General features: G+C 40.8%; 1 protein-coding gene across 13 annotated transcripts; it reads right to left on the reverse strand.

Moving 5' to 3' along the window:
* Positions 1-13,365: 13,365 nt before the first annotated feature.
* Positions 13,366-100,088, reverse strand: EPB41L3 (erythrocyte membrane protein band 4.1 like 3). Of its 13 annotated transcripts, none has more exons than XM_065398658.1 (21): positions 99,900-100,088; positions 93,038-93,235; positions 64,170-64,274; positions 61,342-61,384; positions 56,870-56,945; positions 53,373-53,591; positions 52,988-53,075; positions 49,420-49,572; positions 45,069-45,166; positions 43,236-43,411; positions 39,246-39,409; positions 34,674-35,237; positions 30,466-30,519; positions 28,539-28,574; positions 27,638-27,829; positions 18,103-18,225; positions 17,214-17,603; positions 15,616-15,747; positions 14,668-14,766; positions 13,734-13,814; positions 13,366-13,476 (listed from the first exon to the last, which is right to left on the reverse strand). In XM_065398658.1, the coding sequence occupies exons 1-21, from the start codon at positions 100,086-100,088 to the stop codon at positions 13,366-13,368; spliced, it is 3,291 nt and encodes a 1,096-aa protein (XP_065254730.1). The 13 variants fall into 13 exon arrangements, with proteins under 13 accessions (XP_065254730.1, XP_065254729.1, XP_065254733.1 ...); XM_065398657.1 differs by having other exon boundaries at positions 39,246-39,463; XM_065398661.1 differs by lacking the exon at positions 34,674-35,237.
* Positions 100,089-144,179: the final 44,091 nt, after the last annotated feature.

A 144,179-nucleotide genomic window follows, 5' to 3' on the forward strand; every position in this document is an offset into this window, starting at 1 on the left:
CCCAGGCAAAAAAGAAGAGCGCCGCCCCGCCGTACCCCCCCGCGAGCGCCACCGAAATCCCCGCCCCTCCAGCACCACGCAACCCGAAGCCCCGCCCCTCCAAGCGTCGCGCCGCCCGAAGCCCCCGCCCCCCCCTCCGAGCGCCGCACCGCACCAGCCCCCCCAAGACCCCGCCCCCAAGCACCACGCCGCCCGAAGCCCCCGTGCCGCCCGAAGCCCCGCCCCCCTCCGAGCACCGCACCGCCCGAAGCCCCTGCCCCCCTCCGAGCGCCGCACCGCACCAGCCCCCGCCCCCCCAAGACCCTGCCCCCAAGCACCGCGCCGCCCGAAGCCCCCGCACCCCCTCCGAGCACCACGCTGCCCGAAGCCCTGCCCCCCCGAGCACCACACCACCCGAAGCCCCGCCCCTCTCCGAGCGCCGCGCCGCCGAATAAAAAATAAAAAAAATAAAAAAATTAAAAAAATCGAGCGCCACCCTGCCCCAAGGTGCCGCCCCAAGCACGTGCTTGGTCGGCTGGTGCCTGGAGCTGGCCCTGTTCCATTACACTAGTAGGTAGCATATTACATAATAGTCATTGCATACTGCCTTCATGTATGGTCAAGAAATTGCCAAGGATGATTCTGGCATGAAGAAAGGCAACTTATTTGTCCATTATGGGGAAGCATCATGAAATAATGGATATTCAGACATGTCTTTGCAGACATGTATGTAGTTGGTTATTAGCAAAATATGAGGCAACATGACTTCATACAAATTGCAGCAATTTTGTAAGGGTAATCCTCCAAAAAATAAACTCTTAGGTTTGCTCAGAAGTCTGATTGGAACTACAACAAGTTACCAAATCTTTAGGACAGGCATAAATTCTGAAAATTGTATGTATTGGCAACTTGTCAGTGGCTTCAAAAGAAAGTTACGCTGACCCTCTTATTTCCCCACAAAGGGATTCAAGCAACCTTTCCATGAATGTATGTTCCTAGCGTAGAGGCACATGGAAAGTCCAGATTAATTTGTCGAGGAAGGAGAGTGTTGCTGTCCTTACCCCACAGAGTCCTCCTATGTCAGGTATACACTTATACAGGAGAATGCTAAAAACACTGTACATCAGCACATTACAACTATCTTGTGACAGTAATGCCACAGGTATGTGCTTAGCATTAACCATTTATAAGTTTCCCATATGTAATTATGACTTAAGTGATGGTCTGTCTATTCCAAGGAGGACATAAAGGAAGCACTGCTTTGCCGCAGCCAGAAGCTGTACCGCAGTCAGTTTCAGTACTGCGCTGCAGGTTAGTGTCACCGACAGGCTTTGGCATTGGAGCTATGACCATGGTGCACATGTGTGTGTTTCATCAGTAGCTAGGGAACTAGGAGGTGCTAAGTGCTAGTGGGTAGATTAACAACACCCCCTCCCGCTGTGTAACAAGATTTACACTTGTGTGAATTATGTGCAGGCTGTGGTCTAGATCAATGGAATAAATGCCTGCAGAACTACGCCCCTATTGGCTTAAAAGTCCCTGTGAGAAGGGCACTTAGCTGAGAGATGCACTACTTGTGCTACTTCCACTCATTGTGCCAGGGATGAACATAGTGTTCGGCCTGACTCCTCCTACTGGAAGAGGTTTTGTAGACTCATGGATATTTGATTTTGTACTTTCACATTTTATTTTTCTTACCTTCAATGTCAAATCACTTCCTTTGACCCCATTCTAAAAGAAGAATTTGGATGCTGTGTATATCCATCCTCTGGGTCCTGTCATGCGTTTTATCTAAGCTTTATCTTTGGGACTATCAACACCCTGAGAAATAGGACTGGACCTTATCCTGGAAAACACACTCTGTCGGTGCTTAATAATAAATAAAATAAATAATACATAATAATAATAATAAAGACTGGCTTAGAATACAAGGTGAACTTTAATCCAGCCATGTTGAAAAGTACAGTACAATTTGTGATTCAGAAGCAACCTTAGAACCAGTAAAATGTTCTAGAGTCCAGGATCTAGAATCTAGAACAAATGTTCTAGAATTTTGCAAAGCAGAACAGTACTGAGGCTGGCACCACTGTTGGGGTATGTCTGTGTGAGTGAATGGAGGAGCTCTTGTATCATTGTAACATTTCCTGCTAAATAGCAGAGCAATTTCTTATAATAAAATAAAAAAATCATGGTACATCTTGAGAGCAGGAGTGTTCTCTGAACATAAAGTGGCTGTTAGCTAAGCTATTGTACTGGAGAAAACAGACCTAATAGAGCCTTCTAAAGATAAAAGTAAAATAGTAATGAGGCTAAAAGTATTGCTGTCATCTTCATTACTTTCCTTTAAGACTCTCTCTCCAGTATAGCCATTAATCCTAATTATGTGGAATGGTGATTATGTTACAGACTAGAATGAGGCCATCAGACTATAATGGTGAGATCTGAACTCTGGTCCGTGAGATGAAAGGAGAGGGGATACTGTGGATTACATATAAGCAGATCCGGCTTCTTTCAAACTAGTATTTTTAAATCCTGGAGCCAACAGTCTGAGAAGCATGACTGTGCACTCGAATAGGAGCAAGGAAAGGGAAACAAATCAGATATGAGGAAGCACAAAGAATATTTAACAAAATTACTAAGTGGCTACTATTACTTCCAATAAAATGTACTATTTAGTCTTCAAGATAATGAATACAGTATTTTGTGGTTGCTCGGTAAGAATAAGCAGTGTCCCACCTACTGCTTACCTCCACTTAAATCTCTACTTTGAGATGGAACTACAAGATGCATAGGTGGTAATGGTGTTACTAGCTGTCCGATAAGCTACTTATTCCAAGATTAGGAAATCTAATCATGTTTTCCACTGTGTTACTGGAAGGAACCTGGAGCAAGCCAGCCACAAATGATGGTTACTCACCTTCTTGTAACTGTTATTCTTCGAGATGTGTTGTTCACGTCCATTCCAATCAGGTGTGTGTGTGCCGCATGCACGGTCATCGGAAACTTTTTCCCTTAGCAGCTCCCCTTGGGTTGGCTAGGGAGTCCCCTGAGGTGGTGCCCTCATGGCGCTCAATATATGACCCTGCCGACGTGACTCCCCCTTCAGTTCCTTCTTGCTGGCTACTCCGATAGAAGGAAGGAGGGTGGGTATTGGAATGGACGTGGACAACACATCCCGAAGAGCAACAGTTACAAGAAGGTGAGTAACCATCTTTTCTTCTTTGAGTGCTTGTTCACGTCGATTCCAATCAGGTGACACCCAAGCTCGCCCCCGGGGGTGGTGTCAGAGTTAAGGAATCAGATTGGATTGGAGAACCACCCTGCCGAAAGCTGCATCCTCTCTAGCATGCTGGGTGATGGCATAGTGGGTGGTAAATGTGTGCACCAAAGACCAGGTTGCTGCTCTGCAGATCTCCTGGATGGGCACCTGGGCCAGGAAAGCGGTGGACGAGGCTTGAGCTCGTGTCGAGTGGGCCGTAATAGCCGGGGCTGGGACCTTGGCAAGTTCGTAGCAGGTATGGATGCAGTCCGTGATCCAGGAAGAAATGCATTGTGAGAAGACCGGAAGCCCCCTCATCCGGTCTGCCACTGCTACAAACAGTTGGTTCGACTTCCTGAAAGGCTTCGTGCGCTCAATGTAGAATGCTAGCGCAAGCCGGACATCTAGCGAGTGAAGCCTCTGCTCCTGTGCATTAGCATGTGGCTTGGGATAGAAGACTGGTAGAAAAATATCTTGGCCAGTGTGCAATTGGCATACCACATTGGGCAGGAAGGCTGGGTGAGGCCCGAGTTGTACTTTGTCCTTATGGAAGACTTGGGGGGAGGGATCGGAGGTTAACGCTTTTAACTCTGACATCCTCCTGGCTGATGTGATGGCAATCAGAAATACCACCTTACATGAGAGATACAGAAGGGAGCATGTAGCCAGTGGTACAAATGGGGCCCCCATTAGCCTAGAGAGGACCAGATTGAGATCCCAAGCAGGCACCGGCGGTCAGGACTGTGGATATAGCCTTTCCATACCTTTCAGGAAATGGCCCACCATAGGGTTGGCGAATACCGAGCGCCACAACTCTCCGGGTGGAACGCCAAGATGGCCACGAGGTGTACTTTGATGGATAATCCAGCCAAACCTTGCTGCTTCAGATGCAGTAAATACTCCAGAATGGATGGTATAGATGCCTGAAGTGGAGGTACACGACTCTGCTCACACCAGCACAAGAATCTTTTCCACTTAGCTAGGTAAGTGGCCCTGGTGGAAGGTTTCTTGCTACCAAGCAGCACCTCCCTCACCAATTCCATGCATTGGAGCTCCATTGGGTTTAACCATGAAGCTTCCAAGCCATGCGATGGAGGGACTGGAGGTCTGGGTGAAGGAGGTGACCGTGGTCCTGTGTGATAAGAGTGTCCACTGATAGCTCCAGAAGCGTGGTGTACCAATGTTGGTGTGGCCACGCAGGGGCTAGCAGAATTACCTCTGCCTTGTCTCTGTGGATCTTAAGCAGCACTTTGTGGATGAATGGTATCTGCGGGAAGGCATACATTAGACGGTCTCCCCAGGGTAGCATGAACAGTGACGTCCCGAGGCTACTGACCTAGAAGCCCTCGACGGGGTGCCTTGGGCCTGATGGTAAGCCCAGGGGGTCCAGAAGGGCCATTGTGCGACGAGGGGCCACTGTGGCTGCCATGCCGCTTGTACGTCTCTTCGGCACTTATCAGATCTATGTCTACTGCGCCTTGACTAATAAAAGTCGGCCTCCGAGTCCGAAGATCCTGAAGGCAAACGACCACGGTGGTGCCGACAACCCCTGCGCTGGCGGTTGGTGTCGTGAAGAGGAGGTCAGGGATCGGTGGTGTAACGATCACGTTGAGGATCAGTGTGTGACGTTGCAGTCTATATGATTTTATAAAAAATATGCTAATGAGTGAATATAATATAATTAGAATATGCTTCATGCAAAAGGTCTCTTGTAAGGTATCATTACAAAGCTTATAATCTACTGAGTGTGATCATCTTATTTGTATAAATGTACCACTCTTGTATCTAAAACTAAAAATATGAAAGATAACTCTGAGGGCCTATTGTAATTATGCAAAGTGTGGGCCATTAATGGTGGTTTGGAATCTTGATAACTCCCATTAACCAAGACAATTGACTGCAAATGGCTCTGTTTTACCTGTAAGTCTTCCTGTATACAAGTGGGTAATGAAGTCTTGCAGTGACGTGATCATGTCACCTGAACTGGAATCCATCTTCAACCTGGTGTCTTTCCATTGAGAAGGAGGGGGTGGGAACCCAGAGAGGGACAAAGGATTTCCGCCTTATGCAAAAGATATATAAATGGGTGGAACAGAACAAAGAGGGAGAGGAGCCATCATGAAGAATCCCCTAGCTACCACCTGAGCTGGAACAAGATCTGTACCAGGAGAAAGAATTGTGCCCAGGCCTGGAAGGTGTCCAGTCTGAGGAAAAAACTTACTGAAGCATCTCTAAGGGTGAGATTATCTGTATTCAGTTTGATTAGACATAGATTTGCGTGTTTTATTTTATTTTGCTTGGTGACTTACTTTGTTCTGTCTGTTACTACTTGGAAACACTTAAATCCTACTTTCTGTATTTAATAAAATCACTTTTTACTTATTAACTCAGAGTATGTGTTAATACCTGGGTGGGCAAACAGCTCTACATCTCTCTCTATCAGTGTTATAGAGGGCGAACAATTTATGAGTTTACCCTGTATAAGCTTTATACAGGGTAAAATGGATTTATTTGGGTTTAGACCCCATCGGGAGTTGGGCACCTGAGTGTTAAAGACAAGAACACTTCTGTTAGCTGCTTTCAGGCAAGCCTACAGCTGTTAGGGGATGTGATTCAGACCTGGGTCTGGGTTTGCAGCAGGCTAGCGGGTCTGGCTCAAACCAGGCAGGGCACTGAAGTCCTAAGCTGAGGGGGCAGGAAAGCAGGTAGAAGTAGTCTTGGCACATCAGTTGGCAGCTCCCAAGGGGGGTTCTGTGATCCAACCCGTCACACAGTGCCAGCTGTCCTGAGACCGGTGCCTTGTGTCCGGTGCCAGGGAACAACTGTTGTGCTCCGGTGCTGTGTGTCGGTGCCGTCCCTCGGTGCTGGAGACATAGATAGTCGTGCTCCGGGTGAAGTGCAATCTTGTACCAAGGCTGGTGACGGGGAATATTACAGCGATGGGGACCTGGAACGGTGCTGGCCCAGCGATGAGGAGAGCCTCATCGTTGCGGGCTTGCCTCTAGACGGTACCTGTCTAGGCGGTGCTGGAGGTTTCTCTCTAATGGCTGGGGGCTGAGGTGCAGTTATTTCAATGAGCTCCTTAGCAGCCTCAAAAGTGACCGGGGTAGGCACCTGTCCCGCTGGAGAGTCACTAAGTGCTGGGCTCAATGGTGCCGTTTGGGGTGCCGGAGTCGATGGCATGAGCTCTTGCTGCTTGGGAGCTGAGTCTTTCCTCTGGAGCAGCAAAGCCTCCACTGATGGTCTCACAGCTCTCTGAGGAGAACGCCCTCTGTCCACCTTCTTATGGTGCTTGTGGGGCACCAGAGATGTGGAGCGGTGCCAGGGCCCTGCTCTTTGCTGCAGTGCCAGGGATCTCTCGCGCCAGCATCCTTCCTCAGCATTGATTCACGGACCGACGCCGGGGCGCTCCGCACCATGCCCTGGCAGTCAGGTGCTGCTGGATGGAGCGTGGCTTCCATCAGTAACTGTTTTAAATGGAAGTCATGCTCCTTTCTAGTTCTAGGCTTGAAAGCCTTACAAATCTTTCAGCGCGCAGACTGATGCACCTCCCCTAGACACCTCAGGCCTGAGTTGTGGGGATTGCTATTAGGCATAGGCTTTCGGCATACACTGCAAGACTTAAACCCTTGGGCTTGAGGCATGCCCTGAAGCCCAAGGCAGGGTAAGGGGACAGGAACGATCCCACTCACCAATTTCTATACTAATTATAAACAACAATACACTATCTACTAAAACAAGAAACTGGGTAGGACTAGGTACTAGGTTAAGGGAACACTTGCAAGCAAGCGAAACACAGTTCCAATGCCGCCACAGATGGTAAGAAGGAACTGAAGGGGGGTCAGGGTGGCAGGGTCATATATACGAGGGCGCCACTCCAGGGGGCTCCCTAGCTGACCTGACGGGAGCTGCTAAGGGAAAAAAGTTTCCTACAACCATGCACACAGCATGCGCACACCTGATGTGAATCAACGTGAACAAGCACTCGAAGAAGAATCTCTTGTTTCTGAAGTGGCACAAACTTTAGTGATAAAGGTGCTTCCTCTGTGCACTCTTAACTCAAGCAGCATTTGCACCTGGAGAATGTTGCCCTCTTTGGGAGTTACTGAATTAATACAATCCTTCATTTTCTTTTCCACATAGAAATTATATGATAGAATGAACCCTCATCTTTGCACTCATATTTAGTAAATATTTGCAACTAAGCCTGGTGGTCCACAGAGCACTTCACGGTGTTCTATGTAGTTTCTTCTGTCACAAAGTGGAACCATTTGTCTTATTCAAGCAGCTGTGCTTCTTGCTACTAGCTGTAGTTCAATCCAAAACTCCCAGGGTTTCCAGAGGGTTTTTTTTTTGATCAGCTAAACTCAAAGAAACAAGCATCTCCCTGAACAACTGCTTTTTTGTCCCTCTTCTTTGGGAGTTTCTTTGGTATATATTCGGCTGTGGTCAAATTTGTGGACACCACCAAAATTGGAGACCTATAAAACATACAGCGAGGCAGAACTAAACTGCAAAGGGATCTTGAGAGAGATTAGAGCAGTAAGGGCTGCAGACAACATGAGATTCAATATTAATGAACAAAAAACCTCTTCCCAGAGAGATGCAACCAAGTAGCTTGTTTTCATTATAGCTCCTTAATATTGGCCTGATATATTACACTTTTACTTCATATAACCAGGCACTATAGTCGCTGCAGGGATGACATGGATTCAAAACTGTGAGGTGGGGAGGGAAGGGGTGTCCATAATATGAAAAAGGTTGAGACCACTCTTCCAGTCCAATCACCCTTATATGGTTTGGGACTTGCTTGCCTTAGATGCTGCCTTTTTTCCTTATGTTTCACTGCAATGGCTGAAATCAGCTAAAGACCTCTTGCTAGTATTAACAGACCTTTGAAGAATGAAGGTATAAGGGTTTTAGTATAGGGTCGCTGATAGTAACCCAAGGTTTGACAGACTATCAAAGCATGATGCAAGGTAACGTTGATCAAGCATTTGGGGGACGGATAGCTCAGTGGTTTGCGCATTAGCCTGCTAAACCCAGGGTTGTGAGTTCAATCCTTGAGGGGGGACCATTTAGGGATCTGGGGCAAAATTGGTACTTGGTCCTGCTAGTGAAGGCAGGGGACTGGACTCAATAACCCTTCAAGGTTCCTTCCAGTTCCATGAGATAGGTATATCTCCATTTATTATTATTAACTGTGCACTGTTATGTTTCTTTATGACAGGCAAGGGTAATCTGAAGTGTTGTCTACTGCTGGCAGCTTCAATATTTTATATATAACATATGCCATTGTGCCCAGATGTTATAACAATGGGTGTATAAACAAAATATTTACATAAGTTAAAGCAGCACTCAAGTTGAAGAAAGGTTAAGGCACGGGAGTAGGATTCAGAAGATCAGGGTTGAGTTCTGTCACAGATTTCTTGAGCGAGTCATATAGCCTCTCTGTGCATTCAATCTCCATCTATAAAATGGGGATACTAATATCTCACCACTAATGCTTGTGAATTGGGAAGATTCTATGGTTCACAACTACATGGAAAAGCCAATAAATGACATTAAATGAAATACTGAAATTCGGATTGTGTCCCACAATCTTTTATGAGAAAACAAAGGAAATCGGTATCAGATTTTCCTGAATTACAAGTTGGTTGCAAGACTGAAGCATGGCCTCATTGTCTAATTTACCTGAAAATGTGCTAACAAGGAACAATATCTGAATGGGAGCTGACAAAGTGAATATTTGTCAGCCCCCACCCTTCCTCCATCTGAACAAATCTTGTCTGTTTGAAGAATATGGGTGAAGACGTTGGTTCAGGTTCTGATCTAATTTCTGAATATAGAGGCCCATCAGAAAATTCCTGTAATGCTTGAACTTGGTCAACATTACTTATTATTTATGTGGTAATAGCCTCAAAAAGCTTAAGAAAGATCAATACTAACTGATTCCTAAGGACAGTATTTGTTTTTAATGATTATGAGATTATTGTATTTATACTTTCTGTATCTAGAATGGTGACACCCGCAACGTTTCTTTTTTACCTACACATCAGGATCCCTTATCTTAATGATGCAGAACAGCCCGTTCAGACAGTGCTGTATTGTCTGAAATTATTATTCCAGCTGTAATGAGTGAGATTTCTCTCTGTATTGGTCTGTGTTAGTAATGGTGCAGGTCTTGTGACAGTTTGTTTGTAGGGACTGTCGTACAGCTCAGAGCTGGACAAGTGAGAAGAGACTGAGACAAAAGGCATCTGGTAGAAACAGGAAAGTGTTCTTTATTTCATGTGGCACAGCATTAGGCAGACAACCCAAGAAACAGTCACTAACAAAAATCAAAACTATTATTCCCAGGACCATTCCGAGGAATTACCCCCAAACAAAGGTCTGCTGCTAACAATGACTGAGATGTCATTGCCGATCCACTCTAATCTTCTCTTACTCTGTAACATGCTTAGGCCATACCCTAGCTTTTGAAGGAGACTAACCTCAAAGATACAGTATCTTCAGACAGCATACATACCGTACACAATCACTATAGTACATTTCCCTCAAGCCATGCTAAAATATAATGCTAAGGGTAACTCTGGACAGAAGGCAGTATAGTAGCCACTCACATCTCTGAGGTAACATAATGCTGTTTCTTAGCTGACAAGGTAAGGGCCACCTGAGGGAAGATCAATATGGCTTCAGAGTCTATTTTTAAACTCTTAATGCAGAAGCAAGAGCCTGGAATGTAGTCTGCTGAGAAACAGGGTAGATACCTCTTCTCTCTGTAGCTGAAGAGGGGGGGGGGAGAGAGAGGGGAGGAAAGAAATCCAATTCTAGGAAGGAATAGAATTTATAGACACATTCTGTTATATTAGGAAGAGGGTCAGGAAGAGAACTCCAAAAATACGAACATAAGAACACAATCTTTGCATTATTCATTAGATAATAGGTGAGAGATGACTGATGTGCTAGAAGGGGAGATACATAAAGGGAGGTCTTAAACAACAAAGACATGAAGAATGGCTGATTGAAAACATTGTTTTAGAGAGACAGAGTAGAGCAGTCAAAGCCTCAGGAGATTTCTTTTTAATTATTAACTACAGATTATTCTCTTGATATATTCTCTTTTCTTTCTTTCTAAATTAAGAAAATAAATACTTGTAATAAATCTGTGGGCCAAATCCTGCCCTCCACTGAAGTCAATGAGAGGGAGCCCCATGTACACAAGTTCACTTGTATTTATTTCTTGCATCCTACCAGGGTTTATGGATTGAAGGGTGAGTTAAGCCTCTACAAATTCATCTTAAATCCCCAAGGGAACGCCATCCAAGTGTGGTCAAGGAGCAAGCAACAGCAAACAGAAAAGGAAGGATTCTCTTAAATAGATAATTCATCCATGATTCAGAGCAAAAATAGAAAAGAAAACAGATCTTGAGCCAATGCTACATTTTCATTATAATTTTGTTCGCCAAACACAAATAATTTCCATTTAACATAATTGAAACACAGTACACCGCTATAGAAAAAAGAAGCATAATGTTCTTTTTCCTTTGCTAACATCATTTTACTCAAAGGAGTACATTTTCATATTATTATCCCGTAGGCTCCCCTGCAAACTCCAGTTGTCTGCACGGCGTACTGTGGTCCATTGTAAGACAGGACACATCTACTATGGAGATGAATAAAGCCTTTGATATCATACAGATATTACTTGGGTTTTGAATATAAAAAACACTGGATTCTTTTAGACACAGAACAATACAATTTTGGATGCATTTACCACTTTTATTTCACTATGCAGAAACATACATTCACCATGTGTTGTGACGCAGCTGAGAGTGTAATGGAGACTATATCCCTTCAGTGGATATTATAACGGAATACTAATGAGTTTTCAGTGGATGTTCTGTACAGTTTAAGGCTTGGCTCTGAACTAGATAGTAAATGCTGCTGACCAGATTCTGAAATGAAACATTTTTTTCTCTGAGAACAAAAGGAAGTCAATAAAAAACCATCAAGGTTATTTCAGAGTAATAATTTTGTAACACTATAAACTAAGGAAAATACAGACTTTCTCCAAAATAACTACATATAATTTACAGGGTTAGAACTTCTGAAGGGTGACTGGAAACTTTCTGACGTTAACGCTGAACAATGCTGACAAAAAAATCTTAAAGTCAAGTAAATGTGCTGAAATCTTTACTACCTCATAAGGTATTAAATCAGGTATGCAAAGCACATTTTGTAAGAATTTGAATATTTTGATAAGATTAGAGATTCATCATTTTTTATCAGGCAACAGTAATAAAACCAGATAAAACAAATACAAGATTCAAATTGTTTCCTGAATAAACTGTGTTATTGGCACATCTAATGTGTGATAAAACATTATACACAGTACCTCTACAGCTTCTAGCAGTTTAGGGTAATCTTCATGTACAGTATCCATAAACAAAAGGTTTGCCACCTAACAAATTTTAATATGTTTAGATTTAATAAAACGTGAAAGGCATGAACTGTTTATGTGTTACATTAGATCACTGTTTATATTGGTTATGAACGTGCAGGTATAGCTGAAAACTTAGATATAATGAAAATTTAAAATGCTGCTTTTCTGTAAATTTATCGTTGCTTCATGCAATATTGTTTTACTGATGCTAATTCAGATTGCTTTATACGGGAAAATATCTCTGCCAGTGTCTTTATTAGCGTTTAAGATCAATTCTTCGGTACTGAAATTTTCCATGGACAGATACAAGTCAGTCAGGTTAGAACTGAGACTCCATATAGGCTCTGGTATTCCTAAGGGTGTGCATGACTGGATTCGTATGCAAGCTAAATTATTCCTGCAGGAAAGAGAACTGAGTTAATTATTTGAAACAACTGAGTTTCCCTCTCTCTCAAATCAAAGGTGAAAAGGGGCTCATGTTGAATACTTCAGGTGACAACAATATTATAACCGCATGATTCCAGTATAAGTAACTGCCAACCTTGGGCCTGATCCAAGGTGCATTGGAAAGACCCCCATTGATTTCAGTGGGCTTTGGATCAGGCCACTTCACTGTTTTCTCTGAATTCATTAGCAGAAGACCATAACTGTTATTGGTGCTCATTCCTTAAGGACTGGCTCCATATTCCAAAATAAGTAGTAGTGGTCTTACTCACATTTGCTTTAGGCATTTATATTTCCTCATCCAAAGCAGGAAAGCAGTAAACTTTCAAAGAGATGCTGCACATCATACTAGTGTTACTTATACCAAATGCTAGGGAATACATAGTGCTTCAAGAATATGATGCTGCTATCATTTCAGACAAATTAGACAAGCAGCCTCTTTTTGTGTGTGTGCATACAGCATTCAAAGCAGCCTATGGATGATGCTGTCATTAAGAGCTCTTGCATAGCAGGTTAGTATGCATGATATGTTTCTGCACATACAGTAAATACAATATTATCAAGATGACTATTTAGCCAAACTTAGTTGGAGAGCATGCCTTTACTGAAGACAGCTTGACACAAGAAAAGCTGCATTATTATCTCATCCTGAGAAACAATGCCACTTTCAAACACAAAATGTCCTTACAAAATACAAGGAAGTCAAGACATCCAAATATTGACACAACAATTAATTTGGGGTTAAAAAAAGAAAATTGGACCACACAGCTTTACAAGTTTGAACTAAAACCCTAAATTGTGCCATATTTGTGCCTAAAATAGGGTAAGTAGCTATAATTATTTCCCTCCGCATTTTAAAAGAAATTAAAATTGTACCTTTAAGAACAAAATGCCTTTGTTCTTAAGTCACATATATAAACAGACAGCAGATTTTTGATGGCAGAGTTAGAAATTTTAGGAATACATTAAAGCATGGATGAGTAACATCCAGAGAGCCAACAAAAGCAAATTTCCATTTCTCTAACTGGCACTATTAAACAAAGAAAAATACATTGAACTAAATGTGTAAAATTTACATCTGAGGTAAATTCCAGAATTAATACTTGGCTCACATGGTTTTTGCAAATGCCAGTGAGAGAAATAAGGAGTTAGAGGTGAATTATGGAAGGAGAATGCCTTTGCTGCATGCCAGCCCAGTGAGTGCCTAGGAAAATCATCTATTCCTCTTACCTGTGGGTCAATCCTCCCCATCTTCTGGTGTGATTTCTGTCTCTTTATGTACCACTACTTTGGTCACTGACATGTCAGGGTGCTGCTCTTTGGCCTCTTTAATTGCCTGAGCCAGCGCCTAGCCCAAGGAAACCACAGAAGGGCAAAAACAAAAAGGAGGTGGAACATGCATGATCAGTAGCAAGGTGGAGAGATTCATGAGAAATTACACAATTTACAAATGAGGAAAAATGATTAAAATATACTATCATTGATTTAAATACTAATCCAGTTTAAAGCATGCCAGTATGAACAGTGTTTTAAAGCTTAAGGTTAAATATTCCCTCTTTGGTAGTTTTCAGTTCAGGGCAGCTTTTCGTAGCTTATATACTCTACCTGATCATGGTCAATATCGGCATCTCCTGTGATGACTATTCGTTTTTCAATTCTTGTCTCTGAAATGCCTCCTTTCACAGTCTAAAAGTGAAAGGAACAAATACAAATAAACACACTCATTTAAAAGTGGTGCTGCTTGTTCAAAGAAACACTTCCAACATATGAAGAAAAGCATGGATATACAGCATATCTACACGCACGACAGGAGAAACACAAAGCCTCTGCTCCCACTTAAGTCCTATTGTGAGGACTCTTAAATGGGGTGTGGCCTTGTGTGACTCCTTTGCCTAGAGATGAATTTCACCCAGATAGGCTTAAATCCTGGCAGGTATGTCTGCACAGCAACTAGACACCCATAGCTGGCTTGTGCCACCTGGCGCGGGCTTGCGGGGCTTGGGCTGTGGGGCTGTTTTATTGCTGTGTAGACTTCTGGGTTTGGGCTGGAGCCTGAGGTCTGGGACCTCCCACCCCATAGGGTCCTAGAGTCCAGACCCCATCCTGAACCCAGAAGCCTGCACAGCAATCAAACTGCCCCGCAGCCTGAGTCGGCTGGCATGGGCCAGCTGTAGGTTTTTCTTTGCTGTGTAGACATACTCGGTGAGGTTAATGGGAGTTATGCTTAGGGAGGAAAGATGGTCCAGAGGTTGGGGTGTTAGCCTGGGACTTGGAAGACCGAGATTCAATATCCTGCTCTGCCACAGACTTACTGGGTGACCTTGGGCAAGCCACCTAATCTCTTTGTGCCTCGTACAGGGATGTTGTGAGGTGCTCAGACACTACTGCCATGGGGACTACATAAATATATACACTAGATAGGATTTAACACAGAAAATATTATCATGCATCCATATTCTGAAATAAATATTGATTTATACAGTCATGTCAAAGTTCTGAAAATACATCTATTCAAGGACTGAACCCCTCATTTTCTTACTTTTGTGATATGTGTAGTAGTTGTAGTACTGGTAGTTTCAGATGTGATGGTTTGTGCACTCATCAACACACCTGGCTCTGAGTCAGCACCAGAATCTGCCTAAATAGCCAAAAGAAAAAAAAATGCCACAAATTGTTCGTGAAAAATGGAGATATTGGCTGAGCTTTCCTGTCTCTAGACTTCTGCATAAAGAATGTGGCTGATGATATAAACTAACTGCTGCTGGGATGTTCCTTTATAGCTGACAGGCTATTCCATTTGACTGAAACAACAGCATTTCTATTATGCCTGGTGGTGTTCTAAGTGCTTTGCAAATAGTACCTATTGTGGCCACTTCTAGAGTGGAACGCAGCAGCTGCTTAACAATATACATCAACAGTTGGAACATGAAGTAAAGAATTCTACATGCAACTGGAACTGCCTGGAGAATTCAGAGGTAAAAGGTAATTGCTTGAGTTGGTATTTAATCTGAACACCAAAATGAATATCTTATTGTATTGAGAATATCTTAATATTCTTTTTGTAATACTCTTACAAAAAGAATCATGTGGTTCTTTAATGGCCAGGAGACCTGTCAGACCTGTCCCATAGGACTTAGATGTTATTTCATTACTTACATTTCTACTTCAGAATTTTGCATCACCTCACAAATTTACAACAGTACTTTTGTTTGTATTACAATGTGTCTCATACAGTTTTTTAAGGATATATGTTTAAACATATACATCGAAGTCCTGTAGTCTAAGCAGTGTTCACAAAAGATTGTATACTGGTACAAATAAGAGTACCTTCAGATAAACCTACATATTTATATAGTTCTTCTGTTTAGTATAGACTTACTATGGGTGATACTACTATTTAAAACTGTAACATATTTAAAGCAGCTGACACTCAGGTACTTTTTTAGCCCTTGGTAAATTAGGTCCTGGATCTTGCAGAGTTTCTTACCTGTGATGATTCATATGTAATGGTTTTTGTTTCTGTATGAACTATGGGAACTTCCTTGGTAGACATTTCAAGCTTCTCCCCACCTGGAGAAACACTGCCAAAGCTGATGGTTTCAGTCTTCACAACTGGTGACTGCTTCAATGGAAAAGTAATTGGAGCATTTATTAAAGCTTTTGGATTTCTCAGAGATATTTTTTTTTTGTTGGGGAGTGGAAAAAAATAAAATAAATGTGCTCTGCATTACAGGAAGGAAAAAAATGTCAGCATAATGGTCCATACATGTATATATGTTAACAATACTCCAAGGCAGTTTTTATATCTAATGCTAAGCTGTAATTCATGAAAGTCTACTTTAGAAAAGATGCAAATATTAAAAATTTGCTTATTTTAAAATACAGTAGAACAGATTGACATTACAAGTTTATTTTCTTGTAATTACCTCTCAGAAAGAGAAGCAAAACAATATGAAGGTTTTTAACACCTTAGTACAAATAGGTTTAGAAATCCTGCTAATGAGGCTAAAATGAGAAAACTTAGTAGTTTAAAACAAGGTAAATTATTTACAATTGAGACAAACATAGAAGAATGTATTTTCTGTTCCTTTTGGACAAGTGAACTCTATAAATCTTAATGAACTTTCCACAGGCAGTGGACACTGAATCCTTATGATCAGTTACATAAAAGGCATCAGTCTTCAGCACTGCACACTCCTTTAGGTAAAATATACATTGCATGTTGTCCAGTACCGGCCTTACTGGTGGGCGACCGCCCAGGGTTCTGTGGTCCAGGGGGATGCCATGCTCAAAAGGAAAGGAGTGGAGCAGGCCTGGGGTGTGAGGCTGCGGAAGGGAGCTCAGGGCAATGGGGAAGAAAACAGCGGGGCCTGGGGGAGCGATGGAGGGTTGGGGAGCCCAGGGAGGCAGCGGGGGCCAGTGGCACCAAAATACAAGTTCACCCAGGGCGCCATTTTCCCTAAGGCCGGCCCTGATGTTGTCGATAATGGAAACCAGCAACAAGCCTCAGAACTGCCATGCAAGAAAGAAATAAGAGGAGAAACAAACTGCCCACTATAAAGATGAGATAATGTAATCTACTACCTGCGTATATTTTATTTAACTCTTCATCAGTGCAGTTAATTTAGTCCAATATTGTATACCAGTGATAGTATACCTATTATACCAGTGATAATCAAACCTCAGCGGGTCAGGAACCAAATTAGCAATCATCATTACCCAAAAGAGCCACGGTAGTGTAAATTCATTGTTTCATTTATTTTATTTTTATATATATATACACACACACACACACACGCATGTGAGTGCATGTGTGTGTCTATATTATATATCTATATCTAGATATAGATAGATTTTTTTTTTCCTCACAGCAAAATGGCTGACCAAGTATTCTACAATTGGTTAATAATATAGCAAAAATATCCTGACTGATTAATAATTAAATCACACGGTGTTTTAATATCATGTGCTGCAAAGAGCTGCAGGAGACTCATTAAAGAGCCACATGCGGATCCCGAGCCTCAGTCTGAGTATCACTGCCTTATACTTCAATGCAGAAATAACTGATTATTAATAATTAGTTACCTCAAAATGAGGTTTTCTTTCCAATGTATCGGAAACGTGGACTGTTGCACTCTGCTCCTCCTCTTGCTGATGAGAAGCAGCAGCAATTTCTTCCCGTTTGGTTACAGCTTTATCAGCCTCCTCCCTTTTTTCCTCTTTAGCCCCCTCAGTCACAGCTGAACCCTCCTTTCCTTTCATACTAGAAGCAACAGAAGATACTGCCTGTGCCATAGCATCCAGCTGATCTCCAGCCAATTTAACAGCATCCCCACTTGCATGCACATTCGTCACATATCTCTCCTCGACCAATACAGTCTCCTGCACAACCTTCTTCACTGCATCCTGATATGGCCGAATCTCTTCCTTCATTTCGCTGACACTTATCTCCTGGCCGGTCTTTGTTTCCGTTCTCTGTAGGGAAATGGATCTAAATGTCACAAGTGAAAAATAAAATTTAACCCAGCTCCTAATGCCAATGTACTGTAAATATAAGTAACAAATGATATTAAAGTTTGCCATTTTGTTTCTCCTGAGTTGCTTAAGTTTTCACTTTAAGGTAATTATTATAGCAAAAGCGCACCATGAATCAGCATTTAAAAAGGGGAGAAGAAATCTCATACTATCCTTTTTGTTTGTATCAATGCCCTAGCATTCTAAACGCAAATAAAATATCCTGTAAAATGACAAAAGAAAAAAAAAAAGGAATAGAACTTGATTTTCTTGTGAGGTTTCTAGTTGTGATCTAGCTTAGGAAGTAAAAGGCACACCAAGCATTTGCATTAATATTAACCATGCAGATTCTGAAATATCTATGAGTCAAACACACTTATGTGCAAATATAGGGAACAAAAGAAAAACAAAAATCAGTAGTGTGCAGTTATAAAATTCATAGATGGAATCAAATGGCCACCTGAGCCCTGCTATGTGAAGTAGAAGTAACCTCTCCTATGAACTCAGTTGGTTTTCTTGCAGACTCTAATAAACTGAAGATATCTGAACCATCCAAGGTTTTTTCACTGGAGGACTGTTTAGTCTAAGTGGACAAAGAAATGCAGAGTCATACACAAAAGAGAGACAGACAGACACACACAGATATGTTAATTGACAAAACTCTAGGCTGAGACAGAGGAAAGGAGGATAAGGTTGCAAGGACACAGACAGGTTGAAAACAGGAAAAGAATGGGAAAATAAATGAGCACAAATCTTTAATGACTATAAGCAGTAATTTAAAAGCATACTTGTTAGCACTGGGATTTTGCTGGTTCAAGCAAACCTTTCCCCCCCCCCCCCCCCCCATTACAAGCCACAGCAGCAATACTACATTTCAGCAACATGAATCTCTAAATAAATTTGAAAAGTTTAAAGCATTATAATGCCTGCTTTGGACTGTGGTACTGACTTAAACCATGAGAAAAAAAAATAAGCTGGGTTGGCTATTGTCAACATAATGCCAAGCAGCAAGAGAACCGAAAGGTAGGGTAGTGTGAGGGTTTTGCCTAAAAAAGTCATGCTTTAAGCTTTAAATTGTGGCACAAAGTCAAAGCCACTTGTTACCACTACTCTTGATGCAGACGACTCAGAAACATAGTGAGCAGTAGCAATGGTAAATGGCTGTTCTCTGGAATATCTCCACTCAGACAGGCTCTTATCTTTCCGACCAAATGCCCCTGCTTTCAGAGCTTCACTGTCAAGGTGTTTTTCAGCTCTGCCAAACTGCAAGCTTCCCAGTGTACCATGAAAATCCTGGTCCATCTTTTGTGCTTTCTTCAAACTTTCCTCTTCAGGACTATGCAACTGAGACTCTGCTTCCTTTATAGGTGTCAAAGATTCGGACAGCTTTCTTTTTGTACTCTGTACATCAGATCCCCTCCTGGCTTTTTCGTCTGTGATGGGCTCTAGAATTTCATATTCAGCCACTACTGGAATGATTTTCACAGATTCTGGCATTCCCCTCTCCATTTTTTGAAATGCTTCTAGTGATGACTGAACTGTTTTCTCTCCCTCTTTAGCTTTACTTGTCATGGTTACAATTTTCCCGGATACAGCATCATAGGACTTTCCTAAGGTGTACATTTTCTGTTTATTCTCCTCTTTTGATTGTATTTCATTTTCCAAGTCCTCAAAGCTTTGCATTTCAATGGTACTGGATTTTAATATCTCAGGTGGAATGTCACCAGTTTTACTGCGCACAGTCATTACTTTGTATGTCACAATTTTTTTCGATTCACCATCAACTACCTCAGTAGGTACTTTGTCTACAATAACCCAATCCTCAGTGCCCTATATTTGAAATATAAAAGCTACATTAGATTATCTAATTGTTTATTTTTGTTTTAGGAACACTAAAATATTAAAACTTAAGAAATCTGAGGTAGCTATTTTGAGAACATGTAATAGCTGTACCTGGTACAGCAGCAATTAAACTTATAAACAGCATCACTGTTTGCAACATCAAATCTGCGAAGAGTTTCTTTTGTGACCCCCGTTTGAGGCCATTTATAATGTGGCACAGTCTTACTCTGATAACTTGCAGCTGAGTAGCATTTTAAAAAAATTAAACACACATCTGACTGGCTGTTTTTGAGTAATCCTGGCTGGCTGTAAGCTCATGCACCATAACAATACCCTATTTCTTTAAAATAAAGGTCAAGTTATAAAAATAGGATGATTAGCCCATTCAGTCACCCCCCCACTCCCATGCAAATATTATTTTGTGAAAGTATTTTGAGGTCTCAGGACAGCACATGTTTGTATATGCCAGAGTCTTAACTGAGTTTCCTTGCTTTTATGGGACTAAATCAGACTCCCTTAGCATTATTTAAATTTAGCTATACAGTATATTAAATATCCTGAGTATTGTGGATTTTGTTTGAACATAATATACAAATGCAATGTGCCTATATACATATACAAGTATGCTATGTGATTGTTTCAATTAGGGTGACCAGACAGCAAGTGTGAAAAATCGGAATGGGGTGTGTGTGTAATAGGAGCCTATATAAGAAAAAGACCCAAAATGCGGGACTGTCCCTATAAAATTGGGACATCTGGTCACCCTAGTTTCAATGTACACAGTGTCCAATTATTTATCCCTACAATAGTTTAATTTATTCAACTAAACCAATGCACTGGTTTAAATAAAATTAATGAAAAATAACCTCTAAGGATGATGGAACACTTTTCTGGAAAATGATTTGATGAGAAGTAACAACAGTGCCAGCAGATTCTCCTTCCTGCAGCTTCTTCTCTATCTCCCTTGGCTAATGGAAAAACCAGTAAGAATTCAAACTTAATCATCAAGATAATCTGAATTCACTTGACACCATAAAGGAAATTCATTCTAATGACAACATTGCCTCATTCACTGTAACATTTTCAGTGAGACTTCTGTACTCTGCAAATGCATGCACAGTTAGAGAACTCTCCCCTCCCCCAAATCCACTCACCCAAGGCTGTTAATCACAGGGAAACAAATCTCTAGTAGGTAGACAAAAAACTTTGGAGGATACTTGTTCTCCTTCCCCAGCATTCTGCCCACAATAACATACCTACTTGTGGAGCTTTTTTTAACAATGTTGTGGTTTTGAAAAGGAAAATGATAGCAAAAGAGTAACTCCGTGCCAGTCTATTTGATTGCATTTTAAGAAAGTATGTTTCGTTTTTACCTGCGACTCCAGGAATGTAGTACTTCCCTTCTGCAAAAATATAAGTTTTTCAGATTTTTCTTTTTCTTCTTTGGTCTAATGAATAAGAGAGGGCCGGGGAGTAGACAGTTTTAATAACTGAAATGCATTCTTATTCCATACCATATACAAACTTAGCTATGTTTCATACATTTCTAATGTACAAGCAAACCATTCATTGCCAGACTATTTCATGTGAGAAACTAGTGTGGAGGAAAAATGCTCTAAGGCCTAAACTTTGGTCAAGTGCACTGTATGTAGGGTCAGGTGAACTGTATGTGTGGCCTGGAGGAAGGAGAAAAGGGGCGGGGGGGAGTAAAAGGAGAAGAGTAGACAGAAATCATAAAAGCAGAACTAACTGTAGAAATTATAAAAGTAGAATTAACCTTTGTAACAGACTATGATTAATAGATGTCAGGTGACAGAGCAAGAAACCGCAAGGGCAAAAAAAACCCTAAGAAAAACAGGAAAACTTGTTTTGCTTTATTCCTTATATGGATGTAAAACTTTAAGGAAGTATATGTAATTTTTGTGGTTTTATCCTATATAATCTCTTGCATTTTATCTGTCGGGGGTGTTCGGCTGCCTTAGCTGACTCCCCCATGCATGCATGTTTGATTGATCAATAAAGGAGCCTCAGGCTGTCTGATCCAAAATCAACCGTGTGGTCAATTTTCCACAACACTAGCAAACAGAATTAAACAGGAATGATTGTAGCCAAGAACTTTCCAAGCAATAAAATAAATAAATAAATAAAAAATCCAGGAGTGTCCTGCTCAGGACACACAGGTGAATGAAAGATAGACACTGGGATGGATTTTAAGCAGCAGGCTACAACTTTATTAACTTACAACTGGGTATGGATGGTATATAACCACCCCATCTCATATACCAGACATTTAACAGGGTCTACTGTGGCGTTACAGGGCTCCCACCATATAACCAAAAACAACTTGTCCCACAGGACCCAGCCCACTTCTGAGTCCTCTCACCCACTTCCCTACTCCCCATGAGGGGGATAGAGGTTACAAATGGGGGATCTCGGTCTGTGTAAACTTAGGTCTCATTTACCACTGGTACCTGGCCCGTTTAGCCTTTATGCACACTGGACACAGGCTGTAAATTGTGACAAACTAAACATTCCCTTACTAACAGACTTCCAAGTCCTATTCTTCTGTTCCTCAACTGTGCCTCCACAATGATGCAAGGAAAGTGAAAAAACCTTTGGAAACTGACCGTTTGGCCCAGTGTGGGGAAAAAATCCTGATCCCCCAAAAGAGTGATTGGTCAGACCCATCCCTTCCTATCCAGCATTCTGGAAACAAAACTCACTGTGGTTACAGCTAAAGGCAGGGAGGGGAGAGCAGATGAAGAGGCAAGAGGCTCGTGAAGTCCAGGGGAAAGTTTAAATTGTTGGGAGGGGTGTGGATGGACCAATCGGCTCCCAGTCCCCCCACTCCCCAAAGCCAGCCAATGGGAGGCAAGAACCCCAGGAGGCGGGACACAGCTTCTGCATCTTTGCGCATGGGTTTTACTCCATCCATACCTTCTAGGAGGGGTCCACCCCCTTTTCTGGTCCAACCAACAGCCCACGATCTCACTTGTTGAGACGGGGGTGGGGACATTTCTCAGGCATGCACTCTCCCCCTTACTTCTAGGACAATGCATTTTCTTGACCAAACATCCCCCGAAGTGTGATGAGGGAGAGAGGGAGTTGTGGAAAAATCCCCATTTACTATAACATCCAGTGTATTATTCTTTATTATCTTTTTTGCAAGTATTATTGCTGAAGTGATAAAAGGGTAATCTTTCAACATTTAATGTGACATGTATTCTACATGTTTTAGTCACTTGAGAAGAATACAAATTTTAACAATGAAAAAACAGACAAAATAAGGAACATTTACAAACTATGCATGGAAAGGTAACTCACTGAGCTTCAGGAAACAAACAGCTACTACTGGTTGAACCTCACTGACAAGAGCTGTGTGTTTGTTTTTTAAATCACATTTTCCTATTTTTAAAAATGTTAGTCTTTCACCTATTGTTGTGTGAAACTGACTAATGGACTATACATTTCCTTATAGAAATCTTAGGTGTTACTTTTAACTATACTAAACAATTCTTAAGTAGACTGTGTATCTCTTTGAATTGATAACGTTATTTAAAAAAAGCAAGTGAAATTGGAGGTTATCAAAAGTCATATTAATATATCGTGTTCCAGAGGAACCATGCAATTTATTTAAACACCATACATTTCCAGTACACAGAATTATGTTATTTTGTATCACTCAATGCACTAGAGAGATCAGTGGTACTTAGTCTAAGTAAATGGGGCCATTATGACTTAATTTACAATACAGATCACAAAAAGCAGTAGGTGATACTAAAAACTAATATCTCCCAGTTTCCTGTGTCAGATGTTACCAAATGGGTCAGTAGAGGGCCTAGAACAATTTTAAGTTAATAATAATTCAAGGACTGATTTGGGGAAGACAAGGGTAACACCTGGGAAATGGTGTGCTGAGCTGAATGAAACTTATTATGGGTCAGATTGTGATACCCTGACTCCTGTTGAAAAACCCCGTTAAAGTCAGTGGGGCTAACAGTAGAGAAATATTCTACTCTATCTGAGAAAGAGTATTGTAATCTGACCCTATCTGACTGAGAAATAATAATAAAAACTATCTGAGGGAAGACTGTTGTCATAAGACAATTCTCACAGCATCTGAATACTCCTTGACCTTTGTCAATCCGGGTGCACTTGTATCTTCTCCCATTTTTGTACTGGCTGTGGGTTTCCAAGTGGAATTTGAGGTATTGATTTTGACCTATAAATTGCTTGGAACCTGCCTGACAGACACCCACCTCTCTGGGCAATACTTGAGCAGAAATCCTTTTGGTTTATAAGAGAGATAGGATGCTGAGATGTCATGGTTAGTGAGGGCCCTTCGCCTTTGGAATTCCCCCTCTCACCGTTGGTCCAGAAGAGCCCTCACATCTGTGAATCTTTAGAGCATTTTGCTGAACCTCATCTATTTGGGTGGATTTTGGAGAGAACTGAGGTGCATAACATTGGTGAAATTGGGTGGCATGTAGGGTTTTGAGAGAGCTTAGGTGGTTGGGGGGGGCGGGGGATGGCTATTTTTGTGGGGAGTTTGTTTGCTACTGCTGGTTTTTTGTCTTACGTATGGGCTTGGGCTTTTATTTTGTTAAGGTGCCTAGAGTCTCAGATAAATAACTTTATGGTGCGTTCAAAACAAAGTAGACAGGGATTTTTAGTTGCTTATACATTTTTATCAAGCCTCTCTCTGTCGTATTTGGGCACATTTATCAAAATGACAACCAAAATGATTTCTATCAAATAGTAATAAGAAAAAAAGCCATTTCAATAACCACCTCTTCCACTGATAATAAATATCTTCCCAGCCACAGATTTTAAAAAGCCAAGGTAAACGGATGAGTCTTGCACTGTATCCCAGAAGGCTGCCAAACTGAGACTCTGGCATAGTGCGATTTCTAAAGCCAAAGCTGTCCATCATGAATGCTTTGTCATCTGCTCATAGGAATTCATCCCTTGGGGAGGATAGCAAGAGCATTCCAGCTAATTGTAGCTACCACTGATGAATTGACGTAACAGATTACAGTGACTATAAAGATACCGCCCCATTCATGAAGGTGTCATTAGCTGCTATTCCAAGTGTAAGCAGAGTCAGGATGAGCTCTACCCTGACATCTGGTGGTGAATTATGGCGAGTGTGGAAAAGAACTCCAGGGGCTAATCTTGTTTGCATAGGCACACCCACTCGCCTGGCATGAAACAACAGCAACTGAAAGTGGTTACTTTGGCTGGTGTGGGATCCCCAGTTTCTCTGTTATTGGGGCAGGAAGAATAAAGTGTTGTTACCCTGATTCTGTGAATCAAGGCCAGTGGAACTGTTGTATGACTGAAGGACTGAGTGAGTCCTTCACCATTACCTAAGTAGCACTTGCTTGACAAGGGGCACGGGTTACAAAACCCAGTGAATTGAGAGAGGATGGGGACAGGTATTTGTACCTGATGGTATGGGCCCCCTCTGAGGTTTTGAAACACCAATTGCACCACCTTCTCTCTCCACTGTTGAATGTCAGAGCTAATTTTGATTCCATTAGGAGTCTAGTTACAGGCTGCTGAGCTGAAATCACTTTGGGCCAATGGTGCACCAGCACTGGGGCTCCCCTACTATACTATGAGCTGAAATTGCTAAGAGCTGAAATCACAAAAGAGCCAAATAAATATAAAAATAAAAATAAAATGAAAATTTATCACGTAGTTTACAGCTAGTGCCTACAAAATGTTAGTCCGGATTATGAAACTGGCAAATTGGGCATAACTAACACATCACCATCTTCAAAGTTCTAAATAACTCTGCTCCTCCCTACCTACTCCCTCTTGCCACCCCCTCCTCCTCCTCTGCTCTGTTAATGCTCCTGACCTTTGTCCACACATTTGCCAGATTTTCATACAATTGCCTCCATGCCTTTTTTCATGAAGCCCTCTGGGCTGGTTCACCCCCCACCCCCAGCTCATCAGACCCCCTAACCCTATCCACATTTAAGTCCCTCTTAAAGACCTACCTCTGCCATGCTGCTTACAGTGAACCTTACTGATTCATCTGTAAATTGCATACAAGTTGCCTACTGTTCTTCCCCTTTCCCTGACCTCTGCCTTTAGATTGCTAGTTCCTCAGAACAGAGAATGCCTTCAAGTGCTTGGTAAGCACCTAGCACCTAATGGGAGCAACCGCAAATAAAATACATAGAGGGTAATAGGTGATAAAGAATAGACAGCATGGATTTGTCAAGAACAAATCATGCCAAACCAACCTAATTTCCTTCTTTGAAAGGGTTACTGGCCTATTGGATGGGGGCGGGGGGGGGGGGGGGGGGGAAGTAGTACGTATGCTATATCTTGATTTTAGTAAGGTTTTTGTGACACAGTCCGAAATTACATTCTCATAAGCAAACTAGGGAAATATGGTCTAGATCAGTGTTTCCCAAACTTGGGAAGCCGCTTGTGTAGGGCAAGCCCCTGGCGGGCTGGGCCGGTTTGTTTACCTGCCCCGTCCGCAGGTCCGGTCGATCGCGGCTCCCACTGGCCGAGGTTCGCTGCTCCAGGCCAATGGGAGCCGCAATCGGCCGGACTTGCGGACGGGGCAGGTAAACAAACCGGCCCGGCCCGCCATGGGCTTGCTCTACATAAGCGGCGTCCCAAGTTTGGGAAACACTGGTCTAGATGAAATTACTGTAAGGTGGGTGCACAACTGGTTGAAAAACTGTACCCAGAGAGTAGTTATCAGTGGTTCACTCTCAAACTGGGAATGCGTATCCAGTGGTGCATGGCATGGGTCAGTCCAAAGTCCAAAACTAGTCAATATTTTCATTAATTACTTGGATAATGGAATTAGGATTGTGCTTATAAAATGTGCAGATGACACCAAGCTGGGAGGAGTTGCAAGCACTTTGGAGGACAGGATTAGAATTCATAACAACCCTGACAAATTGGAGAATTGGTCTGAATTCAACAAGATGAAATTCAATAAACGTAAGTGTAAAGTACTTCATATCAGAAGGAAAAATCACGTGCACAACTACAAAATGGGGAATAACTGGTGAGGGAGTAGTCCTGCTGAAAAGGATCTCGGGGTTACATTGCATCACAAATTGAATGAGTCACCAAAGTGATGCCGTTGCAAAAAAGCCTAATTATTATTCTGGGGTTATGTAATGGGGTTTGCAAACCCTATACTGAGCATAGGCAGAAGGGAGAGGAGAGTCTTTCCTGCTTACAGGCAATCAGGCTGACCACACCCCAGCACAGCTGCTAGAACTGCCAATCGTGGAAACATGCACCCACAGATCGGACCAATAAAGAAAACAAGCCCAGCTATAAAGGATGGAGAACAGAGAGAGAAAGGGGGCAGAAAGGTCTGGGATAGAAGAGGGGCAACAGGCGGCCTCTGAGAAACTGACAAAAGGAGACAGTAAGCCCTGGAGTTTAAAGGCTGGTAGACGCAATTTAAGTTAAGAAATTATGGACTGGTCTAATTGCAGATGAATTTAACGGGACCGTTCGGAAAAAGCTGGGACCCCTAGAGAGACTGCACCAAGAGCAGTTGACAGATATAGTAACAGGAGTGTGTATGAAAGACAAAGAAGGTAATTTCCTGCTCTACTTGGTACTGGTGAGGCCTCAGCTGGAGTACTGTGCCCAATTCAGGACGCCACACTTTAAGAAAGATGTGGACAAATTGGAGAGAGTCCAGAAGAGAGCAACAAAAATGATAAAGGGTTTAGAAAATCTGACCTACGAGGAAAGGTTAAAGAACTGGGAATGTTTAGTCTTGAGAAAAGAAAACTGAGGGAGAGTGGAACCTGATAATAATCTTCAAATACATTAAAGGGTTGTTATAAAAAGGACTGTGATCAGTTCTTCTCCATGTCCCCTGAAGGCAGGACAAACAGTAATGGACTTTATTTGCAGTAAGGGAAGATTAGATAATTTCTAACTCTAAGGGCAGTTAAGTTCTGGCTTCCAAGGGAGGTTGTGGATTCCCCATCATTGGAGGTTTTAAAGAACAGGTTGGACAAACATCTATCAACGATGGTCTGGGTTTACTTGGTTGTGCCCCAGCACAGAGGGCTGGACTTGATGACTTCTCACGGTCCCTGCCAGCCCTACATTTCTATGATTCTGAGTCTGATGAAAAGGTGGGCACTGACCTCTTCAGGCACAAGTGGTTCAATCATAGGAGCTTCCTCCTGTCTTGTAGCAAGCCGAACTGGAGATGTCGAAAGCCTCTTCTCCCATTCGTTAGACACTGTAGTGTCTGTGGAGGTTTCCAAGAAGGTTCGTTTCAGTTCACTTATATTAGTCTGGTGTTTCATCAGGTCGTCTTGATTTTTATCTAGCTCCTGGATAATATAAAAACAAGGGCATTTTGTAACATTCACCTAAGCTGCCAAAATGTAAAAATCAAAATGTGCAAATTGGTTAGTGAAGAAGGTAGTAAGTATTTTAGGGGATCAGGGATCACGGCACTAACACAACACTTGTGAAAATGTGATATTTTGAAGGATAACTGCACAGAAAATCTAGTTCATGTGAGCAATAAAATACTCCTAAGTTTACCCGTATACACTATAAGCTATACCTGACAAAGAAACTTTGAACATATATACACACACATTTATGAAAGGCTGACCACACCCCAGCACAGCTGCTAGAACTGCCAAGGTAGAGAAAGCCATCGTAATCTGAGAAAAAAATAGCCATTTAATTTATTAGCAGGTGGGAGTACACGGTTCATGCATCATAGTGCAGATCCACAGGTTTACCACTAAAACCAACACACATGTACAGTACATGCACTGGCATATACCAATACCAACCTCTAACATAAGATTACTATGTTTGACATACACATTTTCACCCTTTATTCGCTTAATCAGACTATTCTGAAAGAAGTGAAAAGAAAGGGAAAGGTAAGGGACACAATATTCAAAGGATACAAAATGCTGTTCTATGCATTGCTTCACAAAGACTTGGCAAATGGCATGCTGAGAGATATGAGCACTGCGGACACGCACAATTCAGTAACGCGCATGGCCTTCCATTCTGTACCTGTGCCTTGAGATCTCCATCTTCCTCTTGATCCGACTGCCAGCATAGGAAAGATTTGAAAACAAAACCTTACCAACACAAATCAATGTAAGGTGACAAAAGCTGATCTGTATATTTTATAATGCTAAGATCATATTTTCTCTCCACTGAGAGCATTGGAGAAATGGGTGGACACATTTATCAACCCAACCTTGCATAGTTCTCATATCTAATACAAGAGCCTTCTTTTAAACTTGCTAAATGTGAAAAAAGGATATTAAAACTTCATTTTTTCTGTATGTCTTTGTGCTCAAATATTCACAGATCCTCTATCCATTTATGAGCCAGCATTCAGACTTCCTACTGAGATGTAATGTTGTATTATACTTTAATGCTAATAGTAAGAGCTTCAGATCTACATGACACCACGAGTTTAAAAGTTATAAATAATGGTCCACTAGCAGTCTCCTACAAACTTCGAAGCAGGGTAACAGTGCACAATGCTGCATACAAAGCTGGAGCATCATCTAATTCCATAAAATGCTATTTCACTAATTTTATTCATTCTCTCTCTGCCTCTGAGTGTTTTTATACACACACACATTTTAGCTATATTGGATCCACTTATAGGAACTGCACTCTGGAATGGCATACTCATTGGGATCCTAAATTTTCTGAAGTGACTGATGATTTGCTGGTTGCTTCAGTTTGTGAGTGCCCAACTTGAGACATTTGAAAATCAGGCCCTTATTAGCTGACAGGTGCTCAACGCTTTCTGAAAAAGCAGGTCCCTAATAAGACACCATGTTAGGAACTCAAAAGTTCAGGATTCCAAAATCTCTAACTGTGAAAATTTAGCTTAAATGTTTTCAATACATCTTTTCTGTATAGTTAAAAATAATTTTTTAGACAGGAAACACAATACAGAATTCTATTTTTTCTACTGGTATCAACATTCATAATGTCAGTTTCATAATGGGTTCTGCTGATTTTTGGGCCACTATTTTCTTGTTGATATTTTAAAATTTACTCTTAATTATTCAAATAACTGCAAATTCTGTATTTGACATTCACTTTATCACTCAATTCAAGTCTACTGTATTTACAGGAAAGATCTGATTGCCACTGATATGCTGCATACAAAATATTTCCCTGATGGTGATTTAAATTATAATAATTTGAAATAGTGATTGGATCATTTTGAAACCCTTTAATAATATATGTGATAACACTGTGCGGCTTTACCTCATATTGTATCAAATTCAGCCCTGGTGTATGCAGCTGCAACTCCATTAACGAGAAGTTACACCCTCTTCACTGGAGTTGTAATAGGGCTGAATTTTGTGTATTCAGTATACTTACTATATTGTATATGTTTTTAGGTTTTTGTTTGTTTGTTTATTTGAGGAAGAGGGCTAAGCTATTTATTTTCATCCTCTGAAAATAATACATGTAACAATACATGTATTATAAATGTTACATGTTAAACAGAATTCAAGGCACAGTCTCACATATGATTGAGGAAACTTGAGTACATTCCAGGAGGAGAAAAATTCTCCCAGCAGAAACTTTTGAATATCTGTCTGTCCTCCCTTTTTATACATTTAATTCTCCTTAACATGTTCATCTTAAAAACAAGATAACACAACCTCAGTCAGCATTACAGCCCAGGGAAATAGCATTTGTTCAAGTTACTTTACTACCATCTGTTACCTACACAATACACAAAGTAGTTTACCCAAATTTCCAAACAGAAACCCAAAATAAAATGAATTTAGAATGGATGTTTGAAACTTAAGGAATCAAACTCTTCAACACACACATATATACAGAAAGGTATCTAAACTGCAGCAACAGAGGCACAGAATAGTGCTAATATACAGGATCTGAGAGAGGTGAAGCTACATGCTACATTCTTTGATAACTATATGCTGGTGACTGTACAAACCTCTGTGGCAGTAGTTTCACCATCAGCTGCAGTATCCGTCTGTTCACTGTCAGTCTATTTTGTTACACAAGTAACCAGGTTCCAAGAGGTAAGCAGGAATAAAGAATAAACCCATCTTGTCAGTAAATGCAGGTCACAGCTTGAATTGCTAAGTCTACATCCCTGTGGTGTGGCTTTTTAAACCATATATAATTTAAAGAAGCAACAACAAAAAATGCTATATTTAATAAACAGAACAGACTCAGAGGAAGACTCAAGGCATAACGTACACAGTATATGGCTTTATCATAACAGCTTTATTAGCCAAACAAAACATTACCTGAAAAAATGTTATTTGAATCACAGGTTTTTCCTCTTAAAAAAGCCAGGTGGCTTTTTTAAAGAACTAAAACCTTGTAAAAATATATATAATTAACAAACTTTCCCCCACAACATAAAAATAAATACAATCCTGTTAATCAATTTTTATGCTAGTATACATAGTTACGGTGGTGTTTGATTTTGTAGTTAGAGGGGGAAAAGATGATAATTAAAAAAAGAAAAAAAAAGCTACTTTAACAGTCACCTGACTTTCAGCCCCTCATCTGTACAGATTTTATTATTGTCCCCACATTTAAACATTACGAGGCTGTCTGCATTACCAAGGAGTTCAAATAAGTATATACACAGTCATCTACAGTCCACCTATGTCATTTGTATGGCTCACCCCACATTTGTTAGTGCTAAGCTAGAGCTGCCGATATTGTTTCGAATATTAAAAAGGAACAAACTTCCCATTTCAAAAAAGAATACAATTTTAAACACTTTTCAATCCAATTAAAAATACTGACCCAAAAAACCAAAACAAAACAAAAACAAAAAAACCCCAAACCAAACCAAGTACAAGTGGTAAATATGAAACAAAGCACAGCATTATGCAGCCTAATGTACCCCTACTTTTTAGGCTGCACAAGTAGAACATCGACACGGTCAAGTACATCTTGGAATAGACAATATGAGTGTCAATAATTTAACACATATAGAGTCAAATTTAGGTAACTCCTCATGAAGTGGTTGTTAAAATGGTTAATAGGCTTGCAGATCATCAAAATAACGACTTTAAAAGCAAAAATTAAATATCATTAAGTCACCTGCCCTTGATCTGCATGCACAACTTTCACTAAAATCAATGAGAGTTCTTCAACTGACCAAGGATCATAAATGGTCATAAGACTATATATAAAGTAATAAAAGTCAGGTAATTTATAGTTAAGACAATACTCTTCATCCTTAAGTCTCATCAACATGAAGAGAGAGAAAAAAGGCAACACGGTTGAAGGTACGGATGGAGGGTCAGACTCAACTTTGAATTTCCTATCTTCTGTCAGTTTGTGACAATTTTAACGTTACCTTAAAGACACTTTTGATACTTCCTTCACTACCTTTGGCTATCACTACTTATTTTGAATAGAGGGTACAGAATGTGCATTATTCATATGCTAGCCAGAACTGATAAGTCATTTTGGTCTACTGGGGTACATACAAAATAGTATGTACAATTTTCTAGTAAGTGGGTTTGACTGGACAGGCTATTTTTTTTGTATGAAAGTTTAGTGCCAGAATAAATCAAAATACACTGATTATAAACATAAAGTGTTATAAAAAGATTCTGTAAAAGTAGCTGCCTTGCTAGTAAAGCAGTCATTCATTTTTTATACTAACTAAAAGATCAGACATTACCATTTTATAAGCAAAACTGTTTTTGAGTTAAAACAGTACAACTAAAATCCAATTTACACTTGTAACTTAAAAACATCTGAATAGATGAGTCCAGGTATTTTTAAAAAAATAATAAATATTCTGGGGCCAAGACACTGTAAGCTAAATTTTGGCACAGATTGTTATTACGACAGTTATGATTTGGAAAGAAAAGGCTATCAAGAATTTTAATCACTAAGGTGTGAATCGTACAGCTAATGAAATATAAAGGGACAAATTCTGCCCTTGGACACACAGCCTGCCACCGATGCACGTCTCAGGATAGAATGTGGTCAAAGAAGAGGTTTGATCAGAATACAGTCCGCAGGGGCAGGATACTTATTGTAGCTCTTAAATATGTCATGCACATCATTGGGTACACTACTGTAGTGTACATGTTTATACAAGAGTTTTTTTCTATTTCTTCCTTCATGAAACTGAAATTCTAAATGAAATATAGAAATCAGTATATAATCACGATGGACAAATCTACTAATAAACAAATCTACACCAAGAGGCTAAAAGTTGATGTTATTGAACTACTTGTCAAATAAAGATTTGAAGTCATTAAAAAGCAGTGAAATGGAGGTTTAAGAGGCTCAGCAAGGCAGATTTCACTAGGAACAGAGAGTTAAAAGAATGGCTGGTTAAAATTATAGACCAACTGTAGTGCTCTGAATGATATGCAGCTGCTGGCACTATTGGCAGGCTAGGGGATACGAAAGAAAAAAGATAGCTATATTCTGATAAGCTTCAGTTGCTTGTCCTCTAGTTTGTGACAATAACTGCTGTGATTTGTTTTGCCAATGTAATGCAGACATGCCCAACTTTAAAACATATTAACTGTCATGCAATATTTTGAACAAGAAATACACCCTGGATTAGGCACAAGTCTGTGTAATTTGCCATACAAGTACGGATTCTGGGGTAACCATTATCACAAAAGGACTAAATTGAAAAGTTTATTTTACACATTGTTATGATGATATTCACTTTGACCACTAAGTCTAATACCAAAAGACTGAAAGACTGAAAGAAGAATACACAAATGGATTATATAAACACTGCCTTATTATTATTTTTGGCTATACACTCTGCTTCTATAACAGACAATATATTATTATGTTTTTACTATTATAATCATCTGAGTGCAGCGCTATTGTAAGTTGAAATTTAATGCTATCTCAAAGTGAAGACATGAAATGAGACAGTAAAATGGATCTTGGACGCCTTTCATCCTAAATTGCAGTTTTTTTTCTTAAAGACTGGAACCAAAAACATCTGAAGAAAATGTTATGGTGCAAACAGATGTAACTCTGGCATTCCATAAAAGGGAATCACAATCCTATGGCCAAATGTTGCTGAAACTCATGGGGCAGATTTTAAAAATCTTTAGATGAACAGAATGTGCATACAATGCAAGTCAGACTAAGAACTGTATGTACAAATGGCTAATGGTAATTTATATATGCAATTACCTGATTTGTGTCTGCAAGGACGGTACAATTGTATGCACAAAACAGGCATGTAGTTGTGCATCTAAAGATTCTAAAAATCTGACCCCATGCTTTTACTCTGTCAGCATAGAAAGGGTCAGGAGTAAAATAGATACCAATTACTCAGTATCTGTTATACAATCAAGTAGATTCCCTTTCTTCTTCTTATATGTAATTACATCCAAATTTCTCACCAGCACTACAGATTTTGTTGCCAGGCAAATTGCTTTAGCTGTATTTTGTTATAAGCCATCCAGTTTACTGACAGAAAGCATTAATTTTGGTAGTGCTAATTTAAAGCAGCAAGTGGTAACTAGGAAATGCTGCAGTTGCAATTGAAAAACGTACCAATGCAAATTTTCAGTGGAATGCTGCACTGAATGGGATACTAGCTGAATCTACAGTAGAGACAGGATCAAGCCACAAAGACCAGATCCAGATTTTGACATTCAAAGTTTGGGATATTAGGAACTGGGGATTTTGCTTGTCCTGTTACAAAATTAAAGGCCATTTTCAAAATTCTAACTCTGGTTTGGATTCTGAGCACCCCCAAAATTTGGGATAGTGCCAATTATTAGTTGTTTGATATGCAACTATGCATGCAATTGTACTTAACTACTCGTTATTTAAACAACTCTTCTACTGTCTTTAGTAAAAACTAGTATTAACTGGAAGAAAAAACCTGATTGGAAGAGAGAGAGTTCAGATATTGTTCTTTAGAGTTGATTTGTGGCAAATCGTAAGTGTAATTCACTGCACAACAACTGATAAAGTTTGAACCAAGCTGCTATCTCATTCACAGTGTTGTGCCTAACCCTGGGACCCAAGCTGCACTCCCAACACAAAAAACTCTTACATATCAGCACAGACAGAAATGAGGTTCTGAAAGTAGGACCACTATTGCAGCATTCTACCACTGTTTAGGACTGAAGCACTGAACACAAAAAGAAGTGTGTTCTATGCCGAGGTACACACCTCTTCCTCTGAACTGTCACTCAGGTCATTGTCAAGTGAGGCACTCAAGGAGGCCGCCTTGGGCTCCAGGTAGCAGAGGCACATAGCCAGAGGAAAGGAGAGAGTGAGAGCATATGGCACTGAGAATGAGGCAGACAGCAGAAAGAAAAAGATGAAAAGGAAACAAGGCACGAGGGATGGTGATCGGATGGGAAGGTAATGCTGCACACTTTCAGGCAGGAAGTTGGTTTCAGAGAGGTTAGGGAAGGAAAGGTAGCCGTCATCATCCAGGAGAGCAGGAAATGACTCTGGAAGTTGCAAGGAGAAGGAAAACAGTGTTCCGCCGTTACCAGCTTTTTGCTTATAACTAAAAGCCATGTCTTGTTCAGCAGAGCAAACTCTTCCTTTTCTATCAGAGTCCAAGTCAGACTCACCGTGCATTTGCATAATGTCTTTAGATGACTCATAACTTAATGGGGTTTGAGCATTCTCCTTACATCTCCTATGAAGCTTTGTTGAAGATACAGGGGGACCAGACTGTGAGGTTGATGAGGAATGAAATGAATCAGTGCCAAGCAAAGATGACTGATGAAAGAGAGAGAGCAGCAAACAAGGCGCAGAAGCAAAAGGACAAAAAGAAAACTGTAATTAGTTAATTTTCTTCTGTGTTTATATATACAAAACAGAATTTTAACACCAAAGCTTTTCACTGAGTTAAATGAGACGAATTCTCACACTGCATGCCAATTATTAGTGATGGAGGGTTGCAGCTTACAAAAGCAACTTCTTCATTCAACATTTGTCTGTCCAGTCATACTGTAGTACACGATCTAAATAAAAGTCCTTTAAAGGAACCTTGTCTATGTGCACTTCCAGATGCTGTGGATTCCTATCTATCATAAGTGCTTTCAAACATGAAGTACGTGGATAACAAAAACAAACAAACAAAAAACCCTAAAAATAAAGACAAAAATCCCAAAACAAAAAAAGGCATTGAAACAAGGAAAAGAACTTCTAATAACTATTCTGCTTATGACATGTCCTGTAGTCCTTACTCAGTCAAGTCAGTGGGAAATTAGCCTGGGCAAGGACTAGGCACAAAGTGGGAGATTTTCAGAAGCACAAAAGGCATTTAGATGTCTGTCATCTGAGATTTTGAAAATCTCCCCCAAAATGACTGAAAAATCAAGGCTTTCAATAGTCTTTTCCCAAGTCTCCTCCACAGAAAAATATCTAACAGAATAAAATGTCCCAAAATTAAAGATTATCAAAAATGAAAACTTACTCTGGTTTTGGGAAAAATTACTCCCTCAGCCGATGCCAGTTTCATGGATGGGTAACTCAGCAGAAAAATCATACTCAGTAGATGAACACAGTGGGACAGATCCTCAGCTAGCTTTACAACAGGTGAAGATCTGCTCAGTATATTTAAATTTCTGGTCCCACTTCTGTTTTGTGACTGGGGCCATCAAACCCATAATCAATTTGGCCACATGGAAAGAAGCCTCGCCTACAAATAATAGTTGTAAATAACTTTTCAGAAGGCCCAGGAATGGCCCTCCTCACCAAGGGCTACATGAGTACACAGTGTGACTTCCGTATCCCTAGGAAAGAGCAATTGCACTGGCCCCAAACAGACCACTAAGTACAGGAGGTTTGGGAGCAGACTGGAGGAGGGGACATAGGATCCTGGGCTATGCAGATGCAATGTCCCCAACAGCCCCTCATTGGCTGTGCAAGGGAATACCATTGCAGTCTATGGGCTAGGGTTCTAACTACATGAGCCTTGTGGGTAAGGGCTGAATTACATACAAAGCCAAATCCCTCTGGTTTTGAGCTAGAAGAGTAAATTTTTTTTTTTTACCCTTTATGCACAGGCAAAAAATGCAGCCAATACTCTTGCTAGAAAGTTCGCTCTACCTATGAAAAACAGGCAGGATTTACTACTCTTTCATTGAGATGCAAGAATGTTAGAAGGGCATTCAACACAATATTTAAAATTTAAACAAATAAAACAAGACAATGGTGTGAGTTGCCACGAGGGAATACACTCTATTAGTGTGCTGTGAAACTATCATATTCCCTTGTAGCCTCTCACTAGCATTCTTTAAAAAAAGAAAAGAAAAAGGCCAGTAGAATTATCATCATGTTTGTTTATTTTTAGACACACTTGGTCAAATTCAATATGGCCCACTGTGAATAAATGAAACAGAGAACCAGCTCCATTACCCAAACTGCGACAACTTGAACTGCGCCCATTATTACTGTCTTCCTAGACCAGTTTTCTACATTTCACATGCATTTACAGTCTTACACCCTGATCCCCAAACCAGCTCCACGTGGGAACAGGCACCTGCCTGCACTGAGCCAATTGCAAGATAAGGGGCCTTAATGCCATATCCTACTATCACTGGTTACTGTGTGTAAACCTTACTACGCATGTTAGTAGCAGGAGCTGGTCCCCTTAAGATTAACATTTACATTAAAAAATTACTGATTTTCCCCATTATTTTCCTTTAGCCTAGTATCCAAACAGATCACATAACTACACACTTCCTGATTCCAGTTAATGTAGGTAATGATGCATCCAATTTCATAGTATTCCAGAATTTTAAAAAAACAAGTAAAAAACATTTTATAAATTTTAGATACTTATGTTTAATATAACATCAATTTTAAACATTATTCAAAATGAATTCCTTTTTTAACTATCTGCCAATAATTTTATGTTCAAGTGCTATGTTCAAGTCCATACCTGTTCTGAAGTGTCCAAACAGATTAAATCTGGATGAAATTACTTTATTATATGTGATATATGCACACAAACATTTCTTTACAATATGAAGCCAAAAGTCATAATTTGTAAATTCTTCCTCTGCCAGTAATATTTTAATGAATTTATTTACATGCTTGGAGAATTAACATTTAGAATTTCTCCTGGTATACTAGTTAGACCTGCAATGCTTAATTCAAACTGTAAAATCCCTTATCAGAAAAGCTGAAAAACTATATACAAAAGTTTAGATTTCTTTGAATAAGAATCGAATTGAAAATTGGTCCAGTTGCTTCTTACGGCCTGATCCATATTCCCATTTAGGTCAATGGCAAAACTGCCATGGTCCTCAATAGAAACCGAACAGGTTTCTTTAATAGTCTTTAATAGTATTTTAAAATTGCAGCCCTCTTAACTGATTACTTAAACACAATTTTTATTTTTGAAAAATAAATTATGTATTCTGGGGGTGGGTAAGTAACTTCACAATGTTCTTCTGAAAGTCTCATTAGCAATTTCCAGCTATATGTCTCCTTTGAACTGCAGCTCACCCTCCTGCTTGACCTAAATTAACAATCCCATAGGGACAGCATTTATTTCCAGTGGATATTTTCTCCCCCCCTCCCCATACATTTGAATTTCAATATAGTCTTTTCCATTCACAATCCTTGTTAAAAATTACAAAGGTATTATTTTTTAAAGAGAGCTCAAAAGGGTGGTCTCTGTTTTGGGGTACAATTTGCATGTGTACATTTTTTCCCTGAATTTTTGAACCTGCAACTTAATCGCAGGTGTCTGTTTAGGGACTTGAACCTCCAATTACTTACCTCATTGCAGGCATATCTCAGGTAGTGAGAAGTGCAAGCTCTCAGATTTGTATCCATAATTCATTTGTGGGTATAAAATGTGGAGGTGCAATTCTGTGCTTCTAAGCAGGCTGGGCCTCACCCTTTTTGAAAATGTGGAGCATCAAAGTTCAAGAAATGTCCCTTTGCATTATATCCTAGATACAATATTTCACACGCTATTTTTTTCTGATGTAGAACAGGAAGATTGTTTGGCTGCATATTTCCTGATTCTACCTGCTTTTTCTTCAGGGCTAATCTCTGAAGCTCAGCATTTGCTCTGTTTGATTTACTCTTTATCAAAAATAGAGCAAATTGAATTCCAGAGTTATTGGGAGAGGAGAATGGGATGTGGTGAATGACAGAAATCTATACCACATGACTAAGGAGTAGAGAAATGCCAGTAAAAATAGGCTTTTCAGTGCAAAACTACATAAAAGGGAAGCCAATACCTTACTAAGCCAGAAAAAAACATGCTACAGTACACTAGCGCCAAACAGTTAGGTGTAGAGATTAAATGCCCATTAAGTATGTGCTGAGGTATGGAATGTGACCAGAAAAAAAACCAAGTGATTCTTCAAACACTGAACTGTGCAAAAAAACCCTGAAAAATATTGTTGCCTATTGAAAAGTGAACAATAACAAAATAAATAAATAAAACAAAAACAAAAAAGAGCAAAAGTGTAGTATGTAAATGCCACTTCTTTTAGATGTTCCCTGTTGAAAGCCATATCACACTGACTGCTAAATCAAACTGTTTCTAAACCAAATAGCAGAAAGCATGAATTAACTTTAAACACATCACCTACTCACTCTCAGAGAGTACATAGCACCATACAAAGTTTTCTTGTTATGCGTTTAATACACATTTTCCTTCTTATCCTTACTGAATTTTGCTTCTCTCTCTAATAATTACTGTGGTGCTTCAAGTACTTCACAGCTGGGTGAGTTAAATAGTAAACCTGAAAACATTACCTTCGTGTCATGGCGTATTGCAGAGACTGGAGTGATTTCCTCTCCTTTTTTTTTGCCCTCTTCCTCATCTCTTTCTTCCTCTGCTTTTTTCTCTGGAGTCACAGTGGTTATCAAGTTGGTTTGAGAGATGCCCTTTGTTGTGGCGTACTGGCCAGTACCAACCTCTGCAGCAGACATAGAATCCTTCATGTACATTTCATGGTTTTCATTCACTGATGCTAAAAGCAAATATAATTTAAAGAGACAAAGTCTGAAATAGCTTGTTCTGCAGATCTGAATAAAATTAGAAGCTGGGTTAGTAAAACATTATTTTGCTGAAAACATGAAAATATATTTCAGGTATCCAAAAACATGCATATATACTTAAATAAAAGTGTTGTGTACTTACTTTAAAGGTCTGGGTTGTATAGACATACATACACACATTATTTTTCAGATGTATGTGTATACACACACTACATTCATAATGCATGCATTACGCATTATTTTGAACTGTTAGTAAGCTGCTAAAGTGCTTACCATGATTCAATATCTGAATGAAATTAATGCATTGCCATATTAGTAGGCCAGGAATGTAAGAAAAAATAGCTATGACATCAGCCATGGGTAGAGGAACAAAGGAATTTTTTGAATCTCTAGTCACAATATAACTTAATGCAAATCAAATGCATTGTATATAGCTGCACTGCATTACACAAAATGACATTCTTAATGTAACACATGCATAACATCTGAGAAGCAAGAAACAGCTTTTCTCTCTTATTATTATTATTCAGAATTAAAATCTGACAGTCAAATATGCCCACAACCTCAAAAACAGGATGGCAAAAATATTGTGTTTCGGCCCATGGACTATCTATGTGAGTAAGCCAAACAGGATATGGCTTTTCTCAGTATTTTAGGTCTTAAATGTTCAATAATCTATAAACCTAAATACATATTAATGATTCCAAAAGAAGTAGCAGATTAACAAATAAATACAACTATATGCCTAGATCCTGCACAGGAATAACTTTATGCACGTAATCAGTTCCTAATCTAATGGGATTGCTCACACCCATAAGATTACTAGCACATGTGAAAGTTTACACTAGCCCCGATCCTGCAATTTCATGCAATGAAATCTGAATGAATGCCAAAAGACCTCTCTTCCCCACCCTACTAGGTGTATCTATGCGAATTAATGTATTTTAAACCTGGCAGATCCTAATACACTCATAAGAAAGCATTTCAGATTTCTTGTCTCTTAGATGACCTTTGGGGGGGACGGGAACTGTTTGGATATTATAAATAAAATAAAATAACACAGAAGGGTAATTTGTGCTTGGAGACACATGCACAGCAGTCAGGTCACTAGTTGCTTGGTAACCAGCATGAAGCATATTAGAATTAGAAGGATCCAAATTAATGAATGATAAGCACCGTTGGCATCCGTTTCATGGGGAGAAGGGAGGGATTGTCACTAATATGTTTAAAATCACAGATTTTCCCCCTAACCTCAGCAGTCTTCATTATGTATCATCTGTGTAGCATTTGTGATATCCTTTTGTCAGCATTCATTTTTTAAAAATGCAGTCATTTCAAATAAAGCTTCTTAAAAGACTTTTTTCACACACACACACAAAAAAATAATCAAAAACCAGTTATGAATGTGGGGTGAAACAGCACAGTACTAAAAACTGACCAAGTAGTTTAGATTTCTGAACAGCATGCTGGTTTAACCTAAAGGAGAAGCAGAACCTTGATTTCCATGAGCTACAGAGAAGGAAAAAGGAGGAGGAAGGAAGTAATATTAACCTATGCCATATTATCCTTAATATTACATAATCTGAATTAGTTTACGTAAAAAGCTATATCTCATATCATGCTAAGCAGCTATGCTAGACTGGAAATAAGAAACAAATGCTATTTGTTACTCATTGAAGAGAAATGATTCACCTGTGAACTTCTATCATATTCTTATGCCATTTCCACGCAGAAAATTAAATTACAACCTTCATACAAAACCAATAATTCATCTAAATCCTGGAGAAAACTTTGAATGCTGGTTTGCTGCACACATACTGGCAGATGCTAGCAGCCCCCACAAATACTTCTGAACAGCCCCCAAAAGACAAAAGTACTTTGCAGTGATGGGGCTGAGGAATGCAGCCCAGGAATGATGTTTCCTCCAAACAATTTTTTTAAACTATTGTACATGCAGTTTAGTGCATCCCATACTCTGTGAAGTGTTCTTCAGAAGGGTCTTTATGAGTCTAGGATAAAAAAGTCATCACTGGCAGGAATGGACTAGTAACATTCCAAGATGGGAAAGACTGCGAGAGTTTTTATCTATGTAAAATCTGACAACAGGTGTATTTTATTGTAACTGTTTTCCATTCAACTTTACATATTTCTGTTCACTATTTTTAAAATTATGTATTTACCCCAGCCTTACCCCATCCTTCTCACAGTCCACCTCTGCATGCGCACTCAGCTCTCTCTCTCTTACTCTTCCTCCCTCCCAGCTTAACTTCACCCACTCCACTAGGCACTCACTCATCCCTTTTTCTGGCTAGTGCATCTGCAACGTATCTTGAAGGGAAGGGGCATACTAGGCTGGGTACCTTTCACAGTCTTCAAAGGCTAGGAAATTTGTTTTTCTCCTTCTTTGGCTGGATTAAAAAGCTGATCGAGCAAAGGGGATCTTTGCTTTCTCTCGAGATCATCTCTTTTCCTTCTGAGGCCTAGAAAGGAACCTCTCAGTGCAAGGGATTCTTGCTCTCCAGTGGAGATCAGGTACACCATAGGAAGCACATGGGAGCTGGGCCTCTGCCTCATCCTGGCTGGATAGCAAGGTGAATGGTAAGGCCCATCTTTGTAGCTGGGAGCCAGGAGGCATTGAAAGGGGGAGTTGGCCTATGCAGGTTGCTGCTGGGAATGCCTGCTGAAATTCTTCATACAGTAGAACTTCAGAGTTACGAACACCAGAGTTACAAACTGACCAGTCAACCATACCCCTCATTTGGAACTGGAAGTACACAATCAGGCAGCAGCAGGGACGGGGAAAAAAAGCAAATACAGTACAGTACTGTGTTAAATGTAAACTATTAAAAAAAGAGGGAAAGCAGCATTTTTCTTCTGAATAGTAAAGTTTAAAAGCTGTATTAAGTCAATGTTCAGTTGTAAATGTTTGAAAGAACAACCATAACGTTTTGTTCAGAGTTACGAACATTTCAGAGTTACGAACAACCTCAATTCCCTAGGTGTTCGGAACTCTGAGATTCTACTGTAACTGAAATCAGCAGCATGGAGCAGAAGTCAACAGGGTGCTATTTCTATGTCTTGTCCCATCATACTTTGTGCTCCTTATACACCAGTATCCAACAGATGGGCATTGGTTCCAGGACACAGTCAGTGCGCTTGCAAGCAAGGGGGAGCTGACCAGCCCTTTAGTTCAAGAAAATAACTAGCTCATTAGCTTCCTAATCCAGACTTGAGTGCATATAACTGACAGTGGATGGTACGTTCAAAGGCCCTGAGTGACAGAGGAGAACAACTTCTTTTGAAAGTCAGTGGGACTTGGTGACTTTGGAGCCTTTGAAAATCTTGGTGACTTGGGAGCCTAAGTGACTTAGGATCCTTTGAAAATCTCACCCTGCTTGCTTAACTGGAGAAAGGTGCTCAGTGGTGTGATTATTTAGCATCACATAACATCTGTCCAGAATCAAAACATTTTAAAATCCACCTAGATGAACAACCGTACAGAAAAATGTTTGGTTCTCTTGCCGCATAAGTATTATGCTACAGACTGTGCAAAGTTACTAAAAGCAGGAGAAGGGCCAATATCTACTTATAATAAAGAATCATCGTGAATATACTTACAGGTCTCATTCAGCAGAAGCTGAAGGGATACGAGATCACAAGAGGTTTATAGCTATTCTCTAGCACTGTCCTTTATGATTATAATTTGTGACAAAACTCCAAGGAAGACAATTAAGAGGATCTTACCCCCATCTAAACTGCGAGACATAGTATAACGTTTGCTGGAAGAACGCTCAAAGTAAGGTGCAGGACGGTCTATTAGTGCACTGGCTCGTCTGGTTTGGGCTTGTGTTCTTCCACTGTAGCGGAATTTGGAACCCAGTGTAAGGAATTTCTTTGGCGGTGCCTCCGGTAACAATAGCCTAATACACACAGAACAGTAAAAATATTATTCCACACACAAAGAATTTATTTTGTGGATTAAAAAAAAGTAAAATGTTGTGTATCTTTACCTATCTTAATCTGTGTTCTGTCAACCTCTGTGTAAAGGGAAACAGAGCATGCCCTCGACATTGGCTAAGTAATTTTGTAATGGTATACAGAAAGGCTGAGTTTTTCACAAAAAGTCTTTATGGGGAAAATGAGGTTATTTAATGAATGAATCTCTTATTAAAATAAAGAGAGACACCTCAGCACTGTTTTTTTCTAATCATCAAAAAGAGAAACAAAGATTCTATGTTCTTGTGGACTGTCAGTTATGCTGCCTGAAGCCAGGATAAGGCCCTTGCCTACATTTGAGGTTTTTGTTGATACAGCTACACTGGAGACTGGCCATCGATCCTTGCAGTCAGGCCAGATTCTCAATGTACACAAGGCCCTACATGCATACAGGTGTTCGAATTTTTGAAGTTGGGGCCCCCTGTACTCTACAATTACACAGGTAGTGGGATTTGCTCTTTCCCCTTCTTACCATGGAGTCGTACTGCAAAAACTAACCTTTCCTTTGGGAGTGGGGGAGGGGAGTAACGTATTTTTACCCCATGTGATTGCAAAGAAAAACTTTCCAAATGTGAACCAAATGTAATCAACAGGATGGATAAAAAAAAAATATCGATGACAATTTTTTTTTTTTTTTTAATTTAAATTGGAATTTACACATTTAAATTAAATACGGGTTTATTTTTAAACAATAAACCAATTTTAAATTAAATTAGAAGTTCACAACCTATGTTAAAGCCCAAACTTACTGTATTATAGCACCTAGTGGAATTAGATGATTTTCAATGGGAACTGGATGCATTTGGTGCCTTTGAAAATCCCACTCTCATAGGTAAACATTACTAAATATCCCATTGCTTATTACCTTAGTAAAAACATCCAGCTAGTGTTTTTCTTCCACTTTCCCAACCTGTCTCTCAGGCATTTTTGGTTGACAAAAGCCTGGCTATATCTTCACAGCTGCTAAATCCCTCAGATGCCCAAAGCTCATTAAATAATGAAAATTATGGGATGGATAAAATAAGTTGATTCAAACATCTACATATGTATCCCAATAATCATGATTGAATTCTGCAGTTTCATATTTAAATCAACCAAAATCTCATTTTTTTTTATTTTTATTCAAGTCTACCAAAAATTTTCCAGTTGCCACACAAGTTGTGTGTGTGTGTGTGTGTGTGTGTGTGTGCGCGCGCGCGCGCGTGTGTGTGTGTGTGTGTGAGAAAGAGAATGTGTACAGAAATTATGGGACAAATTTCCAATCAGCCCATTAACTGTAGGTGTTAGACAAACATTAACTGATAACATCGTTGTGCATATGAAATGAAAAATATCAAGCTGGCAATCAAAATCATGTGATATTTTAAGGTCCAATTAAGGACCAGCCACAGTTGGAATAATTTTGGTGAAGCATTACAAATACTTTGGGAATAGTAATCTTTCCAAATATGGTTCCAGTTCAGCGATCAGAGAGTAATAATTTGATCCCAAGTCATTTGGCTGTATTAGCACAATTGTTCTTTTTTTTTTTTTTTTTGGGCAGGCTTTATTCTAAACCTTTAGGAAGGAAACCCCACATACCTGAAAAATGTGTGGTGTTCAACACATACTTTCCATAAACGCTTTGCAGCACGATGATTTGGCAACTTAAACCCAATAGTGCTTTCAAATTGTTCAAACTAGGTAGAAAGAAAGAAAAACTGAGTAGTTCTAGATTTATATAGATTCAAAGGCCAGAAGGGACCACTATCATCATTTAGAGTAGCAGCTGTGTTAGTCTGTATCCGCAAAAAGAACAGGAGTACTTGTGGCACCTTAGAGACTAACAAATTTATTAGAGCATAAGCTTTCGTGGGCTACATATGCATCCGAAGAAGTGGGCTGTAGCCCACGAAAGCTTATGCTCTAATAAATTTGTTAGTCTCTAAGGTGCCACAAGTACTCCTATCATCATTTAGCCTGACCTCCTACATAACACAGGCCATAGCACTTCCCTGAATTAATTCCTTTTGGAAATAGAGTGTCTCTTTTACAAAAACATCCAACCTTGATTAAAAAAATTGCCACCACAACCCCTGGTAAGTTGTTCCACTGGTCAATTACCCTCATTGTTAAAATTTTTCACCTTATTTCCAAATCTGAATTTGTCTAGCTTCACTTCCAGCCATTCCTTTCTCTGCTAATTTGAAGAGCCCATTATCAAATATTTGTTCCCTGTATGAGTATTTATAGAGTGTAATCAAACCACCCTTTAACCTTCTCTTTGTTAAGCTAAACAGATTGAGCTACTTGAGTCTATCGCTATAAAGCATGTTTTCTAATAATAGAATCATAGGACTGGAAGGGACCTTGAGAGGTCATCTAGTCCAGTCCCCTGCACTCAAGGCAGGACTAAGTATTATCTAGACCATTTTCTAACCCGCTCCTAAAAATCTCCAGTGACAGAGATTCCACAGCCTCCCAGGCAATTTATTCCAGTGCTTAACTACCCTGACAGTTAGGAAGTTTTTCCTAAAGTACAACCTAAACCATCCTTACTGCAATTTAAGCCCATTACTTCCTGTCCTATCCTCAGAGGTTAACAAGAACAATTTACCACCCTCCTCCTTGTAACAACCTTTTATATACTTGAAAATGTTATCATGGCCCCCCCCGCAGTCTCCTCTTCTCCAGACTAAATAGGGTTACCATACGTCCGGATTTTCCTGGACATGTCCGGCTTTTTGGGCCTCAAATCCCCGTCTGGGAGGAAATCCCAAAAAGCCGGACATGTCCGGGAAAATAGGGAGGGAGGGGCCGGCGGTGTTTGGCCGGGGGCCGGGGGCCGGCGGTGCGGGGCCCGGGGTGCTCGGCCGGGGGCTGGGGCCCGAGCCAAGCCAGGCGGGAGACGCCGGGGCCAGAGCCTCTTGGCCTGGGCCGGCCGCCGGAGGGAGCCGCTCAGCCAGGGGGGCCGGACTGGGCCGCGCCTCCTCGCGCCCCCCTGCCCCAGCTTACCTGCTGCCTGCCTGCTTCAGGCTTCCCGCGAATCAAATGTTCGCGGGAAGCAGCGGAGTTGGGAAGGGGCAGGGCGGGGCCGGGGAAGGGGCGGGGCTGGGGGTGGAGTTGGGGCGGGGCTGGGGCAGGGTCGGGGCCCCGTGGAGTGTCCTCTTTTTGGACACTTAAAATATGGTAACCCTAAGACTAAACAAACCCATTTTTTCCCCCAATCTTCCCTCATAGGTCATGTTTTCTAGACCTTTAATCATTTTTGTTGCTCTTCTCTGGACTTTCTCCAATTTGTCCACTTCTTTCCCAAAATGTGGTGCCCAGAACTGGACACAATACTCCAATTGAGGCCTAATCAGCACAGAGTAGAGAAGAATTACTTCTTATGTCTTGCTTACAACATTCCTGCTCATACATCTATAACGGGGCATACTCACCTCTCGTGAGTCCCCCCGCCCTCCGGCCAAATGTGTGTGCCTGTACTCTCTGTGGTGTCTCTTTGATGACTCAGCCCTCCAGCCGAGTCACACACAGTCTGTCTGTGTGTTAAAAGCAAAGCAAATCCCTTCCGGGGTACAAGTCCAACAGGGTCCTCTCTCAGTGCCCTCAGTAATGCCTCAGTTTGTCCCTGCTCCGGAATAGAACGGTGTCCCAGGGCTCCTACCCTGGAGGCAATGTCTTTGCCCTCTCAGGACCTTTCTGGCCCCGGCTCTTCAGCTGGGCTTCTACAGTTCAGTTCCCCCTCTGGGGTACCTCTGTGTCTAGGCCACTTCCCCCAATGACTAATGGGAAGCTTGGGGGAACTGGGGACCACCCACTACTCCAGGTCCCAGCCCAGGAACCCTGTAGTTAGCCGCTGTCCCTGTGTCCCTTTATCTCAGGCTTCATCTACACTACAGATGGGATCAACACTCTGAGATCGATCCACCGGCGGTCGATTTAGCAGGTCTAGTGAAGACCCACCAAATCGATAGCAGATCGCTCTCCAGTTGACCCCTGTACTCTGCCCCCAACAAGAAGAGTCAAGTAAGTCGACGGGAGAGTTTCTCCAGTCGACCCCCCGCGGTGTAGACCCTGCAGCAACTCAACCAAGGTACATCGACTCCAGCTACATGAATAATGTAGCTGGAGTTGCGTAGCGTAGGTCGACTTACTGCGGTAGTGTAGAAATAGCCTAAGTCGTGCTACTGCTCGAATTCCCTGGGCCACTTCCCCATGGCCCCATGTCATCTTCACCTTACCTCAGGGCCTTGTCCTGATGGAGTCCCTGCAACCAGCTCAGGGATCCTTTGCACCCCCACTGGCTTCTGGCAGCACTACCTAATCCACGGTCGTGCAGCTCCCTCAGCCAGCACACACCATGCACATTCCTCCAGTTCTAGCAAGGAACTGAACCTCACTCTTGCCCTGCATCTCTTCTCATACTGACCCGCTGGGCCCTGATTGGCTGCTTCCCACACAGCTGCTCTAGACAGTCTGGAGAACCTCTCTACTGGCCTTTTCTGGGGTGGAGTGTGGCAGGGCCACAAAGCCTCCATCAGGGGGCCTCAGGGCCTAATCCACCCCTTCACAACATCCCAGAATTATGTTTGCTTTTTTTGCAACCGTGTTACACTGTTGACTAATATTTAGCTTGTCATCCACTATGACTCCTAGATCCCTTTCCGCAGTACTCCTTCCTAGGCAGTCATTTCCCATTTTGTACGTGTGCAACTGATTGTTCCTTCCTAAGTGGGGTACTTTGCATTTATCCTTATTGAATTTCATCCTATTTACTTCAGACCATTTCTCCAGTTTGTCTAGATACAGTTTCATATTAATTTTCTCTACCTATATCATTTCATTACCCCATATGTACATACCTGCACATCTCTACAAATATATACACATACATTCTCCTGATTCCTGTCTTGAAATCCCAGTTTGGGTAATGATAGAATAGTTTGTTAGGACTCCGAATGAGGAGTGAGAGTTTATTGATTAAGATGGCTACTCTATGCATTGTAGCACAGAACAGACTTTTAAAGAAAGGGCTTGGGAGATTTAGGAGAAAGAATTACGTGGTTAATGCCTCTCAACTATTTTTTGCTCTAATGTTTTAACAACTTAACTGCGATGAGAAAACATTTGGATTTTCTGACAATAGCCTGAGGTGAGAGAGTCCCCTGAGACTGATTTGGGTTTCAGAGACCACTAGGATTAAGGAGGTATATAGGAAAGGAACTGGAGTTAGTAAATGAGAGTGGGAAGCATTTGTCTAATCTATCTCTATGGGGTTGAATATCTTCAGAAGCAAATGAGAAGGGCAGGTCATTGAAAGGGTTTGTGGTGGATGCTATGCATCCAATCAAACCACCAGAGGGCACTCTTCATACAATAGTTCATAACACCTTCAAGCACTTCAGAAGATGAAGTGCTGTAGATCTGAAATGACTAACATTCTTATGTACCAATATTACTGATGGATAGATATTTTATTCCATTGATTTAGTATTCCAGGATATCTGTAAAGCTCTGAATGCGTGGCCTATGTGCTCCTCTGATTGGAAAGGGTGAACAGACCCCAGTTTAAACCATGTGTAATCTCTGACCAGCTATAGTGAGAAGCACCCGATAAATAAGTGTATTTACTAATATTTTATCAACATATTATTCACATTTACAAAATATTTATGATGTGGTATATGAGAGTGTTATCTTTAAATGCAACAGGACAAATTCATCCTTCATGTTATTTCATGACCCAGAATGTATTTTAGACATATTTTAAATAAGGGATTTGCCTAATCTTTCCTAAGAAAGGGGAAAAAAATTCAATACATCTTAAAAATTTAGATGAAGAGTACTGATACAAACTTGTGAACAATGGCAAACAAATCAGTCCATGAGGTCACAAGGTACTTTGAATAAGTTTCTTTTACTAGTATATGTGTCAGGGTCTGCTTACCTCTCCTGGTCGGATTTTGATGTAGAAATTGTTCCTCTTGTATGAAATTTTCAGAACCTTTGGCCAGGCAAATCTATTTATCCTGAGTCTGTCTCGATATATTAAGAGACCACTGGCACAAACCCCTAACATGATTTCAACTCCTTCAGAATCCTGAAAAAGTAAGCAACATACTTCGTTGATTTCTTCTCTCCTTTTCCAAAGTTCCATAATTTTATATGTCATGTTCTTATTTGAGCTACATATTTGAACTGTGTTAGCTGTGGTGACTCATTAGGTAACCTTAGCTTGCTTACTTATTCATATCTAAGTTGTAAGGTGCCATATTTAACAACATCATATACAAAGAAGATGAAAGATTTTACTGAATGTTAAAAACTTCTCTGAAAGACTCCAAAAAGGAAAAAAAGATAGCATAAGAGGTTTAACTACATTGATAATTGCTTTGTTAAACAGTATTACCTCCCTAATGCTACAAGCAACCATAAGACTGGGAGTGACGAGGGACATTTCTTTACTATCCTGTTTACTATATCCCTCATCATCATGATTGTTGGTCTTGTGCAGTTTCACATCTAGTTCTTCCCAAGGTTATTTATTTATGTAGTTGCACCTATGCCCAATACTCTTCTTTCCTCATTTCTCTGCCAGTGTAAATGAATTAGTAAATAGCAAAAAAAAAAAAAAAAAAAAAAAAAGCAGCATTTAGAATGGAATGGTTCCTTAAAGTCTTTGCTTATGGGGCTTGTGCTGTCACTCATTTTGCCTGAGAAACCAGGCTGCAGTTCACATTTCTCAGGACTTTAAGGTGTCAAAAGCATCCCTTTAGAAATCTTACAAAATAGTCTAAAAAACTATCTTTGCCATTTACTATTACAGATGCATGCAACTGGAGATTTGTAAGGGATTCATTTTTCATTATATTTGTTTCATCTAGCTTATTAAGTACCATCGGAAACAAAAAGGTTATCACTTTAAGCTTGGAGGCTTTTTTAAAAACTATTTTAAAACAGTTTTAAGTTAACAGCAATCTGACAACAGAACTTACAAAACTTTCATACTATGACAGTCATGAAATGAGTGAATTGGTTTCCTTTAGTCTCCTAGCAAATCATCTATTAAAGATATACTGAAAATCTGGCTGCATTTTAAGGTGAACCAAAAGACCAGAGGCATAGTTAATTTAGATGTAAAGGAAACCCACAATTTGAAAATTCTACTGCAATTCAAAAATTGCTCATGCTGAACTTTAAGGTGAGATATACAGCAAAGAACTAGACAGTGTGTAAAACGTACTGCACCATGAATGAGAGATCAATAAGAGATACAGCAATAATGTGTGTGGGGCCCTCAAAGGGGAATGACGTCTAAATAAAACTGGATTTCAGTGTTGGGATGTACTATCCAAAAATAAAATTTAGTGTCTGCAGTGTATTTCAATTTTTCATTTTTCTAAGAACAAAGAAATGTTTAAACATACTGAGCCATATTTTCAAAAATAAAGGCTTGAGGTCCATATGCAAAATGCACGCACAAAGTCCCAGATGCAAGGGACTATTTCATATTACCTGTTTAAGAAAATATTTCTTTCCTGAACTTTAACCTTTGTACCAGTTATACCTGCATTCAGGCCCAGATCCTGCCACCTCTATTCCCCAAGCAGTCCTGCTGATTTAAATGGGAGTACTTGAGGAAGCAGGTATTACTCAATGTGAGTAAGACTGGCTGACTCTGGCTCTTAGTATATGGGTGAAGAGACTATCCAAGGCAGCTCTAAAGAGCAGCAAGGTCGTAGCCACACTGGAGAATACATTACACATACTTGTACAGTTTTGCATATGTAGGCGACTTACATAATTATCAAAATATTAATTCCCATTTATAAACACAACTGTCAGTCCAGTTTTCAAGGAGTGTGCTTAATCAAGGAACAGAATAATTAACTTAGTGACTGTCTGCAGCCTTCAGCTCATTGATGCAGCTTTTATTATGATATCTTCTCTAGACAGTAAGCAGCTTCGATATAAATACACATCAACTTTACTGAAAGTTTTGCCCTGATCCTTTTTGTTTTTCATTCTCTGTCAGATAAAACTGGGTAACAAGGTCTTTGCTGCACAGAATAGGTTGCTCCAATAGTTGTACTCTTCTAGTTACCAGCATTTCTCCAGCATTACATAATTTTTTTGAGAGAATAACTAGGCCCTATTGCAAAGTAACTAACTTTTGGTATCAAAGACCAAAACATATTTTGCACAAAAAACTCACAAATGTTCTTTGTTGATCTCCCTCTGAGGGATGGAGGTTGTTAAAATGCTACAAAGAAAGGAGTGACATTTCCTATTCCAGTTCTAGCTTTGCTCCAAATGTGCCTCAAGATCTTGAGCATACATGCAAGAGACAAGAAAAGCAACAGCATGCCTATTGGGAGAACGCTGTCCACTGAGCCATAGACAGCGTTTTCATTTTCAGTGTAGGCAATTAATAGACTACAAAGGATTACCTTGAAGTCTGTAATACACATACACAGTTCCTATGAAATGCCTCATGCACATGGATGAAGGCCCTTTCAAGATCCAAGCAGCATATTTATCTCAGCTGTTGAAAGGTTCTGATGCAGAATGAAAATGGCTCTACAGTAATTTGACCCTTCACAAAAAATGTGGTGCTCTTCCAAAGCTCTGGTCTTTTGTCCAGCATCAATTTGCCAAGGACATTTACTGACTTCACTCTACAGTTGCTGGAATCTATGAATCTTTTTCTGAATAGTGAAACAGAAAAATTAAAAAACAACCCCCCCACAAGACTACGAAATGACTGGAGATCTCTCATCAACCACACTGAGTGAGTACCTCTTGATTTGTGAATGTACCTAAGCTAGCTGATGATTTTAGAGACAGTTTCATCATGGGAGATTGATTCCAAGAGAGTTCCTATTCATTGGGCTAACTGAAACAAATACACTTCTTTCAATGAGAGCTAACCATCAGTCCCTTTATCACTACCAATCTGATTAAGTTCCAGTATGGTTAACAAAGTGCTTCAAAAGACTTTTGCAGTGTTAGAAGTGGTCTGCTTGTCTAGATAAAACACCATATTATTAAATTGGAAAATTCAGCTGAATGAAATGACAATCAATCATTGTCTGGATGTCTTCTGATAAAAATGCATATTTTTCAAACAAATCCAGTCAATAGCTTTGAGGCTCATTACATTAACTGTTTCTCAGATCACAGCTTTCAAAAAAGATTTGTTTGTTTAATCAGCTTCACAGACTTTTTGAAACATGTGTACCAACAGTTGATGGAACTGGAATCAACTAGTTAAATTCTGCAACAACTACAAAATGTAGCTGCGTTTACATCATGATACACTAATCACTTTGGGCCTATTTCTGCCACTTTTGCTCACCTTGAGTAGTTACTTAATCTACAAGTTTTTCCACTGAAATCAGTAAGAAAAATGAAATCAACAGGACCTTCTGAAATAAAGTACTAGTCAAGCTGAGAAGGGGTATAGAAATGGGCCCCATAATATGAAACAAAGAGTTTTTAATCATAGTCCAGACCTTGGCATGATGTAGATCCACTCCATACATGGATAGTTTTTTGGCATTCTCCAAGAAATGCATCTCAGCCTCTGCAGGTGTCATTCCCCTGAAGAAAAACAGTCATTACTAGTATCAGTTTTGAGCAAGAATAATAAGGAATAAACTTCGGTACATGGGAAAAAACATTCTGTCAGAATTTAGCTAGAAGCCATTACACACTTTGCATCATTATCTTCCATGCTAAAGAACATTTTTTTCCTAGCAAAACAGTCTCACTCCTCCAAAAGACCTGTGCAGAACTGTTAGTTCCCTCAAAATATTTTGCAGCAGATTCTAATATTTCACATGGAGGATGCTCAAGCTCCAAAGTTGAGTGGAAGTTGAGTGGAGGTCCGCTGCTCACCTGTGGCTCTTGTGCAGCTCGATTACTTTGTCTTCCAGTTCTTTAGTATGATTTGGTGCAAACCGGAATTCACTGACATAATCACTTCCATATTCATCAGGATCATAATCTCCAAGTTCCGACTGAACGGTATAGGACCCCAAAAGAGCAAGAGTAACAAAAGAACAAGGCAGCCTTCCAGACACTATGTCATCTCTCAGCTGCAAGCAGAGGTAGTACCTACAATAAATAAGAGCAAGAGTTTATAGGAGTTCTTCCAGCACTTTTAGAGAAGTGATGTGGTTCGGTCATTAGTAAGAATTTCTGGGATCTTTTCCTGACTCTGCCACTCACAGTCCTTGAGCAAAACACCCAATTTATGCCCAAGTTCCTCCATGTGTAAAACTGGGATAAATGCTTGTCTATGTAACAAATGAGTGCTAACTCTTAAATAACTAATCTTCGCAAAGCACTTCGAGATTCATTGATGAAATAGGCTACTCTCTGTGTTTTATAACTATAGTATAAATCAGGAGTTCTCAAACTTTTTCTTTCTAGGCCCCCCAATATGCTATAAAAACTCCCCGGCCCAGCTGTGCCACAACAACTGTTTTTCTGCATATGAAAACCTGGGCTGGTGTTAGGAGATAGCAAGTAGGGCAATTGCCTGGGGCCCCAAACCACAGGAGGCATCGCGAAGCTAAGTTGCTCAGGCTTCAGCTTCAGCACCGGGTGGTGGGGTCCGTGGTCCTGGGTTGCAATCCCACGTGGCAGGGCTTTGGCTTTCTGCCCAGGACCCTAGAGAGTCTAATGCCAGCCATGCTTGGCAGACCCCCTGAAACCTGCTCATGGCCCCACAGGGTTGAGACCCTCTGGTATAAGTTACAGAGAAAATTCCCCATTAGATATTAACTATACAAAGGTATCTACTGTCATACAGATATCCTGAGCAATTCATCTTATTTGATTTATAATTTTCTGTAATAAGCACTTTAGAAATATCAGTTAATTGATTAGCTAAAAAGCAAAAACAACAAATGACTACTTCCCATAAGGGTAGCTATGCTGCTAAAAATGATCCCATTAATCATGCAATGTGAGGGCCAGATAGAAGAAACTGAAAATAGTTTCAGAGGAACTAGAAAGGAAGGGTGGTTTAGTGGCTAAGGCACAGGACTGGGAGAAAATCCTGACCCTACTACAGATTTACAGCGAGACCTTGGGCAAATTGCTTAATCTCTGTATCTGAATCCCCATACGTATGATGGGGATCATAAGTCTTCCTTTCTCCCACCCTTTGCCTGTATTGCCTAGTTAGATTGTAAATTCTGAGCCGGCGTCTACCTCTCATATATTTCCACGCAGTGCCTAGCACGATGGGGCCCCAATCTCATCTGCTAGATGCTAACACCAAGCAGCAAGGGGCTGAAGGCTCAAATGGCAAGAGTGAGCAGGGTCCTAGAGCACGGAATCCAACCCGAGCCCAGAAGTCCACACAGCAGTGAAACAGCCCTGCAGCCTTTGCCCTGTAAGCCCGAGTTGGCTGGCATGGGCCAGCTGCAGGTTTTCTTTGCTGTGTAGACATACTCAGAGAAACTCTAGAAGGCACTGGAGGAGTGGGCCATGCTGACTCTAATCTTCCTCTGCAGTCCCCTCTTCCTCCTGGGGAAAGAGGGAAGATGCTGTTGCCAACTACTGGCAATTTATTACCACTGACCCGATTTTACTCTGTTAGAGCCAATCTCACTATGAAGGAAAAAACCTCAAGCCCTAGCCATTTTCAGTCCTGCCTAGGGGAAAAAAGCCCTCTCTCACTAACCACCTTTTGGGGAAGAGCAGCCAATCAGAGCTGCTACAGGAGGCAGGCGGGCAACGTTTTCTCCTCTCCCCTCAGGAGCAGAGAGGAAACAGGCAATACCATTTGCACAAGAGGGGGCCAGGGAGGCGGGAGCAGAGAGACCCCAGCCTCTCATTGTAGGATTGCTCCTTTCTCCCCCAACCCCCTCCTGTGAAAAGGGATTGGTTCCTCCCACCTCTGCTCCTCTCTAATGCTGCCGCACCAGGGCTAGCAATGGGGAGAACCTCCTCCACAGTTGCAGGAGGAGCAGCTGTGGAGCAAAGGAGGATTGTTGTATGGTTGGGTGGATGGAGTTGATGTGGGTCTGGAGCAAATGTGATGGAAGGGTGGGGCAGAATTAATTGCTGTAGAGATGAGGTGGCTAAAATCGCATTTCTCCATGATGATGATGATGACGTGGGGGAGTTAAAAAAAAAGTCAGAAAATAGCTCATAAACATTAAAGAATTGAATGATTTTGGGGCCAATCTCATGATTTTTTGGGGTCTGACTCGTGATTTTGGTGGTTGGCAACAGTGGTGTGAAAAAGGGGTAGTCTGAATTGGATAAAAGAAAAGTATAAGTTGCAAGTGAACAATCTGGTTAAAAACAAAAAGAGGATAGAGGTGAAACTAGGAAGTGTAAGATAGAGGGGGAGAAACAGAGGGGGAGAAAAGTTTGTGCAAAATAATGGTTTACAGGGGAGCCACAGTTTTATATTTTGTTTGAGGCCCCATATTTCCCTGCAGCTCTGGGCCTTTCTACTTGTGTAAGCGAACATTGCAGCCTGGTGTCTTTTCCAAATCTCACAACAGCCCAGACTGCATGAGACTGGGATGCAGAATGCTTTAGACTGCACTGCATGAATGGGTTAAAAAGTCAGCAGAAAGGTGCTGCACCACTGGGACAGCCAGGGTCACTTAGCCCCAAGAGGTCCTTCACAGTGAGAAGGGACTACCAGAAATTAGGTTAGGCTAGGATCTAGTTCTGGACTTGGTTTTCAGGGTGAACCAAGGATAGGATTCAGATTCAAAGGCATCCTGAGCTGTTCTTGTGAAATTTTGGCCCCCCAAATGGCAGAAGTCTCATGAGACCAATTGATGTGAATTCCTGCTACTTTGGGCTGTATCCAAAAATAAAACTGGGAATTAACCCACTTCTGGGGTTTGGATCAACCCTGAACCAAAACCATGGGAACAGGCTTAGAGCTGGGGATTTAAATTTGAAAACACATAATTGAGGGAAAGAGGTAAGTAATGTTTACTTTTGAAATCCTGGTTCATGTTCATGTCCAGTTTGATGATTATAGTTGTATGTGTGTCACACAGTGTCTAGAGGACCCAACAAAACACTAATAGGCAAGACTGGGTACTGCAATGTTTGTGAACTCTGAAGCTAGAATTAATTCTTCTCATTAGAAATACGTATTGAGAAAGCCTGATTTTGGTATCAGTTTATCAAATGTGAAAGTCTTCTAGTTTGGAAGTCAAAACAATGAATAAAAACCCCAACTATTAACCTTTTCTCTACTAAGAGAACATCAAATATTTCCCATTAGCTCATAATTAGAAGGCGGCTGATAGTAAAACAAAAACATTCATGCTTCCAGACAGATAGAATGTCACTGCTGTCAAAAATGTGTTTAAAAGCACTTTTGGAAAGGAATTTATTGTTTCAAATACCTGGTAATATCTTCAGACAGCTGGGAAGGATCTGGAGGGTAAAATTTGACATTAAAGGAGAACTGCCAAGCACCACCTGAAAAAAACCCACAGGTTCACTGAAATTGCCTACACAAGTACAAATGAAGATGTTCACACTGTTAGGTTACTAGCAATCTAAAAGATAAATTAGGAAATATTCCAGTCAAATATTCAGTAATGACAGGATTTATATTCTTCTTCTTGTATACAATATTTAAGATACCTTCCTACTTCTCACAGTTACAGTTTGAGGCCTACAGTTCTTTTCTTGCATAGTGAACAGTAATTTATTTCTAATGCCCTGAAAACTGAGCAAGAAAAGAGTCTGTTTACTGAGATTAGATATATTAAAAGGTAGCCTATAGAAATAAAAAAAAAAAAAACGTGGAGATAAGCATTGGAAACACCACAGGCTAAAAATGAAAATGGGCTTTAAATATATGACCACAATTATGTGCAAAATAGATCATTCTATTCTATAACCCCCCACTCAGCAGTGTCTGAATGCTGTTTTAGCACACACACTGTCTCTTTAGCCGGCATAAATTATCATATAGACGAAATTACAAGGACAAATTTAAAGGCCATTAATGAAAAAAATGGACCCAAATTTTTAACACAAGGGAAACAATAATTGTAGTACTTTAGATAACTCATGTCACAGGCAATAACTTTACACATCTTATAAGACATTTTTAATAGGACCTTACTTTTCAAAACTATAGATAAAAAAATACCAAGAACATTCCAAAAAAATAGGGAAAATTTAAGGGGATACGGATTCCTAGAAAACCGATGTCTCATGTTTAATAAATGGCACCGATAAAAAAGCCAAATGCTTGGCTAACTAGCAAGCAAAAAAACAAACAAACCACACACAACCCCCCCCCCCCCACACACACACCCCTCTGGTAGAGCCTATCAGCAACCAAGCTTCTGTTGCATTAATTACATAGCTCTTCACCTATATTACTACTACAGAGACCCTATATTAATTGATCACCCCCCTGCACACAACCAATATCTGAGGTGACATTACTGTGGGAATTGAGAAATGGACATCAAGATAACCTGATGCGTTTATTTTCTAAAATATGGTAACCTATTAAAATACAGCACTGAACTGAAAAATACACTTTAAAAAAATGTCCAACACACTTGTATAATGATGGTTACAGATTCTTTGTGGGCACTATGTGAAATAGGACTCCTCTTTATAAACTCTACAGTGTATTCTTTCATTCTAACACAACTAACAGGTATTTTGCACTGTCTAAATTGTGATGAACGTATGTTTTGAAGGTGTGTCATCTTCTACTACTGGATTTTATGCTGGATAGAAGAGAGGAAGTGTTAATGTCGACTATATTGCAAATGCTACTTTTAAATTGCCTTAAAATTCCATATAGTTTTCTTGATCATGTATTTGGGACTGTTCATTTAGGGCCTACAATGAGATCTGTGTGGTTCATTCCTTGCCTCATGATTTCAGGGCCTTCAGATCTTCAGCTGTACAGAGCTCATTGCAGGATCAGGGCCTTAATTTGCTGAATCTATTCGAGAACATAGATTTCATATGCTAAAAGAGGTTGACATTTAATACAGAGGAAGATAGCCCCAAATCCTCTGTGAAATTTTTGGATACACACCCTTGTTTGAGAAAGAAGGGAGAGAGAAGATCCCCCTGACAAACAAGAAATAAATTAAATCCATATTGTGTGCCTCAGGAATATGATTCTGTAAGAAAAAAAATGTATAACAGGCCTGATTCTCCTCTTGCTTATGCTGGTTTCAATCAAGAATAACTCTATTGAAGTCCATGGTTTTAAACTGGTGTGAGGAGAATCAGACCCAGCAACTCTATAAACAGTGTTGGCCAAATTCTTTTCTCAAATACTGGCTTGGATTTCCTCCTGCCTGCAGTGGAACCGAGCACTCTTGAAAGCAGACATTTGTCCTATAGTCTCATCAGTATTCAATACAATTGTGGTTTTAATCATTCATGAAATAGATCACTTGTAAGATAGTTTTACTATTCCAAAGTTCTTAACAGAATTATCTGAACCAAGCAAATTAACACTGTCATCTATGACAACTCTAACTGTTCCCAGTGTCAACTGTAGGACTAGACTTTTCTGCCCTGGTTAGTCTCTTGCTGTCACAATCTTTCATTGTCTAGCTCTTAGCTAAAACACACATTAAATACATTGCAATCAACTGTATGTAGTTGGACTGCCTTAATTGCATCAACAATCTACATAACTTGTTATCAAAGTCTACAGCACTTTCTTTTCCTGTGATAACTTTTCAATATCCTATTAACAATTACACAATGGAACACAGATTTCAATTATTTTTCATTGCACTTCATTTTTAGATAGTATATATAATATCTAGGATAGTTTGGAAAAGGTGAAGTTAATCATTATGAAAAATACTCTAAGGGAAATTTTCCACACTAAGTTTAAATTAATCCTTTGAATCTTGAAATGGTAACCTACTATTTTAGGGCCTGATCCTAGAAACACAAACTACCAGATGTAATTCCTTGTAAATGCTAGGCTGCTGAAAGTGATTATTTATAAGATGTGTGGAGGAGAATACTGAAGTTTTCTTGCCAAAATAAAATCACATTTATAAACATTACAACAGGTTTCCAAAGAGCTATTGGAGGAAAAGAAAGGTAGGTCACATTTTGAGCCTAGCAGTCTTGACACAGGGTCCCTTCAAAACATTTTTGGATTACTAACACAGCATACAGCTAAATTTAACAACTGAGCCTTTTAAAATATTCACATGAAGCAGAAAATTGATTCTCCTTGTGAAACAGTAAGTCATCTTAGGAACAAAGTTCAAGTTATTGGAGAAATGCAGGAACGAGATAAAGATGTTTTGGGTAGAGGGATATCTGTACTAACACAGTTACGTGTTTTGGTATGCAAGGCCAGCAGTGTTCCCACTGACGTGACCCAAATGACAGTAATTCAAAGAAAACAATTTATATCTTGTGACCCAGGCCCCAAAGATTATATTGCTTAATGCTGAGTTTAGACTTTTCCCTCTCTGTAAATGTCAAGTTGTTTTTAGCAATGAGACATTTATATTTCATGATCCTGACCAATTGATTGATTTTGTTAGAGAGTAAAAAAAAGATGAAGAAAAACATCCAACAATTCTTCTTCTACAGACTCAGAAACAGACCTGAATAAATAATATGAAACTTAACATTTGAGATGGGGCTTAATCATAAAAGTGATGTTTTCTCTTGAAGAGGGAGTGCAATATTCACAGAGACTTCTCCAACTACCTGCTGCTCCCCTCTATGCCGTCCCCATACAGTACCAGTCTTTGAGGCTGGGGAGGGTGAGGTTGGAGCTCAGGCCTACAAGTGATTGGTAGGTTTGCACCCCACTAGTCATTCTAACTGGTAACTCAGGCCCAAGGGGTGAGGGCATTTAAAGAACCACATGTGTTGGTGAGGAATATTCCTGCTCCACAGGCTGCCAGCCAGAGAGCTTCTCTTGCGGTGATCCACCCCTACACACTACATTGGACTGGAATCTCCCACTGAGGCAATATGTTATTTATGGCGCAGTTAAGTGGAGTTCAATTGTCCTTGTCCTCCACTCTTTCTGGGTCTCTGTGCCTTACAGCAGGTTAGATAGATTGTCACATTTGGGGTCAGGTCATCCTCCACTTCCCTGCTTGGTCCAGCAGAGTCCTGATATAATTATAAACATGTGTTTTGGTGTAGGCAGATGATGTGGGTGGATGGGTAGCAATTTGTTATGGTGAGAAGTATTTATGATGTTTTTGGGATCTTTTAAGGGGGATATTATTTTTAATGTCCAAAAGGCACCCAGAGCACTGGGCGAGATAATAGCAGGTATATGGTGTGGGGCACTTCCAGTGAAGAGTTTAATTTCTCTCAGAAGGAGATGGCCATGGGGGACACACAGCTTGGAGAAAGTGTGAATCTTTTTTGGGTAACCATTAGTTTGCTTGGTGCATATTTGTTGGGCAATAAATTAATAGTTAAGTACCAGGTTAACTTGGTTCATAAATGAAGTTGCATCTGGAGGCCTTAAACCATATGTGTTGTGTCAGTGTGCTTAGTAGGGTTCTACCTGGAAGATGATCTCTCAGTAGTTACTGCTGCTTTATATAAAGTCACTTATATTGGCAATATGTTCTCTCAAGCTGGGAAAGTGTGTTAACGTGAAGCTCTTTTGTATGAGTATGTAGGACTTTTCTCACACCATTTATTACATGCAAACAATGTGGAATACCAGGGAAAGCAGCATTTCCAATTTTATACAGAGCATTGAAAAATAACTTCACAATAAATGTTTTAATTTTGTTCAAAAGTATTTCATATTATCAACACTGCTCTCCTTATTAAAACATTTCCCAGATCTCCTCACACAGACACATGGTTGATTACAACTTACTTCGGATCTGCTTTTTGATTTCCTTTGCAGGGTCCAACCAGTTCTGAAAAGAAATTTTTTTTTTAATTTGACTAAAAATACAGTGAAAATTATTTTTAAACATTGATATTAACAGCACTGAAATGAGACAAAGTAAAGTTAAATGTGTTCAGTGGCCTTTTAAAAACTCAGCAGCAGATGCCACATTTGTTGGCTAAATTAACTTCTTGCTCCATCTCTTTCCTTTGGAATACTGTAGCTACAGCAATTATTTTACGCTAATACATTTACTTGATTCCTTGCAGGGCCAGCTCCAGGCACCAGCTTAACAAGCAGGTGCTTGGGGCGGCCAAGGGAGAGGGGCGGCACCTGCGGCAATTTGGGGGCGGCAGTTCCCTCACTCCCTCTAGGAGCGAAGGATCTGCCGCTGAACTGCCGCCGCCGATCGCGGCTTCTCCCCCCCCCCCCCCCAATTGCCGCCGCCGATCGCAATTTTTTTTTTTTTTTTTTTTTGCTTGGGGCGGCAGAAATGCTGGAGCCGGCCCTGATTCCTTGAAGGGTTTTGTTGTTGTCGTAAGAACTTCTTAGATCACAGGAACCTGCAGACTAGGTTAGAACACAGGCATCCTCTGGCAGCATGTCCACTGACCTTTCATTAGCACACCAGGAGGCTCTTGTTGCTTAAACCTTGAAAGGCTGGAGGGACTGAAGAGTCTGGCCCTGCTTAAGTACACAAAGAGAAGGAAGAGGACATGAGCCTCTCCTCTATTTGTGCCCCAGTGCAGGAATCAGGCTTTAATCCATTGAGGTGTTCAGACATTGTCCCTTGCTAGAATTTCCTCCAGTGCTAGCTATCCAAAAGGGTGAGGTGTTCTGTGCAGTGCCATCATCCACACTGACCAGCAGAGCTTGTCAAGTATATGAGAGAACTGTACAAGACAGCTGTTGAAAGGATGGGGAACTGCCACTGCAGTGCATGCTTCCTGGCAGTCAAGGCGGAATTGTGGCTGCCTCACAATTCCGCTTGGGATATCTTACTGCAGCATAGTATCGCTAACCATTTCAGCAGGCGGCATGGTTTAAAATCCACAGTCTAGACTGCGTTGTACCTGTTTTTCTCTCTCAGATATTGGGAGGTTATGTCCCTGACCTTCAGCATTGTCTTAACCAATGCAAATTAATATTTAATATGTGTATAGTTCATAACAAAAGCAGTTTGTTAATCCCCTAGGAAAAATTCGACTTTCTCCAAGGGAAGATAAACAAATATAGCAAAAACCAAAACCAAACAAACCCCAGAACAACCCTTGCACCTTACCCCGCCTTCCCTTAATCAGCTGGCAGCTGCCCAGAATCAATTAGTCTGAACTCCAAAGTATGAGGCTACAAGAGTACAATATGCCACTACAATTAAGATTGCCTCAGGGTTTCTTTTTAAAGCCCTGTTTTCAGATACTTGTAACTCAGGTAACTCAGATGGAAAAAATTGATGTGGATTCTTATATAGCATAAAGATCTTCAGCCTGGAAGATGTTTTTTCTATGTTGGGGGGAGGAGTGAGAAGGGGGGGGGGAAGGATGAACAAGCTGTTTTTACATTGTAAAATTTAAAAATATATGTAGAAATTAAAAATAAACTATTGCTCTGACACTATCATGTACATGTTTTTTAAATTAATTATTGACTTATTCTAGCCACTTTTGTAAAGTAACTTGAGATCTATAAATGCTGAACATCATTATTATTAATAATCTGACAGGATTTCTAAATACACACTTATTTTGGCCCCACTTCAAGAAAGCATTACTGTTCAGGAAAGAATTTAAGCACATGCTTACCTTGAGCTTTAACTTAAAGTTAAGTACACACTTAAGTGCTTTCTTGAATCAGGATGGAACTAAGCACCTGTTTAATTGCTTTTTGCATCAGTGCCAAAATCCTCATTTTAAAAAGTCCATAAATATAGAAAATAAGGATTCTCACTAAGAGAGAAAACCATCACATACTTATATGAAAGCCTGTTAGGGGACTCTTTTATAATATACATTTTAACCAAGACATATCAAAAGGGAGTTAACAAAATACTTTAAAGAAATATTTAGAGGGTCCTTTGCTGCTCCTTATCTCATCTTAATGTGTGTACAATGTATACGTTGCATGGATCTTAGATCATCGTATCCCAGTACTAATTGAGCAATAATGCTCAGGTAAAGATAACACGAGTCTTGAAAGGGAATTAGCAGCAATAGTGAATTAACTTCTGCCTGTCTGTGTCACAACCTTAACATTAAATAAACTGTTTTTAGTGTTAAATATATTTATGAATGTAAATCTGACTTTCAAGGCAGTATTGGAACAAACCATACGAGAAAAGCTACATGATTAACTTCTCTTACATCATAAATAACCAGTGGTTTGAGCATTGGCATGCTAAACCCAGGGTTGCGAGTTCAATCCTTGAGGGGGCAATTTGGGGATTAAGTTGGGGATTGGTCCTGCTTTGAGCAGGGGGTTGGACTAGATGACCTCCTGAGGTCCCTTCCAACCCTAATAATCTATGATTCTATGATTCTAAGGCAAAAGTAAGACAGGAGAACATTGTTCCTGTTCTTGGGAGGCACAAACAATTAAAAAGGAGATGGCATTAAATAAAGATGCATCCTTTTGGAGGTAAAACTAAAACATCAGTTCTGGATTGATCACCAGGAAAAATAAAAAAAATCTGATGGCCACATATCTTATCCCATGCAAACTCAAGGTCAATGCCACTTAGCAAGATTCCAGTTCTGATGACTTTCATTCTACTTCCTTTTAATTCAAGAAAACCCTGGCTGATGTGTCTTTTTTACCTTTTGGTTTTCCATGTCTCTGTATGTTAGCCCAAAGTAGTCCTTTTCCAAAAGATTTAGATGTTCACATACTTTGTCAAACAATATTTGACCTCTGGAACGTTTCTATGGAAAACAAAAGAACATTTTCATCAATTTCAAAGTACAGCAACATTTAAATAAATCCTCTTTGGTATAATAAAGTTACAAAACCAATATTGATTTATCTTAACCTACACACCTTTCAAAACCATTGATTTGGAACTGTACAAAATCTGCTGAACTGGGCTAATTTGCCTCGGTAAAAATTCAGGTCTCAATGTGGAGTTAAAAATAAATCAATAGATGTAACATTCAAGTGGTAGCTTAGAAGGTTTCCTCTATCTCACAAATACTGGCACTTAATATATTCCGAGCTTACACTGCACTAGAACTATAGCCTTCTCTATATGCAACAGTAGTAACAAACATTGGTCCAAAATACTCCCCTAAGCGGGTTTGAAACCGGTGGATGATGGAGCAAAGGCATTTGTGTGGATTGGCTCCATGAAGTCCTCCTTTTATGTTTACGTATGGGGGTGCTCTGATCCAGCACCCACAGAAGTCAACGGAAAACTCCCATTACCATCACTGGGAGCTGGACTGGGTTAAGAAAGTGAAAGCCCAGGATTCTCCAGAATCCCACTGACATTTCTCAGCCCAGACTGCCTCTATGAGAGGATAGCTAGTTTTTTATGCTCATTTAGAACCTGGCTATCTGCTGAGATTGTACCAGTTGTGGTGATGGTTTTGTTATATGGGTATATGCCCCTTACGAAGTACATTGAGTCCAAGAGAGCCATGAGTTTATAGCAACTTTCAAATGCTGTAATTCTGAGCCAGATAAAACTGGTGACCTGGAGGGAACAGTTTCTATTAATAAACAAACAGCTGAAGTAAAACTGTTACAATAGTGAGTGATATTACAGTTCAACAGGCAACACTGCTAGCAGCATGAAACCTAAATCAATCAATTTTAAGGTTTATCAATGAGTATTTTATTTATCGATGAGTATTTAAGCTGTATTATGCTGCGTGAGAGCCAGATTCTCTGAGGCACTAAAGTGTCTCCTGTAAACTGTTGAGCACGTGCACCTCCCATTGAGACTAATGGGAGCGGTAAATATTCCACACACAGCAGGAGACGTTCAGCAAATTTTGGGCTGTATCTTAAGAACTCAAATTATTTCCTACTCTAAGCATAAGGTTTACAAGGCAAAAGACCTCTTTTTATGATCTGCCTGTGTGGCAATGCACACTCGTTAGTTATGCCTTGTTATGTTATTTAGTCATATCTAAAGTTCATACTACACAGAATTCAAGCAGCATTCTGACCATCATTTCATCATGTGTTACACATCCCTCAAAGCTAGACCCTTTGCAGAATCTTCTTATATTAAGCATGAATACTTCTGTTTCTTTTATTTTGTGTGTATATATACACACACATATATATATATACACACACACACACACACAATTTTGTAGTTTAACATAGATATAAGCGGAACAGTTTCATTATTAGTAAAATTCAACATGTATATAAGCAGAATAGTAATACTCTAGTACTTGTTGATATTATTTTCATTAAAATAATGAACATGACTAAAGAGCACTGTAGATATTATTTCAGTCTACTTCTTATGACAGTAAATTGTGTTTTGACTAACACGGAGTAAATTCATTACAGTCTGTCACTCCACAAAAGCTGGCCATTTAAAGTCTCAAACTGTTTTAGATTTGTTTTAAGTAAAATCAAACAAATAAACAAATGTGAATGAAGGCTCTTGTACAATTCACCATCAAGTGTTTGAGAAAACATTTTGGAAATAGTAAGAGTAGCTTGCACATTAACAACAACAAAGTAACACTTTACACTTACTTTACATTTTCTTCTTAAGATCTCAGGGCACTTAAAAAAAGGTAGGAAAAAATTATTCCTGATGGGGAAATGAAATGTTAAAGTGACTTGTCCAAGAACACACAGGAAATCTGTAGGGCATAGACCACAGGGGCCAGCTCCATCGCTGGTGTAAATTGGAGTAACTCCATTTACTACTATGGAACTATGCCTGCCTATGCCAGCTGAGGATTTAGCCCCAGGGCATTGTACTAGTCACTTGCTTTAAACAGCGACAGAGTCCTGTGGCACCTTATAGACTAACAGATGTATTGGAGCATGCTCCAATACGTCTGTTAGTCTATAAGGTGCCACAGGACTCTTTGTCGCTTTTTACAGATCCAGACCAACATGGCTACTCCTTTGATACTTGCTTTAAACACTAGATTAAATGAAGTGCTTGGCTATATAGCCACTGTTGCTATATACTGTCAAACAAATATTTAGTCTATTCCTCCAGCCAACAGATCCACTCTCCTAAAACCCAGAATTCAACAGATAATAGAAGTCGGCTGTTTTTTTCTTTAAGCTTTATATAGCTTTTTAATTACATCCAAAAGACAGAACCTACTACTGAGACACTGAGAAGAAAGGAAATCAAGACTTTCTAGCAGAAATCTGAAAACTATTTGGTTTGAAACAGTAGACAACAACAGGTTTTCTCCACACTGTTGCTTTACTTTTTAATATCAATCTAAATGACTAGATCTCTGTATGGGAGTAAGTGGTGGATTTAAATCTAGAAAAATTTGTCTTAAGAAAAATAATACGACGCAACTGTTATATTTACATGTATTTGCATTATGACAGCTCAGTGTCCTGTCATTTAAAAGTCATGCAAGGTGTCAAGGCTGATTCCCCACTCTGGCACTTTGAATGCAGAAGGTGGGGGCCTGCAAGGATTCTAAAAATTAATACTGGCCACTCTAGGCTTGTATTAAACTCCCAAGGTTACAGCTTTTCTCTGACCTTGGATGGGTAGATGCTGCCACCACTCAAGTGCAGAACCCCTTTGAGAGCCCAGGAAGGTGCACTTGGGAGATCTTTCCTGTGGTGTACCCTCAAGCCCTTTCACCCCCCCTCCGGGGAAGAGCTGAGAAAGAAAAAAGAAGGAAATCAGCTGTTGCCATCAGCTAATTAAACACCATGTGCACAAACCTCTTAAGACACAAAAATCCAATTCTGTTCTTAAAAAAGGTAAATTGTATTTTTTTTCTTTTTTTTATTAATAAATCTGGGAACTCAGGCTATTGCTAGATTTTATAAGAGCAATACAAGGATTAAGCACCAAGAATAGCTTTCTTGAGGTCCAGCTTAAAGGTTAAAAGCAAAACAAAAGCACCTGGGCTTAGCACAGAGGAGTCCACAAGCCATAAAGAAATAAAAGGGATAAACCTAATCGTGTCTTCCTAGACATTCCCTGATCTAGTTACATATCTGGGGTTTTAAATGAGTAGTTTCTAGGTATGATACTGAGGATTTTTCATACCTGGCCCAAAGCTTCTTACAGCATAACTGCTGCCCTGTCCCCTCTCCAGCAGGTAGAGCCACCACAGACAGACAAAAGGGGAGTATTTGTTCAATTTTAAGAAGTTCTAGCCTTCCCATTGGTTCTTTTTGCCAGGTGCCTACTCACTTCCTTTTACCTATGCATTGCAGTGAGACTTTTTAACGCTTTAGAGGTAGAGCAATTAGAGAACAGCTACAAAGAGGGATTTTATAGCTACTGGCTGGCTAGGTGTCCATAAAAGGGAGATACCCCCATCTCCTTTCATTTATCACACAAGGTCAAAACTGAAGCTGTTTCAGCTGGAGGAGCCATGCAGTTGCAGCTTTGACAAATAATACAGAGCAGCTGCAAGTTAAGGTATTTTAAAGAAGATGTGTGTGAATGGAAATTGCCTTTAATGTGTAGCTATATTGTACAATAAGCATAAAAATAAGGCAGCTAAGGTACTGTTAAAGACCAAATGTGATCTCTAATCACTTTTATTATTGAAGTGTCACCCAAAAGCCCTGATCAGGGTCCCACTGTGCTCAGTGGGTACAGGTGATGAAGGTAAAAGCAATAAGTTTGGCTAGCTATGTGCAAAATTGGACGGTTCATGTTTTAGCTGTTATAAAATGCTCTCTACTTTCTCTAGCCTTTTTTTTTTTTCCTGTGCAGATACCCTATACCTACTCAGGAAATCTCCACAGCATTGTAGCTGCATCGGAACAGAATATGGCAAAATCTGCTTCTTGTTACTCTGGCAGCTGCTAAAAAGGATGCTGGAGAGTGATATGTACTACTGCAGGGAACCTTCTTATCCCAGTGCATCTGATGTAAACCTGTGATGAGGAGGTGGCTAAGGGAGGGGCCTTGCTGGGATGACATTCCTACCTTCCCATCACATCAGTGCCTGTTGGTATTAGGATAGATGAGCTTCATATGTCAAACCCTTCCATTGCCCCTTAGTGCCACAATCAGATCTTAATGAGTCGCTGTAAATTATCTCACGCTATATGTCTGGGTACTTATATGGCCCTTGTTATACAGTATATGAATGAGTTCTGGAAGAGGTGCCACCACCTATGTCAGAGACCTCCTGCTGCAAACAGCAAGAAAAGAGAAAAGAAGACACGTGCTTCCCACCCACAAGCCACAGCCAAAGAATTTGTGCAGATTTGCATAATTGTTCATATATTTCCAAAAATTCCTGTATACATTAGGGCTGGCCATAAAACAAGAACCCTGTTTAATAAAAAATGTTGCGCTTTTGAAATCTGTTTTTGTTCCACACAGGAATGAAAACAATACCTTTCAAACTTTTCTTATAAATAAAAAATAAATAAAAAAAAAACCACAACAACAAACCCATGAGAGAGAGAGACTCCAGAATAGCCAAGGGGTTATGCACTCAACTGGGATGTGGGAGACCCAGGTTCAAATTCTTGTCTGATTTAGAGTTGGTATATGAACTTGGGTCTCACACTGCAGGTGACTGCCCTAACCACCAGGCAGGACACACACCTTCTCCCCTCCTCTCTTCCTCCTTGTTCCCCCATACCATGGGCCTGAGAAACCTCCCTGATGAAAACGTCATTGGGAAAAAAAAACATTTCACTGACAAATTCCCAACCAGTTCTAGTATACAAACACCATTAGAGGCGTGCACCTTCCCATTTGAAAATTATGCTAATGTGGGGAGATAATTGCATATATAGATGGGACACAGTGTTTTAGTTACGTGCCATATATCAATGAAACAAATAAATAAATAAAACTTCCAGGCCATTATTAATTAATATTTTTTTGCAGTGCCCAAAGGTGTGGTAGGCACATTACAGCACAGATAAGACATGGTCTTGCCCCTTAAGAGGGATAACAAACTGGAGGAGAAGAGAGAGGAGGAATGACAGTGGGTACAGCAACAAGATCACAAAGCTTCTCAGTTTATGCCATAATCTAATATGATGCCTATCATCTATTCCCTGGTGATAAGCCCCAAGAAGTAAAATAATGGGAGGAACAATTGTCTGTTAGTAAGACTCATAACTTAATTCTCTCAATGCCAAAAGTGTCAGGCCATTCTCAGCAATCTGTACTGATGTGCTTGGCAGAATCAGAATGAGATCTTAAGTCTGTACACTGGAAAGTCATGGGTCAAAATCTTCCAATTTCCCTGTCTTCAAAAACATTTGCCCTCTAATCCAAGAGATCACCCTAAACAATTCAAACATAACAGCGCCCTCCTCAACACATTCTCAAACACATTTCAAACATGAATGGGATTAAATGAAACATGTGGCCATTAAAAGTCACTGAGAAAAATATTTGCTTAGAATTAGTTTGAGCGAGCGAGCGATAGAGTATATGAGAAATCTAGATTTGGATAATATAAAGTAGGAGAGAAGTTGTGGGGTAAAAAGATAACTCTTCAGAATTGTAGTGCCAGGTCTATTCAAAACATACACATACTCTGCTCTCAGAATTCATACGAAACCCACAATTCTCACTGACCTGGGAACCAGAAAAGGCAGTAAATTAGTCAAGCTTCCTAGTAGAAAGGGCTAAAAGCGGTAGACTTGGCAGGTCTGCACTTGTGTCAGTGATTCCCATATGCAAGGGAGAGGAGAAGATGCATCTTTTCTTTGTTACCCCCTTTTCTATTCTTGGATCTGCACCTCTCCCTTCTCAAGCTCCCCCAACTGGCTTCTGCAGATCCTACCATGATAGACAGCCTGCCTCTCCCACTCTGTTCCTTTTTCCTATCCTACTTTAGCAATCCCTACCCACCACTTCACCTCCCTTCTCCCCGGTCACTCTAGCTTCCCTCCTTACCCCTCTCCAGTTCCCTCTTCTTCCCCTGACTGCTTCTCCTCTTTTTCCCATTGTTTAAGAGCATCCCCAGCTGCCACAACCCTCCTGACCCTTCTCCCCTTCCCTGCCCTATGAACACACTCCCTATCTGGCTCCTAGCCACTGATTTCTTCACCCCCACAATATTGAAGAGAGAGGCTGGAGTGAAGGGACTAACAGTATGAAAAATAATGGCATAATATCCTGGTTAGTTAAACAAATTTATATTCTCTAGGTACGTGTCCACTGGGAGGAAGTTATAGAGGTTTGAAATTCTCTTCAGCCTCTCATACCACAGTATTCATCCAAGCCATTACAAATACACACACACTTCCACTCCTCACATTTCAGCAATAAAATATGAGACTGAAGTAACACATTACTCATCAGACATGAATGAGAAACCTGAAAATTAAACACTTCAGCCTAGCATTGTATGGATAACAGGCTTCCTATCAAGCCAATTATTCTCACTTGTTAACAGCAGGGTACAATCCCTGATATTTCTTAGAGCAGGGAAATAAGGAGGAAGTTTTTGTTCACTTATGTATTAAACCCATGAACTGCATTGTATTCGACAAGATGAAAGGACGTAACAGTGACATAGTAGAAAAAGCTTTTGTATATTCTTTTGTTCTTTATACATTATGCCATTCTAGTCACCAAAATAAGTATTGTGAATTATCCTCATCAAATTTACACTAGAAAAGCATTTTATTTATTATAAATCTATGAATCAATGACATCAGGGATGAATGTTATTTGTTTAGGGTAACATCCACCTTGTACTAGTTTTTTTTTCCAGGCAATTGACATGGGGACAGTGAGTATTGAAACTCTCAATGAACAGGCAGCCAAGTTAAGACTTCGCAAAAGATAGATATTCTGGAGTTGAGAGGTACAAGAGGCCCTCAGGAAGCTAGCCAAACTTTCTATTCTAGCTGAGAATGCTAGCAATAGTTTTATGCATCTTGAGGGCAATCAGAGTAAAACCAATTCAGATTCCTTCTTCTAAGAAATCCCAAATACATGGAATCTGATCCTTCAAAACATGTTTCTCTTTATCCTTGCCCCACTATCTAATCTTCTTCCAGATTCTGGCTTACGCCATGGTATTGAATCTTCTCCTGGGGGAGTGAAGCAAGTTGAGCCGATTCCTACTAGTTTTTCACTCAACCCTTGCTCTACAGCACCTGGGTTGTCAAACCAAAGACTACTGAATTGGGACAAGATACTGCATCTTAGTGAAAGTCTACTGAGGATGGACAATGAACAGAATGGTCCACCATTGCCTCCAGCAGAAAGAGATGCCATTGGCTTGTTGGTCATGCTGGTGCCGTGAGGATCACAGAAAACGTCTCTCTTCAAAACTTAGGAGGACTTAAGGTATAATAATGGGACTGGTGAGAGGGCAAAAATATAGTCAGGCAGAAAGCAGATTGGGTGCCTTCTCTCAGTTGTACTGAAAAGGTCAGGCTGAGATGGCAGGGAGCAGATTATGGCTTCTCAATTCTGAGGGCCAAGGTGCCGCTTTAATTTCTGCCCTGGCATAGGGCCCATGGGACAGGCATGGCATAGCGTAATATACTCCATCATACTCAACAAGGAGTCCGGTGGCACCTTAAAGACTAACAGATTTATTTGGGCATAAGCTTTCGTGGGTAAAAAACCCACTTCGTCAGACTAACACAACTACCCCTTGATACTTTCCATCATGCTCCTTTCCCTTCCTTCCCAGATACATCCCCTATGGGGTGGGGATGTGTGGCTGGCACTGGACCGCCTCTACAAGCTTTATGCCAGTGGGAAGTTCCCCGGCATTGGCACAGTTAGCTTTGTCATGCCTCTCCTTGTCCTCGCCCTCCCCTGACAATCTACTATTAGTGTGGAGAGCATGGTCTGCATAGATGCCGTCTCTGCTAGATTTATCCCAGGGGGAAGTTCCCCTATGTCAGGGGAATTTCATGCTGGCCATTTGTATCCAGAATCCAGCCCTATACATTCACACACCATTCATATTTGTATCTACATGTGTGTGGGTACAGTCACTTAAGAGTTAATTACTCTTACTTCTATATACCTGATTGAGTAGTAGAGTGGCAGGCTACCCCCTTCCTCTATTTTTAATTCACTGCTTGATTTACTTTCCCTTTGCAGATGTATCAGATATAGGGTGAGCAGGTTAGAAGCACAACACAACATTCTCATTTTCTTAGAACTTAAAGCTATTACAGCGGCCAAAGTGCCACGTTTTACAGTGAAGCTATTTTTGCATGCAATGCTGCAGTCTCATGTGTATACAAAATGCTGAACAAGGAGGACAAAAAGCCACAGCCCACTGCAGCAGGCAAGGAATGTCTGTCTTCTGAAGGCAATTAAAAGTGATCACATTCAGCACAAGTTCTATAGGCAAGGGGGAAAAGCGAAGATGGAAAAACATTACAAAAGGCTAGCTATAAATGAATTTATTTTCATCACTGGTGCCCATCTTCTCCCTGTACGATAACTACAGGGCCAGGACAAAACAGAGTTCAAACACACTCTTTCTGTTCATCGGCCAAGGAGCACAGCAGTGCAAATAAATACTGTGGCTATGGGCATTAATTTTAAATTGAAAATGTGTGTGTGTGTGTGTGTCTCTCTCTCTCTCTCTCTCTCAACTGCTGGAAAGTTGCCAATGCAGCCCTTAGAGTCAGAATTAGCACGAGTGACTTTTAGGTTGTTTATTTCAGCACACAATTGTTATAAAAATTACAGTGGCCATGACCGTTGGAACAAAGACACAGATTAACATCATGCAACACTGGTAGAAATAATTGGATTTTGAATTATTTTGAGGTTATCTGATTCTCATTCCTAATTTGCATTTGCACTTTCCAGTGGATCTTAACAATATAACTGTGTGCTTACTCTAATCTTGCATAGTGTAATATGTTTTGCCATGTGGCAGTACAGACCTTTTCCATCTCCTCTCATTCGTTTCAGTGCAGGTCTACTGACCATTTTTTCTTTCACAATGTGCCTTATGGAAAAGGTAATATTTTACCGTAATACTAATTTATAGTTTTAATCAATCCCACTATTTTAATTGGAGTTTTGTCTGAGTAAGGAGGACAGGATTCGGCCCCATAAGTTTTATAGGTTATTTTCTTATAAACTTTAGTTTTTGCACTGCAAAAATCGCATGGTAGCCTCTTCACAATCTTTTTGCTAATCAAAGAGAGAAACGGAAAAAGAGTGTGTGTGTGTGTTGCAATATTGCTGTAGTCCTGGTTGGGCCCATAATATTAGATGGGCAAGTTTGGTGACATATCTTTTATTGGACCAACTTCTGTTGGTGAAAGAGACAAGCTTTCAAGCTACACAGAGCGGAGACCGGGAGAAGAGCTCTGTGTGACTGGAAAGCTTGTCTCTTTCACCAACAGAAGTTGGTCCAATAAAAGATATTACCTCACCCACCTTCTCTTTCTAGTGTGGATTGAAAGAGAAGGTGGGTGAGGTAATATCTTTTATTACCCCCCCCCCATCTCCCCCAGGGCTGGCTGCAGGCACCAGCGCAGGAAGCAAGTGCCAGGGAAGATAATGGAGCAAGTAATTAAGGAAATCATCTGCAAACACTTGGAAGGTGGTAAGGTGATAGGGAACAGCCAGCATGGATTTGTAAAGAACAAATCATGTCAAACCAATCTGATAGCTTTCTTTGATAGGATAACGAGTCTTGTGGATAAGGGAGAAGCTGTGGATGTGGTATACCTAGACTTTAGTAAGGCATTTGATACAGTCTCGCATGATATTCTTATCGATAAACTAGGCAAATACAATTTAGATGGGGCTACTATAAGGTGGGTGCATAACTGGCAGGATAACCGTACTCAGAGAGTTGTTATTAATGGTTCCCAATCCTGCTGGAAAGGCATAACGAGTGGGGTTCCGCAGGGGTCTGTTTTGGGACCGGCTCTGTTCAATATCTTCATTAACGACTTAGATATTGGCATAGAAAGTACGCTTATTAAGTTTGCGGATGATACCAAACTGGGCGGGATTGCAACTGCTATGGAGGACAGGGTCATAATTCAAAATGATCTGGACAAATTGGAGAAATGGTCTGAGTTAAACAGGATGAAGTTTAACAAAGACAAATGCAAAGTGCTCCACTTAGGAAGAAAAAATCAGTTTCACACATACAGAATGGGAAGAGACTGTCTAGGAAGGAGTACGGCAGAAAGGGATCTAGGGGTTATAGTGGACCACAAGCTAAATATGAGTCAACAGTGTGATGCTGTTGCAAAAAAAAGCAAACATGATTCTGGGATGTATTAACAGGTGTGTTGTGAGCAAGACACGATAAGTCATTCTTCCGCTCTATTCTGCTCTGGTTAGGCCTCAGCTGGAGTACTGTGTCCAGTTCTGGGCACCGCATTTCAAGAAGATGTGGAGAAATTGGAAAGGGTCCAGAGAAGAACAACAAGAATGGTTAAAAGTCTTGAGAACATGACCTATGCAGGAAGGTTGAAAGAATTGGGTTTGTTTAGTTTGGAAAAGAGAAGACTGAGAGGGGACATGATAGCAGTTTTCAGGTATCTAAAAGGGTGTCATAAGGAGGAGGGAGAAAACTTGTTCACCTTAGCCTCTAAGGATAGAACAAGAAGCAATGGGCTTAAACTGCAGCAAGGGAGGTCTAGGTTGGACATTAGGAAAAAGTTCCTAACTGTCAGGGTGGTTAAACACTGGAATAAATTGCCTAGGGAGGTTGTGGAATCTCCATCTCTGGAGATATTTAAGAGTAGGTTAGATAAATGTCTATCAGGGATGGTCTAGACAGTATTTGGTCCTGCCATGCGGGCAGGGGACTGGACTCGATGACCTCTCGAGGTCCCTTCCAGTCCTAGAATCTATGAATCTATGAACAAGCAGGTGTTTGGGGTGGCCAATGGAAAGGGGTGGCATGTCCGGGTCTTCGGCGGGTCCCTCAGTCCCTCTCGGAGGGAAGGACTGGCCGCTGAATTGCCACCGCAGAATGAAGCGGTGTGGTAGAGCTGCCGCCGAAGTGCCGCCAATTGCGGCTTTATCTTTTTTTTTCCTTTGCTGCTTGGGGCGGCAAAAAAGCTGGAGCCGGCCCTGATCTCCCCCGTGCTCCACCTTCCACAATTAACCCTGTAGCAGAAACATGCATAAATCCTTAGCTGGTTGTCAAAAATACTCTGTATTTGGTGTAGCGAGCATTCCCTCCTCTACCACTTCCCCTAGCAGAAAGATTTTATTCTCTACAGTAGGTCACTCTCTGAACTGTTGATTTCCATGACAGTCTAATGGCAATACAATTGCACTCGTTCTTTCCTCAGACGTCAGAGGTCTTATACAAAAATTGGGACCAATCCTGAAAAACCTAGTCTTTACTCTCATGATTAGTTATAGCGAAGTCAGTGGAACTAGTCACGTACAGACAAGTCTCCAGGATAAGGGTGATTGGGGATTGGTCCTGCCTTGAGCAGAGGGGTGGACTAGATGATCTCCTGAGGTCCCTTTCAACGCTGATATTCTATGATTACTTTGGTACTATCTAAGTGACTCCCAAATATTTAAAAATTGAAACAATACTCTTCTTTCACACACTGTAGAAGAACTATCTCAATTAGTTTACATTTTTTGTTTACTGTGTGTGTGTGTAGATATATATATATATATATATATATACCCCGAGAGAGAGCGAGAGCGCGAGCGCTATGACAACTGAATTTTGCAGTTAGTTTCAAATGCAATGAAGCCATCAATCATTCATCTCTCTTTGGGAATTAGCTCCATTTTCTAATCAGAGGTGTCTAACTTGTGGTCTTAAATTGGAACCCTAAAGGGTAACCATGTTAAGAAGAATATTTGTATTTGATTATGAACTAAGGAGGGGTTCAGTGGGGAAAAAAAAGTATGTGAAATTGAGACAAAACCTACTTTTCCCATTTCCTTACTGTTTTTCTACTTTCCCCCCATGTTGGGGAAATCCCCATCAAGAGATTTGTGGATCATTTCCATTTCACTTTTATCATCTGAAGAGTGCAAAGGGAACAGAATAGGGCAGAGAATCTACCCCAAAGTACTGATGGAGCATCTTGACCTTTTTGAAGTAGGTTTAGCCATCAGGCTGAAAAAGACAGCCCCACTGCTCAAGATCCATCTCTTGTGAAAGTTCTGTCTCCTGCACGTATAAGCTATCCCCTGTTGGTTAATGTAGCTGTCGAGAGATATTCTGGTCTGGGAGGCTTGGTGTGATCTCTCAGATTGCTATGGCCAATGAATCCCATGGAGAGTTTTGAATATTAGGGCAGAGACCCTGAACTGGATTCTGCACTCATGTGTGTTATATATACACACACATAGAATACCTACACAATTCAGCACACCGTTAAAGGAAAACAGTTATTTTCTTACTCCCAATAATGCCTTCATATTTTCAAATATTAACATTTATTTAAATCAAATGAGAGCAAAAGCCAATTTTAACAAACGTACCTGATCCTTCGGCTTGCACATGCATCGCTTACAGGTTAAGGCATAGAATTTTTAAAAGCAACAATGTGATTGAACTGTTGAATTTAGGTTCCTAAGTCTCTGAGGTGCTTTGTGAAAATGTTACCTCAGGGGTACCTAACCCCAAATTTGACATACTTGGAAAATACAGCATTCTGATAGAAATATCCAATGGATTACATTTTATAAATAGCTCACCACTCAGTCACCAAAAATTTAAAATCCAAGAAATCATGCTAATGTTCTACCATAAAGTGGTAAAGCCTACTAAATCAAAATTCAAATTGCCATCTTGCAAAGTCTGAGGCAGTCAAGTATACCTTTACACATGAGTAATCACACTGAAGTACAGTAACTCCTCACTTAAAGTTGTCCCACTTAACATTGTCCTTGCTCCTCCTGCCTCCCTCCTGCCCGGGGCAATCAGCTGGCTTGCCGCGTTAGGGAGGCAGGGGAGGGAGGAGGAGCCTGCGCGCTGAGTCCTCGCTCCTTCCCCCTCCCTCCTGCATCCAAAACGCCACAAGCCAGCTGATTGCCCTGGCAGGAGGGAGGCAGAAGGAGCAAGGACTTGGCGCACCTCCACTCCCTCCCCTGCCTCCTGCCGGCGGCAATCGCTGGCTTGCGGCGTTTTGGAGGGAGGGGGGAGAAGCGAGGACTCGGTGCGCAGGCTCCCCCTCCCTCCCCTGCCTCCCGAACGCGGCACGCCAGCTGATTGCCCCGGGCAGAAGGGAGGGGAGAGGAGTGAGGACTCAGTGCGCCTCCCCCCTCCCTCCCCTAGGCGGCAATCAGCTGGCTTGCGGTGTTTAGAAGGGAGGGGGAAGGAGCCAGGACGCAGCGAGCGAAGTAAAGGGGGGGGAGGAAGTAGGGGGAAGAAGAGGTGGGTCAAGGGTGGGGGCTTGGGGGAAGGAGTGGGCGGGCTGAAGGTTGAACCCCCCGCCTCTGGTGCTTGCAGAGTAGGGAAAGCTGCCCTGGAACCTAACCCCCCTCCATTTACATTAATTCTTATGGGGAAATTGGATTTGCTTAACATCGTTTCACTTAAAGTCGCATTTTTCAGGAACATAACTACAACGTTAAGTGAGGAGTTACTGTATATAAGCACTGAGCCACCTGTCTCTTTCTACTGCAACTGTTATCCTTTCAGTTTCATAATCAAACAGATATGCAGACTACTGTAAATAAATGTTTATGCAGATATGTGCTTCTCTTGGACCAGCATAAAATTCTAAGCTCAGTTTACAACCAGTTACACAGCATGTATAAAGAACTTTCTGCCAATCTTTTAGGCTCCTAATCTGAAAAGATTCATCATAAAATGAGAGAGAGAGAGAGAATAAACAATCAATCAGTTTTATGGTAGTTAAAAATGAACATTAATTTTTCAAGTAAATATATTAGCTATAGTTATCACTGATTGTGCACTAAGAATTTTGACGGTAAATCCACTGGTAGGTGTTGAAAAGTGCACCTCAGAATAAAATCTATTCACTGGACAGTATTTAACTGGGTATGAGAAATCACTGAGGACTGGTCCATTCAAAAAGATTTAGTTTAATAAAAATTGTGGGTTTAAAAAAAAAATCAAGGTTTTTAGGAGAAATATATATGTATTATTTTTGCACACAGACACTGCAAGCAGTACTTCCATTTGTTTATTCACTCTTTAAGTAGATCAGTGCATATTTTATATATATATATATATATATATATTACTGACTAAAAGATATATATCTTGAACACTAAAGAATTGCATTACAGAAATTATTTGTTAAAGAAATGTATTTGCTACACTAAAAACTCCACTCTATCTCCAATTACTTCAGTGCTACACACAGGGTCAAACTTAAATTAATGCCTCATAAAAAATAAACCTCTTATTACAGATTGGAAAGTACCATCTTGATGTACAATTAAGGGTGTTCATTTGCTTTCATTTAATTCTTCTGTGTATTATGCTACTATAGTATACAAGGTCCTTCACATTCATTGTATCTAGCACCTTCAACCACCTTTCCATTTCTGAAAATATCTGACCTAGATTCTGAAGTGCTTAATTCAAGTATGTATATGTACTATGCTATAGTAACATGTATAGGTCAAATGTCAGTGACATTGTATAACATGACATAGTTTCTATTGGGGACAACCTTCTTTAATACTGTTTGAGCTCACAATTCTAAAAATCCAGCACTAATCTAAAAAAAAAAAAAAAAAAAAGGATTGCTAAATCCTGCTAAGAAGATTGGTGACCTAGTCCCGATTCTGGAATTGGACCAAATTAGGATCTCTGCCTGCTACATCAGCAGCAGAGATCACACTAGACCTAGCATTATATGAGCTCTGACTACATTGGTTTGGGTCACAGAATTTGCATGTTTTTGTAGAAAATGCACATCTCAGAATAACTTGTGTACTGGAATCCAAAGCATCAAAAAGGAAATATGTAAATAATAAACAAATATTTGAAGAGTATGTGTCTCTGCACATGGGAGCAGAAACAAGCCATAGAGACACATGCATGCCAGCTGCTTAAATGTATAGTAGCCCATCATTTCTACTGTCCAATGTGATAATTATCAAGTACTTGGGCATTCCAAATAACAAATGTATCAGGAGAATATTTCTGAAGCATGAATTAAATATCCAGTATGTTTGTTACGCTCCTGTATATAATACATCTGGAGGCTTCTTGATTGAGATAAAACTAGCTACGTACAATGGTCTTGGGGTACAAGGTATTTTTCTGAAATTGTGTGATTTTTTTTTAAAATCAACACTAGATACTTCCATAAAAATTCTGCAGTAATTAGGTGGATCTATTGGGTTCAAATGCCTTCCAACTGGCATAATAAATGTAGACATTTTCCTCATTCCACATGTTCTTAAATGGCATCAGCAAACTCTCCTCTTTCCAGTGCTGCATGCCACCTTTCATTTGTGATGTCGATCTGTTGCAAGATGATGCAGAGGATTCACTGATGTAAACTTGCCATAAAGACAGTTGATTGTTTCCTGCATTAGAAGAGTAATCAAGCACTACATATTGGGCTAGTTTATAGCATCTGTCTGTTGTATTGTTAACATTTTTGTTTATTTTCAATAGGAAGAAATCTCCAGTCAATACAAAATGATTTAATGTCTCATCTTGCCATTTGAATTTCATAGCCATGGAGCTATCCCTGACCTACATTGTCACTCGGGGGGTGGTGGGGGGGGGAGAATCATAATGCAACTAAAGCACAGACAGACACTTTCTGCAATGGAACAGGCGGTGGTGGCATTCAGGTTTTTAGATTTGAGATTCCTCTATAAATAATCACACCATTCACTGCCTGTAGCTGTCAAGAAAAATAGCTTGAACTATGTATTTTTTTAATATTCACTGTTGTTTTTTGGCTATGTCTATACTATGAGCATGGGGTGTGATTCCCAGCTTGCTAATACATACTCACTCTAGCTTGATGAGCATTAGTGTGAATATAAATAGCAGCAGCAGCACAGGCAGCGGTGGCATGGCTTACCAGTGCTGAGTACGTACCCATGGGGTTCCGGTGGGTTTGTGCTTGGCAGGCTAAGCTGAGCCACCGCTGCCCATGTTAAAAGCGACTCCACTACCATTTATATTCACCTTAGCACTCATCAAGCTAGTGCAGGTACGTGTATGTGAGCTGGTAATCACACCCTAAGCAAGTAGATACAGCCTTTGTTTGAAAACCCAGAGAACATTGCACTGGGTTTGAGTGGAGAGTTACCCAGCTGACACATTAGGACTTTATATACATATGGCAGCTAATGTTTTTAGAAGCTGATACAAATGGGTGTGGGGTTTTTATTTTTTGTTATGGCCTGTTATCACTTAGAACAGTAATTTCCATATAGATGAAAATGGGAGCAACTGACTCCTGAGATGGAGGTTAATGTAGGTTGTTCAGGGGTGAAGGGGAATGGATAGAAGGGCAATTCAGCAACTGAGAAGAGGGGTAGGACATGTGCCAGGAGACATCAGGGAGGCTCAGCGGCAGGGTGATTTGGGCAGGTGGCAGGAAAATCAGACATCTGGGAGGGTTGGATAATGACTCTTATCAAAGGTCTGGGGTGGAGTAGCTAGAACTGGAATCAGTATGGAAATGAGTAGATGGTTCAGAAGTAGCAGGAGGCTTTAGCTTCTGGGATTTAGTTACAAGTTAGGTTACTTGGTGGGGGAGAGGAAAGGTTAAACAGGACACTTCAGATGCTGGGGATAGGTTTGATTATTTATATTACAGTAGTGCTTACAGTTCTCAACCAAGATTGGGTCCCCATTGTGTTAGGTTCTGTACTAACATGTAGTAAGAGACAGACAGTCCCTGCCCCAAAGAATTTATAATCTCTGTAGACAAGACAAATTTGGAGTGGGAAAGGAATCAGGCACAGAGAGAAGTGACTTGTCTAAGGTCAAATAGGCAGTGAGCAACTGAGGCAGGAACCCCAGTCTTCGAACCCCCAGTCCAGTGCCCTATTCACTAGACCACACTGCTTTCCATGTTAAGTAGCTGAAAGGGGTGGTCTGGAGCAAAGTTTATGGAGAAACATACAGTATTAGTCTACAGTGCAATCACAAATGACAAATCTACAGCTAAGGGTTAACCTGGGCAAAGACCCATGGATAATTTATTTTTAAGGAACAATTTTAGGGACATGTAAAGCTCTGCTGTGGCTTTTAGCCACAATCAGGAGAAGTAACAGAGGCATTTGGGTTTCAGAAGTCACATTGCCTCCTGCAGTGCTCCTCAATGCAGAGGGGATGCCCTTGCGGCAACATTCCATCAAGGTGCAGCACATACTCCCTTGTACATCAAGCAAGTTCTGCTGGCTTGTGCAGAGTGAATGGGAAGGAAGGCATCACCCTGCCTTACCCCTAACTCCCTTAGCTCTCCAGGAGCTTAGTTTTCTTTGCTAGCAAGGAGCAGTTCTCATGCAGAGGACAAAGCAAGACTGCATCTGTGGCTGCCCTTGCACAGGAGATGCAAAGTGATGGTGGAGCAGTCTATCCTCTCCAAGTCTTACTTGGGGCTATCTACAAGCTGCACCATAAGATCTGGATTTCCACGGTGAGCCACAAACAAAAACATTATTCAGAGGGTAGCAAGGCTCCCTCCATCAGCTCATTTCCAACTTGTTCGTTGAGTGGAAGGAAACAGGAAAAAGCTGGAAAATACCACAGCCCAGCTATTGATTTCTAGAATACTCTGCTTTTGAAATTAAGTATTTATATTCAGAAACAGTAACTTTAGATAGAAAGCCAGCAAAGTTGCATGTATAACTATATTTATTAAGAGCACACTCAAGCTTGGAAGCCTCCTACCGACATGTGTCAGATAACATAGCCTTAGCTGAATTCCTTGGATAATCTGAGTCTGCCCTAATTAGGGAGCGTGGGGAAAGAAAACATTCTGTATGATGATGCTTTTCAATCCAGTTACATTTTCACTCCTTACCAAGGATGTGTCAGTAAACCCCCCCAAAACCAACACTCATTTTGTTAAGCTGCTTTAATTGTAAGTGATGACTCAGTCGACAGAAGCAGCATGAGTAAAAACTCCCTCTTGTATCCAGCAATAAGTTTAGTGTATATGCTGTGTGTAAGAGACCATGTTTGGAATTTCCCCTTTAGTATGCTCCCTCAGCACATGTAGGAAGTTCAACATTATTAAACAAGCCTAAAAGCCAAAACTATAACAAAAGAATAGATCATGCCACTTAGGCACAACCTGCGTTGGAGGCAATACAGAGCCATTCTGCCTCAGAGAGACAGTGTCTCCTGAGCTCCTGTATACAGGCACCATATTCTCCTTCCCTCAAGAGGGCCAATGTATCTGTCTACTTGTATGGCTCTCATCACTGTAGTATGTGAGCATCTCACAATCACTAATGGATCTGTAGCCTCATGAACTCCTTGGGAGGTAAGGGAAGTACTACACCCATTTGTCAAGTAAAGAAAATAATCTCCATGGGATCTTCTATCCAAAAGTAGTATTACGAGCTGGGTGTGGAAAATGCAGAAAAACAAATACAGGTGCCACTAAAGTAAGTTACCAAGTTTTCTTTTCCATGCCTCTTAATTACTTGCAATGGTGGTAAAGGAAAAAGTGAGACTGCATATTGTATACATTTGAAATCTACCCTGTGATAGTCCTTTAGGACTAGATGCCATTTTGACCTTGTCTAGTTCTTCCTGGAAAGGATCTATATACTCCCACTTAAAGAACTTTCTCTCAAAGGGGAAGGAGATATAATATGCCTCTGTGATATGCGAAGCACTATTTATCTAGCTTAAGTATGTCTCCCAAATAGGAATTCCACCATGCACTGGTGGAACAAATAATCTGTTTATTCCAGTATACCCTTTTCATTTTAGGATACTATTTTGAGAAATGCCAGATATCTAATAAATCATGTAACTGGCCAGACACATATGTTTGAACATAAAACCTCTAATTTCATTTCAAATTAAGCATGAACATTTGTAATATAATATAATATATGGAGATATACCTATATCATAGAACTGGAAGGGACCCCGAAAGGTCATCGAGTCCAGCCCCCTGCCTTCACTAGCAGGACCAAGTTCTGATTTTTGCCCCAGATTCCTAAGTGGCCCCCTCAACTCACAACCCTGGGTTTAGCAGGCCAATGCTCAAACCACTGAGCTATTCCCTATACTGCCCGGGGAACCGGGGGAAACCTCTGGTGTTAAGATGTGGGGTTTTCATTATTTTCTCATAGAACATTTTTAATAAATACATAGAGTCGACATGTTCTTCCAATTATTACCCAGGAACAACAAGTTGACAAAGAACTGGATGAAAGAAAGATTCAGTCCTGGGGGAAAGTGAGGGACAAAACTAACAGTGCTCTTTGACATATCAGTTATCTAACTTATCTATGGAATATCAAAATAATATGGCAATAACCCAACTTGCTTTATTTAATGCTGTAGAGACCACAGAAATAGTTACCATGGAAACTTTTGTTTTCCTTTCCTGAAACCCTGTCTGTAGAGCCCTGCAAATCCACGGGTATCTGCTTAATATCCGTGGACCATTTTTGCGGATAGCAGCGCGGATGTGGTTACAAATTTTGTATCTGCGCAGGGCTCTGACAGTAAGAGCTGGGTGGGCAGCTGTGAGGAACCACAGCGCGGATCCTCCACCTGCCCTGGGCAGGGGGCTGCTTGGGCCCCATGCCCAGGGCAGGTGGAGAGTCCGCTGAGTCTCCGCACAGCTGCCCGCCCGGCTCTTATCGTGGCTGGGTTGTGGCTCCGAGCCGCTCCTGCCCCAGTCAGAACTGGATTGGGGAGAGCTGCACTGGCAGCTGTAGGGAGCCTGGGTCCCTCCACCTGCCCTGGGCAGAGAGGCGGGAGGCAGGGACTCTGGGCTGGGGTCTGCTTGGGCCCCCCGCCCAGGGCAGGGGGAGGGTCCACGGAGTCTCTGCACAGCCGCCCGCCCGGCTCTTATGGCCGGGCTGTGGCTCCAAGCTGCCCCCCTGACCAGAGCTGGGTCGGGGAGAGCCATGCAGGCAGCTGTGCGGAGCCTGGGTCCCAGGACACTGGGCGGGGAGCAGCTCGGGCCCCTGGCCCAGGGCAGGTGAAGGGTCCGCCGCAGCTCCCCACAGCGACCCACAAAAATTATCTGCTGATTTGCAGGGCTCTACACGGTGGGCCAGGCTGAGGCATCCCCATCCAGCTGGATCCTGGTCAGAGAGAGTCGTGTGGGCAGCTGTGGGGAGCCCGTGCGGATTCGCGGACCCTCTACCTGCCCTGGGCGGGGAGGCCTGAACAGCCCCTGGGCAGCTCCACAGGTCTCCCCCCCTCCCAGGCCAGCATGGAGCTCAGCTGGGGAGCCGTGGGGAGCTGCGGCAGACCCTCCACCTGCCTGCAGTGTGGGGCGGGGGACTGAGAGCAGCCCCCGGCCGTGTCTTCGCTCCCCCCGGGTTCCCTGCCTGGCCAAGAGCAGGTGGAGGGTCCGCGAATCTGCACGGGCTCCCCACAGCTGCCCACGCAGCTCTCTCCGACCGGGCTCCGGCGGGGGAGGGGAGGGGATGCCTCAGAGCCTCAGCCTGGCCCCCAGTGTAGAACCCTGCAAATCTGTAGATAATTTTTGCGGATTGCGGATTGTGTATCTGCGCAGGGCTCTACCTGTTTGGTAAAACTCAAAGATACAGGACTGAAGATGAAGAATAAATTCTCAGGGGGCTCTAACTGCTGAGCCTTTTGAAAATAAAACAAATATTCTGCCATGTATTTTGACCTAGTAGATTGTATCTTTCTGCTCATTCAAGAAATTGGTTATCCCCTGTCTGTAAATACTCACATTTATAGGTTTAGAGCAAAAGCCATGAAGACAGACTACAGTCTGTTTTAGGAAGTCATTCCATATTAGACCATCTGTACAGAATGGTCGATAATTAAAAGATTCCAGGGCATCCAGCTAAGTTGCACCAACCTGTCGAATGGAAAGCCAAAACCGGGGGAGGGGAAAGGGAAATAGAATTCTTATACGAATTCACTTGGAAATGCTCTGCTTGAAGCTGGAGGAGCTCAGAAGGAAAAACAATATTCATTTTTCCTCATTTTAGGAAACCCTGAATCAGAGAATTCACTTTCAATGTTTCAGAGGATCTGAAATCTAGGGATATATTGTCAAAGTGCAGTTCTGGATCTCTTTTGATATTGGGCTCTTTAAAGTACAGGTCAGGCCTGAGACCAAGAAGTTTACTTAACTGATTTCTGCACTGCTTGGCTAGAGGATTACATAGCTCTAGGATTCTTCTCCTCAGCAGGATTAGTTTGGACTCAAACCCCTGTCCTGGATGTATTCATCAGATCAGGTTTCTGATTCTTGTCACAAGTAATCTGAGAAAGAATGGGGGACATCTCCCACTGGGCTTTCTTCCAAGGTGAGAAAGGATTGGTGGAAATAGTACTCAGCGCCTTTTTTGACCTGACCATATCGTTGAGGTACGATGCATTTAATTTAATTTCTATGATCAATCCTGATCTTTACCATGGGATTACATCAAAGGGCAAGAAGCAGTATCACTGGCAGGCTGGTGGTACACACTGCAGGACTACTATGCTGCATTGCTCGGTGGAGCAGGATAAGCCGCCCTGCGAAGTGTCAGACAGCTCACTTGATACTCAGACATCTGACACTGATGCCTGACCACATTTCACGGATGATGTCATATGTATATTTGAGAGAAAGACTCTTCTCCCATAGAATGCCCTTTGGAATTAGGGCTAAATCCTAAACTGATTGAAGTCACTGACAACAATTCCACTGATTACACTGGTTCAGGACCAGGTCTTAGAGCAGGCGTAGTCAATTATTTTTTGTCAAGGTCCAAATTTCTTGGTCAAGGTATAGTCAAGGTCCAGACTCCAGAGAAAATAATAATTATAAAAAAGTAACAACAAAGATAAGAAGCAAATAAAAAGATCTTGGGGTCCATTCAAAAGCATCTGGTTGTCCGGATTTGACTCGTGGTCCACCTATTCACTACCCCTGCCTTAGAGGATTAGTTTTGTATTCATAAATCTTGTAATATCTAATACTGTCATTGATCATTTTACATATTATGAAGCAATTCATTCCAACATGATTGAGTCGTCTAACTGTATATATAGATATTAAAAGCACTTAAGCAAAAACTTTGTTCAACACAATCTAAACACAAATGACCAAGTTCTCAAAAAGGCATAAAACTTGGGTCCCAAATTTTGTAAGCAAAAAAACATTTTTCACCTACTGTAAGCTTGTGCACATGAACATTCAAATTTGTCTGAGAACACTGCAGCTGCATGCACAAAAATATATATCTAGATATCAGTTTTGCACTCAGAAATGCAGAAATACTTTCTAAATTGAGCTAATTTATTGAGATAATTTCCATAATAATACATGAAACATCATTTTATCAAAGCAAATCTTTCACATTCAAAACCTGGGGAATATAAAGTCTAAGACAATTGTACTTTGAGTACTGCTTATTCATAAATCAAGCTCTTAAACTGTACAGTACTGGATGGATTCCTTTCCTCTTGGGCTGTGATTTTACATTAGAGATACTGAAAAACAGATTCTCTCTCTTTAGGATAACAGGAGTACTTGTGGCACCTTAGAGACTAACAAATTTATTAGAGCATAAGCTTTCGTGGGCTACAACCCACTTCTTCGGATGCATATAGAGTGAACCATATATTGAGGAGATATATATACACACACATACAGAGAGCATGAACAGGTGGGAGTTGTCTTACCAACTCTGAGAGGCCAATTAAGTAAGAGAAAAAAAACTTTTGAAGTGATAATCAAGATGGTTCAGTACAGACAGTTTGATAAGAAGCAAGTGTGAAAATACTTACAAGGGGAGATAGATTCAATGTTTGTAATGGCTCAGCCATTCCCAATCCCTATTTAGCCCTGAGTTGATTGTGTCTAGTTTGCATGCATGCATGCAAACTAGACACAATCAACTCAGGGCTAAATAGGGATTGGGAATGGCTGAGCCATTACAAACATTGAATCTATCTCCCCTTGTAAGTATTTTCACACTTGCTTCTTATCAAACTGTCTGTACTGAACCATCTTGATTATCACTTCAAAAGTTTTTTTTCTCTTACTTAATTGGCCTCTCAGAGTTGGTAAGACAACTCCCACCTGTTCATGCTCTCTGTATGTGTGTGTATATATATCTCCTCAATATATGGTTCACTCTATATGCATCCGAAGAAGTGGGTTGTAGCCCACGAAAGCTTATGCTCTAATAAATTTGTTAGTCTCTAAGGTGCCACAAGTACTCCTGTTATTTTTGCGGATACAGACTAACACGGCTGCTACTCTGAAACCTCTCTTTAGGATGCTTAGTATAGCAGGCTATACAGCTGATGCAGTAATCTTTCTAAGAAGCATAGTCTGACAAACAAAAATAATTACAATTTTCTTCATCTACAATCTCCCCATTAGAGGTTAAAATTTGTCTCTGTCTCTCATTCAACTGGATTAGCTCAGGTTTCCCTTTTCCACAGAGCAAGTCCTTGAGTTGTGTATCTAACAATACTGAATGAGAGTCTTTTCTTTCTTATCCTTCCAACTCAATCTCTAAATATGACAAGTTCATGATTTTCATAACTGGCAAGTACTTTAATCCTTCACAATTTGAACCATGGACCTGTTCCTTTTCTGCTTCATTTCACTCATCTGTCTGTAATCTCCCTAGAAAGCACAGCAATTCATGAGCTATCTTCAGCCCATTCTAGGTGTCAATCTTCTTCATTTCCTTCTTCAGGCATTTGTGAGATTATTCCTTCTCCCAAGAGTTTATCATCACTTTTTCACCATGTTTGGGCCTGGTATTCCACCTCCGTAGTGCTGCTAGATGTGCTACATACCACATACTTTACATACAGCTGCTCGTGTTCACTGTTGTATCAGATTGCATGCTTTCTGTGACTTCTGCTGCACTTGTAGTGTATTCCAAGTCAGTGGCTGTTTTGTTTTGGGAAGGGATTTATGTCCTCACATTATCCTTTTTTTGTCCTTTCCATCACTCTTTCAAGTCTTCCATAGACCAATAATTCTTTATTGCACAGTTTATTTTGTCGGCAGGAGTTGTATTTTCTGAACTATTAGGTGAGGATTTTAACTTTATTGACAATAGCTGCACCAAAATATAAGATGGAACTCTCACCATGAGTAGACACTTCAGATGATCTGAGAGGAGGTCTGTTGATCGGTGAGCCAGTGACTCTAGAAAGATTGAAATTCCAAGACTTTTTTTTGGCATGGAACTCCTTTACAGGAAACATACAAGTAGCTCCTAATTTTTTATTTTTATCATTTTGTGTTTTCAATGACAACTGTATTGTATATATAGGAACAATGTATGAATAAAGACTTCTGCTCTTCTAGTAGTAGTTGTTCCAGAGGTGACGCGAGGGGAGGGAGGACGTTGGGTCACGTGCCCACCCAGTTTTCTGCCAGGTTTATATTTTTGTTTCTTTTGGGGGTGGGGGGTTTGGGTTCAAAATACGTGCCCTTCCCCATCTACAGTTACACATAGTCTCTGTGACCTCAAAAGAAAGGCATCCTTAGACATAAGCCAACTGCTACCCTCAGTAGATTCATAATGTAAAAATGCAGTGGAGTTTGTGGCATTGAACCTACTGTTTTATGTTTTTTGCAGAACAAAAAGGAGGTTTTGTGACCTATTTTTGTCTGTTTCTGGTTTGGAATGCCTTCATGCCATGAAACATATTCCTGGGCCAGCAAAAACCCCCACCACAGACAGGGATGCTGGAGGACCAAAAGAGGAAGTTTTCAGCTGAGTCTTAGAATTTTTTCTCTGTGAATACAAGCCACATTACAGAGACTTTGGGTCTGCCCACTGTTACTCTCAAGGTGAGTTCTTTGCAAATATGCATTGGAGCACTATCAAAAGAGAGTATCCTGGTGTAATACAAAATAATGGAAGCCTGAGAGAGACAGAAAGGTAAGTTAGTAGGAGGTGAAGACTCCTATGCGGTAATAATGGAAGAAGAGGGTGTGACTGATGATACAGAGAATGGCAAGGAGATAATGGATTAGTAAAACCTGTTTCTGATGTGTCTGACTCCATGAGTGTGTGCAATTTTAACTGTCAGCTTATTACCCTGATGAGCACATAATTGATATGCTGTAGGATGTGTTCTACCTGAGACCAATATACTGCTTTAAATAATATTAATATTTAGCATTCATAAGGTGCTTGTCATCTGTAAAGCACTCTACAACCAACTAATTGATCCTCACAGTCCTCAGAGAGTCAAGTAGCGAAATAATATCCTTATTTCACAGTCTGGGGAATGCAGTTCTAAAGGGTAAGTGACTTGCACAAGGCCACACAAGGAGTGACTGGCAAAGCTGTGATTCTATCTCTGGACTGGGATTCTAACTTTCTGAGATTTTGCTTCCTCTTGGCCCCTTTTGGGATGGGACATGATGCATTCAACACGATAGCATTGATGGGGTTATTACTACATGGTGATGCTTCTGTCAACAGCTGGTGGTTTGCCACATTTCACATTGGCTCACTGCCTTAAATTAAAAATGAACGCTACACCTCTTGTAAGAGGGAATTAAGTGCACAGAAGCACAAGGAACTTCAGCATTTAATCTTTGAGTATATTTTTCTAAAAGAGCATCTGGTTTTTATGGCGTTCACATCACATCCATGCATGACTTTTTAGGCCTTTCCCCTTGATCTCTTAGTGTTCAGCTTACCAAGATGGAACTAGCATAACTGCGCCCAGGAACATAATAAGTTCTGTCTTTTGGGGCTGTCCTTAAAATGTTGATAGGGTTTTTTGGAGATGTGACAGGTGAGGTTATCCCTTATCATCATTATGCTATAGTCTCTTTGGATCAGCCATATAACTCTACTGCTAGCCAGAGCTGCTGCACAGGAACTTTTCCCTCCACTTCTATTTGAGCCATGGAGTTCTCCTGAGATCTCTTCATTTTCTTTCCTCAGTCTCCCTGGCCAACTAACCCTTCTCGGGAAGTCAGTGTATAGAGTTAAAGAGGCATTATTCCTCTTGGCATGATGTCATATCCTTCCCTTGCCAGATCAGTTGTGCCAGCAGCGGAACCTTTTGCACAGAGAAATTAGACTCTCCTGGGATCTACCATGCATTCTTGAGCGCTGCACAGAAGCCTACAGTTGGCTTGAGAAAGCACAAGTTTAATACACAAACATGCTGATAGTTTAATATATTGGTAGGAAGGCCTGATACAGGACTGCAATGCCAACATCGTCGTCTGCCATGTGCACAAATTCACATGTACAAATCTCAAATGTGTTTAATTTTGCCTTTCCAGTACCTGTACTGACATCTGCTTTGGTGAATGCAGTTACATATCCTTACACATGTAACAGCTGAAGTGCTATCCACTTAAGTTGGATAATTTTTGGACAGACAAAAGCATTTCTGGACGATAGTGAATATTATGAATAAAGGATATTTTAGTTATCTGAGTTCATAAATCATAGTGCAATTTATACTGGATATTGGACATTTTGTGAGGACAGACATTGAGTAATCATACAGACTTATAGGAGAGAAAGAAGACAGGCAATAAGACAGTGACATCTATATGCTAGCATTTTGACACTTCAACTTACATTCAGTACATATTTGGAGAAAGAGTGCAAATTCCTAGAAGAAATTCCTAGAAGAAAACATTATTCATACTACTTTATTTGCATAAATCAGAGTCTAACTTAATAAATTTCTCCACTTCATCCTATGTCCTCATAAAACTTGTCTTACTCATAATATTTTCATCTATCTAGTGAAATTTGCTTGATTGCACTCCACACAGTGACTTCAATTTTCCACCTAAGTGATTAAGACTTCAGTAAGTTCAACTCTTCCCATTAAAGCAAGTACCTATGTGTGGGTTTCCACATTATTTGCTGTCAGATATAAAAACAGGTCTGGAGGTCAAAAAGTAAAGCAACAATCTGAGATTAGTGGTAATGTCACAGCAGCGTATCACACCAGCTATCTATTGCTAGTCTAGAAAGAAACTGTAGAGTACTCAGCCAATGAAACTAAAATGTACTTGACAGCATATTTTTCAAGTTACTATGTATGTAATAAATCACACCTGCTGTTTACAGCTAAGCTCTTGGCATTGCAAAAATACTTTTGCTCCAAATTTTAAAGCGTGGTCATGAATAAAATTCTGAAGACCTTGCTCAAACAACGCTCCTCGTTGAAATCAATAGTCAAGACTGAGTGAAAACTGTGCAAGAACTTCAGAATTTGGCCCCACATGCAGCAGCAACCTTCTACCTTTAGAACAGTGGCTCCCAACCTTTTTGGATTATAGCCCCAAAATTTGTGATGGAGTAATGGCTGCTTCACCGTTTAGGGCCCCTCACGTCCTCCCCGGTGTGGTTGCCACATCTCACCTTCTTCTCTCCGCTCCCCCATTTTCTCTTTGGTGCTGTTTTTCTCCAGCCTTTCCCCTCCCTCCACCATCAGAACTTTTTCTTTTCTACATATTTTCACAGATTTTGCTTTCCATTTTTATTCTCTCTCTACTCTTCCCTCTCCCTCTTCACCTTCTTCCACACTTTTACTGTCTCATTTTCCCCGTCCTCTTCTGTACCTGGTGGCTTCTCTTCCCTACCACACACTTCTCAGTTACCAAAAGGATCCATGCTGGGTGGAGGGAGCAAATGGCTCCTGCGTGAGGCCTACGGGTTGCAATGGGAGCACTGACATGGCACATAAAAGGGCAGCCTGCCTGAAGAGAGTGTGCAGGGAAGCTGGGTTGCCTATAAAGCTGCCAGCTGCTCTCTACTGCTGGGATTTAGGGTAAGTCTACACATGGAGCAGCAAGTGTAAATTCCAGCTCAAGGAGACATACCCGGACTAGCTCTGATCAAGCTAGTGTGCTAAAAATAGAATGCAGCCGTAGCAGCATGAGTGGCAGGAGGGGCTAGCCAGCCTGAGTACGTGACAGGTTTAGATGGTAATGCTAGTGTCTTGGACAGGTACTGGGTAGTGTCTTGGACAGCCAGCCTCTCCCTGCCATTCGAGCTGGGGTGGCTACACTCTGTTTATAGAGCACTAGCTCAATCAGGTGCTATGTGAGTAACTACAGGACCCGGGAAAGGGGAAGCCCTTGGAGATCAGAGGCTCCCTTTCTTTAATGAGTTTCACTGTCAGTGGTCCAGGCTGAGTGTCACATACAGTCACATGCATCTAGAAGCCCATGCTCCTTCTCCAGAGTGCTCCTATACCCCTCTCTGTGGATTAAAACTGAGTTCAGTCCTCAGTCTCCTAGAGAAGACATTGAGAGCTGCTTGGCATTTGGCACTTGTGAAAAACCAGACCATTTATTTAGATCTAGATTTAGGCTCCCATTTTTGAAAATCTTGCCCCCTGAGTCTACTCAGTTTTTTAGTAGAAGAACTTTTCTCCACAATAGAATGAATTGGGATATACAGGGAACAACAGATAAAGCAAAATAGAGAAAGGAAATAACAATTTACCTCCACTTCACATCCATATTCAGAGCCGTCCAGGAGCGTCACTTTGCACTGCATGTTTTTCGGCTTTTTAACAATCTTTAGAGGAGATCTGGAGAGTTTGCTAGATGATGATTTTTGAGAGAGCTTGTCGTCTTCAAACTGCTGGTATTCCAGCTGTTTTGCAGCAGCAGCAGCAAACTCCCGTTCTCTGTCAGTGACCTGTGAAGAGCAAATGGGAAGATTAAGTTTCAATTTCAGATTAAAATAGTGGCTGTACAATGCAGCCATTCAGAATCAAAATGCACAACTGGCTTTCATTTTATGGAGAGACTATTCACCACTAACAGTTACCCAGCTGCAGCATACAAAAAAGAACTTCATCTTTATTGTTTGGGAAAGCCTGCTTTAGTCAATAAAACAACTGTGTGACTTCCTGTAACTGCCACTTTGAAAGATAAATATATGGCTGGGAAAACCCACTGCAGTAGTAGTATTTTGGGCTTATCCCTGGGTCAGCATTTGAGACATCTATAAAGCTGTTATGATGCAATATTGATTGTGGTCCTTTCCCCTGGAACAGATTGTCAGAGCCACTCTAACCTTCATATAGCCACCTTTAATAGTAAATGCATTACATCAGTTGAAGCTCCATTCCAGTAATGATTACCTCTATAACCAGTTGTGCCCCTGCTAGCCTCCAGACAAAATTTCGACAACAAAAGCATAGTAATACCTAAGCTAAAGTATAAAATATTAATTTTTAGTCATCTCGCTACCATGAAAAAATACACATCTGATTTGGCTCTGAACAAATTCAATATAATCAGCAGCCAGCAGCACTGAAATTCATCACAATTTAATCCTCTGAGTCTGTTTTCCTTCAGCGCAACAAGCCTTCATGAGACTGGCTCAAATCTGTCCAAAAGCTTTAATCTGCTTTCAGACCAAAACAGTCCTGCGTCACACTGGTAGTGCACAAGACTGTACGGCACACACTGCATCACCACAATATTCCACCTAAATGCAGGGATCTTTCCCTGAGGAATCTCCTGGAAAAAGGTCTCCCAAACATTAGTTTTCCTTCTTTATTCTGTTTGAAGGGGAGAGGGCACTTAGGGCCAGATACATGCCAAGTGATCTAAGCCTGCAAATATAGTGCTCAGTTGTGGATTTGCTACAGCCCCAGGGCAAGGGGCAAAGCATAGCAGTGCTGTCCCAGGAGCAGACGAGGAACCAGATTGTGAGGACAGTCACAATCTGGTCCTGAGTTCCCCCCTTCCTCCAGGCAGGAACTAAAAGGGACCAGCCCTATATCTGGCTCACATTATTTCCCCTCCTGTGCCCATTTAAATACACTGTCTGGTGTACTATGTTACCATGCCCCTGTCTGCTAATTCACACCTCATCCATATGCAGAGACTGGTCTCTCCATGGGAGTAAGGCAGTGCCTTATGCCTCTTGCTCCCCTGTGTGGGAGCACAGTAAGGGTCACTGTCTGGCCCTCATCTTGGAGCAGAAAGCAAGAAGGAGAGTCAGTCTAGGAAGATATAAAAAGGAATAGAGAAGCCTCTTTCAAAATCCAGCACATCCTCTTAACAGCAATAAAACATGCTGGGGGCGGGCAGGGGATGACAGTGGAAAACAATCCCTGCTATCTCAGCTGGATCTCCCGTCTTAGCTTAGCTACATATTAGTTGAGCGCTTTCTCTTTCAGGCACGTAGGGACAAGAACCTCAACTCCCCCTGAAGCTAATGGGGGATGACAGCATTTAGTGCGCCATGGGATTAAGGCCTCGTAGAGTAATTAATGTCCATAGTGCTCATGGTGTGTAGATGAAGGAAAGCTTTGGAGGGTGGGGGATGGGGATGAACATCCCTTAAGAAGGCAGGTAAGTTGTTCAAAAGGAAAGACCAACAATAACAAAAGCAGAAGAGATTGCTGTTTTAAGAGTAAGAGGCATCTTCAGTCAGAAAGAACTCCCAGACCTCCTCCTTATGGGTTCTTGATTTGTTTCACTGAAACCTGCAACAGATGTTAATTTCTCTACATATGCATACAAGAGGTGTCACTGGTATTATTTTGTTGGACTGATCAAGTAGACCCAAACGAAACTAAATGAAATCTGTCCAAGGTTAGAACCACAAAGGATTTTCTATAATTTGCACAGAGCACAAAAACATGCCAGGAACTATTAGAGAGGGCCCCAAAACTGTGATGACATGTCCATGCATTGAGATGATTTCAAAGTGAATTAAGCCTCCTCCTCTTAAAGAAACTTGACATTCTGTTGGTGCCGTTATCTAGGGCAAAAGCAACCACTAAGAAGAAACCGCATTCACTTATTTTGAATTTTGCATGCATAGGTGCATTCTCTCCCGAGCCACATTCTCCTCATGGCCCATTTATGCTGTATTTTTGGAGCATTTCAATGCCACGGCTTGCCATGCCATCAACATCTAATAGAGCAGAAGTTGCTTCAGGGTTGTTGTTGGAACATAATTTTTGCAGTTACAGCATTAGTGATACAGACAGAAAAGCTGAACAGCAGCAGGGCTGTCTTCTGATCATATAATTTGGGCGTTGTTCAAGCAATTTACTGCCAGTTCGGGGATTCAGAGTCAGTGAATAAATAAGGGGTTTTGTACTAAAATGTTTTACTTCTGAATCTTTCAGGGGTGGGTATGTATCTGGTGTTTAGTTTGATATATCCCCATTTCATTTTCATGGGTTTCATTTCAGCTTGTTGGCTTTAGAAGCTGAGGGAGGACAGTCAAATCCCAGAAATCTTCTGGATATTGGTCTGGTATAATTGGGGTCTGTTTATGAAGTCTTTCACCCTCCAAGAACTTGGTGGATTTACTAAATAGATTAGTTCAGAAGGGAACACAGTTTGGAAATCCCAAAACATACATGTGTGAAGAAGTAGTAACATTTTTTTCCAGTCACTGTGAAGTCAGCAGGAGTTCAGTGCTATTCTCTGCAGTGAGAGGGTCATCAACACAGAAGATTAAAAATAATAGTGGAAGACTGGGAGAGAGGACAAGGAAAAGTGAAGCATCTAAGAGAAGACCCACAGCCCTGGGAGACTGATATATGACAGCCACGTAGAGTAATAAAGGAGGAGTCAGAGGGAGAGTCACGTTTCTGTGAGAACCAGGAGATGGAGAGCATGTGGGAGAGAGATCATGAACTGCAGTTGGTTTGGAAGATTTGTGTTACAGTTGCATTTAGCTGTTGAGAAGGGGCCCTCATAAACGGGCAATTCAAATAAAAACATGTGAATACTCACATTGCCGTGGTCATTTGAACATGCAATTGCCGTGCTTATGGATCTGTCTGAACATCTGAAGTGCTTATTTCATTAAGGCACACAAAGTACAGTGTGCACCACATGCTTCAAAATCAATTCTAATTTCCTTATTGAAAACAATGTACACACCAAGCTAGAAGTTTTTAAACAAATCCCTTTTAACATGAGACAGCAAAAATACTTTGCACAGTTTTTCAAGTATATTTTTCATACTTGCTTAACTCAAAAACAGCTGAACAGATTTTCTTCAAAGAACAGAGGCTTCCTCTTCATTTGCCAGGCCACCCTGCTCTGTCTTCCCCTGAGTCCCACCATCTCAAGGAGCCTGTAGGAACTGCTTCTGCCTCTTCTCCATGCCCAAGTTCCTTCTAAATGGCATGCAGTGCAGGGCTAGTCATCACATCATCACATGACTTTTTGGCCTTAAGTGGTCCTACTGGATTGGGTATATTAAAGGGTCCAGCTACATGGGTGTGAACCATTTATAGCACCAGAGGAGACCAACTATAAAGTTTTTTCTGTCCCTCAGTCAAGATATTGGTGTGATTCTGCTTGAGTTAGCTCAATGTTTTGTTGATGCTGCTTTACAGGGACCTTTTTTGGTTGAAGTTTCTGCTGCCTGCACCAGGTAGAGCTGAGCAACATACTTGAGAATGACAAAATATTTCCCTTCCTTGGAAGATTGGGCACTCTCTCCTTCTTTGGTGCATTGGAAGAATGCTGTACTGGTAGAGCTGCGAGGGATTTGGAATTTTCATGCCGTGAGAAATTCCAACATTTGTTTTGATCCCAAATTGGGACCAAAAGTTGAAGTTGCAAAAATGTTTGTGGAATGAAAATTCTGAAAAATTTTGATTCAGAAATTTAAATACAAAAAGCTTTTCAACAGTCCCAAAATCTGTTCTAGTTTGGTTTGTTGAAATTACCCAACATGTTTTGTTTTGAGTCATTTCAACATAAAACTGCATTTTCCCATTGTAGCACATTGCTTTATGGGAGCTGCAGTTCAGAAACCCAAAGCCCCCATTTTCCCCTAGGGGCCTGGTTGGATTACATCTCTCATGATGCACCCACAGTCATGCGACTTCCATTACGCATCACACATAGCTTGGTCAGAGGGCAATTTTCATTGCATTATGGGAGAGAAAAGGCCTGAACTACAACTCCCATAAAGCAATGCACTGATAAGAAAATGCAATTTAATGATTTACTGAACTGATTCTAAATTAAAAATGTCAAGGCAGTTCAACAAATGAAGTATTCCAATTTGGGTTGAACCAAATTTCCTGATGAAAAAATATCAAAAATATATTAGCAAAATCAAGATATTCCCACAGAAAATGTTGATTTTTGTGGAAACTACATTGTCCATTGAAAAATCATTTTGATGGAAAATTCCCCAACCAGATCTATTTATTGGTAAGTTTCAAGGTGCCTGGATTTATGGATGTATGTGATGGAAACCTGGATTAACTATAGAGGCCATCAGAGTGGGAGAATTGTCATAGCTGGGTTGGTGGAGCCCCTAAAGCGACAGATTTGGGCCAGTATTCACAAACTGGACAAAAAATGGATAATTAAACGGACCTCATCTGGTGGTAAGAACATTGTGAGGACAGGAAGGGAGTCAGGGCTTGGTACAAGTCAGGGGACTCCACAGGGCCATTTGGGATGTGCAGTTTGAGGATGTCATATTTTTAGCTTGAGTTGGGCAAAAATGGCAAAAAAATTCAAGACCCACAGGTTGAGATTTACAAAGTAGTCTAGAGGATTAGGCAATTATCTTCCCTCAAAAATAATGGAGGGTAAGTGTCAAAAACCAGAATGGTAGATCACTGGGATTTGGGGTTTAATACAGATTTAAAAACAGTATGGCCATCTCAGCTTTAAGCAAATACAAAGAACAGCTTACTTGGCTTTCCACTTCACAGTTCATTAACTATAAAGGGCCTAACAATTTGTTTTATGTAAATCAGATCAGGGTACCTGAAAGGTGTGTTACTCTTGTATATTACTGCAGCTACTTTAGCACAGTTATATGAGTATGCTGACCACATCCATATTATCTCTGTTATTACTATGATATAAAAAAAGCTTAACATTTTTTAATGAATTTCAGCAGAGACTGGTTATTTCTTGTTATGTCTGAGAAAAAGCCAGAATAATTTCTTCTGTTCAACCCCTACTTTTTTACAACTAACTCATAATTCAGGTTCAACCCCAGTAAATAAGGAACCCAAATTTTATTGCAACTGATTGCACCTGGGTATTTTTAGAAACACTACATAATGGAAATCTTTCCTGCAGAAAGCTGCATTTGGAGAGGAGTGCCAGTTCACGTTTCAGTGCTCTAAAAAAAATAAGAAAGCTATGTGTGTGTGTGTGTATATATATATACATACACACACACACACACACACACACACACCCCTCAGCCTTTGTCAAGGCCGAGGTGTATATATATAACTTGACACACTAGGCCTATGACTTTTCCATCCATGAATAGATGTTGCTCTGATGCAACACGCTTTCAACCCCTCTGAAACTGGAATCCCTTTTGATAGAGACACTTCAGAGTCACAGAATCTAGCAACAGTGGTCTTTTATGCTGTCCAGCCTCTGCATCAGGCATGAAATACAAGTAAATCTGTTGAATATCTGCATGTCTTAGCTTTAGGTAGCTGCTCAGTGTTTAGAGCCCAGCATGTGGACTTTCTTCTCCACTACATCACATTGGGGTATGGCAGAAAGATGGGAGGATTAAATTATTGTATTGGATGGAAAGTGTGTTCATTTTTGGAGTCGATTCCAGAGGGAGGGGCTCAGCATCAATGTAAAAAATACACAGTACTTTTCTTCCTTTAAAAAAAAAAAAAGGAAACAAAACAACTTTTCTTGTGTATGTAACGACAGTAAGGAAAACCATTGTAATTGGGCAATGAAATATATCCTGTCCCAGGGATTCTCTCACAGAACTGGTAATAACGACAGTACAAACTTCCTCATTCTGACTGTCTCTCTCACTTCTGAGACAGAGGAATGAGAAGAAAATAAAGCCCATTGCCCAACCAGTTTTTGCCCTCTTTGCTGACCCACAGTTTGAGAACCCCTGTTTTAGAACTATAGTGGTTTAAAAAACCTCTGAGATTTTACATGGGTCACACGTAAAACAAGCATCAGTTTTCAGCAGGTGTCAGCGTGAAAATAAACCCTATAAACTCTTTCAGTTTCTAAAAAAAAAAATATTAGTGTGATCTGAGGCAGTGAAAGACTGAAGGGTTTTCCCCTCCCTTTAAGGATAACATTGGACTCTGAAATTAAGTGCAGCAGGTAGGAGACCTGACATTAATTCCAAAAGATATTGCTTGACTGTGAACTAAAATATTTTTAAGCCCTCAGGACCAGTCAATCAATATAGCAAAAGTTGCAAAAATTGTCATCAAACTAATGGAACTTTTTAATTCAGAAAAAAAAAATTGTTTTGACTAAACCACAGGTTACCCCCTAGTCGTTAGTTAATAAGATAGCATTTAATCAACCACGTTCAGCAAACCTAGAAATGGTTCACTTGCCTGCTCTTTTTTCACAGGCGTACTGTGTGCTGCCACAGCAGAGAACTGGGGTATCGCGTTCTGATGTTCCTCACTGAGCTGCTGCTGGTCTTGAGGTTGTGCCCCAGCTGTCCCTTGCTGAGCAGGGGCTTCTTGCTGGTCTTGATCTTGATCCTTGGATTCAGAGTCTGATCCCGATTCTGTAGTCATGGTTGATTATGCTGTAAAACAAGATGGCCAGACCTACTCAATGTTATTCTTGCAGCTGCTATTTTCTCTTTTTCAATTACATTTGAAAATGGAGAAAGACAATCACAAATTTTTTGTCTCATTGTTTCTGGCCCTGAAAATCTAATAGTGTACAGTGGATCATATTCATTTGTGGCCCACTCTCTTTGGTTTCTTGGAAAAGCAACTCTTGATGCAGAGGACTAGAACTAATTACATTTATGAATTTTAAGGAGGTTTATGCATCCATACTTTCACTCTGTATTGTCATTTAATGAACATATTGTAGCAAAAGTACATTAATATAATAATAAATAATAATAATAATAATCATCATCAGATATAATAAATTAATAGAGTGTTTGAAAGCCAATGAGTAAAATTTTCTAGAGCATGTAAATGACAGAGGAGCCTAAGTCCTATTGATTTTTCTAGGCATTTAAGAGCTCCTTAGTCTCACTTAAAGTCAATGGGATACTGGCTCCTTAGTTCCCAAGTCACTTTTGAAAAAGGGACTTACGCCTTTTGCAAATTTTACCCAGTATCTTTAGTGTTAATATTTAACTGTTATAGAGAGATATTGCATGAAAATTAGCCACTTTGTTGCTTTGAGACATGGTTAGCTTTTAATGAAGGTGTTACTATGAGCCAAATTCTGCTCAGTGACCTGAACTAAAGGGTAGAGGGTTATACTTACACAGGTTAAGTGGATGCACATAAAAATTCATTCTGGTTCTAGAGCTATTATTGATTCTAGCACTATTTCACATTTTAAGTCAAAGGAATCGCTCTGAAACCCACAATCTCTCTAAAATCAGTATGAACTTTTTAAGTACGCTCCCCACAGTCCCACTGCCTTCAATGAGGCTTTACTTGAATGAGTAAGCAGAATTTGGCCCTATATTTTATTCAGCCCCACACGGATATGATTCAATTATACTTTCATCATTCCCTTCAATACGCCTGAATATTAAAAACAAACCCAAAAATGTTATTACTTTATCCCAAGACCTCTAAACTTTGTGGGTTTTTTAAAATGGAAACAACAAGAGGCCTCAGTATGAAAAGTGTGTGTTTGAGCTTATTTTCATTCAGTAATAAATCAACATGAAAATATTAGCAAGAAAATATTTCACATTAAAAGAACATATTGTCAGCACAGAGCCTCATACCATAGAGGAACAAAACCAAGTTAAACACTGTCACAACCATTCTACATCAAACAAGGATTTGAAAGAACAGATTCTACATTAGCACAAGTGGCACAATGAATAAATCTAACATTATCTTCAATATTTGAACCTTATTAGCCATCACTGTCTTATAGATCTACATCTTGATTTTAAGCTATTTAAAAAAAAAATCAGGCTCTTGCAATCTATTTCTGTTCATCAAGTCATAATTTCTTTAACCTTGTAACCATAGTTACTTTCCAATTACAAGCAATTCCACAGAACATAAAGCTGCTTATTAATTTGGTATATGAGTCCACTATCAATTCCTAGATTAAACTAATGATGCTTGCTAGTACAATAAGTTTGGTTATCTCTGTTTGTTTTTTCCATTTTAACAGCTTTATTTTTTTCCCAGACCATTTACTAGGGTTCCATTGTTTTAAATGAAAATGTTCAGTAAGGTATTTGAAAATATAATTTGATAAGTCATTTGTCTATTGGTTGACATCTTCTATACACTGAAGACCAAATTTTCAAAGGGGCTCTGTTTGTACATGCATAGCTCTGTGTGTGCAATTTTTGTGCACTCTCTCTTGTGCACATAAATGGTGAATAAATCAGTAATGCTCAATGTGTTCAACTTTTGTGTAGGGTGTGTATGTAAATTCTTACACTGTATGCAACAAGTGATATGATGCAAAAATTGTGAGAGCAAACTGACACCACACTTTGGAAATCTGTCCTCAAATATTTAATCTATTACCTTATCAGGTATTTATTTAGAAGGACACATATACTTCTGTATACACTTCTTTCGCACAGGTATATAAAATGTGTCCTTTAACAGTCTTATCATTTTAACAATATATAAATAAACTCAGAGAAGAGCAGGAGAGAGAGGAAAAAGAATTGTTGGAGGTCATTTTAAAAGGGCTGATCATGGCTCAGAGTTCAATTCATTAAGCTATTCATTTTTGTTTACTTTAAAAATAAATTGTAAAATAAGGTTAATCTCTTGTTGTTTTGCATTGCCCATCTGTCACATCAGCGTGTAATGACCTATCCTTCATCTGATGCTACTACTGCCACTATTATAAACCACTGTGGTTTGCAGTGTTGTTGTAGTCGTGTTGACTCCAGGATATTAGAGAGACAAGGCAGGTGAAGTAATATATTTTATTGGACCAACTTTTGTCAGTAAGAGAGGCAAGTTTTCCAGCTTACACAGAATTCTTCTTCAGGTCAAAACTTGGAAGAAGAACTCAGTGTAAGCTGGAAAGCTTGCCAACAGAAGTTGGTCCAATAAAAGATATTACCTCACCACCTTTTCTCACTATTATAACCCACATTTTTAAAAAATACGGACTCTGAACAGAAAAAATCCTAAAATTTCCTCCCTCTAATTCTACACCTTCTTTTGTACAATTGAGAACATAGATAATATTATCTCACTACTCAAATATTCATTCAACAGCTTCAGTAACAAACTACTATATTTGGATTTTCTAGTTTACAAATATTAATGGATTAGCAACTAACCAAATTAAGTTACAACTACAAAAACCAATGAAAAATTAACTCTCAATAGCATAAAATTATCAAGAGCATTATTTATAAAGAGCATAAATTATATATAATTCACTAAGATTTTTGCTCAAGGGGCCTAATTTTCATATTAGTTACACCAGTGTAAGTCAGAAGCAACTCCTGAAGTTAATGGAATTACTCCTGTTTAAAATGGAATCAACCCACTGTCTTGTCAGCTGGTAGAAATCAGTGTAGCTCCAAAAAATTCACAGCCCGTGACCTGTCCATGACTTTTACTATATACCCCTGCCGCGGGTGCTTGGGGGGCAAGGGGACGCAGCCCAGGGGGGTGCTGTGAGTGCTTGGGTTGGGGGTTGGCAGGGCATGGGCACACTCCCTACCTGACTCCTGGGAAGCAGGGACCTCCAGCTCCTAGCACCACATGCTGCCTCCACTCCGCCCCAAGCCCTGGTTCTGCAGTTCCCACTGGCTGGGAACTGCGGCTAATGGGAGCTGCGGGGGTGGTGCCTGCAGGTGGAGGCAGCACATGGAGCTAGGAGCTGAGAGAAGGGAGTTCCTGTCGCCCTTCCGGGGAGGCCCCCTCCAGATAAGCACCGCCCCGCACCCCAACACGAAGCCTTGAGCCCCCCCACACCCAAATTCCTTCTGCTGGGGGGTGGGCCCAAAACTGCCCCAGCAGCAGCGGTGTGGCTGGCCCAGGGGGCTGCCCAAGCTCCTCAGGCAGCTCCTGGGCCATCCGCACGGGCCACTGCAGAAGTCACGGAGGTCACTGAAAGTCATGGATTCCGAGACTTCTGTGACCTTCGTGACAAACATGGAACCTTTTTTTCTTTTTTAAGTACACACTGCCACGTGACCCAGCAAGCGCAGACAAACCCTGGCTGTAGTCAAAGGGAATGCAGAAACTTCCGTGATGAGGTTTGTCAATGTGTGGAAACTTTCCAGCGGCAAGAACGCCCTGGCACAGGTCGAGTCGAGGACTGCTCCGATGAACTCTATCCTCTGTACGGGCACTAACATTGACTTTTTGTCATTTACCAGTAGGTCCAGAGAGCGGCACATGGCTTGAAGCACCACTACATAACATAACAACAGCCGTACTGGGTCAGACCAAAGGTCCATTTAGCCCAGTATCCTGTCTACCAACAGTGGCCAATGCCAGGTGCCCCAGAGGGAGTGAACCTAACAGGTAATGATCAAGTGATCTCTCTCCTGCCATCCATCTCCACCCTCTGACAACCATTCCTTACCCATCCTGGCTAATAGCCATTAATGGACTTAACCTCCATGAATTTATCCAGTTCTCTTATAAACCCTGTAAACCCTTCACAACCTCCTCAGGCAAGGAGTTCCACAAGTTGACTGTGCGCTGTGTGAAGAAGAACTTCCTTTTATTTGTTTTAAACCTGCTGCCCATTAATTTCATTTAGTGGCCCCTAGTTCTTGTATTATGGGAATAAGTAAATAACTTTTCCTTATCCACTTTCTCCACATCACTCATGATTTTATATACCTCTATCATATCCCCCCTTAGTCTCCTCTTTTCCAAGCTGAAAAGTCCTAGCCTCTTTAATCTCTCCTCATATGGGACCACCCTTCTCTGAACCTTTTCTAGTGCCAGTATATCTTTTTTGAGATGAGGAGACCACATCTGTACGCAGTATTCAAGATGTGGGCATACCATCGATTTATATAAGGGCAATAATATATTCACCATCTTATTCTCTATCCCCTTTTTAATGATTCCTAACATCCTGTTTGCTTTTTTGACTGCCTTTGGACTTTAGACCTGGAGCTGCCCTTGATGAGCCAGCTGTCAAGCTACGGGTAGATCTGGATACCCCGGCGCCTGAGGTAAGCCGCTACCATCAACATGCACTTGGTAAACACTCTTGGTGCTGTCACCAGGCCGAACATGAGGACTGCAAACTGGTAGTGGTGGGGCCCCACTGTAAACGGGAGGAAGCATCTGTGTCCTTGAAAGATCACTATATGGAAGTATGAGTCCTTCAAGTTGAGGGTGGCATACCAGTGTCCCGGAACCAGGGAGGGGATAACAGAAGCGAGGGAAACCATGCGGAACTTTAGCTTCTTTAGGTACTTGTTGAGGTCTTACAGGTCCAGGATGGGCCATAGACCGCCCTTGGCCTTTAGGATTAAAAAGTACTGGGAATAGAACCCTTGTTCCAGTACTCGAGAGGAACTTCTTCCACCACACCCAGCTGTAGCAACATTTTTACTGCCTGCATGAGGAGACTCTTGTGAGAGGAGTCCCTGAAGAGGGACAGGGAAGGCGGGTGGGAAGGGGGGTATAAAGGAACTGGAGGATATAACCCTGCTCCACTGTGCTGAGGACCCAATGGTCCGAGGTTATAGCGGTCCAAGCAGAGAGGAAAAGGGAAAGGTGGTTGGAGAACACTGGGACAGATGGATCCGGGGAACAGTCTGGTAGGTCACACTCGGGTGCCCCCTCAAACGACCATTTGGCCCCTTGTTTGAAACGGGTCGAGCCCGACTGGGCAGAGGGTGGAGCCCAGAGGCCCTGAGGCTGCTGCGATTTGAACCGCTTATGCGCCAGGGCTGGGACATAGAGACCCAGGGTTTTCAGGTTGGTGCGGGAGTCCTTGAAGCCATGAAACTTGCTGTCCGTTTGATCCACAAATAGGGCTTGGCCATTGAAGGGCAAGTCCTGCATTGACTGTTTGAGAAGTACTACTAAGGGTAAGTAAGAAACTACTAACTATATACAACTATATTAATTACAGGTTTTCACAGTTCGCAAGAACAGAGAACGACACAACGCTAGCCGAAGCAGCAGACATTCCAACACCATCACTGGCAGCAAGAAGAAACTGAGGGTGGGGGGAGCCAGCAGTCCCCTTATACCGCGCCATGCGGGCGCCACTCCAGAGGGCACTGGAGCCGGTCTCCCACGGATACTGCTGAGGCAAAAACTTCTGGCACCAGTGCATGTGGCGAGCAAAAACACCTAATATGGAATGGACATGAGCAACCACTCGAAGAAGTAGTAGTATTTTTTTTTTTGCCTTAACTTGTGTGAATGTTGTGTTCATGTATGTGAAGGACTTAGGGCTGAATACTGGTTCTGCACACATTGAAGTGGGGAAGAGAAGGACCTCCAGGAAATGTAGATAAGAACTTATGGTGGGTGTTTAGGACTATAGTGGCTCATGCTGCACCTGTCTACCCCACCCTCATCATCATCTCCATTAAGGCCCTAGAAGGGGCAGAGTTTAAAAAATACCTTTCTTATCTCCCTTCTGATAAGTGGGTTGGAAGTACCATTGACACTTTGTGTTATGATCTCCCTGGTGCACATCAATGACTCAGTGCATGGTTTTTCCACGTAGGCTGCCTACTCTCCTGCTGCCTATTGATTCTTGTGTTTGAATTTAGGTCGCTAGCATGCTGTGCATTACAGAGTGTCTAAGATCACACCGCCGAATTCATACATTTTTTTAAAAAGACAGTAAACGGCAGGAAGCAGTCGGAAACTACTGCGTCGGCTCTGCAGGAGATTCTCTAATGAGAGGCAGTTCTCAGCAGGAGAAGAACCAGAACAGTAGCATCCTACACTGCCACAGTGCCCAGGCTCTAGGACACGGATGTAAGATAGGGCGTGGCCAGAGCACAGCATACATTGGCTATTCCCAGCTAATAAATAATTCCCTTGAGATCATTACCAGTTGGCAAAGGTTAGAACTGCCCCCAGGCTGCTCTAACCTCTCTGGGAGAAAGGCGAAAGGACAAACAGGGAGCCCTAACCAGCTCCCTGACACCACCCATTCTGCTGTAGCAAACAGATCTCACCCACAGCAGAGAATCTGGCCCTGAGTTTTTTCCCACCACCTCATAAGATGTATTGCATCATTCCCCTGCCTACCCCCAAATGCTGCAATTTCATTTAGCATTCCAGTTTAAAAGAAATCTACACACCAAAGCTGGCAAACATAAGCATTCCAGAGAGTTCTGAATTTAATTTAACTGTTGAAAACTGCACAGATTATAACAAAGCTTTTACGGTTATTTCATTCAGTATAAAAATATCAAAATTCATTTGAAAGACCTGAGAAACTCCTGTTGTTTATAATGGTGTTCCATAAAGCTGCCTATTACTGAGCAGCTGTAATCCACATCTTGTATTGTGCTCTCAATAAGGTACTGTGAGATAGTAAAATAATAGAGTCTGTAGAAAAACAATGGGGGATTGAGCAAGAAAACAGATGTTATGAGGGGGAGGAGAAGGAAGTGAAGGAACCAAGAATATAGGATACAGAAAGTGATCAGGAGACAGTTGAGGGGGAGGGGAATGGGACTAGTAGAAATTGCTGACTTCATCCACTGCTGGTTTCTATTACTATATGTATATAACAAAAATGCATACAGAAGAAATTACAGCTGAACTGCTATTATTACTGTGAATACAAACGAATGGTAAATATTTCATCAAGCCATTAAGAAGAGTAGAAAGAGCCACAGAAATGGTATATTATGGTTCTCTGTAGACTAGCGTTTTTGAATATTCAGGTTTATATTTCCTTGAGATTTTGACCTTTCTGAACAACTACAGAGCCAAGTATTCATTTATCCTACTTTCATCGCTATGCATCAGCCAATATCTCCAGCCTTATGATTGATGAAGGCTGCAGTGAGCTCTCTCTAAAGACCTCAGTGGGTACAGATGAGTTTCTGGAAAAAGCTCAAGTTACTACCTCATCACTTTCTTGTGGGGAGGGGGATCATCAGTCCCAACCCATTGCCTCAACGGTTGCTGTGAAATGCCTTGTTTACAGGGGGGCACATGCACCATTGACCACTTAAAAGTGTCATTTAATGCTTTAAAACTCAATGTGCTTCAGGCATCAGCTCTTCAGACTTCACTTTTACTTAGCTCGAGTACAGACAAGAGAATGCATTTAATAAAAAGTTGCACTATCTGCTCACACATGAAAGGGGAGGTGGATGGCTACAGTGGCCATTCACCCTTCAGGCTAACACACTGTACTGAATTAAGTGTTAAAAAGACCAACATTCTACATACCTGCTTTTGTTCATATATAATTATCATGCCTCAGCACTCACAAGCAAATGACAAGTCCATCATTATATACATTAGAGAATTAGAAATGCAAGAGATTTACTAGAGCAACAAGCCCATCCCATGCAAGAGCCTTTTCTCCAGCTCCCACCCATTTATTTTGCCACCTCAGAGAAATAAAAACTAACTCTATGCAATACTCTACAAAATAGAGAGGGGAAATCCCTACACCTCACATTATACAACATAATTTAAAGCAGGCACGTAGATAATTCTAATTTCCATGGCATCTTACCTAGAATTCAATAAAAAAAATCAACTGCTTCTGCTTTACATTATATAGTGACAGTTAAACTATTCAAGAAATACCATGCACCGTTGCTTTATACACTCATGAATCTATTGTATGATGAGAAAGATGTAGCTTTAGATAATTATGCCTTTACAGTAAGTGGATATTTTCCCCATTTTTACTGGTTTCGGTATTTCTATATCTTCCCCTACTACCCAGTATCAAAAAAGAAAGGAGAAAAGCATTTAAAACAGAGAAGATGAAGATTTCAAAGTCAGCTGGAAAAATTCAGTATTGTCAATGCCTACCTTTTCCATCATTTGCCATTAGTTTATACAAGTAGCTAATGCATTATTTTTGAAAATGGCTCTTAAGTTACAACTGTAAAGATGATCAGTCCCAACAAAGGCACAAAAATGTTACTGCCCATTTTCATATTCAGTTTTGATAGGTGCCAGTTCATTTTTGTAAACCCGTCCAGAATGAAGATTTTTTTAAAATGTAATCATTTGGACTATGAATGTCACAAGCAGACAGCTGGCAGAGCGCATGCATAACGAGGTGCTTGGGTGACTACTTTTCCCATGTGTCTTTAGTTATACCAGATCAGCGCACAGTTTCCATCCATATAGAAACTATTCAAATATTTCCAATTTTAACAGCAATTTTCAAGAACAGTACATGACATTTTTTGAATGCTGGATTAAAGTAATTGGGCTAAATTCACCAGTGAGGAAACTCCACTAATCTTGGTGAAGTCATGCTCATAAAAAGGGTATTCAAATGTCAGTCAGGCTAGACAAAACGAGTTTCAGCAATAGCCCTAGACTGTGTATTGCAATTAATATTGGCTCTCATTTCCTCATTCCCCTTAATAGTCAATGTTTAGGGTGTTAAAAAGGCAACAGCTTCAGGCCTACTGGGTAGCATGAGTCTCCCACTGACTTTACTGATGTGAGGATTTCATTCATGGTCCCTTCCCTGAAGTGCTTACAATATAAGCAGGCAATATACAGGCTCGGGATGGAGCAAAGGGGTGCAACATACGAGCAAAATGAAAAGGTGTGGCTAGGTACAATTCTAGTGCCAATTTTAAGTCTATATTCCTGTTGTTTCCTATTCTCCCTCCCGCCCCCAACAGGCACAGCCCAGGTTTCCCAACTTTGTTCTTTCTCCCCCTACAGACCCTCATATGCTGCCATTACCCACAGGCACGTAAGGACTGAGACAGTAGGAGCATTAATCAATCAGAAGAAACTCTCTAAGGCCTTGATCCTCCCAGGTGACCTGCATGGGTGGACCCCTGCACCCATAGAGTCCCACTAAAATAAATGGAGCTTCATGTGGGTTCCGGGGTCTGCCCACAGAGATCAAGTAGGAGGATCAAGGCCTAAAATTTTCCAACTTAATTTTACTAGTGTTTTCTGAATGTTCTATTTCAGCCTCCTGAGAAATTAGGTGGGTTTGCCACGGCAGGACAATGTTATTAGGTTTCGCCCGGAGTTAAGCAGGCAAAAACGTCCCCGCCCCTTAAAATGGATTGTTCACTTGATGGTTCTTAAATCTTAAATGAACCAAACAGTATAGTAGAATCTCTATGGATAGTAATTCCATGCTCTAATAATAAGAATATAGCAGTAGGGATATATTACCGATCACCTGACCAGGATGGTGATAGTGATGGTGAAATGCTCAGGGAGGTTAGAGAGGTTATTCAAATTAAAAACTCAGTAATAATGGGGGATTTCAACTATCCCCGTATTGACTGGGTACATGTCACCTCCGGACGGGATGCAAACAAAGTTTCTTGACACCTTAAATAACTGCTTCTTGGAGCAGCTAGTCCTGGAACCCACCAGGGGAGAGGCAATTCTTGATTTAGTCCTAAGTGGAGCACAGGATCTGGCTCAAGAGGTGAATATAATTGGACTGCTTGGCAATAGTGACCATAATATAATTAAATTTAACATCCCTCTGCAGGAGAAAACACCACAGCAGCCCAACACTATAGCATTTAATTTCAGAAAGGGGAACTACACCAAAATGAGGAGGTTAGTTAAACAGAAATTAAAAGGTACAGCACCAAAAGTGAAATCCCTACAAGCTGCATGGAAACTTTTTAAAGACACCATACAAGAGGCTCACTTAAATGTATACCCCAAATTAAAAAACAGTAAGAGAAACAAAAAAGTGCCACTGTGGCTAAACAACAAAGTAAAAGAAGCAGTGAGAGGCAAAAAGTCATCCTTTAAAAAGTGGAAATCAAATCCTAGTGAGGTAAATAGAAAGGAGCATAAACCCTGGCAAATGAAATGTAAAAATATAATTAGGAAGGCCAAAAAAGAATTTGAAGAACAGCTAGCCAAAAGGACTCAAAAAGTAATAGCAAAATTTTTTTTAAGTACATCAGAAGCAGGAAGCCTGCTAAACAACCAGTGGGGCCACTGGACAATCAAGATGCTAAAGGAGCACTCAAGGATGATAAGGCCATTGCAGAGATACTAAATGAATTCTTTGCATCTGTCTTCACAGCTGAGGATGTGAGGGAGATTCCCAAACCTGAGCCATTCTTTTTAGGTGACAAATCTGAGGAAACATCCCAGATTGAGGTGTCCTCACAGGAGGCTTTGGAACAAATTGATAAGCTAAACAGTAATGTCACCAGGATCAGATGGTATTCACCCGAGAGTTCTGAAGAAACTCAAATGTGAAATTGCAGAACTACTGATTGTAGTCTGTAACCTATCATTTAAATCAGCTTCTGTACCAAATGACTGGAGGATAGCTAACGTGACACCAATTTTTAAAAAGGGCTCCAGAGGTGATCCCGGCAATTACAGGCTGGTAATCCTGACTTCAGTACCGGGCAAACTGGTTGAAACTATAGTAAAGAACAAAATTGTCAGACACATAGGTGAACATAATTTGTTGGGGAAGAATCAACATGGTTTTTGTAAAGGGAAATCATGCCTCACCAATCTACTAGACTTCTTTGAGGGGGTCAACAAGCATGTGGACAAAGGGGATCCAGTGGATATAGTGTACTTAGATTTTTCAGAAAGCTTTTGACAAGGTCCCTCACCAAAGGCTCTTAAGCAAAGTAAGCTGTCATGGGATAAGAGGGAAGGCCCTCTCATGAACTGGTAACTGGTTAAAAGATAGGAAACAAAGGGTAGAAATAAATGGTCAGTTTTCAGAATGGAGAGAGGTAAATAGTGGTGTCCCACAGGGGTCTGTACTGGGACCAGTCCTACTCAACATATTCATAAATGATCTGGAAAAATGGGTAAACAGTGAAGTGGCAAAATTTCCCGATGATACAAAATTGCTCAAGACAGTTAAGTCCCAGGCCGACTGCAAAGAGCTACAAAAAGATCTCTCAAAACTGGGTGACTGGGCAACAAAATGGCAGATGAAATTCAATGTTGATAAATGCAAAGTAACGCACATTGGAAAACATAATCCCAACTATACATATAAAATGATGGGGTCTAAATTGGCTGTTACCACTCAAGAAAGAGATCTTGGAGTCATTGTGGATAGTTCTCTGAAAACATCCACTTAATGTGCAGCGGCAGTCAAAAAAGTGAACAGAATGTAGGGAATCAATAAGAAAGTGACAGATAATAAGACAGAAAATATATTGCCTCTATATAAATCCATGGTATGCCCATATCTTGAATCCTGCATGCATATGTGGTTGCCCCATCTCAAAAAAGATGTATTGGAATTAGAAAAGGTTCAGAAAAGGGCAACAAAAATGATTAGGGGTATGGAACGGCTGTCCTATGAGGAGAGATTAGTAAAACTGGGACTTTTCAGCTTGGAAAAGAGACGACTAAGGGGGGATATGATAGAGGTTTATAAAATCATGACTGGTGTGGAGAAAGTAAATAAGGAAGTGTTATTTACTCCTTCTCATAATACAAGAACGAGGGGTCACCAAATGAAATTAATAGGCAGCAGGTTTAAAACAAACAAAAGGAAGTATTTTTTCACACAACGCACGGTCAACCTGTGGAATTCCTTGCCAGATGTTGTGAAGGCCATGACTATAACAGGGTTCTAAAAAGAACTAGATAAGTTCATGGAGGATAGGTCTATCAATAGCTATTAGCCAGGATGGACAGGAATGGTGTCCCTAGCCTCTGTTTGCCAGAAGCTGGGAATGGGTGACAGGAGATGGATCACTTGATTACCTGTTCTGTTCATTCCCTCTGGGGCACCTGGCATTGGCCACTGTCGGAAGACAGGATACTGGGCTAGATGAACCTTTGGTATGGCCATTCTTATGTTTATATTTTAATGTATTGGGTGATCATGTTAGCTGGCTCTAAATATAAAGCATTTTCTGTAATGGCAAGTAACAGGCTTTCCAATTTTGAGCTTCACTTATGCAAACCATTGGCTTTTTGAAGTAATTACTACTGCCTCCCCCAAATAAAACCTTATGAGTGTAAACAGCCAGAAATTGTGGCATCAGCTAGCCATAATTTTATATTTTACCTTTTCTAGGTCTCCCATGCTCCTTTATGGTTTAATCCCCTGCTACAGATTACAAGAATCCTGTTCATTTGGCAAAGTTAACTGGACCATAATAGCCATACTTCAAAATACATTTTTAATAATGGCACTATGAAAACATTCCTTTAGCTCTAACAAGACTACAGTCTGCCAGATGATCAAATTGGGAGATACTGCTGAAATGTGCTTTTGCTGCTGGAGGTATCGCTAAAACTCAAATATGTACCACAAAACAGCCCACTGATGTGGTGTCAAACATATAACTCCTCCCTATCAACTTCTAAAATGTACCAGCTGTTAAACAATTTGCTGGATTCAAATCAAGTTCTACAGATGGTGTGGGAGCAAAAACTTCCATATACTAAGCAGTCAGAATGGAAATGCATTATTTAGGAGAACATTTATGATGGACCCATGGAGTTGCATATTACAGCAATCTCATTTAAAATCCTTGAGCAAATGGGACACGGTCCCAGTTTCACAGAATGGGTTCACTTTTGCTCAGTTCCTTGCTAAAGATGCTTTATGGAACACGGAACACAGTATATATGCTATTGGAACATACAATAGTTCTGTTTTAGCTAAGTTTCTACAGATGATCAACTCCACTGTTAATGAAGACCAAACACCTTGTCTCTTCCCTGATATCCTGAAGCAGGACATTGAAACTTTTTCAATAATAGATCTGGTACACAAATGGGTCTTTACAGCTACTTTAAAGAAACAGTTAAAGACTAAGACTGGCATCTTATAAAGTCCATCATGGAGAAGCGGATCAATTCAATTCTGAAAATTGCTATTTTTGAAGGGGATGCTTTTGTACTTTTCACTTACAGATCTAAAAGTGCTCCAACATGAAGAAAGGTTATTATTATTAGCTCAATTTTCCAACCCAATGCCCTATACACTGGATCACACTACCTCGGATATAGAATACATCTGGCCAAATCTGGCTTCTTCCTAGATCTGCTGGAGTAGAAGTAAATGAGGTTATAATTCAGACATAAATTCATCTTGTTGTCCACGGACTTGAACCTGTTGATCACAGTCTCCTTTAATCATTTTTAAATGCTGGGGCATCATTTGCTATGGGGGAAGAGGAGCAGTTGCTCCCTTTTGCCCCCCAGACTTTTCACAAGCCTATATGCTCCATTAGGTCTTCTACTTTTTGCCCCACCAGACTTTGCAGGATGTAATTCAATATTCTGTTTGCTGAACCAACTTTCCCTCCCCATACCCCTGCCAAATTTTTCTGAAATGACCCCCATTTAAATGGACAACCTAAATTCTGACATTTCCATACTCCGTGAGTGAGTGACCTTGCAACTTCAATAATGTTCTTTTCACAGTTATTCTCATATACAATTTCCAATTTTTTTTTAAAGTAAAAACAAATTATTTTATGTGCAATTGTGGTATGCATCACAGAACCATCAGCTTGAGCCACAGGACTAACTATATTATTATTACCTTGTGGCAGGAGAAGATTTATCACAGGGAACTAGCCAAATCTGGATCTCTCGGCCTTGACATATGTTACTCCCGTTAGCAAAGGAGAGTGAATGTCTTCTCAAATGCTTTTGTTACCCAACAAAACATGTCCACAGAGAATGTGGACACAACCAGCCTTTGCTGAGCATTGGCACCTGTTGAATCGGCCTTGTATGATTTACATTTCATGTTCAACTCAGATATCTGTTTGCACTGCATCATTTCAAAACATTGGGACAGATATACTTGTGCACTAGGATCAGCATCCTCCAGATCAGAGCACAACAGACAAATGAAGAATTCAAACTATTTCTTCTTCCTTTTTATTTTTGACTCTTTGGTAAGTGGTTTCAGAGAAAAAGAGCTATGAGAATTGTACCAGCTTCCCTCTTAGGGAGTGCTTATCAGATCTGTCCAATAATGTGTCTGTAGTCTCAAAGTTTACCTGTAACAATCAATTTTTATATCCTAACATGTTACCCAAACTTTTCAGGAATCAAAGAAGAAAGCTGAAACTGCAAAGAATTCTGAGAAGTGCTCCCTTCCAGATCCCAACAAACTTCTCCTAACAGCCATGTTTGGTTGCTAACCAAATGACAAAGTAGAAAATAAGGGATTTCACTTTTCTTCTTTTCTGCTAACTCTACATACTGCCTTCCAGCAAATCTTCTTACTCTTCTGTGGGGGTGGAAACCTTGGCATCTAAGATTCACATGTCTATTGCACCTGAAACTAAAAATGACATAACCTAATTACTCCCTAGATGTCCTCTTCAAAATCACAAATTTCTTACCCAATCCCACAAAAATGTATACATGTGCTTAATTTTACATATTGTGAAGTCAATGGGAATATTCACAGTGCTTAAAATTAACCACATATACACATTTCTGCAGGACCAGGCCACAGAAACTGTCCTTAGTCTACAAAAGAGTAAAATTCTGTTCCATAAAGAGCACTTTGATTGTTTTTTTATTCTACCATTTTTAACCTCTCACTGCTTGCTGAGCTAACCTTAGCTAAAAGAAAAATGTAAAATCCTATTTAGGTTTGCCAGTTGACAATACCAATATAAAATAAGCACATTTTATTTTCTGAGAGTTGCATACACTGATCTCTCTACACTAAATTTGTTCAATAAACAAAACACAGCAATTTTGTAAGAATACACAGGAGCTGCATGACTGTCTCCAAACACTGGAGACTGATCCAACTCAGTGCCAAGTTAGTGGGCATGCCTTAGTGGAGAAGAAGAATTTTAGTTCAATAGTTTATGTATCAAAACTTCTCTACTTTTTGGAGGACAAATATTTCTACATATATTTTCAGCAGAATTATATTAGTTAAGTGTGTAGGGCAGAAAGTTTGGGGTCATTTCAACATGCCTTCTATTTACACATTGGTCATGATAATAAGCCCATTGAAGCCAATGGAAAAACTCTCATTGACTTAAATGGAATTTGGATCAGGCCTAATGTGAGATGTATTGGGCGTGGGGGGAGCGGTAAACTCTCTAGTAATATTTTGGACTGAATTAGTCATCTATATAAATCAGATTTTCCTGCCTACTTTGTTGATTATATTTCTTAGTCAAACAAAGCAGAATATATTAAATATTTCATAACAGAACACTGAAGTACTCTCCATCCATGGTTTAAAATGGTAAATTTTGTCGGACAAGACCCAGTTGAAGCAAACTCAAGTAGGTGTTTTCTCTTTTGTTTACCTCTGCTTATTTATTAAAATGTGCTAGTGAATGCAACTACTTAGAAATATTTCCTCCCTCCCCTTCAGTTATCAGCCTTCGATCTAACAATAATACAAGAAATACCTGCCTTAGAATCTGAGAGATGTTGGATTAATGAATAATTGTTTGGCCAGTCTGTTGCAGTACTATACACACTTCTAATATTTTAGGGGGCAGGGGAGGGGGAATCTCTCTTTCTTGTCTGGTTTTAAGAGCTCCTAGGACATATGGTGACCTGAGTTTCAGTGCTGACAATATCATAATTTATTAATAAATTAGGAGTAAATCCATGTCCATGAGAAAGGCAGAAGATGGTTTATACCATTCACTGGCTTCTATCCCACTCAAGAACATTTAAATATATATTACTTCTTTCTACCTGGTCACTTCTTGTAACATGTTTAGATTAATTGAGATGCAATCCAGAGTTCAGAGACTACTGCAACATCAGAAAGGGTTTCTGCGAGATGCTATTTGCAACAAAAGAGTCTTCAGATTTCCTTAAACATGCTGGCAAATGCATGCTTTCAACCCTTGTTGAACCAAGTATTAGAATGGCAAACATAGATTAAAAGTTCATGTTATTCTGTGCATTTTACACTTCAATATGCTCATTTAAAGTATTATATGTTAGGCCTCAGAACTAAAAAATGCTCAGCCACTGGCTGATTTTTTTCTTTATGCTCACTGGTCCAAGTCCAGTATGTTTTGATTTTATGGGTTCTTAATTTTGTTCTGCTCTGCCAAAGCATTTCTATTAGATGCGGTGTAGGTGACTTCTTCTTTAAAAAAAGTCACATCATTCTGATTACACTCAGACAGCATTAGAGCTATGAGGGGACCAAGCACAGTGCAGTTTCATTGCACTGTAGGGGAAGGCTGAGAAGAATTTTGAGAGGCTACATGGGAGGTTGACACACCCTGCAGAGTTCAACTCCATAGCAATTTCCTCTTCATCTCCTCACTACAGGAATTTGTGACAAGGAAAAGCAGAGAAGCCATAAACATGGAGCTGAAGGATGTGCCACTAACTAGATCTTTCCACCACCGCAGGACGGGGCGCAGGAACCTTAGGAAACAGTGCAGCCCCAAGGCTGCACTAGCAACTATGGACAGGCTTGGCTGCTTTTCCTTCTCCTCCATCTCCTCCGTTTCAGCAATTAAATATCTTCAATTGACAGCAGACCCTAAGAAACAATCAGCCAAAAAAACTTAGTTTATCTGAAAGCGGGTTATCCACAGCAATCGTCATTTGGATGAGATGCCAGACAACTGGCTGACACACAATTACATGATGCGTTCCCATAAACTGCTAAACAATGACTGGCATTCTAAAGATTCTTCTGGTGAAAGCTTAGAGAAAAGTTCCCTCAAGCTGTGATTAGCAGATGTTATTGTGGACTTGGGTGTTTAGGAGTTCTTAACAGGAAAAGCAACCAGAATATTTTAGGGATGTAGATACAGGATTTTTGTACAATCAAACTCCATTAATACTGATAAAACAGGGCACATGATGGAGCCTTTTGCACCGAGATAACTTCTTATCATTAGAGTTGCTGTTGTAATTGATATGATTTTCCAAGCTTTGGTACATCAGGCAGAGGAAGAAAAGAATCAGATAAAACCCCCACCATCAGCCCATAAGCTGAGAGAGGGAGTTACAAAAAACAAACGAACAAAAAACACACACATCTGAAACACCCTGAACCCAAGATTTCTCCCTACTTTAAGACTGACTCATGGTATTTTGGATTCCAGGGAGAGACTGAGCTGCCAATGCCGAACACCAACTCACTTTATCACTTGACTACCATTAGTCTTCTTACTGACATAAGGAATGTGGGAATGTTTTCCTTAAGTAATAAGGAGGTTAAAGTGTAAAAATTTTCACCATACTCAAGACTGCACTATATTTTCTTTGGATTTTGTTCATTTGCACTTCAGAAAGACAGGAAATTCCGGCGGCAAATTCTTGTCCAGCATTTTAAATACCAAGTGAAGTGCTTTACTTCCACTGACAGACAGTTTACCAAGGAACATAAGCACTTTAAGAAAAAGAGGTGTAAATATTTTTGTCCTTTTCTGTCAAGTGGAAAGCAGTTGCACTAGACTCATAGCCAACAATCACTCACTTCTGCAAAAAAGCTTCAGTTTTGGATGTAGGCCTGAGCTTACAATCCTTCCTCACATGAGTAGTCCCACTGAACACTCATGTGAGTAGTGAATATTTGTGGGAGTAAGGGTTGCAGGATCATGAGCCACGTGGCTACACTAGCAAGCAGCTTTGGACTACAAGTATAACAGACAATATGAAATATTATAAATGCGCAATACTAAACTAAAACTGTTAATTCTTTTTCAGCAAGTCAGTTGCACTGACTTATCTCTTAGCTATACATTTAATATTAGTATTCACACTCAAATTCCTCCAGGGATAACTGTTCGAATATCCAGAGACCTGATACGCTACGAAAAGTGTGCTATGTATGTGATTACGTAGGTTCCGTTTTTACTTACAACACATTGTCTTGAGATTGTGTATTTTTTTAAATCTCCAAATAAGATCATGTGCGATATATTTAATATATTAAAATAATGGCTAGTTATTTAAATTAGCTTGTACCCGGGAATGAACTTTCACACCAATGTACCAATGCTTCCACACCATAAGAGCTATAATAGAGATGCTGCAGATCTTTTATACTTCTTATTAATTTAATGAAGACAGATCTTAACACACCTTATTTCCTTTGATAAGTAATAACATCGCTTTAAATGCCATTATTCTCTGAGGTATTTAGTGTAAAAATCCTGATGAAATGAAATTACTACACATGTACTATAACCAGCATGCAAAATTAAATAATCTGGACATGTTATTGTTCCCCTCCTCCTCCCAAAGAACCAGCAACAGTGATTAGAGCATATCATGAATTAATAATTTGCCAATTTAAAAACAATTATTCAGTTATACAAGCGTAAAAAATATTTTGATCAACTTATTTTGGGAGAACTTGCATTTAAAAAGGAAAATGTATTTTGAAGGTTCTGGCCAGATCAAATTATTTTATGGAATAATTAACTACCCCACACCCAAGAAAAAAGGCATTAAGGGAATACGGACCCAACCTCAACTATGCAGTGATGCTAGTGGGCACTATTAATAGAAACTGGAGGATTTCCCCATGCCATTTGCTGTCAAGAGCACAAGGATTTGGAATTACCTAATTTTAACCATTAATGCAGATTCCCAGCACAACTGCAATTATAATTAGTGTTTTGATAACCAAATTCAAGGTGCAAAATGCTTATTCTCTAGTTTTTATTTATATCTGGCCATGTGCAAGTGCTGTCATGCAGTTTCATGCTTTATCTTTGAATAGGGAGCAAACCAACACACTTGTTTGTGAAATGAACACATATTTTTCTCCCTTACACATAAGTCTTCTCTTGCGTAAGCTCTTAAAATGATTTCATATAAATCAGTTTCAGATCAAGAACCAAATAAGCAGGGGCTTTAAAATGTTTAAAGCCACCATATGTTGGACACTACACTTTATTTTTATTCTACATTCACTTTGCCTCTTTGAGGCCTGCGGCAAACAGCTGTCATTAACATTCACCCCTTCTGCTAACACTTCCCTTAATCCCTGAAGGGCTCCCCAGCCTATAATTAAACTTTCCAGCTGCCACGCTCATAGATAGTACCAATATGCATCACTTGGTTTATAATATTTCCTAAAAAAAAGCTCTTTTTACTGTTTTTAAGAGCCAGGCACCGGAACCACACCCCTTTTGATATTGAAGTTTTGTATTAAATGCGCTCATTATCTTCTAAATCAGGTAATCTTTTATTAATGAATTTAATTTTAAAAAGTGGATTTATTAATAGCCTGAGTGCGAAAAAGAACTGAAGAATGGTGGACGAAAGTGGGTAAACTCTTCCACATTATAAATGGTAAAATATTCTGAAAAGAACAGTATACCCACAACCATTTCCAAAAATGTTCAGTTTAATTCTAAAGCTCAGACACCAGTACTGCCATGAAATAGCTCGGGTGTGGAAGGCCATTGTGAATAAATGCAAGCGAAAGACCAAACATCTTACTTTGCAGCTTTTAATTTGGATTAGGATCATATATATCCAACCACCTGAAGAGACTGCTTATCTCACATCAGTAAATATCCTGTCTTCTGAATAGAGGTGAATAAACTTAATTTTCCTGAATTTGAGTCCATTTGAACATCATGGCTGCAAAATTTTGATTTACTTAAACATTACTCAATTGGCAACTGAAAAAGGAGAGAAAATGATTGAAATAAAAAGAAACCAAATACTCTGTTTATATGACACATATCAACTACGATAACTACTTGTGACAACTTAGCTTTTTGGGTAGGGGGTATTATGCTATCCTTTGTACAGTACATAGCACAGAAACAGTAGGAAAAACATTACACAACTGACAGATAAAAAAGCCAAACTTAGATTAGATGAGTGTCCACAAAATAAAATACAGCTTGAGAGGTTTGCAAAACCTATCACACGCTCTTGCTTCTAATTCATTGTGATGCTGGCAACAAGGCTGTGCAGTGGCTTATTTTCAAACTACAGATCTTGTACTTCATACATTAGAAATCAGGATGGAGCACTCAGAAGTTTCAGAATACAAACAAGCAACACTGCTCTACTGTTGAAGTGCTACTCTTACAAAAAAAAAAAAAAAAAAAAAGCTAGATCAAAGTATTCAATTTATCTCTGACGTACTAGGCAAGACTTAAAGCCAAAGCATGTTGTGACTTCTAAATGTTTTAAGACAAGACAAGGGAGTAACTGACCTAGAACGTTCATCAACAGGCTAAATAATTGCTTCATGGTAATATTTTATTGGGATTGTTGATGGACATTTGCCAGTCTATTCACAATAAGACTCTATTCACAATAAGACTGGCAAATGTCCATCAACAATCCCAATAAAATATTACCATGAAGCAATTATTTAGCCTGTTGATGAACGTTCTAGGTCAGTTACTCCCTTGTCTTGTCTTAAAACATTTAGAAGTCACAACATGCTTTGGCTTTAAGTCTTGCCTAGTACGTCAGAGATAAATTGAATACTTTGATCTAGCTTTCATGTTGCTGGAACTAAAGAATGCTTTACAATGAGATTAAGGCTGCACCTTTCTAAAATTTATCTGCTATTTAAACAAAGTGGGGGCACCATCACAGGAAAGGAATGTATTAACTTTAAAATTACACTATTGTTGAGGTTGATGATTTTCTTCTTGAGTATCTCTAAGATGCCTTACCTTCAGATATTCACACGGAAAAGTCTTTTCTAAAAATTACATACAACTGTTCAATTTAATAATTACTAGTGCTCGTTGGGAATGTTTCAACAAAATGATTTTCTGTTGGAAAAAAAACAACAACAACTAATGAGATGCTTTTTCAGGTCCCAAATGAAATTTCTGGTAGGTGTGGGAAAGCATGAGTGTGAGAGCATCCATCCTAGAACAGCCAATAGCCCAGTGGTTAGAACGTAAGAGGAGTCATTTATTTTAATTCATATCAGCCTCATTTTTATAGGAGGTTTCATTGTAATGGACAATAGTTATTAAACATAAGAACAGCCGTACTGGGTCAGACCAAAGGTCCATCTAGCCCAGTATCCTGTCTACCAACAGTGGCCAATGCCAGGTGCCCCAGAGGGAGTGAACCTAACAGGTAATGATCAAGTGATCTCTCTCCTGCCATTCATCTCCACCCTCTGACAAACAGAGGCTAGGGACACCATTCCTTACCCATCCTGGCTATTAGCCATTAATGGACTTAACCTCCATGAATTTATCCAGTTCTCTTTTAAACCCTGTTATAGTCCTAGCCTTCATAACCTCCTCAGGCAAGGAGTTCCACAAGTTGACTGTGCGCTGTGTGAAGAAGAACTTCTTTTTGTTTTAAACCTGCTGCCCATTAATTTCATTTGGTGGCCCCTAGTTCTTGTATTATGGGAACAAGTAAATAACTATTCCTTATTTACTTTCTCCACATCACTCATGATTTTATATACCTCTATCATATCCCCCCTTAGTCTCCTCTTTTCTAAGCTGAAAAGTCCTAGCCTCTTTAATCTCTCCTCATATGGGACCCGTTCCAAACCCCTAATCATTTTAGTTGCCCTTTTCTGAACCTTTTCTAATGACAGCATATCTTTTTTGAGATGAGGAGACCACATCTGTACGCAGTATTCAAGATGTGGGCATACCATGGATTTATATAAGGGCAATAATATATTCTCCGTCTTATTCTCTATCCCCTTTTTAATGATTCCTAACATCCTGTTTGCTTTTTTGAACGCCGCTGCACACTGTGTGGACGTCTGCAGAGAACTATCCACAATGACTCCAAAATCTTTTTCCTGATAAGTTGTAGCTAAATTAGCCCCCATCATATTGTATGTATAGTTGGGGTTATTTTTCCCAATGTGCATCACTTTACATTTATCCACATTAAATTTCATTTGCCATTTTGTTGCCCAATCACTTCGTTTTGTGAGATCTTTTTGAAGTTCTTCACAGTCTGCTTTGGTCTTAACTATCTTGAGCAGTTTAGTATCATCTGCAAACTTTGCCACCTCACTTTTTACCCCTTTCTCCAGATCATTTATGAATAAGTTGAATAGGATTGGTCCTAGGACTGACCCTTGGGGAACACCCTCTCCATTCTGAGAATTTACCATTTATTCCTACCCTTTGTTCCCTGTCTTTTAACCAGTTCTCAATCCATGAAAGGATCTTTCCTCTTATCCTATGACAACTTAATTTAAATAAGAGCCTTTGGTGAGGGACCTTGTCAAAGGCTTTCTGGAAATCTAAGTACACCACGTCCACTGGATCCCCCTTGTCCACATATTTGTTGACCCCTTCAAAGAACTCTAATAGATTAGTAAAACATAATTTCCCTTTACAGAAACTTTTGTCCAACGATTTATGTTCTTCTATGTGTCTGACAATTTTATTCTTTACAATTGTTTCAACTAATTTGCCCAGTACTGATGTTAGACTACCGGTCTGTAATTGCTGGGATCACCTCTAGAGCCCTTTTTAAATATTGCCGTTACATTAGCTATCTTCCAGTAATTGGGTACAGAAGCCAATTTAAAGGACAGGTTACAAACCATAGTTAGTAGTTCCACAATTTCACATTTGAGTTCTTTCAGAACTCTTGGGTGAATGCCATCTGGTCCCGGTGACTTGTTACTGTTAAGTTTATCAATTAATTCCAAAACCTCCTCTAGTGACACTTCAATCTGTGACAATTACTCAGATTTGTCACCTACAAAAGCCGGCTCAGGTTTTGGAATCTCCCTGACATCCTCAGCAGTGAAGACTGAAGCAAATAATTCATTTAGTTTCTCCACAATGACTTTATTATCTTTAAGTGCTCCTTTTGTATCTCGATCGTCCAGGGGCCCCACTGGTTGTTTAGCAGGCTTCCTGCTTCTGATGTACTTAAAAAACATTTTGTTATTACCTTTTGAGTTTTTGGCTAGCTGTTCAAACTCCTTTTTGGCTTTTCTTATTACATTTTTACACTTAATTTGGCAGTGTTTATGCTCCTTTCTATTTACCTCACTAGGATTTGACTTCCACTTTTTAAAAGATGCCTTTTTATCTTCCACTGCTTCTTTTACATGGTTATTAAGCCACGGTGGCTCTTTTTTAGTTCTTTTAGTGTGTTTTTAATTTGGGGTATACATTTAAGTTGGGCCTCTATTATGGTGTCTTTGAAAAGTGTCCATGCAGCTTGCAGGGATTTCACTCTAGTCACTGTACCTTTTAATTTCTGTTTAACTAACCCCCTCATTTTTGCATAGTTCCCCTTTCTGAAGTTAAATGCCACAGTGTTGGGCTGTTGAGGTATTCTTCCCACCACAGGAATGTTAAAAGTTATTGTATTATGGTCACTATTTCCAAGCGGTCCTGTTATATTTACCTCTTGGTAAATATAACAGGACCTGCACTCCACTCAGGAGTGAATCGAGAATTGCCTCTCCCCTTGTGGGTTCCTGTACCAGCTGCTCCAAGAAGCAGTCATTTAAACTATTGAGAAATTTTGTCTCTGCATTTGGTCCTGAGGTGACATGTTCCCAGTCAATATTGGGATAATTGAAATCCCCCACTATTACTGAGTTCTTTATTTTGATAGCCTCTCTAATCTCCCTTAGTATTTCATCGTCACTATCACTGGCCTGGTCAGGTGGTCAATAATAGATCCCTAATGTTATATTCTTATTAGAGCATGAAATTACTATCCATAGAGATTCTATGGAACATGTGGATTCACTTAAGATTTTTACTTCATTTGATTCTACATTTTCTTTCACATACAGTGCCACTCCCCCCTCCCCCACACACGACCTGTTCTGTCCTTCCGATATATTTTGTACCCCGGAATGATTGTGTCCCATTGATTGTCCTCACTCCACCAGGTTTCTGTGATGCCTATTATATCAATATCCTCCTTTACCACGTGGCACTCTAGTTCACCCATCTTATTATTTAGACTTCTAGCATTTGTGTACAAGCACTTTAAAAACTTGTCACTGTTTATTTGTCTGCCTTTTTCTGGTGAGTCGGATTCTTTTTTATGTGAATGTTTCTTGTCTGATCTGGCCCCTCCTTTATCCTCTTCCATCCTCTCCTCCTGACTAAAACCTAGAGAATCTCTATCAACAGACTCTCCTCTAAGAGAAGTCTCTGTCAATCCACGTGCTCCTTTGCAGCAGCATCTCTTAGTTTAAAAACTGCTCTGCAACCTTTTTAATGTTAATTGCCAGCAGTCTGGTTCCACTTTGGTTTAGGTGGAGCCCATTGGTTAGGACACTCACCTGGGATGTGGGAAATCAGGTTCAAATCAGGCACAGCAGGGCTTGAACATGTGTTTCCCACACCTCAAGTGAGTGCCCTAACTGCTGGGTTATTGGCTATTCTGGAGTAGGATTCTCTATAAGGTCTTGGTTTCGTTCTGCATCAGAATGGAAACAAATGCATCAGAATGGAAACCTCAAAACAAAATGTTTGTGTAACAATTCTTGTTTTCCAGCCAACTCTAATAATTACACAGAAAATTGTCAGCTAAAATGAGCTAGATTATTTTCTGTATACTCCTAAAAGTTTAATAATTCTGTTTCAGCCATGTCAAGTTTTTTAAAAAAATCACTCCTGGCTAAGGATGATGTACAAGTCATGTATGAAGTTTCAAAGTTTGTCCATGTATGAGTAATTCCTTGTAGTAGTTTGGAGGGAGGGAGTTAAGTGGGGAAATAATGTATTAGTAATTCTTTCAAAAAACACAGTTGAAAGTCTCCTTCCCTCCATCCCCCTACCTTAAACTGATTTTTAAAAAGTCACCTCTGAGCACAGAGAGAGTATGAACTGTTTAAAACGTCAAATGCAAATGCTTTGGAAAGTTATGATGAGGGTTCTGCTACTGTAGCTGCTTAAGGAGTTTACAAGGTACCCTGGCAAAGTCAGCAGAGCTTCTAACCTCTTCCCACCTGAATCCCCAGAGCAAGGACCTTATATGGTCTTATAGGATTCTTAAGTGAAGAGCTTTAGATTGTACTTGTTGCCCTCTTTTATTCATTTTAAATCTCTCTTTCTTTTGGGGGAGGCGGAGGGAGGGGACGGGACCACCCCCGTTCTAACGCCTTAAAAACTCTGGGGGGGAAATGTTTAAAAGTTTTTTTGTTTTGTTTTTTAAAGTTAAGGTTCCACCATATACAAATTACAGGAAATGAAAGCGGTAAGGTTCCAATACATCATTAATTGGCTGCATTTCACACATGTATTTCCTACTTCTGTTTTCCACATTATAGATTCAGCCTAATATATTATCTTTAAGTCACCTAACACATGTATCAAACACACAAAATGAGCAATGTAGCCAAGTTAATGTGGTGGTCTAAACTCCAGTTTTTCCATCTCCTGACTTTATGGTTTTCACTGTGCAACTTTAGCAATGCACTAACGCAGGGTTAAATTAAATTTACCCATCTAACTTGAGTTTGCAATCTGCTCTACTGTTTTGATGTGGTCCTGGTAAATTTGTACTGTGTCTAGCACATGATGGACACTACCATTATGATTCATTTGTTTCTGGTAACAATGCTACCTGTATGTAAAAATCAAATATGAACGACTACTTGGGGAAAAATTGCATTGCTCAGAACCCTCAAGTGGTGGGCCTGGTTACATGATGAAGAGGATAAAACACGCCGTCCTCCCATCACTGGCCAATTATAGAACTCCAGACAATTGTGACTTGCCAGGGCCGGGGGTAATAGGTCACATCTGGACCAGCACTGGGCAAATGAAGCTTGGTTTTTAGAGGCTACAGCAATGGATGGGGACTCTATGTGGAAACTGTGCAAGTGATGTTGCTTTCCCACTTTCCTATGCATTGCAGTCCATGTGCAGACACCCCCATGTGCAGGATGCATTGGTTTTGGGCAATGGTGGAATGAGAGAAGAAGCTTGGTTGACCTGCTCTCTGAGGGATAGAGAGTGCGCTGTGCCTTAAACATCTGGTCATTCTGTTTTGGTGCTTTCCTTGTAATAAATTGTGGAACTGTGTGATAAACTCATCTTTGAATGCCTCACTGTATTTTGCTCACTTATTTTATCTTTCACTGGACTATTTTTAATATTCTAAGCCTCTGCAAAGTTTCAAACAGCTGCCCTCTTTTGCTGGTGAGGAATGGTGCACATGAATTTGGGATGGTTCCATTACTCACAAGCACTGAAACCATGAGTGACTTAAGTACATCCTCCCATGAGAGCATTAAAAAACATTTATTCCACACCACATCAGATTTTCAGCATATGTTACATATTTTACAGAAATAATATTTTAGTAATATCTGAAGTCATTTTGTATCCCTCTATTTTTAAAGCTAGGTGCCTTTGTTATCAGGTGTCCAACAGTACTGGGCTCACAGAGAAAACAAGTAAAACTTGAAAAAAAGTTACTTAAAATTGCTTTTCTATACATGTCATCACACAGTATCAAGATCAGATCTATAGAAATCTATGAGGGCTAGAAACAAAAGCTTAATACCACTGGACAGCAGGATTCAAGGCCTGATGTGTTGCCAGATACTGGACTTCAAATAGTATGGTCAAGGACTGAATAGTGGCCTAGCTAACACCTCCGATCAGTGCTCATGTAATTTTTAAGTAGGAAGCCATTCTGTTCATGCTATCACGCAAACTCATTCATACTCAAGGTTATGTACTCTAAACTTTTATTTTATTTTTAAGTTACCGTTCATGCACGGTAACTACCATTCAATCACTATCTTAGCAGCTTTTTAATTCCAATCTCCTACAACACAGAAATTAATAACTGTTTATCAAATTCTATTTTGCAAAAATCAAATCTGCCCACATCATACCAGTGTGAAAAGCATCCAAAACAGAGAAAGGGAGACTTGCACTCAGCTGAACTCGTTTTGTTTAGAAAATTAGTAGACAATGCATTTCCTTGGCTGAGACCTCGGCTCATTTGCCAAGCTCCATCCCACAGTGTTTTTATTTTTTTACCACTTTATAAGCCGAGAGAACATTATTAAGGAAACATATCCTCAACTCTGGGGTTATGAACAGAGACAACCAGCCCCAGAGCTGCCTAAAAGGAATGTGGCAAGGCATTTTTAATAATCTAAATATATCTAACAGTTTATAACCCCCTGGAAGCTAGAAAATGACATCTGTCTCCTTATTGAAATTTGTATCACCATGGCATGTACACAATGGTTTGTTGCTATAACATCTAATACATACTGGTATTTGTTCTATGAAAAAACACCATAGAAAGAGGTGTTTCAATTCTGGGGTAGAGGGGGAACAAATATTTGCACAGACTTTCGCAAACAGTTACAAAGGCAGGTCAAGTTTGGGGCCAAGCAGTCTTGAATGAGTTTTTTCAAAGTAATGTGACGAAATCAGAGTGGAGTATCAGGCATCCTCGTTCCTACATGTTGCCTTACCCTTCGGACAGAATAAACACTGACAAGATTACAAAAATGTCAGTGAAAAAAGGAAGGGCAAATAGCAAAGCAGAGTGGAGCAGTACAGCTGCTACTGTTGTGAGACACTGCCGATACTCAGAACAATGAGGGAATGCAGGAAATGCACTGCTCTTGTTGACATGGGGGTAATTAAAGAGAAAGTAGCAGTTAGTAGGGACTGAATGCAAGAACAGGCAAAGAATCTACTTTGACACAGGGGTTCTTGTTATGTAGTCTACACACATCTTTAATCAATGCAATGGTAGTATACAACTCCCGTTAATTAAAAACATTCTAAATGTAATCTACAAGCGAAGCATAGATTCAAAGCATGTTTTCAAAACTACCTCACAGGAGCCTTTTAAATATGTAGATATTTCCATAGCAAACCATTTGCTAACGGACGTTAGAGAGAATTTAAGCACGACTTAAAAAAAAAAATACCATCCTTATTATTAATCACTTCTATTACCATAGCATCTAGGAGCCCTACTCATGGACCAGCACTCTCTGGGTATGTCTGACTACGCTGCGGCAAGGAGCGAGCCTCCCAGCCAGGAAAGGCAGACTCATGCTACCAGGGCTTGAGGTAAAAAGAGCAGTGTGGACACGACTGCACCAGCGGAGGCTCAGGCTAGCCACCCAAGCTCAGGTAGCTAGCCAGAGCCTCCACCAGCGCAGCAACATCCACACTGCTATTTTTAGCATGTTAGCTTGAGTCTGTCCACCCAGACTGGGAGGTTCGCACTCAGCTGCTGTGTAAACATACTCTAAAGTGCTGAATACTGTACAAACAAACCAAAATCCCTCCACAGTTGCTTAACTCTGCATCTCCCTCTTCATTAATTGGGTGCAGTGAAGAGATGGCATTACCTACTCTGTGATCCCAAACCTGTAGGGAAACTAGGGTTTTTGGGGGATGCACATATTTGAAAAAAAACACCAAGAAACGAAAACAAACAAAACTATAAGCTGGAGTTAAGCTTGCAACTGTCCATCTGTTACTTAATGGGAAAGGCTTTTAAGGAAAGATTTGTTTTCTCAGAAAACACAAATGTTTGATAGCATGGAAGTAAAAATTCACCAAAAAAAAAAATTTAGGGAGTATGGAAGTACAGAGCAAAGGTAACCTACACAACCTTAATTCTGCCCACCCACTGCTGATCTACCAGCATGCATTTTGATGGAAGAAATAAGGAGTTAAAGAAATTCAGTGGGCAGCTGCAGGTTGTCTTAAATCCACTAAATCTGTGCAAAGTCAGAAACTCCAGCGGGGGCACGTTTCATAACATATGGGGAAGCAACTTTCACTATGTAAAATTCCTTCATAACCTCCAAGGATAGTCAAAGCAACACTTTCATCAAGACCAAACACATTTGGTGTTTCTAGGCCAAACCATTCATGAGTAAGCTACATTTTAGTCACGGGTATTTTTAGTAAAAGTCATGGGCAGTAAAAAAAATTCACAGCTCATGACCTGTCCATGATTTTTACTATATATATCCCTGACTAAAACTGGGGGGTGGGGGGGCAGCTCAGGAGGGCAGCCCTGGGGACCTTGTGGGTGCTGGGGAGGGAGTTGCGGCAGGGATGGGGGTGCCACGGGTGGTGGTGGGGGGATCAAGGCCTTGGGGGGGGGGCACACTGCAGGTGATCGAGGGAGTGGGGGGGGGGGAAGATGGGGCAGGCTCCCTACCCAGCTCCTGGGAAGCGGCGACCTTCATCTCCTAGCTCCACATGCTATCTCCGTTCCACCCCAAGCCCTGGTTCTGCAGCTCCCATTGGCTGGGAACCACGGCCAATGGGAGCTGCGAGGGCAGTGCCTACAGGTGGAGGCAGCAAGCGGAACTAGGAGATGAGGAAGGGGAGTTCCTGTTGCCCTTCTGTGAGCCTCCCCACACCCAAACTCCTGCTGCTCAGGCGGCCCCCGGGCCAGGCACACTGGGCTGCTGCAGAAGTCACAGAGGTCATGGAAAGTCACGGAATCCGTGACCTCTGTGACAAACACGGAGTCTTATTCATGAGTTATGATGGAGACAGAATTAAACATTCGGCATGGATTTAAGAGAAAACAAATTTCATCATTCTACATAAAAAAAATATATTGACTCGACGAAAAATGTGAAAGTCAGCTTTTCTTTCAGTTTTGTGCTTGTTGTAAATACACCGAGCAAAGCCTGGGAAAAGTAGAGATGATGGCATAATCAAGGTATTTACTTTAGTGATAAGGTCCTAGAGCCCAAGCACCAGCCCGAGCCCAAACATCTACACTGCAATTGAACAGCCCCTTAGTCCAAATCACCTGGTGCAAGCCAGCTGCGGGATTTTAACTGCAGTGTAGACATAGCCTCTTGGCTGAGCCTGCAGAGCAGGCCACTAAGAACACTCCGTGTGGGGAGGAAAAAAACACGACACAGGATCTTAGAAGAACGGGAAACCTGTTATTTCAAGGAAGGGTCCACAGTTTCCTAGTTGTTTTGCGTCTTCTTTTCCCTTCTCCCCTGGCTGCTCAGTGATCCAGTCTGTGGAAAAGCTCCTTCTCTGAGCTGCATGCAGTATACAAAAGCAGGCAAGAGGGCAAAGCATGAACAACCTAGGAAAGAGGAGTCCCGCTATCCCCATTAAGAAAATAAGTGAGAAAATTTTTATCCGGGTATGAGGTTATGCCTGTGAAATGTCAGGTGGATGGTTTAGTTTTGTACGAATTAGGGTCAGTAGGGATGGGTCAAAAATCAGGCTGGCTTTAGATGCAACTTTGGAGAGTGCAGTGTCTCCCCATATCATCAATATTTAATGGTGTGGTGTATTCAATTATGCACATATATAAGTAGACATGCATTTAATATATGCAGAGAGAACCTAACTGAATATATTTACATCTCTGCATGAAGTGGGTAGGGGCTGCCTCTTTTTCCTTTCTCAGGGCATCAGGGTTCTCTCAGTGGAGGTCTAGGGGCTTTTCTTCCCCAGCACACCACCTCAAAGGATCCGCAAGCAGCATCAGGCCTCACAGCTTTTAATAAACTAAATCAGCCAAACCACCCTGCAGCAGCTGAGGCTTTTTTGAAGGCAACAGGACTTGCAGGACTGTGACTCAACATAGAATTCAAACCAGTATGAACAGTAGTGCTAAAATGAACTGGAAATCCCTGCCTGTAATTGCAGTCTGTTCAGTCTGCGGCAATGGGGAGAATTATCCACACTAATGCTACAACTAAGTGATCAAACCAACAGTGTGCTGGCACACTATTAAAGGACCCTTATAATTGCCATGTTTCAAATTCCATTAGTAGCCCTCTAGCAGAAGGCCTGCAAAAGTCTTTAATAAATCATAGAAATCAGAGATGGAAATTAGGTCAACTTTTCCATCCATCTCCACCACCCCCACCCCAAGTTTGTTCCCTATATTGTACTGCTGAGTGCTCTGTCTAGTCAACTTTTAAATGATTCAAGTGATGGGCTTTCTCCTAGCTCCCTAAGGAGACTGTTTACACAGTCCAATAAGTCTCATTGTTAGCACATTTTCCCCTAATTGTCCAGCCTAGTTTTTCCTTTGCTCAATTTCATTATGTTATCCCTATTTATACCCCCTGGATCATCCTAAATCTGCTCTTAATACTACTGTTCAACTAGTCAACTACTGTTCAACTAAAATTGTTGCTCAAAAACATTCTTTTGCCACTCCTGTAATCCGCTAAAATTTGCTACTATTTTTAGGAGAAAAAGGTGGTGGTAAAGGAATGAAAAGCTACCAACCAACTAGAGCTGTACTACAATAGTGCTCCAATACATGGAAACAACATTACTATTCTCTTTTATATACACAGACAAACCAAAAACATTTTTGGTTTTTATTTTATTTAATTTTTCCCAGGAATTTATCAGTGTTTATTACAACAACAACAAAAAAGATGAAAATCAGTGGAGAAAACTATTAATATTTTTTCTGGGTAAATATCAGGGTTTATTTTGGTGGATGGAAGGACGGGGAAAAAGTATTCAGTAGATTAATGCTTTGATTAATGGAATTCAATGTGGTTTGCTACAGAAGTAAAACAGAACTCAAAACACAATGCCACCTCTGAGTTAAAAAAAAAACACTCTAATACCCAAATAAAACTTTTAATTTGAACAAACAGTTTACTGTTGTAGACAGAACTATGAGCCTATAAATATTTACATTTAATAATTGGGACACACCATTTGCAGCGCATACACTCAACTTCATCCTTTTCTCCTGTTTCTTTTTTAACTTTTGAATATTTCCTTGTGTTCTGAAACATATTCTGATACAGATTTTCATTTTCTTCCCATTTTAGTGGGTCAGATCTTTAAACAGTTATCTGCTAGCAGCCTGAAATATGTATGTGGTAGGCGTGAGATTCAGCAGTACATTCAGATGTGTATGCACTTCAGAGCTTGCATGCCTGCCTGTTTCTTTATTGTGTGTGTCTTCTAGACTAATACATAGCCTTCAACAGGCAGGTTTGCATATACACACAGACTAATGTAGTCTCATAATACATATATCTCATGCAATGTATTGTATTTTCCTAATAAAACAAGTTATTTTTTATATATTTGAATGATACAAAAATAGGGTGAAAATTGGGAAAAAAACATGAATAATGCTTTTTGTAAAACTCGCGATTTTACAGTAAAAATCAGTTTAAACTGAAAATGAAGGGGCTTATATATGTATATAATTAACAGAAATGTTCTGGATTCTATAGTGATCCATAAGGAGACATGGAGAATGCATGTTGCAGTGTAAGAGATTAACAATGTTATCACATATTTGAATACTACATCTTGGGCCTGATGCTCCATTTCTTTTCTTAAATTTTACACTAGTATAAATCCACTGAAATCAATGACTACACCAGCACAACACTGGAGTAACATATTGGTTAATCAAGCCCCTGGTACCCAAAGACTACTGGCTGAGAGTCAGCTTGGTCTAGTGCAGGGGTTGGCAACCTTTCAGAAGTGGTGTGCCGAATCTTCATTTATTCACTCTAATTTAAGGTTTCCCGTGCCAGTAATACATTTTAATGTTTTTAGAAGGTCTCTTTCTACAAGTCTATAATATATAACTAAACTATTGTTGTATGTAAAGTAAATAAGGTTTTTAAAATGTTTAAGAAGCTTCATTTAAAATTAAATTAAAATGTAGAGCCCCCCGGACTGGTGGCCAGGACCCAGGCAGTGTTAGTGCCACTGAAAATCAGCTCGTGTGCCGCCTTCGGCACGCGTGCCATAGGTTGCCTGCCTCTAGTCTAGTGGATAGAGCATAGGACAGGGAATCAAGAGCTGTGGGTTCTATTCCCAGCTGAGTTGGGCTGGTGGGGCTCAGGATAAGGGGTTGTTCAATTGCCGTGTAAATGTCCAAGCTTGGGCCTGAGCCCGGGCGCTAGGACCCTGCAAGGTGGGCGGGTCCCAGACCCTGGGCTGCAGCCCAAACATCTACACCACAATTACACAGCCCCACACACCCAAGACAGCTGGCATAGGCCAGCCAAGGGTGTCTAATGGCAGTGTAAACACACCTTGTCTGTCTTACCTGTTTAGATCAAAAGGTCTTTGCACCAGGGTCTAGAGGTCTAATTAGGCCCGACCCAAGTCCACTCAGTCCAAGAGGATCTGAAATTTCCCAACCCTTTCCGGGAATCTGAGTCAATGCTGCTGCCTCTTGCCTGTGAGTTCGGCTCCTCCTGCCCATGGGGTCAGCTGTCCTCCCCTACCTGTGGGGTCAGCACAGCAGCAGTAATGTTCCACGGAGTGAGGGGTGCTGTGACTTTTCCACCCACATACTCCACTTCACACGAAGTGCAGCAAGGTGGCAGTGGCCAGCAGAGGCATTCAGCCTCTTACACTGACCTCAGGGGCAGGAGAAGGACAGCTGACCTGACCTGAGAGCAAGATGGTCCGGTTGTTTTCCCGCCCCACCCATCCCAGACCTGACACTTGGAGTCAGGACCCATTGGGTTCAGGTCGGGTTGAAGGGCTCTACAAGGGACTGCCTCTTACTATGCATACAGTGCTTAGGACACAAGGATTTTCAGTCAAACAGTGAGATAAACAATGATATAATAAAAATAATAATCCTATCACTATTCAGATACGTCACCTTTTTATATCTGAACTTCCAGTTATGCCTTTTCTTATTGAAGATCATATACATTGCATCATAGGGGTGTATGGGGTGAGTTTAACAGGTAGTACCTCTGCATAGGAGATAGCCACACCCGTAAGGGGTGGTTTGCTTGCAGCTGGTGCTGGCAACTCACTCAACTCTCACCAAATCTAGTGGGAGTAGCTGGCGGCGGTGACCACTTAGCGAAAGGCACGTCTGGCCCCTCAACGTGCATGCCAAGGAGTCATGGTTGAACACTTGGCAAATATTAGACCATAGAAACTGAATGAAGATAGAAATTCGGCCCCATAGCAACTGCTGAGCTGACAAATGGAAATCAAAGAGGATGACGACACTGCAACATGACAAAAACCGTCCATTATAAAACAGCTATTTGCTAACATGTACATTTATTTCAAATTGACTCCAGACTCTTGGTCAGGAAAAGTACAGAAAGTAATCATACAATAATGGGAGGGGAAGAGAGAGGTTCTCCCTTTTGGGTGAGAGCAGAAGTACTAGCCATTTTTTCTAAATCAGTGCTCCTTGCTATTAACAAACAAAACCATATCAGCATGAAGGAAAAAGGAAGAAAAGGAAAGACACAATTAGGTATACAAGGTAATTTTTAAAGTGATCTATTGCTATCAACTTCTAAAAAGTTGAACAGTAATAACTCAACAAAAATGCTAATCTCTCTGATTACTTCACCTAATGAGTAGAATTTACCATCTCCAGAACCCCTAGGGAAGCTCTCAGTGTAACTAACTAACTAACGTTCACAGGGCCAAATTCTGATGCCTTTACTTTACTGAATAGTGCCTAGCTCTATAAGTAGGCTTATTGATTTCGATGGGTACTACTCAGCACAAGTGAGGGTGCAGGAATCCGGCCCTGAGTCAGTCTAAAACATATTTTTCCTGGGTCTGCAAGAACCTGCTCTTCAGTGTGTTCGTTACAGTCTTTTTAACTAACATTTTTGATTGCAACCACTACACCGGAGAAAACAATAAGGTGTCATTTACAGTTGCTCCTGGTTTCATGAGGACCAGACATCACCACCCCCACCAGGGACCAATGACATAAATAATCCCCAATATTGTCACAACTGCATTGTATGGCTGATTTGCTGCAGGGTTCTGTACCACGTGCTGCCACAGCAGGTGCTGGACATGTTCCAGCCTATTGAGGCTGCAATACATGTGGTTTCCACAGGGACTTCTTGGCCTGAAGCATGTAGGCTGCACTCAGCAGTGCGAGGAGAAAATGAGCAAGGAATAGGGACTACCTCAGATTGCACGCTCATCCTCCCTGCTGCCTCTGCTCCTGCTTTTCCAGACCCAGCACAAAATATGGGATTTCTGAGAGGGGTGGCAAGATGATTAACCTTGGGTATGAGGCAGGAGTAGGGGTTGCTCTGAGGATTGTCCAATGGGAAAGGGTTAAGAGCTGAGGGTGTGGTTCTGAGCTGAGGAGAGGTTAAATAAGGAGAGTGAGGAGTGTTCCTGAGCCCATAGGGGTTGGGTTGGAGAGGTTCTGACTCAGGAGGGGATGGATTTAGTTGGCATGGTTGATTCTGCAAGGAAGAAGTCAGTTGGTGAATTAAGTTGTAGGTCAGTTGGTGGTGTGGGTGGAGGAGGGAGTTGGTAAGGTAAGAGCTAGATTTGAAGGGAAGAGATTGGGACTAGAAGACAACAGTGAAGACTGACAATGATAAATATACTGTTATCGTCTATCCTGCTCTTAACTGTGAAGTGCTCCAGTTTGAAATGGAGAATGGGTAGGAAAGAAGAGAAAAGACAGTACCCCTTTTCCTTTTCTCCCTCATCCCCAACAACACCCCTCTCCCTGTACCCCCCCCCCCCCCGACCAGAGCGTATCAGTTTTTCCACTTGAAAAATATAATTTCCTTGCAGGGAGATTGTTCCCCACATTCCCACCAGCTATTCTGGGCTCCAGCTGTCACTGACCACCTCCTTTAGGGAAAAAATGCTCTATTAAGAGCCAAATCTACTTCACAATGTACATATATTGTACTAAGGTAGTCTGTCTAGCTTTTAACTCAGGCTTAACCAGGAACTTCAACTTCATTCCACTCCATTCAAGAGTTTTATAGACCTCCTCTAATGTCACTTATGGATGCTATTATATTTATCAATGTTACAGTGCCTGCACACAGACACACATTACACGTGTGTAAATACTTGTATATGCTCATAACACTACACATTCATTTAAATTGTTCTTTTCCCCTAAAATCTTGTATACTGATCACATATGCTTTTAATTTTCTTCTAGCCCTTTTCCCCGCACACCAAGTCCCCTTGGTTTCTACATTTTTTTTAACCCTATAAATGAAAACCTTTTCACAGTGGGATCAGACATCTGGTGGACAATTTTCCCCTCCCTCCCCCGTTTCCTCCCTCCTCTCTCTTCCCCCAACCCAGCTCTACCCCCCCTCCCCCCCCCCACACACACTCAATTACTACTACTACTTTGGTTTCTCATCTTGCAAAGGGATTCAAATTTTATGGATTAAGAACTCAATGAAAAATGACTGTCTTTCTGTAAAGCAGAGTGCTTTCAAAATGAACAATCTGTACAGGAGAGGGTGGTGGAAAACTGCGAAGGTTGTAAGTAAAAACAAATATTTCATATAAGCACCCTACAGACAGGAAACACTCACCAGGCCTCATTTTATTTATGTAGCACTTTTCATACATTGTATCTCACTGACTGCACCCAAAGCAAGTCACAAGTGATTTAGAAGGCTAAGATATGGAATGTTCATGAAAGCAAGAATTAAATATAATCATTTAGTTCTGGTGGTACCACAGAATAATAAACAATGACCAGGCAAAATGTGAACATTAAATTTTAATTTAGGTTAAAAGAAAAAAAGTCAATTATTTGAGTTTATTTATTCAGTTATTTGTAAGGGGGAAAACACTGAATCTGCATCCAGACATTTCCACATCATCTTCATATTAACTCAGTTGTCTCAAATACTGTGACCCCATTTCTGGGTTTTTTTCCAGCCATTCAGTTCTGCACATTCCTCCTGAGGTTCCTCTGCACTAATGCCCATAGTGACAACCATTAGTAATGGCAGGGGCAGGAGCAATAAGCCTGCAGGACTTCTCTTATTGAAGGCAGACTGATAAGTTAGCTATTATTTCTTCTCGCTACCCAAGCTGTTCCTGCTCCCAGATGTCAAGAGCTTTGGAAGGTCAGCCTCTTTCCTATTACACATCTAGGAGTCTCTCACTAGATAATTGAAGTGCTAGGTCCATTGCCAGGGTAAGAAATGGAAGCCCTGCTTAAGGAAGTGTTCATGTCCTTTTATGACCCACATATGGACCTTCTGATAATATGGAAAAATCAATACGATTCCTCTTAGTTACAAGCTTGTGGAATCAGAACTATAGCCAGACCTCTTGTTTATACAAGTGAACATAGGAGTATATATTAAATACCTAATTTCAGAAATTAATCAGTCAACATTTCCCTCATCACCACAAATTGAAAAAAAAAAAAAAAGCGGTTAGAAGTTAATTTATTTTCAATGTTAGACAGTTTTCAGGATTTTTTTTAACCTGTTCATAACTATAAAGTCTTTAAAAAAGTTTGCTACTGCAGTAAACGTCTCAGTGATTAACTACCCTTTTCTAAATCTATTTTCATTTAGCATTCTTATCATATTATTCTCCATAATTGTAGACTTTTTTGCACGTTCCACAACTTGCGTATCTAGTATAAAACAATTCACCTAGAGAATTAACATACCCTATTCAGGAACCCATCACTCAATTCTCAGTGCAGCTGGGAAGTAACCACATTTTTCACAGTTATACTCATATTTATCACCAATTCATTAAATTAAAGGGAGGTCAAAGCCCTACCAGAACACACTGAAAATTCAAATATTTTTTCAGGAACGGAATGTCTTGCCAGTATAAAATGTGATAAATAGGATCCTGAAACAAAATATACCACAACATTGTCATCTACATTTAAAGAACCACATCCTTACTTAAATGAGTAGCCGCACTGATTTCAATGGACCTACTCAAGTTTAGTCACGTGTACTTGCAGAATTAGACCTATATTCCGTATTTCAAAAGGAAAAAAACTTCATGGTTGTAAAAGCAAGTACTTTTGAGAATGTTGTCAATGTAGTAACTGATACCGCTGATATACTGTATCTTAGGAACCAAATGTTCTTTTGTAACATACTTTAAAAATTCTTTAATTGTTCCTCCCTGTCATATACCACCATTTACTGGTACACGAGAATTACATGAATCAAGTTTAAATATTACCCACTAAATGAATACCCCATTTCAAGTTCTATTTTACTGTTAGTTAAATCAAAATAAATACTTAAAATACACAGAAGACATTTTACATAAATGTTAACAAGGAATACATCATTTCCAATACACCAAAACATATAATATACCTAATAAAAAATATGTGAAATGAATACATTTCCATATACCAAACTGATTGTGAATAGTCACATTATTTATAAAACAATGAAGCCCTCAAACAAACAACAAAGTCCTCACACAAATACCTGTTAGAGGAAATTTTTGTTCAGCGAGGGTAAGTATTTTGCAGGTTTCCACTATAGATGAAAACCCGCATCTCATCTTGTTCTATTTGTAAATATACACGAACTTTAGATTCACCTCTACTTGTCCCTCCTTTGGGAAAAAAAAAAACCCCAAACAGCTGTGCTGCAGTTCCTAAGGCAAGGCTGCATCAGTCTTTCATTTAGTAGACACAAAGTTAAAACAAAGATGGTTCAGACAGTCTGATTTTCAGTGCCCCACCCTCATTTCCTTGAGCCAGAGTGATGTCATAACACAAGGCAGCGCAATGACTTCATTGCTACAGTTCTCCTTGCTTCTGGACATGCACCCCCTCTCTTCTTCACGACAAAGACAAAGCCTTTAGAACACAGCAGTAAATAAAAGGCAGACTCACATCAGATGAGCTCTTATAATGTACCTGTCAAGTTTCCAATAATACTGTCTAACCCTTTAGAAGAAAAACATCACTTGCATCATTAAACATCACTTTAATAAGGGGACGCCACTGTAAGATGAATTAGGTGAAGGGAGATTCAGTGTTGGCTGTATTAGCATATTAAATAAAAATAAAGTATGATACATTAAAAATATTTCAATGTGTTTAAGCTAATGTTCTCTGGTACTAAACATTCACCACTGCAGTGAACAGGACTGTAGCAGAACAGAATCACAAGGAGCCTTCCTGTTCTAATGGAATCATACAGAATAAACTTGCAGTCGCTCTTCACTCTAATGTGGTGATCACTCTCTTTCCATCCACTATATTATTCCTGATGTGCAAATGTCATCATCATGTTAGAGTGGAGATTTCCCAACCAACGAGACTGGTACAACAACATGAAGGGAAAAAAATACTGATGCAGCAAATTGTCACACAATGATTTTAACCAATTAATTTACACAGGAAGATTAGCTTTGCTTCTTATATTGTACTTAAAGGTTATCTTCCATATTTATTTAAACAAGCCACAATGCACTATATTAACTTAACCAAAGTCGAACAGTAAATTAAGAGTGAAAAAACCTACTTTATTTCTGGATTATTTAACTGTAAATGGTTCACCGCGTAGGAGATAATACTACTGTGGAAAGTGTCACCTTTGACCTGTGATTCTTCAGTTCATCTCCCTAAAAAACTTACAAGTCAAGTTAAATAAGTACTTTTGCTTGTTCCTACCTCAAAGTGATGCACAAAGTTCAGTTTAGCAAGTGTGTTACATCTTTGCCTCAAGTATAAATAAGGTTTAGGCACATATTCAGAAGTAGTATTCAGAGTAATGCTAGTCTTTCAGTACATTCTATTACTTCAATAAAATGACGATGCTGCGAGGAAAATAAAAAGAAACTACAAAAGACTGATTTTACTGACTTTAATTATTATGGAAGTGTAAATTTTCAAGTTAATTGTATATCTGACAAAATTAAAACAATTAAAAATACCCCTCCCGGCTATCCCTTCTTTCTCCACATACCCTGTTCTCAGTTTAATACAGAACCTATTACCAGGAGATTGACAGAGCCACTCCCTCTTCTATTTTTTAAATCCCACAAAATACCCTCAAGCTCCCCGTTAAAAGCGAGTAAAACCAAAAGAATATGAATAATTCTGTAACTACACATGAAAATACTGTAACTGTATGGCAGCACTGTAAACTTTCTAGCCCACCTGGTTTATCTTTGCTAAGTTGCGGTGAAGTACATGCACACATCTATCACAGCAACATCTTTCAAGTACACACTTCAACCCAAGGCTACCAGGATTCACATCTGAAAACACAAGTACTCAAATTACACGATTGCAAAACTTGTCTGACCCTTTATTTCTCTCCCACCCTCCCCCCATCCCGCACATCTGATTAATACCATCTGTTTCCCCTGAGCTTTCCCTTTCGATCGCAAGAACCTCTCTTCCCCAACTTAAGACGCCAGCCCCGTGTGCAGCCGAGAGAAACCGGAGGGAACCTTGGAATTGGAAACGTTAAAAACAGGAGCGGAGACAGCGCTGCCACTGCAGAGGTCCAGAGCTCCAATTTACTATGTAACCACACCCACCGCATTGCAGAAGCCACGGGCTGGAGGGGGCTCGGGGGGCGCCAGATAACAACAAGCAGTAACTCCGCCGCCACAAGAAGACGCACAAGAAGAGCCTAACCGATTTCAAGAGGGGAAAAAAAGATGGACAGCTAACTCCCAACCCTCTTCACTCGCAAAAGCATCCCCGCCACCACATCAGGCTTCACACGATGCACGCAACAACCCCCCTTGACGGCCCGCCAGCCAGGTAAACAATGCAGTTGGCACACCGCTGTGCTCCGCAAGGGGGTGAATGGGAACAACTCTACTGGGGGCTGCCCAGCTTGGGGACTTTATGGAGGGGCCATTACAAGAGAGCCCAATCCGCGCACCCCACTGGCGCTGCTGTCCTGTATAAAAGAGAAGTTTCCTCTAGGAATAAAATGCCTTGTATAAACACCCCTCATCCGCCCCCTCCCCAACCACCCTCGCCCTCTCCCCTGGCACGCGTTGCCCAGCCCAGGCTTTTCCCAGCCTGTCAGCGGGAAGATCCCGGGCAATAGCAGCAAACCCAGCAGCTCGGCACCCAATCAGACACCTCCCCTCCTGCTGACACAACCGCATCAAAGCAACGGGACCATCCGAGCCAGGCCCCGGAATAGCGGCTGGCTGGCGAGCCGCATCGCAGCAGCTGGAGGGCAGGCGGGTCAATGGCTTTTTTTAAATCCGAGCGGCTCTCCAGGGGTGCAGAGGGAAGGGGCAAGTGACACCCAGGGGTCTGCACGCAGATCTCGCCCTAGGTTCCCCCCCGTCACCAGCCACTGATCACTTTAAAATGGCTCCTCGAAAGGAGATTTAAAAAAGAAATAGTAAAAACGCCCCTGGTAGCGGAGACCCTGAGCAGATCCCCCCGCCCGCTCCCAGCAGCGAAAACTGCAACCACACTAGCAGCCAGGGGGAAAGCGAAGCGAGGTGCCGGGAAAAGGTACCTTGGCAAACCGGCGCAGCAGCTGCAGCGAGCTGGAGCCCGGGTTTCTGCTGGGTCTAGGTCTGGTTCCAACACGTCAGAGGGACGTGCAGCAGCAGCCGCGGCCACGCGTCAGCAGCAGCAGCCCAGCCCAGGACGAGCCCTCCACAGTATCCAGCAAATCAGGAATGTGGAGACAGGCTCCTTCAAAAAGCCCCTCGCCACGGAAAACGGGAAAAGCTGGATCCCGCCGGAATCGGCCGGCGTTGGCGCTCAGCAGCCCCACCCCGCGCTGTCTACATGGAGAAAGAGGCGCTTCGAGGCTCCGATCCCAGGGGGAGCCCCTCGTCCTAATGTATCGCAATGTAAGCCGCGCAGCAGACACCCGGATCTGTCCCTTGCACCCGGCTGGATCCTGCCCAAATTTTGCCCCTTTCCGTGCAAATACCACTGCTGGGAGATCAAGTGTAGAGGCTCCGATTTGCGCGCCCGCGCACAAACACAGACCTAGAGCGTTAAGCATCATTGCGCGCCGAGGCCGCGACCAACCTGCAGACTCAACACCTGGATCCTACCCCCCCCCCCGCCCCCAATGTTCACTGTCTAAAGAGAGACTAGGAGAAGCTGCTCCTCACACACCTTCAGAATCGACCCTCCTACACCGCAGCTCAACAGTATCACAACAAACAGACCCAGGCTCTGGAGCCTGTCAACTTTTGACCATAAACCAGACATTGTAGCAACACTAGATTATATTTTGCTTCTACTATTCTACCCAAATCGCTACGTTAACACCTGGATCTGGCTAGTTTTTGGGCTGCATTCCTCTAACTTTACCATCTAATTTAAGTACATATGCAGTTTTTCCTAGTACACTAGAATAATATGGATCGCATTTTATCTGACAGGATCCCGATTTGGAATTTTGCAACACTGCACTTAGAGGCATTGATTTCTGGATTTTTTGGTGGGAGTAGGAACAGCTACATTTGTTCTGTGTTTAGACAGTGGAATGCACAGGAAGGGCCAAAAATAGCTGGATCCAAGAAGATCCTGATGCCAGATCTGAGTACTGGCAGTGCTGCTGTGCTAGAATGTAGGGGGGCCTGTGTGGGGTTGGAGAGTGAGGGGGTTGTGCAGTAGGAGTAGCTAGGTTTATTTTCCATTTAGGCAGTGGAAGTTGAGGGGCTGACTGGGGCCCAAAACTGGGGATCTTGCCCTGACCTGAATCATGGCAGGGGGAGAAAACTGTTTTAATTAATAGTGTCTCTGGGACTTGCAAGAGAAAAAGGGTTTTGACAGCATGCAATGGCCATCTAGGTTCTCTGATTAAACAGAGCAGCAGACACTATCCAATGTAGAATAATCAAAGAACTCCCTCCCCGCCCTATATGCAGAACTGCCATTCAACTGATCTGGCATACAGTAACATGCATAATACATAGAGATTCTTCAAAGGGAAAATGTGTGCCATCAACTCAGAGAAGACATGCAGTTTAAACAGCAAGAGTTATATATTGTTCTCAACCAGGAACTCAAGACAATCATTGTGAAATGCAGGAGAAAGTATTTGACAGCTAAAATATACACTAGAATTGATGAGATTTGATTTTTTAAATTGTGAAAAAAGGACAATCAGTTTGAATCAAATCTTGAATCTCTAAAGTGAGCGTGGAGACTTGAGAAGTATCAAGCATTTAAAAGATGCATAAGATATACTGGGTTAACCTTTTGCAACTGTTATTTCTGTTCTGCAGAAAAATGGTACCTTTATGTTTAAGCACAGTAAAGCCACTAGAACATCAGCACTTCAAAGTAACTAATATAGTCCATTGATAACACCGCTGATGGATTTGCCTCAATCATGATTTACACCAACACTTCTGGATAAATAGCATCTTCTATCTGAGGGCTTGTCCACACTTACTGTGGGATCTACGAGCAGCTATCGATGCATCAGCAGTCGATTTAGTGGGTCTAGTGAAGACCCGCTAAATCGATTGCAGATTGCTCTCCTGTGGACTCCTGTACTCCACCAGATTGAAAAGAGTAGGGGGAGTTAACGGGAGAGCATCTCCCGTCTACATTGCATAGTGTGGACCCCGCAGTAAGCGGATCTAAGCTACGTCAATTTCAGTTACGCTACAAATTGCATAGCTTAGATTGAATTTCCCCTGTAGTGTAGACAACGCCTGAGGAGCTCAGAGGGCTTTATGTACATTGATGTAGGCTCACAGCACTTGTGGGAGGATGATATTATGACCGCATTTTAGAAATGAGAAATCTTAGCAACAGAGAGGTTAAGTGGCCATGGACTTCGGATGTGAAACTTGAGATTCTTGGGCCTGAGTTTCAAAGCTTTTAAGCACTCACAACTCCCGTGGAAGACAAAGGAGACTTCAAATGCTCAGTATCTCTGAAGATCAGGCCTAAGGAGTCTCAAAATCA

The sequence above is a fragment of the Emys orbicularis genome, chromosome 2 (genome assembly GCF_028017835.1).
Source record: "Emys orbicularis isolate rEmyOrb1 chromosome 2, rEmyOrb1.hap1, whole genome shotgun sequence".
NCBI lineage: Eukaryota > Metazoa > Chordata > Testudines > Emydidae > Emys > Emys orbicularis.

What these genes read in the sequence shown, in the direction of transcription:
- EPB41L3 (XM_065398657.1), bottom strand. Translation starts at nt 100,088, where the DNA reads ATGACTACAGAATCGGGATCAGACTCTGAATCCAAGGATCAAGATCAA. An exon ending in CAATACGCCATGACACGAAG is followed by an intron (nt 35,238 to 39,245) that starts GTAATGTTTTCA and finishes CTCTTTCATCAG; the next exon opens with TCATCTTTGCTTGGCACTGA. An exon ending in CCGATATTGACCATGATCAG is followed by an intron (nt 13,477 to 13,733) that starts GTAGAGTATATA and finishes TCCTTGGGCTAG; the next exon opens with GCGCTGGCTCAGGCAATTAA.